The sequence below is a fragment of the Zea mays genome, chromosome 2, assembly GCF_902167145.1.
Source record: "Zea mays cultivar B73 chromosome 2, Zm-B73-REFERENCE-NAM-5.0, whole genome shotgun sequence".
In the NCBI taxonomy this organism is placed as follows: Eukaryota; Viridiplantae; Streptophyta; class Magnoliopsida; order Poales; family Poaceae; genus Zea; species Zea mays.
Genome location: NC_050097.1, coordinates 3658094 through 3798965, shown reverse-complemented (window position 1 = coordinate 3798965; position 140872 = coordinate 3658094). Strand labels below are relative to the sequence as shown.

Here is a 140872-nt window from a genome sequence, read left to right as displayed (position 1 = left end):
AGGCCAGGAGCTCCTACGAGAGATACACTCGGGGGCTTGCGGCCATCACGCAGCACCTCGAGCCCTTGTTGGAAACGCCTTCCGACAAGGTTTCTACTGGCCGACGGCGGTGGCCGACGCCACTAGAATTGTCCACACCTGCGAAGGGTGTCAGTTCTACGCAAGGCAGACCCACCTGCCCGCTCAGGCCCTGCAGACCATACCCATCACCTGGCTGTTTGCTGTGTGCGGTCTGGACCTAGTCGGCCCCTTGCAGAAGGCACCCGGGGGCTACACGCACCTGTTGGTCGCCATCGACAAATTCTCCAAGTGGATCGAGGTCCGACCCCTAAACAACATCAGGTCCGAAGAGGCGGTGGCGTTCTTCACCAACATCATCCATCGCTTTGGGGTCCCGAACTCCATCATCACCGATGACGGCACCCAGTTCATTGGCAGAAAGTTCCTGGACTTCTGCGAGGATCACCACATCCGGGTGGACTGGGCCGCCGTGGCTCACCCCATGTCGAATGGGCAAGTAGAGCATGCCAACGACATGATTCTGCAAGGACTCAAGCCTCGGATCTACAACGACCTCAACAAGTTCGGCAAGCGATGGATGAAGGAACTCCCCTCGGTGGTCTGGAGTCTGAGGACAACGCCGAGCCGAGCCACGGGCTTCACACCGTTCTTTCTAGTCTATGGGGCCGAGGCCATCTTGCCCACAAACTTAGAATGCGGTTCCCTGAGGACGAGGGCCTACGCCGACCAAAGCAATCAAGCTAATCGAGAAGACTCACTGGACCAGCTGGAAGAGGCTCGAGACATGGCCTTACTACACTCGGCGCGGTACCAGCAGTCCCTGCGGCGCTACCACGCCCGAGGGGTTCGGTCCCGAGACCTCCAGGTGGGCGACCTGGTGCTTCGGCTGCGACAAGACGCCCGAGGGTGGCACAAGCTCATGCCTCCCTGGGAAGGGCCGTTCGTCGTCGCCAAGGTTCTGAAGCCCGGAACGTACAAGCTGGCCAACAGTCAAGGCTAGGTCTACAGCAACGCTTGGAACATCCAACAGCTACGTCGCTTCTACCCTTAAGATGCTTTCAAGTCGTTCATACGCCTCGTTCACACACAAAGTCTAGTCATCAAGGAAGGGTCAGCCTTGCCTCGGCAAAGCCCGACCCTCCCTCGGGGGCTAAAAGGGGGGAACCCCCTCTGCGTCGAAAGATTCCTCGGAAAAAGATCTTTTCTACCAGAATGTCTTTCGTGCTTTTCGACTACTTCGAAAGTGGATCCTGAAAATGACGGAGTACACGTAAGCAGCCAAGGCTGACCGAGCCGAGGTACTCCTACGCCTCCGGGATACGGATACCTCACTCATCACCTTCTGTGATAAGTAACTCACGCTCGGATAGGTGATTCCGCGGACCGAACAAGTCTTCACGCTCGAAAGCTCCTCTGCCGAAACGATTTTTTGGGCCTTCTCGACTGCGTCGGTGACAGAACCCTATGGACGAGTAAGAGTGCGCGTAAGCGGCAAGGCCGACCGAGCCGAGGGATTCCTACGCCTCAGGGATACGGATACCTCACTCATCACCTTCCGTGAAAAGTAACTCTCGCTCGGACAAACAATTCTGTTACCGACAAATAAGTCCAGATACTCGAAACAAGGGGAAAAGAAACGTAGCTTTACAACATGACGATGGTGTGTTTGGGCCTCGGCGGCCGCAGAAAACATACACACACTACAAGATAATCTGATCCTGCAGGCTCGGATCTTGACAGTTGAAGGGAGCAGCAGCACCCTCGGCGTCAACTACACCTTCGGCGAGGCCCGACCTAGCCTCGGACGGCGACGCAGTCGGAGGATCTCCACTCCAAAGGATGACATCAACACCACGACCAGGCCATCGCCGCCAGGGTCTTCTCCAGGAATCCGGCTTGAGCAGACGGCTCGGCCGGCCACCCCGAGGCCTCAGCCAGCTGTCCTCCGAGGGCATCGGCCCAGCTTGTGGCCTCGGCAACTCAACTCCGGCGTCGGTCCCGCCAGTGGACGACCCAGCCAGGCTCTGGCCGACCAAGTCTTCTTTTCGAGCAACTCAGCCTCTGTCCGTGCTCACACCGCTACTTCCGGCTTCGGCTCATCGAAGAGCGGCCGAGGGTTTCCTTTAACTAAGCAAGAGAAGCCTCGGACAGCAAGGCCGACCGAGCCGAGGGATTCCTACGCCTCCGGGATACGGATACCTCACTCGTCACCTTTGCACGAGGCGACTCACGCTTAGTGAAGCGGTTCAGATAGCCGACAGGCGAGTCTTAGTGCTCGAAATGAGGAAAAAACACGGCTCCGCGCCAAAAATACATACATGTTCAGGCCCCGACAGCCGCAATGAACAAAACACCGTCATTCAAGATGCCATCACGAACGAAACTCCGGTTCCACCTCCGCAGGTACGAACAACCCCACACGATAGGGGGGGCCTGCGGAGCAATAGAAGGCCGACGGATGGCTCGCCGTTGCCCGCTCCAGCAGCAGTGACAACGACCCCCGCTCCGGGTGGCCGAACTGCAGCAGCGATGGCCTCAGGGCGGACGCCGCTGCAACCTTGCCCTCGCCCATGCCGACACTCGAGGGACGAGGACAAGTACAAAGAGCCGGAGGCCCGGAGCGCGGGTGGTGGCGGTGATCCCGTTGGCGACGGGGACTTCTCGAGCCGCCTCCACCTCGGCATCGACGACAGGAGCCGTTAGCCCACCGGCAGATCCCCACTCGGATCCTCCCGGATGGGCAGAGCACCGACTAAAAGGGGATGTGCCCTTGGGCCATTTCTAAGTATTTTGGTGATTTAGTGTCCAACACAAGTGCCTAAGTGTAAAATGGTGGACAAAGTACAAATCAATGATAAAAGTATGTTTTTCAGACTTAGTACATTGTTTTAAAGACTAATGTATTGTGTCTAAGTGCTGGAAACAGGAAAAATCGAATTGGAAATGAGATGACTTTGTTGAGTCAAAGTATGCTCAGTCTGGGAGCACCAGACTGTCCGGTGGTGCACCGGACAGTGTCCGGTGCGCCAGGCTGGCTCGAGCGAACTGGCCGCTCTCGGGAATTCACCGGCGACGTACGGCTATAATTCACCGGACTGTCCGGTGTGCACCGGACTGTCCGGTGAGCCAACGGTCGGCCTGGCCAATGGTCGGCCGCGCGATCTGCGCGGGACACGTGGCCGAGCCAACGGCTAGAAGGAGGCACCGGACTGTCCGGTGTGCACCGGACATGTCCGGTGCACCAACGGCTCTTTGGCTGCCAACAGTCGACTTCGCCGTAGAAGGAAAGAAATCGGGCACCGGACAGTGTCCGGTGTGCACCGGACTGTCCGGTGCGCCAGACGACAGAAGGCAAGAATTCCCTTCCCAGATTGCCACGTCAACAGGAGGCGCCATCATCACCCTACCCCGAGCTGACTCGGGTCATGGGGAACAAGACCGGCGTCCCATCTGGCTCGCTCCGCCAGATAGGCAATGATGGCGCCCCGCATACTCTGTGACGACGGTGGCTCTCAGCCCCCTTACGGAAGCAAGAGGACGTCAGCAAGGACTCAACAGCTCTGACAGCTGTCCCTCCGCCAGGCTCCAGCACTCCTTCGACGACCACGACATCATACCAGCTGGGTGCCAAAATCTCTCCGGCTGCCACGACGGCATGTACTTAGGGCGCTAGCTCTCCTCCGCTAGACACGTAGCACTCTGCTATACCCCCCATTGTACACCTGGATCCTCTCCTTACGCCTATAAAAGGAAGGACCAGGGCCCTCTTAGAGAAGGTTGGCCGCGCGGGGACGAGGACGAGACAGGCGCTCGCGTGAGGCCGCTCGCTCCCTCTCCCGCGTGGACGCTTGTAACCCCCTACTGCAAGCGCACCCGACCTGGGCGCGGGACGAACACGAAGGCCGCGGGATTTCCACCTCTCTCACGCCCATCTCCGGCCACCTCACTTCCCCCCTTCGCGCTCGGCCTCGCGTCGACCCATCTGGGCTGGGGCACGCGGCGACATTCACTCGTCGGGTTAGGGACCCCCCGGTCTCGAAACGCCGACAGTTGGCGCGCCAGGTAGGGGCCTGCTGCGTGTTGACGAACAGCTTCCCGTCAAGCTCCAGATGGGCAGTCTCCAGCAAGCTCTCCAACCCGGGACGGAGCTCCGTTTCGGGAGTCTTGAGTTCATGTCCCTCAACGGCAGCTTAGACATGATACTCATTCCACCGCCGGGCGGCAGCGGCAACGGCGGCCGACAACCCGCCCGCCGGTGGCGGAATCGACGACGTCTTCCCCGCGTGGTGGAAGAACAACCTTCGAGCTCGCCCCGCCCTCTTCCCCGCCGACGGAGGAGAAGGCGGGGCAACCCAGGCCAAGCAGGAGGCAGCGCCTCGTCGGCTATCGAGCGAGTCGATAGCGCCGGCACCCCAACGAGGGCACGCCGGGCATCGACCTCGCGTTTGAGACAAAGACGAGCACTATCTCCCCGCGACTCGCCAATCCCGAGCAAGCGGACGACGCCAGCATGCTCGAGGAAGGCTTGTTGGGTGTCACCCTCGTACTTGGGACGACAGTGCAGTCAGTCCCTGACGTGACTTTATCGCCGCTCGTCGACCAAGAGGTACCGACCGATTCCCATCCCACGTCATTCGGAGTCAGCCTTGACCCGCCTAGCGGCTTCGCTCTGGCGGGCGCTCTCGTAGAGGCGAGCCCAAACCCTCTGGGGTTTCGTATGCGGTCACCTTGGGACCGGCTGACGGACGTCTCGACCTACGGACCCTCTGGGTCCGAGGAAGACGACGAGCCCAGCTTCTGTTGGGATTTCTCTGGACTTGGCAACCCCAGTGCCATGCGGGACTTCATGACTGCATGCGACTACTGCCTTTCCGACTGTTCCGACGATAGCCGTAGCCTCGGCGACGAGGACTGCGGCCCAAGCCGCGAATGTTTCCACGTCGATCTAGGGGGTCCCTCCGAAGGCAACCATCTCGGCATGCCGGAGGACGGTGACCTCCCTAGGCCGGTGCCTCACGTTGACATCCCACGGGAGCTAGCTGTGGTCCCCGTTCAGGCGGGGGCCATGACCCACAGCTCGAGCAAATCCGCGGGGTGCAGGCCAGGCTCGACGAGGGAGCAGGAGGGCTTGAGCCGATCCGCCGGGACGTCGGGCAGGCATGGGCGGGCCAACCTCCGGCCGGAGAAATACGTCATCTACCCCAGGGCTTCCAGCACCGCATCGCCGACGACGCCAGGGTCAGGCCGCCACCCGCATCTAGTGGGGTCGGCCAGAACCTGGCTGCAGCAGCAATGCTCCTCCGCGCGATGCCGGAGCCATCAACCACCGAGGGGCGGCGAATCCAGGGAGAGCTCAAGAATCTCCTGGAAGGCGCCGCGGTCCGACGGGCCGAGAGCTCCGCCTCCCGAAGGCAGGGGTACCCCTCGGAACCTCATGCCGCGACTTCCCGATTCATGCGGGAAGCCTCGGTCTACACCGGGCGCACGCGCAACACAGCGCCTGCGGCCCCGGGTCGCCTCGGCAACGAGCACCATCACCGCGACCGTCGAGCCCACCTCGACGAGAGGGTGCGCCTACCACCCCAGGCGTGGGGGACGCTACGACAGCGGGGAGGATCGGAGTCCCTCGCCCGAGCCACCCGGTCCGCGGACCTTCAGCCGGGCTATACGACGGGCGCCGTTCCTGACCCGGTTCCGGCCCCCGACTACTATCACAAAGTACTCGGGGGAGACGAGACCGGAACTGTGGCTCGCGGACTACCGTCTGGCCTGCCAGCTGGATGGAACGGACGATGACAACCTCATCATCCGCAACCTCCCCCTGTTTCTCTCCGACACCGCTCGCGCCTGGTTGGAGCACCTGCCTCCGGGGCAGATCTCCAACTGGGACGACCTAGTCCAAGCTTTCACCGGTATATTCCAGGGCACGTACGTGCGCCCCGGGAATTCCTGGGACCTCCGAAGCTGCCGACAGCAGCCGGGAGAGTCTCTCCGGGACTACATCCGGCGATTCTCGAAGCAGCGCACCGAGCTGCCCAACATCACCGACTCGGATGTCATCGGCGCGTTCCTCGCTGGCACCACCTGCCGCGACCTGGTGAGCAAGCTGGGTCGCAAGACCCCCACTAGGGCGAGCGAGCTGATGGACATCGCCACCAAGTTCGCCTCCGGCCAGGAAGCGGTCGAGGCTATCTTCCGAAAGGATAAGCAGCCCCAGGGCCGCCCATCGAAAGATGCCCCCGAGGCGTCAACTCCGCGCGGCGCCAAGAAGGGCAAGAAGAAGTCGCAAGCGAAACGCGACGCCGCCGACGCGGACCTTGTCGCCGCCGCCGAGTACAAAAACCCTCGGAAACCCCCCGGAGGTGCCAACCTCTTCGACAAGATGCTCAAGGAGCCGTGCCCCTATCACCAGGGGCCCGTCAAGCACACCCTTGAGGAGTGCGTCATGCTTCGGCGCCACTTCCACAGGGTCGGGCCACCCACGGAGGGTGGCAGGGCCCGCGACGATGACAAGAAGGAAGATCACCAGGCAGGAGAGTTCCCCGAGGTCTGCGACTGCTTCATGATCTACGATGGGCAAGCGGCGAATGCCACGGCTCGGCACCACAAGCCCATCACGTTCGACCGAGCCGACCACCCCGACCATGTGCCGAGCCCGGGGAAATACCCGCTCGTCGTCGACCCCATCATCGGCGACGTCAGGCTCACCAAGGTCCTCATGGACGGAGGCAGCAGCCTCAACATCATCTACGCCGAGACCCTTGGGCTCCTGCGTGTCGATCTGTCCTCCGTCCGGGCAGGCGCTGTGCCTTTCCATGGGATCATTCCCGGGAAGCGCGTCCAGCCCCTCGGACAACTTGACCTTCCCGTCTGCTTCGGAACACCCTCCAACTTCCGAAGGGAGACCCTGACGTTCGAGGTGGTCGGGTTCCGAGGAACCTACCACGCGGTGCTGGGAAGACCATGCTACGCGAAGTTCATGGCCATCCCCAACTACACCTACCTGAAGCTCAAGATGCCGGGCCCCGACGGGGTCATCACCGTCGGCCCCACGTACAAACACGCGTTCGAATGCGACGTGGAGTGCGTGGAGTACGCCGAGGCCCTCGCCGAGTCCGAGGCCCTCATCGCCGACCGGGAGAGCCTCTCTAAGGAGGTGCCAGACGTGAAGCGTCATGCCGGCAACTTTGAGCCAGCGGAGACGGTTAAGTCCGTCCCCCTCGACCTCAGCGGCGACGCCTCCAAACAGATCCGGATCGGCTCCGGGCTCGATCCCAAATAGGAAGCAGTGCTCGTCGACTTTCTCCGCGCGAACGCCGACGTCTTCGCGTGGAGTCCCTCGAACATTCCCGGCATACCGAGGGATGCCGCCGGGCACTCGCTGGACATCCGAGCCGGAGCCCGACCCGTCAGGCAGCCCCTGCGCCGATTCGACGAGGAGAAGCGCAGAGCCATAGGCGAGGAGATCCGCAAGCTAATGGCGGCAGGGTTCACCAAAGAGGCGAAAGGCGTCAAGCTCAATCCCGAAAGGTGTGTCTTCGGGGTGCCCCGAGGCATGCTCTTGGGGTTCATCGTCTCCAAGCGAGGCATCGAAGCCAACCCGGAGAAGATCGCGGCCATCGCGCAGCACCCCGAGCCCTTGTTGGAGACACCCGGGGGCTACACGCACCCCTGGGAAGGGCCGTTCGTCATCGCCAAAGTTCTGAAGCCCGGAACATACAAGCTGGCCAACAGTCAAGGTGAGGTCTACAGCAACGCTTGGAACATCCAACAGCTACGTCGTTTCTACCCTTAAGATGTTTTCAAGTTGTTCATATACCTTGCTCCCACGCAAAGTTTAGTCATCAAGGAAGGGTCGGCCTCGCCTCGGCAAAGCCCGACCCTCCCTCGGGGGCTAAAAGGGGGAACCCCCTCCGCGTCGAAATTTTCCTCGAAAAAAGATCTTTTCTGCCAGAATGTCTTTCGTGCTTTTTGACTGCTCCGAAAGTGGATCCTGAAAACGACGGAGTACACGTAAGCAGCCAAGGCTGACCGAGCCGAGGGACTCCTACGCCTCCGGGATACGGATACCTCACTCATCACCTTCTGCGATAAGTAACTCACGTTCGGATAAGTGATTCCGCGGACCGAACAAGTCTTCACGTTCGGAAGCTCTTCTGCCGAAGCGATTCTTCGAGCCTTCTCGACTGCGTCAGTGACAGAGCCCCATGGACGGGTAAGAGTGCGCGTAAGCGGCAAGGCCGACCGAGCCGAGGGACTCCTACGCCTCCAGGATACGGATACCTCACTCATCACCTTCCGCGAGAAGCAACTCTCGCTCGCACAAACATTTCTGTTACCGACAAAAAAGTCCAGATACTCGAAACAAGAGGAAAAGAGACGCAGCTTTACAACACGGCGAGGGTGTGTTTTGGCCTCGGCGGCCGCAGGAAACACACGCTACAAGACAATCCGATCCTGCAGGCTCGGATCCTGACGCTTGAAGGGAGCAGCAGCACCCTCGGCGTCGACAACACCTTCGGCGAGGTCCGACCTAGCCTCGGACGATGACGCGGTCCGAAGATCTCCACTCTGAAGGACGGCGTCATCACCAAGCCCGGGTCGTCGCCATCAGGGTCTTCTCCGAGAGTCCGGCTCGGACAGGCGGCTCGGCTGGCCACCCCCAAGGCCTCGGCCAGCTGTCCCCCAAGGACATCAGCCCGACCCGAGGCCTCGGCAGGTCAATTCCGGCGTCGGTCCCGCTAACGGACGACCCGGCCAGGCTCCGGCCGACCAGGTCTTCTTTTCAAGCCAACTCTGCCTCTGTTCACGCTGACACCGCTACCCCTGGCCTCGGCTCATCGAAGAGCGGTCGAGGGGTTCCTTTAACTGAGCAAGAGAAGCCTCGGGCAACAAGGCTGACCGAGCCGAGGGACTCCTACGCCTCCGGGATACGGATACCTCACTCGTCACCTTTGCACGGGGCGACTCACGCTTGGTGAAGCGGTTCAGACAACCAACAGGCGAGTCTTAGTGCTCGAAAATGAGGAAAAAACACGGCTCCGTGCCAAAATTACATACATGTTCAGGCCTCGACAGCCACAATGAACAAAAACACTGGCATTCGAAGTGCCATTACAGACGGAACTCTGGTTCCGTCCCCGCGGGTATGTACAACCTCCACATCGGGGAGCCTGCAAGGCGACGAGCACCGGGGGACCCACCAGCGACCTCTGCAGCAGCAACCATGGTCCCAGGACGGACGCGGCCGCCGGAGGGCTCTCGTTCGCGTTCCCGCTCAAGGGACGCGAACCAGCTATTAAAGCCAAAGAGCGGGCCGCTCCAAAGCGCACCGGCAGGTCCTCGCTCCCGTCCTCGCCATGAAAGCGAGGAAGAGGGCGGAATGTTGCATCCTAGCTGGGCAGCAACAGTTCGCCTTCCCCGGCATGGCTGGAGGACGTCTCCTCCGCAGAGCTGGAGGATGGTTGCCACCACCAGAAGCTGGAAGAAGAGGTGGCCCGCCGGCCCGCGCGGGAGGTAGAGCCCCGGCTCGCCTCGCTCCCCACCCCAGCGAGGATGACGAACACCCTCGAGGCTGAGGGCAGGACCAAGATCACAGCCCGGCTTGCCTCTCCCCATCCAGGGGTTGGAGGTCACCGTTTTGGGTGACCACCAGCGGAGGGGTGCAACCGGGCTGTGTGATGAAAATCCTTGAAGCCGAACGATGGCCGAAAGGTACCAACTCCCACGGAGTTGCGTTCCTCCAACGACGAGGCGGAAAGACGGCGGGTATCCCCCATCCGGGGGCTTGGAAGGTGGAAAGACACGATGCATAAGGGAGCGCGAAGACATGGTCGCCTTCCAAGGGGGTCACCCTCCTTTTAAAGGCGGCTCTCCCTACTTGCGTCCCCAGCCGTCTCGGGCTGAGTCTTCTCCAACACGCTCCAAGGTCTTCCCCTACGGCGCGGGGGCTGGGTCCCACACGTCATGCAAGACGGCTCAAAGCAGAAGAAGCCAAATCGCCGTGCGCGGTGCGTACAACCGCCCAGCGGTTACAAGCGACTCTCCACTTTTGCCCAGACCAGCGGGCGAAAGGGCGGACAGCCATGCAGGCGGCATGCAACCACGCCAAGTGGGCGCACTTCTCCGACTCCCAACACGCCCGGCATGGAGGCCCAGGCCCACGTGTCATGCAACCGGCGCGCCGAATGCTTCGTGCATGCAACTGCATCACCACTTGCGCCACCACCGCGCCTCCTCGACTGCGGAACCAATACCGCGACTCGAGGCGACCCAGCGCAAGACCCAGCAGCGCCAGCCTGGCGCGACGGTCAATGCGGCCAAAAAGGGGCCGGCAGTAATGGCGGTGGCAGGCGGGCAGGAGCAGCGGGCACGTCGTCAGCCAAGCTCACGTCCCATCCGGGGGCAGCGAGAGAACCCTCTCTCACGGCGTGAAGACAACGCGCCCGTGTTCCGTTCCTCGAACGGCTCGCGCACGCGCAACGGCCGCCCCGCCAACCACTTGCCCCGTCGCATTAACTCCGCGACGGGACAGGCGGCGCCTCTGGCAGGAGAAGCGGGCGATGCTTCGCCTTCGCCACAATGACCGCGTCAAAAAAGGTACGCCGCGTCGTTCAATTTCGTATCCTTTTCCTTTTTTCCTCTTTCTCTCTCTTGCAACAGGGACCGGGAAAGGGGGATACCCCGAAAAGGATCCTTCCCCGTGAAGGAACCAGGCTCCGAGCCTCCCTACTTATCAGAGGTTCGAAGGCTGGCCCCTCGGAAGGGTTCGACAGCCGCCTCAGATCGCGTGGGCTCTACACCCACTACTGGTCAAAGGTTCAAAGGCCGGCCCCTCGGAAGGGTTCCACGGCCGCCTCAGGCTACTCGGGCTCCACGCCCACTACTGATCAGGGGTTCGAAGGCTGGCCCCCGAAGGGTTCACAGCCGCCTCAGACACAGAGCGAGGGATGACCATGGGTACGTTCGATACATAACCAAGGCTCGGGCTGCGCTCCCTAGGTACCCTAGGACATTTCCGAGACCAGCGGGAATGATCTTGTAACGAAATCCCATCAGAGGGAGGCATCGAGCCCTCGGACCCCGTCGCCAGGGGACCGGGTCCGGCAGATCACCCGCAGGTACTTTTGGGCGTGCCTCTGGGCCCCTAGCCGACCCCTAACGAACGGGGCACGGACGTCCACTCTAATTACCCGCCTGCAGCTCACCGGAGACACCATGTTCGGCGCCAATCGAGGGCAACATGGCGCTTTTCCCCCCTCCTCCTTGCGGAAAGGCGACGCAGGGGCGTATATAAAAAAGTCGAATCTGTCCCTGATCGCCCTCTCGCCCTGTGCAGAGGCTCGGGGGCTGCTCTCGCAAACCCGGCTCCGGCCGAACCGTTGACAGCGTCAACATACCAGCCCGAGAACTTGGGACCCGACCGTACACCCGGGCTACGGCCAGCTCGCATGAGGGAACGACCAGACCAGTCGAAGCATTACGCGAGGCATTAAGACCTGGGAGGAGTGAAACCACTCCCCCGAGGCCTCGGGGGCTACACCCGGCGGGTGCGCTCGCGCGCACCCACCGGAACAAAACGCAACCGAGAAAGGCTGGCCCCCTTGCAAAAAAGTGCGATGAAAGCCTCCAAGCGAGTGCTAACACCACCGCTGCGTTTCTCATTTTGCTTCTGTCGGTGTTTTGGGTCCGACCGCACACCCGGGGTTGCCCCTCAAGGTGTTTTTAGGAGTAGGACGGTGTCAACGACTGCAGCAAAATGGTTCGTGCTGGTCGCACGAGGGACAATGGACAAGATTTGCAGGTTCGGGCCGCTTAGAAGTGCGTAACACCCTACGTCCTGGTGAGTATATGAGCGTAGTTACAAGAGAGTTCTCTGGATAGAGGGCGCAGAGAGTTTATGTGGGTGGCTAAGTAGAATAGGGTCGATCGATCTGAAGGGGTGCCCCCTAGGCCTTATATACTCGACCGTGGGGCAGTACACGTGAATATGATAACAACAAGTAGCTAAAAGATAGTGAACCTCCTGAGTTTATCCCTACGTAATCCTCGCCGACTTATCCTCGCATGGCTCTGTTGCATGGGGGCTTCAGCGCGGGAAAGTCGGGTCTCTGTTGCGGTTCATTCGTTCGACGTTGTGGGCCGTCTGGGTTTGCACTAATCAGTCTCACGTCTTCTTTTCTTTGTTGGTTGTCTTTCCCTAGGCCCACGAAAGAATGACCTTACGAATTATTGGGCCCTTGGGCCTTTCGTGAGGCCTTTTACTTCTTTAGTGGACCCAGGGGATATCCATCCCCCACAAGCCCCCGATCTTTGGGTTGATTTAGAGGTAATCAACTCAAAGATCCAAGGTCCAAAAAATGACTTCCTGCTGTCTTCTCTGGCTCTGATCACTCGTTCGACCAAAGTTTGGTTTTGTGCTTGTGCCTTAGAGGTCGGCATTTTGGATTGTAAGACTCTGGACTTCATTGGGTGCACCGGAGGTGCACCCAATGGGTGTAGCCCCCGACCTTTGAGTAGATTTTAGAAGATAATCTACTCGAAGGTCTTCTTCCAAAGATTATCTCCATTCGCGCTCCTACATCTCGGTTGAGGATTGGTCTTTTCAATCTTGCTCTACGCCTTAGAAGTCGGCGCTATATCGATTTAGAATAATACTCCATGGGGTGCACCGGAGGTGCACCCAATGGGTGTAGCCCCCGACCTTCAAATGGATTTTTTAAAGATAATCCATTCGAAGGTCTTCCTTTCGCTTGTGTAAACTGGCATGAAGCTATTTTACATTATGCTTTGGAGGTCAGCATTATGTCATCAATATTTTGCTGCAAAGGTCAGCGTATATTTTGTCTTTAGCAGCCGAGTTTGCAATCCATCCATATCTTGCTAGGTAATGCAATTTATTTGCTTCTGCGATTGATTGGACGTTTGACGGACGTTCTCTGTCTAGTCTTCGCGTCGCTTCTGTCGGCCATATCTTGTACTTTGCTGGCTATATTTGGCTTTCCTCTGATCCTTACTGATATCTCATTTTTGTCTTGAGGTATTTACTGCATGCCCTGCACGGATGTGACCGTTTGAAAAATATACTGATAATTCCTGGGCGTCCCCCCCCAATGGGTGTGGGCAAGGGACGGCTTGGTACGCTGAGTGTTTTAGCTGGTTGCCTCTGAGTAATAATGCGATGGGACGGCTAGTGTAATCATATCCTTTGCGCTGTTGACTGGAGTCCCAATGGGTGTAGTGTTGCATGAAACGGCGTCCGCCGTCTGACGTGTCTTCAGATGGGTGGAAGTGCTTATTGAATGCCTTGCGACTGTTCAGTGACCGCGGTTAGAAATGAGCGGTTGCCTTTCCCTTCTATAAATAACCCCTTTGCTTCTCTGGTTTCTTCACATCTCTTCGCTGCTCCTTACTGCCTTCTTTTCCTTCCCTCTGTCTGCTTCCGCCATGGGCAAGAACAACAAGCGCAAGCGCGAGCCGACTCCTCCATCGGAGGATTTCGGTGACTCGGAATACTCGGAGGAGGAGTTCTCCTCCGAGTCCGAGGGGTCTCCAGCTCCCGTCTCTCCCCCGGCGTCGTCCGATGACTCGGACGACTCCCAGGGGATAGCCGCGGAGGTCTGGACGTACATCTGGGCCGTCGAGCGCTCCGGGCTCGAAGGCTCGGATGAGTTGGAGTACTCCTCGGATGAGGAGGACTCGGACGGCGGCGACGAGGATGAAGACGACGACGACGACGATGACGACGACGGCGACGATGACGGCAGCGGCAGTGGCAGGGGCGGCGGTGACGGCAGCAGGGGCAGCACCAAGGGCGACAGCAGCAAGGGCAGCACCAAGGGCGGCGGCGGCGGCAGGGGCAGGGCCAGTGGCTAGACGCCACTGGTCTTCTTAGATGTTAGTATAGTTTAGTATAGTTAGAATAATGTAGTAGTAATTAGTGTAGTTTAGTAGTAGTAGTAATGTAGAGTAGAAGTAGGGAAGTACCAACTCGTGAAGAGTTGGTTTGTAAACTCGTTAACTTCCCTTTAATGAAGAACTGTCGTTGATCCCCCCTTTTCGATGACTTGTCGTTGTTTTTCCTGAATGTTGAACTGATTCTTTTGATATAGTAGAAACAACGCCGAACGATGTGGGGGTTGACATCAGCGTTTTAGGAGTAACACCAAGCAATCGAACGCAAGACCCGCGTTTTAGAGGCAATGCCGAATGATAGAAGGTCGGCATCGGCATTTTAGAAGTAATGCCGAGCGACAGAATACGGGGTCGGCGTTTTAGAAACAACGCCGAGTGATTGAAGGTCGGCCTCGGCATTTTAGAGGCAACGCCGAGCGGTTGAACACGTGGTCGGCGTTTTAGAGGCAACGCCGAGTGATTGAAGGTCGGCGTCGGCATTTTAGAGGCAACGCCGAGCGGTTGAGCACGTGGTCGGCGTGTTAGAGGACACGCCGAGTGATTGAAGGTCAGCTTCGGCATTTTAGAGGCAACGCCGAGCGGTTGAACACGTGGTCGGTGTTTTAGAGGCAACGCCGAGTAATTGAAGGTCGGCGTCGGCATTTTAGAAGTAATGCCGAGCGATTGAACACGTGGTCGGCATTTTAGAGGCAACGCCGAGTGATAGCCAGCTTCATGAGTTACTTTGAGGAAAATAACCGAGTGATGAGGTGGCACGTCGGCTTTCTTGGAAATAACTGTCGGATATCCACGTGGCATGCTGGGATTTCGGGAATGACCGCCGGGTGATGACTGGGCACTTTTTGAAAGGGTATCTGGCTCAAGAATATCCTTTAAGAGTCGCGCTTTTAGCCGCCTTTGCTTTCCGTGCCCTAGTTCTTGCATTTCCGCATCTGAATCTTCTCTGCCACTCGCCTCCTACTCTGTTTCGCCAGCGAGAAGCAAGATGGCGCCCAAGAGGAAGACTGCGAACTCGTCTGCCGCAGTGATCCCCGCCATCGACCCCAACAGTCAGTTACCCTTCGCAGGTAACCATATGTCTGTAATTTCTGAAGCTGAGCTTCTCCGCCTTGTCTCCATCGGGGTTCTTCCTCCGCGGGAACTCTGTTCTTGGCGGGCTTGCCACGGGACTACTGTCCCAACCGAAGATACCCACGAATCAGTAGTTTACACTCCTTTCCTTCTTCGCGGCCTCGGCCTTCCCATATCTCCCTTTTTCCGTGGCCTCCTTGATTTTTACCACATCAACCTGACTCATTTGAACCCTAATTCCATTCTCCAAATCTCTATTTTCGTTCGCCTTTGCGAAGCTTTTCTCGGCGTGCTGCCGCATTTTGGTTTATGGAAGTATCTGTATCACTGCCGTCCTGGGATGGCCGGGGGGCAACATCAGTTGGTCGGAGGTGCCAGTTTGGAGATGCGCCGTGGGCGGAAGACCGAGTATCTCGAGATACCCCTCAAAGACAGCATTAAAGGTTGGCGTCTGGAGTGGTTTATAATTGATAATTATGGAAATTCTCTCCCTTCCCGTTCAGGAAGACAGCCAGATGTTCGTACTCCGAGTTGGACTGAATCTCCCACGGATCAAGAAGTGGCCGAGGCAGGCGTGTTGCTTACTGAAGTCGGATTACTGAAAGAGAGAGGTCTGACTGCCGAAGCTGTGGTCACGGATTTTGTTTTCAAAAACATTCAGCCGCTGAAAGACAGGGCCTATCCGGCATATCTTTATCGAGGGCTGGCCGACTCAACCCGAGTTACCAATAGGAGAATTCCTTCTGTTGATTTGGTAAGCCGACTCGAGATGATCCTCAGGGGTAAAGTTTCAAACGTTGGTGCTCCAGTGGCATACTCGGCTTGGAACCTACCTTCTCCCAAAGCTTTTACTCTTTTTGTGTCCAACCCGCCCGTGACTGATAGCAATTTGGGTCCTAGAGTGCGACCCTCTGCTGAAGAGGTCCGTTCTTTAGTTGCTTCGCTCGGGGAGCTACCTGATGATGAACGGCAGATTTATTTTGAAGTGCCCCTGAACCCTAGTGATGCAGACATAAATGACATGCTCGATCTGCTAGCTGAGGATTCATCTGATGCTGCTCCTGATGGTACATTGGCAGTGGTGCCCCTTCCAGAGGTTGATGCAATCTTGGATGTCCCGAAACCTGTCAGTACTCGCCCGAGGCGCCCTAGCCGAACCAGTCAGCCCGAGCCTTCTGCTGATGAGCAGAAGAAGAAGAGAAGACGCCTCCGGCGAGTATCCAGCTTTGACGAGGATGCCAGCACCTTAGCTCCTACTGCCGAAGAAATGACTGCAACTGGCCTTGCTGATATTGATCCCAATGGGTGTGCTCCGCCTGCCTCTGACCCCAATGAGGATGCTGTTTGTGCTGTTACTGTGGAAGATGAGGAGGAAGAAAATGAAACTCCATTAACTCGGAAAAACAGTCGGCAGTTCGTCGCTAGTGGTGGAAGTAGTGGAGTTCCTTCTCCTGCCTTGTCTGCCCTTATTGGTCTGCAAGAACTGTCCATGGCCAATTTTGATCGAGCTCTAGAGGATATGGTCCCTGAGAACTTGTTGTTGGAACCTGCAGATGTTGATGCAACAGAAACTTGTGCAGCCGTGCCAGATGCTGGGTTGAGGTCATCCCGTGCCTCGTCGACCTTAGAGCATGATCTCGAGGGTCGGGATGCTGACCTGGATCGTCCTGATCCCATGGAAGTAGCTGAGGGCCCGTCAACCTTAGAGGTGGTCACGACAGAGAGCTTGCATCCCTTGAATAGTGCTGACACGCGCCCAGCCCCCGAGGATGTCGCTGGGGAGGACTCAACTCGGGTGAGGAGTGTAGGCCACTACCCAGCCCCCGAGGGTGTTGCCGGGGATGACCCGGCTCGAGTGGGCAGTGCCAACCTTGACCCAGCCCCCGAGGGTGTCCGAGCGAGGTCTCCTTCCTGCACTTCCATGGATGTTCATGTGGGTTCACCTCCACACTCCGGCGGCATGGTGGTGGCTCAAACTCCGGATCAGGGGGTCGCTTTAGAGGGCAGCATCCCCACTGGTCTGGCGTTAGGCTCTGCTGAATGTACTGAGCTCGTTCCTGCTGGTCTGCTGCAAGCTGCTTCGGGTGGTGGTCTGGCACCTGGTCATCAGCTGATTTCTCCTGACTTGGGGATCCCTTCGCTTTTTTCCAACCTCCAGGTGCTGTGCTGTGCTTTAATTTGATCTTTATGTTGCATGACTTGTTGCCATTATGTTCATCCGCTCTTCTTATCAGGCTTTGGTGGATGGAATGGTCGGCCAGCTGAAGTCGCAGGGTGCTTCCATCCCGGAGGTGGCTTCATCTCTTGAGCGTTGGAATCCAGTGTTGCTTCGGGGTCGTGTATCTGAGTTGGAGGCAACTAGTGCTGGTTAGTGTCCTTTCTTCTTCTTCTTTGTTCTTGTCCGTGGATTGTTTTACCTTCTGACCTCATTTTGTTTGAATACCTCTTGGTAGGGATGACTCGGCAGATCACAGTTCTTGAAGAAAAACATTCCCAAGATCAAGCTGAAATGGCTCGACGATGCGCTGACTTCGAGGAGAAGTATTCTCAGAGTCAGATCGAGTTGAGTCAGGTCTCCGCGGCTTTGGATGATGCCAACGCCCTGAGTTCTTCTCTTCATGCTCAGCTTGACTCTGAGAAGGTAGCTTACGGACCCGTGCTTCGCCTTATCATGCTCTTGGATTCTGAATGAGTTGATTTTTGCTTGTAGGAAGAAAAACGCATCCTTGCTGCTTCTCGCGACAACCTGGACAGATTGTACCGAGATTCCAGCAACTCGCTGACCATCTTGGAGAGGAGCCACCGTTTTACGATGGAGGAGCTGGACAATCAGCGCCGTCAGCTGCAAGAATCCTCGGACGAGGTGACCCGCCTTACACAGTTGCTATCAGCAAAGGATGCCACCATCAAGGGACTCCGAGCTTCTAAGAAATCCATCGCTCAGGAGTTAGAAACTGCTCAGCAGGCTGTTAAAGTTGCCGAAGAAGCTGCTGTCACTTTCAAAGCTCAGCGTGATAAGGCCCTGGACAAAGCCATTCGGGCGGGACGAATCTTGATGAGAAGACCCGGCGTGGTTGTCCCTGAAGATATAAGAGCCGATGTGAATGCTGCCCCTGATTCCTCGAATCGCCCTTCTTCGTCAGTCGTTCCTGAGAAAAACATTGGAAAATAAAGAAACAGTTCGCGTGCCCTGAGCGCGCAGTTAGCATGATCAAGTATTCGTTAGAGGTTATCGGCTTATCATTCGAATGACATCATCACTTTCTTATTGTATCCAAATTTCGAATTTGTGGTAACGCTACGTGATGATTATGAAGTGTGTTTGTGGGATATGGAAATCATCCCCTGAACTGCCTGAGCGCGAGTATGCTATACCGGTTTAAGCCGTAAATGACTTTTAGCTGATAACTCCGTTAGTAGGGTATAGTGGTCACCCTCGGTAAAGTAAGCGTGAGCATGTTGCACCGCCTTAAGTCGTTGCCGACTTAAGTCGATTGCTCCGTTTGTAGGGCATAGTGGTCACCCCGAGTTAAGTAAGCGTGAGCATGTTGCACCGCCTTAAGTCGTTGCCGACTTAAGTCGATTGCTCCGTTTGTAGGGCATAGTGGTCACCCCGAGTTAAGTAAGCGTGAGCATGTTGCACCGCCTTAAGTCGTTGCCGACTTAAGTCGATTGCTCCGTTTGTAGGGTATAGTGGTCACCCTGAGTTAAGTAAGCGTGAGCATGTTGCACCGCCTTAAGTCGTTGCCGACTTAAGTCGATTGCTCCGTTTGTAGGGCATAGTGGTCACCCCGAGTTAAGTAAGCGTGAGCATGTTGCACCGCCTTAAGTCGTTGCCGACTTAAGTCGATTGCTCCGTTTGTAGGGCATAGTGGTCACCCCGAGTTAAGTAAGCGTGAGCATGTTGCACCGCCTTAAGTCGTTGCCGACTTAAGTCGATTGCTCCGTTTGTAGGGCATAGTGGTCACCCTGAGTTAAGTAAGAATGCAAGTCAATCATAAATGAACCAAGTATCTTTGAAATCTCTCTTTATTGATGACGTATTTCCATTATACAGAATACATGGTCGCCCCGGCTGTTTTGAAATACAGCTAGGGGTAAAACTTTCGTAGGTGCTCTATGTTCCAGGAGTTCCCAACTTCTGTGCCATCCATCTGGGTGAGGCGATATGATCCGGGACGAGTGACCTCTGCTACTATGAAAGGTCCTTCCCATAAGGGTGATAACTTGTGCCGTCCCTCCCCCGTTAGAATTCGGCGGAGGACGAGGTCTCCTATCGAAAAGAAACGTTGCCGCACAGCTTTGTCGTGGTAGCGCCTTAGAGTCTGCTGGTATCGTGCTGATTGAATCACTGCATTCAGTCGTTCTTCCTCAAGTACGTCAATATCCTCCAGCCTAGTGGCTTCGACTTCTGCTATGCTTTCGAAGATCAATCTTGGCGCCCCAAACTTGAGATCAGCAGGTAGCACTGCCTCCGACCCATAGACCATGAAGAAAGGAGTGTTTCCATGCAGGGCCCGGCTGGGTTGGGTTCTCAAGCTCCAGACAACATAAGGCAATTCTCTTATCCATTTTCCTGCGAATTTTTCATTTTTATCAAAGACCCTTTTTCTAAGTGCCTCCAATATCATTCCATTGGCTCGCTCAACCTGCCCGTTGGCTCTCGGATGGGCTACGGATGCATACTTGATCTGAATGCTTTTTTGCTCGCAGAAGTCAAAGAATTCTGAACTGGTGAAGTTGGATCCCAAGTCAGTGATGATACTGTTTGGTATCCCAAATCTTAATATTATGTCTCGTATGAATTCCACGGCTTTAGCAGAGGTTAAAGAAGCAATGGGCTTGAACTCTATCCATTTAGTGAATTTATCAATCGCCACCAATACATGAGTATATCCTCCTTGAGCTTGCTTGAAAGGTCCAATCATATCCAATCCCCAGCATGCGAAAGGCCAAGTTACTGGTATGGTCTGTAGCTGCTGTGCCGGCATGTGCTGTTGCTTTGACAGGTATTGGCAAGCTTCGCATCTCTGAACTAGCTCGGCTGCATCGTTCTTCGCCGTCGGCCAATAGAATCCTGACCTGAAAACCTTCCCGACTAGTGTTCTGGATGCTGCATGTACTCCACACTGCCCTGCATGGACTTCCTCCAGAAGTTGCTTCCCGGTGGACGGGAGAACACACTTCATGAGGACGCCTGACGCGCCCCTCCTGTATAATACCTCCCCAATGAGTGCATAGTGAGCTGATTGTCTGGCAATACGCTCTGCCGAGTTCTTGTCATCTGGTTCTTCTTCATTCTTTATATACTTAATAATCGGTTGCCTCCAGTCATCAGAGTCTGACTCGGGTTGATCTATGATGTTGCATTCTTCTATTTGATCCGTCGAGACGCTCGGCTGGAGAATTTCTTGCACGAAGACCCCGGGCGGGACCTGAGTCCGACCGGATCCGAGTTTGGACAGTACATCGGCCGCCGTGTTCCGATCTCTTTCTATATGATGAAACTCTAGACCTTCGAATTTATCTTCTAGCTTTCGGACGGCGGCGCAGTACCTTCCCATTGAATCACTTGAACAATCCCATTCCTTGTTTATCTGGCTGATGACTACCAGAGAATCTCCATACACCATCAGTCTCCTGACGCCCAGTGATATGGCGATGTTTAATCCGTGTATCAAAGCTTCATACTCGGCTGCGTTGTTAGAGGCCGGGAATAGCAACTGGAGAGCATACTTGAGGTGATCACCTCCAGGTGCAGTGAAGAGAATCCCTGCTCCTGCTCCCTGCAGCTTCAGCGAGCCATCAAAATACATTCGCCATACTTCTGCCGTTTCTGGATTGTCTGGAACTTGCTGTTCTGTCCATTCTGATACGAAATCGACCAGCGCTTGAGTTTTGATGGCAGTGCGAGGTCGAAACTCGATATCATGGGATCCTAACTCGCAGGCCCACTTGGCTATTCGTCCAATGGCTTCCTTGTTGTGAAGAATGTCCCCTATTGGAAAACCAGTAACTACTATGACTTTGTGATCGTCAAAGTAGTGGCGCAACTTGCGGGCAGTTAGAAGTACTGCATATAATAGCTTCTGAACTTGAGGATACTTTTTCTTCGATGGGCCTAGAACCTCACTGATGAAGTAGACAGGATGTTGTACCGGATAGGCATGCCCTTCTTCCACTCGCTCGACTACCAACGCAGTGCTTACCACGTGAGTCGTGCAAGAGATATATAGCAGCAGATCTTCAGCCGGTTGAGTCGGTGTAGCTCGCCGGGGCGGCTTTAGTACTGGTGGTGTTGTCAGGAATTTCTTCAGTGCATCTAGAGCTTCTTGTGCTTCTGACGTCCATTGAAACTTATCCACCTTCTTGAGCAGTTTGTAAAATGGCAGACCTTTTTCTCCCAGCCTGGATATGAATCTGCTCAGGGCTGCCATACATCCAGTGAGTCGCTGAACCTTCTTTTGCGACCGAGGAGCTTCCATCTTCATGATAGCTTCAATCTTATCTGGATTAGCTTCAATTCCTCGGTGGCTGACAATAAATCCGAGTAACTTTCCTGCTGGTACCCCCGAAGACACATTTCTCAGGATTGAGCTTCCATCTATATCTTCTTAGGCTGTTGAAAACCAGCTGTAAGTCTTCGATGAAGTTTTCCGGATTCTCCGTTTTAATCACCACGTCGTCTACGTAATCCTCCACACGCTTGCCCCAGTGATCGGCTAAGCATGTTTGAATGGCTCTCTGATAAGTCGCTCCAGCGTTTTTGAGGCCGAACGACATGGAGGTATAACAGAAAGCACCAAACGGGGTGATGAACGCCGTTTTTTCCTCGTCTTCTTTTGCCAGACTAATCTGATGATACCCGGAATAGCAATCTAAGAAAGACAGTACAAAACATCCAGCGGTGGAATCCACCACCTGATCTATCCTTGGGAGCCCGAAGGGATCCTTCGGACAGTGCTTGTTGAGATCAGTATAGTCGACGCACATGCGCCAATCCACTTTATTCTTTTTGAGTACAAGAACAGGGTTGGCTAACCACTCGGGGTGTAATACTTCTCTAATAAATCCGGCCGCGACCAAGCGAGCTAACTCGGCACGAATGGCCTCTCTCTTGTCGGGCGTGAAACGACGCAACTTTTGCCGGATCGGCCTCGCCTGAGGATAGACTTTCAATTTGTGCTCGGCCAACTCCCTCGGGACTCCCGGCATATCCGCAGGTTGCCATGCGAATACGTCTCGGTTATCTTGCAGGAACTGGACGAGCGCGCTTTCCTATTTGTTATTCAAACTGGAGCTGATGATGGCCACCTTGCGTTCATCGGCAAACCCCAGGTTGATCCGCTTGGTTTCTTCAGTCGGCCGCATAGAGGTCGCGGCCTGAGCTTCATTCGCCGGTACGGCGAGGTCTTCCTCAGGCTTAGAGTTCGCCGGTGTAGAAGGAACCGTTGATGGCTTGGTGGTGAGGGCGGCTTGGATGGCCACTCGGAAACATTCTGCGGCGCCTTGGAAGTCGGCGCGCACAGTTATGATTCCTTGCGGTCCTGGCATCTTCAGTATCATGTAGGTATAGTGCGGGATTGCCATGAATTTGGCTAACCCCGGCCTTCCGATGATGGCGTTGTAACCGCAGTCGAAGTTCGCCACCTCGAACCTCAGGAACTTGGTTCTGTAGTTATCCGGAGTCCCAAAGGTGACCGACATGTAGATGTGGCCCAGCGGGTATTCCCCTTCCGTCGGCACGATGCCGAAGAAAGGAGTGTCTGACTCGTGGAGCTCTTTGAGGTGAACTCCCAAGCCTTGGAGCGTACGGGGGAAGGTGACGTTGATGCTGCTCCCCCCGTCCACTAGCACCTTCTTTACCCGGCTCTCTCGGATCACCGGATCGACGAGGAGCGGGTATTTGCCTGGATGGTCAAAGTTGAGCCATTGATCCTCCCGAGTGAAAGTGATTGGGTGCTCCGACCACCGGTACGGGGCGGGAGGGCCGGTGGTCGCCACCAGTATCTGGCGGTCGTTGAGCTTTTGTTGTCTTTTGTTCTCCTGCGACCCATGTCCGCCGAAGATGACGTTGACCTCCCTGTCAACGCGCGGGAAAGCTCCTCCTCCCCCCTCCTCCGGCTGATGGGGCTGTCGTGGTTCACCGGGTCCTCCCCTCGGCGGAGGAGGCGGTAGGGGTTGGAAGGGTCGACCATGTCCGACGGAATGCTTGAAGTCCCGGCAGTTACGTAGAGTATGGCGCATGTCCTTGTGGTACGGGCACTGGGCGTCGAGGATGTCGTCCAGTGTGCGCTCGCCTCCACGAGGTCCTCCTCGGGCGCGAGAGGCGGGTGGTCCGGCGGCGTGTACCTCTTCACGAGGCCTCTTCTCCCAGCGTTTGTCGGGTGGCTGGTTCGCGTCGCGTCGTGGTGCTGTTGGTGCGGGTTTTGCTCCTCCGATGAGGTCCTGGGCCCGCTCGTCGGCGGTGATGTAGAGGTCGGCTTCCCGGAACAGCTCCTCGGAGGTAGTCGGCGCCTTTTGTAGTATGGCTCGGACGAAAGCCGAGTCGTTAGATCCTCTGTAGAAGTCCTCGATCACGGCCGCCTCCGTGACCTCGGGGATGCGGTTTCTCATGGTCTGGAACCTTTTAAGGTATGACCGGAGAGTCTCGTCTCCCCGGCGCTTGATGGATTTGAGGTCCCATGGCTGCGCTGGCTTGTCGGAGAGAGACTGGAAGTTGGCGGTGAAGCGTCGACTGAAGTCTCCCCAGTCGTCGATGCAGTGTTGGGGTAGATGTCGCAGCCACTGCAGCGCATCTTGCCCAAGGACGATGGGCAGATACGCGGTCATAACGTCTTCGGATGCTCCGGCAGCTCGAGCAGCGGTGGTGTAAACGGCTAACCAACCCCCTGGATCCTGCTTAGGTTCATATTTGTCAACATTGGATACCTTGAAGTTAGGAGGCCATTGGATGGCCCTAAGGCGCAGAGTAAGGGCGGATACTCCGCACGTGTCCTCCTGTCGTCGGGGATGACGTCTGTCCCGGGGAGGGGAGTGGTGGTGGTGGTTCCTCGACCGTCCCCGGGTGGTACCGCCAGTTGAAGCTGTTGCCGACTCAGTCCTTGTGGCCTGGCTTTGAGTCGGGAAGCCATGATCTCGGTCGTACTCCTCCCGACGGCGAATTTTGTTCTCATGCCGCCGTTCGCGCGAAGCATTGATAGAGCTTCGCGCGTCTCGGCGACTGTTGATGGCGTGTCGCAAATCGTTCGGCGGGTGAGCGAGCGGTAGAAGATGGTTGGCCGCCTGAGTGAACAGGCGTCGGTATCCCTCGGCGTCGGGAGTCCGAGGAAGTCCGTCAGCTATCCGAGCTAGAACGCCTCCGACCTCGCTCGACGTGTTCATAGCTGGGGCAAAGTCGGGGTTCAGGTTGCGCCCGAAGAGCGGATTCTCCCGGCGTTGCCTTGCATCTTGCTCGGCTTGCTCCTGAGTCCGTCGGCGATCACGTCGTCGGGAGTTCCTTCGTTCCCTGAAGACGCGCTCTTCTGGAGTCTCCCCTATCTCTGAGACCTCGTCTCGCGAGACAGGCTGCTCCGGATCCCGTTCTCCGGCCGCGTGATGTCGTCGAACGTTCCTGCGTCGGTTCCTCTGTCGGCGGGATTCTCGTTGAGGTGGTTCTTCTCCAGGCGCGGTCGGTTCGTCGTCAGAGACGGCGGGCGACTCCACTCTCCCGATGAAGAGGACGTCGGGGTAGAACGGTACTGCTGTCGTGGCGACTTTCTTTCCGTTCTCCTTTGAGGCCGGAGGAACGGGAAGAACGACTTGCCTCTCCCTGGTCTCCTTCTTTCTCACGACCTGTGTCCATTCTTTCGTCGGGGAAGTAGACAGCGGAGTCTTCCGGGTCAGCGAGCTTCTAGCTCCAACCTCCCCGGAGACGATCTTTTTCCGAAGAGCCGGCGGTAGCGTCTTTCCAGCATTTTCGGAGTTTGTTGGAGGAGACTTCTGCTCCGGCAGATCTGCGAGGCGGTGTAGAATTCCCTCTTCGTCCGCTACGGATGAGATTGTCCCGAAGCAGAATACAGATCCGGGACGCATGGCGATCTTGCCGTGGAAGGTGACGGCCATTGAGCTAGCTTGGATCGTCGACACACCCCCTACCTGGCGCGCCAGCTGTCGGTGTTTTGGGTCCGACCGCACACCCGGGGTTGCCCCTCAAGGTGTTTTTAGGAGTAGGACGGTGTCAACGACTGCAGCAAAATGGTTCGTGCCGGTCGCACGAGGGACAATGGACAAGATTTGCAGGTTCAGGCCGCTTAGAAGTGCGTAACACCCTACGTCCTGGTGAGTATATGAGCGTAGTTACAAGAGAGTTCTCTGGATAGAGGGCGCAGAGAGTTTATGTGGGTGGCTAAGTAGAATAGGGTCGATCGATTTGAAGGGGTGCCCCCTAGGCCTTATATACTCGACCGTGGGGCAGTACACGTGAATATGATAACAACAAGTAGCTAAAAGATAGTGAACCTCCTGAGTTTATCCCTACGTAATCCTCGCCGACTTATCCTCGCATGGCTCTGTTGCATGGGGGCTTCAGCGCGGGAAAGTCGGGTCTCTGTTGCGATTCATTCGTTCGACGTTGTGGGCCGTCTGGGTTTGCACTAATCAGTCTCACGTCTTCTTTTCTTTGTTGGTTGTCTTTCCCTAGGCCCACAAAAGAATGACCTTACGAATTATTGGGCCCTTGGGCCTTTCGTGAGGCCTTTTACTTCTTTAGTGGACCCAGGGGATATCCATCCCCCACACCCTTCGAGGCTCGGGGGCTACTGTCGGGGACCATAATTAGGGGTACCCTCAAGGCTCCTAATTCTCAGCTGGTAACCCCCATCAGCATAAAGCTGCAAAGGCCTGATGGGTGCGATTAAGTCAGGGATCAGTCCATTCGAGGGACTCGATCACGCCTCGCCCGAGCCTAGCCTCGGGCAAGGGCAGCCGACCCCGGAGGATCTCCGTCTCGCCCGAGGCCCCCCTCCAGCGGCGAACATATTTCCGAATCGCCCGAGGCCCTGTCTTCGCCAAGAAGCAACCCTGACCAAATCGCCGCACCGACCGACCAAATCGCAGGAGCATTTAATGCAAAGGTGGCCTGACACCTTTATCCTGACGCGCGCCCCCCAGCCGACAAAGCCGAAGTGACCGCCGTCACTTCGCCGCTCCACTGACCAGCCTGACAGAAAGACAGCGCCGCCTGCGCCGCTCCGACTGCGGCGCCACTTGACAGAGTGAGGCTGACAGGCAGTCAGGCCCGGCCGCAGGCACCATAGGAAGCTCCGCTTCGCCCGACCCAGGGCTCGGACTCGGGCTAAGCCCCGGAAGACGGCGAACTCCGCTCTGCCCGACCCAGGGCTCGGACTTGGGCTAAGCCCCGGAAGACGGCGAACTCCGCTCCGCCCGACCCAGGGCTCGGACTCGGGCTAAGCCCCGAAAGATGGCGAACTCCGCTCCGCCCGACCCAGGGCTCGGACTCGGGCTAAGCCCCAGAAGACGGCGAACTCCGCTCCGCCCGGCCCAGGGCTCGGACTTGGGCTCAGCCCCAGAAGACGACGAACTCCGCTTCGCCCGACCCCAGGGCTCGGACTCCGCCCTTGCCTCAGCTGACGGCCTCCGCCTCGCCCGACCCAGAGGCTCGGACTCGACCTCGGCCACGGAAGACAGACTCGACCTCGGCTTCGGAGGAGCTTCCACATCGCCCAACCTAGGGCGTAGACCGGCCACGTCAACAGGAGGCGCCATCATCACCCTACCCCGAGCTGACTCGAGCCACGAGGAACAAGACCGGCGTCCCATCTGGCTCGCTCCGCCAGATAGGCAATGATGGCGCCCCGCATACACTGTGACGACAGCGGCTCTCAGCCCCCTTACGGAAGCAAGAGGACGTCAGCAAGGACTCAACAGCTCTGACAGCTGTCCCTCCGCCAGGCTCCAGCACTCCTTCGACGGCCACGACATCATACCAGCTGGGTGCCAAAATCTCACCGGCTGCCACGACGGCATGTACTTAGGGCGCTAGCTCTCCTCCGCTAGACACGTAGCACTCTGCTATACCCCCCATTGTACACCTGGATCCTCTCCTTACGCCTATAAAAGGAAGGACCAGGGCCCTCTTAGAGAAGGTTGGTCGCGCGGGGACGAGGACGAGACAGGCGCTCGCGTGAGGCCGCTCGCTCCCTCTCCCGCGTGGACGCTTGTAACCCCCTACTGCAAGCGCACCCGACCTGGGCGCGGGACGAACACGAAGGCCGCAGGATTTCCACCTCTCTCACGCCCATCTCCGGCCACCTCACTTCCCCCCTTCGCGCTCGGACTCGCGTCGACCCATCTGGGCTGGGGCACGCGACGACATTCACTCGTCGGCTTAGGGACCCCCCGGTCTCGAAACGCCGACAGAGCTCAAGTCTGGGTCTTGTGTGGGCGTATTTGCTGTGATCTTTGTGTCTTGTGTGAGTTGCTAATCCCTCCCTTGCTCCGTTCTTCTTTGTGAACTTCAAGTGTAAGGGCAAGAGACTCCAAGTTGTGGAGATTCCTTGCAAACGGGATTAAGAAAAGCAAAGCAAAACACTGTGGTATTCAAGTGGGTCTTTGGACCGCTTGAGAGGGGTTGATTGCAACCCTCGTCCGTTGGGACGCCACAACGTGGAGTAGGCAAGCGTTGGTCTTGGCCGAACCACGGGATAAACCACTGTGTCATCTCTGTGATTGATATCTTTGTGGTTACTGTGTTTCGTTGAGACTCCTCTCTAGCCACTTGGTGATTATTGTGCTAACACTTAACCAAGTTTTGTGGCTTAAGTTTTAAGTTTTACAGGATCACCTATTCACCCCCCCTCTAGGTGCTCTCAATTGGTATCAGAGCCGTTCTCTTCAAGAAGGGACTAATCGCCCGAAGAAATGGATCCTAAGGGAAAGGGGATGGTGGTCAACAACAACGAGAAGGAGTCTATCTTCAACGAGCCGAAGGATGACAAGCCTACCGACTCGGGCTCGGGCCACAAGCGCAAAGACGGGAAGAAGAAGAAGACAAGGCGCATCAAGGAGATCGTCTACTACGACAGCGACGAATCTTCCTCTTCTCAAAAAGACGACGACGACTACGAGAAAAAGAAAACGGTCAATTCGAACTTTTCTTTTGATTACTCTCGTATTCCTCAAAGTACAAATGCTCATTTATTATCTATTCCACTTGGTAAACCTCCTCATTTTGATGGAGAGGACTACGGATTTTGGAGTCACAAAATGCGTAGTCACTTGTTCTCTCTCCATCCTAGTATATGGGAGATTGTAGAGAGTGGAATGCACTTTGATAGTACAGATAGTCCCATGTTCATTAATGAGCAAATTCATAAAAATGCACAAGCTACTACTGTTCTTCTAGCTTCATTGTGCAGGGATGAATACCACAAAGTGAGCGGCTTGGATAACGCCAAGCAAATTTGGGACACCCTCAAGATCTCTCATGAGGGGAATGACGTCACAATGCTCACCAAGATGGAGTTGGTGGAGGGCAAACTCGGGAGATTCGCTATGATAAGGGGAGAAGAGCCAACCCAAACGTACAACCGGCTCAAGACCCTTGTCAACAAGATAAGAAGCTATGGAAGCACGTGATGGACGGACCACGATGTCATCCGCCTAATGCTAAGGTCTTTTACTGTCCTTGATCCTCATCTTGTAAACAATATTCGTGAGAATCCTAGGTACACCAAGATGACGCCCGAGGAGATACTTGGAAAGTTCGTGAGCGGGAGAATGATGATCAAGGAAGCAAGATATGTGGACGATGCATTGAATGGTCCAATCAATGAGCCTCAACCTCTTGCTCTCAAGGCAACAAGAAGCAAGGAGACGCTACCTAGCAAGGTGGCACAAATTGAGGCGGCCGGACTTAATGATGAAGAGATGGCTCTCATCATCAAGAGATTCAAGACGACGCTAAAAGGTCGCAAGGGGCAGCCAAGCAAGACCAAGACAAAGGGGAAGCACTCATGCTTCAAATGTGGTAAGCTTGGACATTTTATTGCTAACTGTCCCGACAATGATAGTGATCAGGATCAAGTGAACAAGAGGGAGAAGAAGAAGAACTATAAGAAGGCAAAGGGTGAGGCGCATCTAGGCAAGGAGTGGGATTCGGATTGCTCCTCTTCCGACTCCGACAATGAAGGACTCGCCGCCACCGCCTTCAACAAGTCATCCCTCTTCCCCAACGAGCGTCACACATGCCTTATGGCAAGGGAGAAGAAGGTATGTACTCGAAACTCTACTTATGCTTCTCAAGTGAGGACGAATCTAGTGATGAGGATGAAATAGATTATTCATGTTTATTTAAGGGCCTAGATAGAACCAATGTAGATAAAATTAATGAATTGATTGATGTCTTGAATGATAAGAATAGGCTTTTAGAAAAACAAGAGGATTTGTTGTATGAAGAACATGACAAATTTGTAGAAGCACAAAAATCTCATGCTCTAGAAGTTAAAAGAAATGAAATGTTTTCTTGTGAATTATCTTCTTGCCATGAGACAATTTCTAACTTAAGGAGCATTAATGATGATTTGAATGCTAAGTTAGAAATAACTAGTAAATCAACATCTTGTGTAGAAATTGTTGCAACTTGTAATAGGTGTAAAGATTTTGACATTGAAGCTTGTAGTGAACACCTAGTTTCAATTTCTAAACTTAATGATGAATTGGCTAGTCTTAATGCTCAACTTAAGACTAGCAAGAGCGAATTTGATAAGCTAAAATTTGCAAGGGATGCCTACACGATTGGTAGACACCCCTCAATTAAGGATGGACTTGGCTTCAAGAGGTAAGCCAAGAACTTAACAAGCCATAAGGTTCCCATCCCCGCCAAGGAGAAAGGGAAGGCTCCTATGGCAAGTAGTACTAAAAAGAATCATGCTTTTATGTATCATAATAGGAGACATGCTAGAAATGAGTATAGAAGTTATGATTCACATGCTTATGATTCACATGCTATGGTTGCTTCTAGTTCTTCTTATATGCATGATAGAGATATGTCTAGAAGATATGTTCATCATGTGCCTAGAAAGAATATTGTTCATGTTTCTAGGAAAGTTATGGATGGTCCTTCTATAATATATCATGCTTTAAATGCTTCCTTTGCTATTTGTAGAAAGGATAGGAAGATAGTTGCTAGGAAATTAGGGGCAAAATGCAAGGGTGACAAAACTTGCATTTGGATCCCTAAGACAATTGTGAATAACCTTGTAGGACCCAACAAGAGTTGGGTACCTAAGTCCCAAGCCTAAATTTGCCTTGCAGGTTTATGCATCCGGGGGTTCAAGCTGGATTATTGACAGCGGATGCACAAACCATATGACGGGGGAGAAGAAGATGTTCACCTCCTACGTCAAGAACAAGGATTCCCAAGATTCAATAATATTCGGTGATGGGAATCAAGGCAAGGTAAAAGGGTTAGGCAAAATTGCAATATCAAATGAGCACTCTATATCTAATGTGTTTTTAGTTGAGTCTCTTGGATATAACTTGTTATCTGTTAGTCAATTATGCAATATGGGATATAATTGTCTATTCACAAATGTAGATGTGTCTGTCTTTAGAAGAAGTGATGGTTCACTAGCTTTTAAGGGTGTATTAGACGACAAACTTTACTTAGTTGATTTTGCAAAAGAAGAGGCCGGTCTAGATGCATGCTTAATTGCTAAGACTAGCATGGGCTGGCTGTGGCATCGCCGCTTAGCACATGTGGGGATGAAGAACCTTCACAAGCTTCTAAAGGGAGAACACGTGATAGGTTTAACTAACGTGCAATTCGAAAAAGATAGACCTTGTGCAGCTTGTCAAGCAGGTAAACAAGTGGGAGGAGCACATCACAGCAAGAATGTGATGACCACATCAAGACCCCTAGAGCTGCTACATATGGACCTCTTCGGACCTGTCGCCTATCTAAGCATAGGAGGAAGTAAGCATGGTTTAGTTATTATTGATGATTTTTCCCGCTTCACTTGGGTATTCTTTTTGCAGGATAAGTCTGAAACCCAAGGGACTCTCAAGCTCTTCCTAAGGAGAGCTCAAAACGAGTTTGAGCTCAAGGTGAAGAAGATAAGGAGCGACAATGGGTCCGAGTTCAAGAACCTTCAAGTGGAGGAGTACCTTGAGGAGGAAGGGATCAAGCACGAATTCTCCGCTCCCTACACACCACAGCAAAATGGTGTGGTAGAGAGGAAGAATAGGACGCTAATCGATATGGCGAGAACGATGCTTGGAGAGTTCAAGACCCCCGAGCGTTTTTGGTCGGAAGCCGTGAACACGGCTTGCCACGCCATCAACCGGGTCTACCTTCATCGCCTCCTCAAGAAGACGTCGTATGAGCTTCTAACCGGTAACAAACCCAATGTATCTTACTTTCGTGTATTTGGGAGCAAATGCTACATTCTAGTGAAGAAGGGTAGAAATTCTAAGTTTGCTCCCAAAGCTGTAGAAAGGTTTTTGTTAGGTTATGACTCAAATACAAAGGCGTATAGGGTCTTCAACAAATCATCGGGTTTGGTTGAAGTCTCTAGCGACGTTGTATTTGATGAGACTAATGGCTCTCCAAGAGAGCAAGTTGTTGATCTTGATGATGTAGATGAAGAAGATGTTCCGACGGCCGCTATACGAACCATGGCGATTGGAGAGGTGCGGCCACAAGAACAAAATGAGCAAGATCAACCTTCCTCCTCAACTATGGTGCTACCCCCAACTCAAGACGATGAACAGGTTCATCAACAGGAGGCGTGTGATCAAGGGGAGCACAAGATGATCATATGATGGAGGAAGAAGCGCAACCGGCACCTCCAACCCAAGTTCGAGCGATGATTCAAAGGGATCATCCCGTCGACCAAATTCTGGGTGATATTAGCAAGGGAGTAACTACTCGATCTCGATTAGTTAATTTTTGTGAGCATTACTCCTTTGTCTCTTCTATTGAGCCTTTCAGGGTAGAGGAGGCCTTGCTAGATCCGGACTGGGTGTTGGCCATGCAAGAGGAGCTCAACAACTTCAAGAGGAATGAGGTTTGGACGCTGGTGCCTCGTCCTAAGCAAAATGTTGTGGGAACCAAGTGGGTGTTCCTCAACAAACAAGACGAGCACGGAGTGGTGACAAGGAACAAGGCTCGACTTGTGGCAAAAGGTTATGCCCAAGTCGCAGGTTTGGACTTTGAGGAGACTTTTGCTCATGTGGCTAGGCTAGAGTCCATTCGTATTTTGCTAGCATATGCCGCTCACCATTCTTTCAGGTTGTTCCAAATGGATGTGAAGAGCGCTTTCCTCAACGGGCCAATCAAGGAGGAGGTGTACGTGGAGCAACCCCCTGGCTTCGAGGATGAACGGTACCCCGACCACGTGTGTAAGCTCTCTAAGGCCCTCTATGGACTTAAGCAAGCCCCAAGAGCATGGTATGAATGCCTTAGAGATTTCTTAATTGCTAATGCTTTCAAGGTTGGGAAAGCCGATCCAACTCTTTTCACTAAGACATGTGATGGTGATTTGTTTGTGTGCCAAATTTATGTCGATGACATAATATTTGGTTCTACTAATAAAAAGTCTTGTGAAGAGTTTAGCAGGGTGATGACGCAGAAATTCGAGATGTCGATGATGGGCGAGTTGAACTACTTCCTTGGGTTCCAAGTGAAGCAACTCAAGGATGGCACCTTCATCTCCCAAACAAAGTACACGCAAGACTTGCTAAAGCGATTTGGGATGAAGGACGCCAAGCCCGCAAAGACTCCGATGGGGACCGACGGACACACTGACCTCAACAAAGGAGGTAAGTCCGTTGATCAAAAGGCATACCGGTCAATGATAGGGTCATTACTTTACTTTTGTGCTAGTAGACCGGATATTATGCTTAGCGTATGCATGTGTGCTAGATTTCAATCCGATCCTAAGGAGTGTCACTTAGTGGCAGTGAAGCGAATACTTAGATATTTAGTCGCTACGCCTTGCTTCAGGATCTGGTATCCTAAGGGGTCTAACTTTGACTTAATTGGATACTCAGATTCCGACTATGCTGGATGTAAGGTCGATAGGAAGAGTACATCGGGGACGTGCCAATTCTTAGGAAGGTCCCTGGTGTCATGGAATTCTAAGAAACAAACCTCCGTTGCCCTATCTACCGCTGAGGCCGAGTATGTTGCCGCAGGACAGTGTTGCGCGCAACTACTTTGGATGAGGCAAACCCTCAGGGACTTTGGCTACAATCTGAGCAAAGTCCCACTCCTATGTGATAATGAGAGTGCTATCCGCATGGCGGAAAATCCTGTTGAACACAGCCGCACAAAGCACATAGACATCTGCATCACTTTTTGAGAGACCACCAGCAAAAGGGAGATATCGAAGTGTTTCATGTTAGCACCGAGAACCAGCTAGCCGATATCTTTACCAAACCTCTAGATGAGAAGACCTTTTGCAGGTTGCGTAGTGAGCTAAATGTCTTAGATTCGCGGAACTTGGATTGATTTATAGCATACATGTGTTTATGCCCTTGATCATGTTCCTTATGCATTTCGTTGCTTACTTATGGTGCTCAAGTTGTACAAACACTCCCCGGACCTCACAAGTCCTTTTTGCAAGTGATGCACATATTTAGGGGGAGCTGTGCTACAACTTGACCCTTTGAGACTAACCATGTGCGTGAGTTTGCTTGTTTTAGTCTCAAAGGAGGTTTGAAAGGGAAAAGATGGACTTGGACCATGAAAGACTTCCACTGCACTCCGATGAGAGGGTAACTTATTCCAAGTTCATCTCATGTACTCTTATTGCCTTTGTATTCTTATTGAAGATTTTGGTGAGGCAATGGGGTTCTAGGGCCAAGATTCATCCCGTTTTGGTGCTTGATGCCAAAGGGGGAGAAAATAAAGGCCAAAGTGATAAATGGATCAGCTACCACTTGAGAGAGATTTTGAAAATAGTAGAATAGAGCTTTTGGTTTGTCAAAACTCTTTTACTGTCTCTCTTGTCAAAAGTTAGCTTCTTGTGGGGGTAAATGTTGATTATGGGAAAAAGGGGAGTTTTTGAAATCTTGAATGAATTTCTCTTGGAATGACTCTCTTTATGTCTTAACATGTGTGTTTGACTTAGAGATAGAAATTTGAGTTTGATTTGCAAAAACAAACCAAGTGGTGGCAAAGAGTGATCCATATATGCCAAATATGATTCAAAACAAATTTGAGTTTTCATTTGCATTGACATTGCACTTGTTCTAGTTGTTTTATGCTGTGTTGGTGATAGTCGCCTAGAGGGGGGGTGAATAGGGCGAAACTGAAATTTACAAATATAAACACAACTATAAGCCGGGTTAGCGTTAGTAATAAGGAAACGAGTCCGCGAGAGAGGATGCAAAACAAATCGCAAGCGAATGAACACGTGAGACACGCGGATTTGTTTCACCGAGGTTCGGTTCTTGCAAACCTACTCCCCGTTGAGGAGGCCACAAAGGCCGGGTCTCTTTCAACCCTTCCCTCTCTCAAACGATCCACGGATCGAGTGAGCTTTCTTTTCTCAATCACTTGGAACACAAAGTTCCCACAAGGACCACCACAAGTTTGGTGTCTCTTGCCTCAATTACAAGTGAGTTTGATTGTAAAGAAAGGATCAAGAAAGAAGAAAGCAATCCAAGCGCAAGAGCTCGAAAGAACACAAGCAAATCACTCTCTCTAGTCACTAGGGTGTTGTGTGGAATTTGGAGAGGATTTGATCTCTTTGGTGTGTCTAGAATTGAATGCTAGAGCTCTTGCAGTAGTTGGGAAGTGGAAAACTTGGATGCAATGAATGGTGGGGTGGTTGGGGTATTTATAGCCCCAACCACCAAATGTGGCCGTTGGGAGGCTGTCTGCTCGATGGCGCACCGGACAGTCCGGTGCACACCGGACAGTCCGGTGCCCACTGCCACGTCATCACTGCCGTTGGATTCTGACCGTTGGAGCTTCTGACTTGTGGGCCCGCCTGGGTGTCCGGTGCACACCGGACATGCACTGTTCCTTGTCCGGTGTGCCAGTATGGGCGCGCCTGCCTTCTGCGCGCACTGCGTGCGCATTTAATGCGCCGCAGGTAGCCGTTGGCGCGGAGATAGCCGTTGCTCCGGAGTTGCACCGGATAGTCCGGTGCACACCGGACAGTCCAGTGAATTATAGCGCGAGTGCCTCTGGAAATTCCCGAAGGTGGCGAGTTCAGGTTGGAGTCCTCTGGTGCACCGGACACTGTCCGGTGGTGCACCGGACACTGTCCGGTGTACACCGGACAGTCCGGTGCTCCCAGACCAGAGGGCCTTCGGCTCCCACTTTGCTCCTTTGTTGAATCCAAAACTTGGTCTTTTTATTGGCTGAGTGTGAACCTTTTACACCTGTATGATCTATACACTTGGGCAAACTAGTTAGTCCATTTGTTTGTGTTGGACAATTCAACCACCAAAATTAATTAGGGGCTAGGTGTAAGCCTAATTCCCTTTCAATCTCCCCCTTTTTGGTGATTGATGCCAACACAAACCAAAGCAAATATAGAAGTGCATAATTGAACTAGTTTGCATAATGTAAGTGTAAAGGTTGCTTGGAATTGAGCCAATATAAATACTTACAAGATATGCATGGATTGATTCATTCTTATATAACATTTTGGACCACGCTTGCACCACATGTTTTGTTTTTGCAAATTCTTTTGTAAATCCTTTTCAAAGTTCTTTTGCAAATAGTCAAAGGTGAATGAGTAAGATTTGCAAAGCATTTTCAAGATTTGAAATTTTCTCCTCCGGTTTCAAATGCTTTTCCTTTGACTTAAACAAAACTTCCCCTAAAAGAGATTCTCCTCTTAGTGTTCAAGAGGGTTTTGATATATCATTTTGAAATACTACTTTCTCCCCCTTTTGAACACAATAGGATACCAATTGAAAATATTCAACACTTAAGTTTTTTGAAATTGGTGGTGGTGCGGTCCTTTTGCTTTGGGCTCTTACTTTCTCCCCCTTTGGCATGAATCGCCAAAAACGGAATCATTAGAGCCCTCGAAGTAAATTCTTCCTCTTTGGTCATAAATAAATGAGTTAAGATTATACCAAAGACGAAGTCCTTTTGCTATGGGCTTACTCTCTCCCCCAAAGACGAAATCCTTTTGCTTTGAATTCTCCCCCTAAAGATGGAGAGAAGCGCGGAGTGGCGGTGAAGGATGAGTTATGGAGTGGAAGCCTTTGTCTTCGCCGAAGACTCCAATTCCCTTTCAATATACCTATGACTTGGTTTGAGATAGACTTGAAAACACATTAGTCATAGTATATAAAAGAGACATGATCAAAGGTATATAGATGAGCTATGTGTGCAATCTAGCAAAAGAAATTGCGTGAATCAAGAATATTGAGCTCATGCCTAAGTTTGGTAAAAGTTTGTTCATCAAGTGGCTTAGTAAAGATATCGGCTAATTGATCTTTAGTGTTAATGTAAGAAATCTCGATATCTCCCTTTTGTTGGTGATCCCTAAGAAAGTGATACCGGATGGCTATGTGCTTAGTGCGGCTATGCTCGACGGGATTGTCGGCCATTTTGATTGCACTCTCATTATCACATAGCAAAGGGACTTTGGTCAATTTGTAACCGTAGTCCCGCAGGGTTTGCCTCATCCAAAGCAATTGCGCACAACAATGGCCTGCAACAATATACTCGGCTTCGGCGGTGGAAAGAGCGACCGAATTTTGCTTCTTTGAAGCCCAAGACACCAAAGATCTTCCCAAGAACTGGCAAGTCCCCGATGTGCTCTTTCTATTGATTTTACACCTCGCCCAATCGGCATCTGAATAACCAATCAAATCAAATGTGGATCCCCGAGGGTACCAAAGCCCAAACTTAGGAGTATAAGCTAAATATCTCAAGATTCGTTTTACGGCCGTAAGGTGGGATTCCTTAGGGTCGGATTGGAATCTTGCACACATGCAAACGGAAAGCATAATATCCGGTCGAGATGCACATAAATAGAGTAAAGAACCTATCATCGACCGGTATACCTTTTGATCCACGGACTTACCTCCCGTGTCGAGGTCGAGATGCCCATTAGTTCCCATGGGTGTCTTGATGGGTTTGGCATCCTTCATCCCAAACTTAGCAAGAATGTCTTGAGTGTACTTTGTTTGGCTAATGAAGGTGCCCTCTTGGAGTTGCTTGACTTGAAATCCTAGAAAATACTTCAACTCCCCCATCATAGACATCTCGAACTTTTGTGTCATGATCCTACTAAACTCTTCACATGTAGATTCGTTAGTAGACCCAAATATAATATCATCAACATAAATTTGGCATACAAACAAATCATTTTCAAGTGTTTTGGTAAAGAGTGTAGGATCGGCCTTTCCGACTTTGAATCCATTAGCAATAAGGAAATCCCTAAGGCATTCATACCATGCTCTTGGGGCTTGCTTGAGCCCATAAAGCGCCTTAGAGAGCTTATAGACATGGTCAGGATACTTACTGTCTTCAAAGCCGGGAGGTTGCTCAACATAGACCTCTTCCTTGATTGGTCCATTGAGGAAGGCACTTTTCACGTCCATTTGATAAAGCTTAAAGCCATGGTAAGTAGCATAGGCTAATAATATGCGAATTGACTCAAGCCTAGCTACGGGTGCATAGGTTTCACCGAAATCCAAACCTTCGACTTGGGAGTATCCTTTGGCCACAAGTCGAGCTTTGTTCCTTGTCACTACACCATGCTCATCTTGCTTGTTGCGGAAGACCCATTTGGTTCCTACAACATTTTGATTAGGACGTGGAACTAAATGCCATACCTCATTTCTAGTGAAGTTGTTGAGCTCCTCTTGCATCGCCACCACCCAATCCAAATCTTGTAGTGCTTCCTCTACCCTGTGTGGCTCAATAGAGGAAACAAACGAGTAATGTTCACAAAAATGTGCAACACGAGATCGAGTAGTTACCCCCTTATGGATGTCGCCGAGGATGGTGTCGACGGGGTGATCTCGTTGAATTGCTTGGTGGACTCTTGGGTGTGGCGGCCTTTGCTCTTCATCCTCCTTATCTTCCTCATTTGCATCTCCCCCTTGATCATTGCCATCATCTTGAGGTGGCTCGTTTGCTTGATCTTCTACTTCATCAACTTGAGCCTCATCCTCATTTTGAGTTGGTGGAGATGCTTGCGTGGAGGAGGATGGTTGATCTTGTGCATTTGGAGGCTCTTCGGATTCCTTAGGACACACATCCCCAATGGACATGTTCCTTAGCGCAATGCATGGAGCCTCTTCTTCACCTATTTCATCAAGATCAACTTGCTCTACTTGAGAGCTGTTAGTCTCATCAAACACAACGTCACAAGAAACTTCAACTAGTCCCGAGGACTTGTTAAAGACTCTATATGCCCTTGTGTTTGAATCATACCCTAGTAAAAAGCCTTCTACAGTCTTAGGAGCAAATTTAGATTTTCTACCTCTTTTAACAAGGATAAAGCATTTGCTACCAAAGACTCTAAAATATGAAATATTGGGCTTTTTACTGGTTAGGAGTTCGTACGATGTCTTCTTGAGGATTCGGTGTAGATATAACCGGTTGATGGCGTAGCAGGCGGTGTTGACCGCCTCGGCCCAAAACCGATCCGAAGTCTTGTACTCATCAAGCATGGTCCTTGCCATGTCCAATAGAGTTCTATTCTTCCTCTCCACTACACCATTTTGTTGTGGCGTGTAGGGAGAAGAGAACTCATGCTTGATGCCCTCCTCCTCAAGAAAGCCTTCAATTTGAGAGTTCTTGAACTCCGTCCCGTTGTCGCTTCTAATTTTCTTGATCCTTAAGCCGAACTCGTTTTGAGCCCATCTCAAGAATCCTTTTAAGGTCTCTTGGGTTTGGGATTTTTCTTGCAAAAAGAATACCCAAGTGAAGCGAGAATAATCATCCACAATAACTAGACAGTACTTACTCCCGCCGATGCTTATGTAAGCGATCGGGCCGAATAGGTCCATGTGTAGGAGCTCCAGTGGCCTGTCGGTTGTCATTATGTTCTTATGCGGATGATGAGTGCCAACTTGCTTTCCTGCCTGGCATGCGCTACAAATCCTGTCTTTCTCAAAATGAACATTTGTTAGTCCTAAAATGTGTTCTCCCTTTAGAAGCTTATGAAGATTCTTCATCCCAACATGAGCTAGTCGGCGGTGCCAGAGCCAACCCATGTTAGTCTTAGCAATTAAGCAAGTGTCGAGTTCAGCTCTATCAAAATCTACCAAGTATAGCTGACCCTCTAACACTCCCTTAAATGCTATTGAATCATCACTTCTTCTAAAGACAGTGACACCTATATCAGTGAATAGACAGTTGTAGCCCATTTGACATAATTGAGATACGGAAAGCAAATTGTAATCTAAAGAATCTACAAGAAAAACATTGGAAATGGAGTGGTCAGGAGATATAGCTATTTTACCCAAACCTTTGACCAAACCTTGATTTCCATCCCCGAATGTGATCGCTCTTTGGGGATCTTGGTTTTTCTCATATGAGGAGAACATCCTTTTCTCCCCTGTCATGTGGTTTGTGCACCCGCTGTCGAGTATCCAACTTGAGCCCCCGGATGCATAAACCTACAAAACAAGTTTAGTTCTTGACTTTAGGTACCCAAATGGTTTTGGGTCCTTTGGCATTAGACACAAGAACTTTGGGTACCCAAACACAAGTCTTGGAGCCCTTGTGCTTGCCCCCAACATATTTGGCAACTACCTTGCCGGATTTGTTAGTCAAAACATACGATGCATCAAAAGCTTTAAATGAAATATTATGATCATTTGATGCACTAGGAGTTTTCTTTCTAGGCAACTTAGCATGAGTTGGTTGCCTAGAGCTAGATGTCTCACCCTTATACATGAAAGCATGATTAGGGCCAGAGTGAGACTTCCTAGAATGAATTTCCTAATTTTGCTCTCGGGATAACCGGCAGGGTATAAAATGTAACCCTCGTTATCATGAGGCATGGGAGCCTTGCCCTTAACAAAGTTAGACAATCTTTTAGGAGGGGCACTAAGTTTGACATTGTCTCCCCTTTGGAAGCCAATGCCATCCTTGATGCCCGGGCGTCTCCCATTGTAAAGCATGCTACGAGCAAATTTAAATTTCTCATTTTCTAAGTTGTGCTCGGCAATTTTAGCATCTAGTTTTGCTATATGATCATTTTGTTGTTTAATTAAAGCCATATGATCATGAATAGCATTAACATCAATATCTCTACATCTAGTACAAATAGACACATGCTCAACAATAGATGTAGAGGGTTTGCAAGAATTAAGTTCAACAATCTTAGCATGAAGAATATCATTTTTATCTCTAAGATTGGAAATGGTAGTATTGCAAACATCTAGTTCTTTAGCCTTAGCAATTAAATTTTCATTTTCTACTCTAAGGCTAGCAAGAGAAATGTTCAATTCTTCAATCCTAGCAAGCAAATCATCATTATTATCTCTAGGATTGGAAATTGAAACATTACAAACATGTGAATCAACCTTAGCATTTAAACTAGCATTTTCATGTCTAAGGTTGTCAATCATCTCACGGCAAGTGCTTAGCTCACTAGATAATTTTTCACATTTTTCTACTTCTAGAGCATAAGCCTTTTTAACCTTAACATGTTTCTTGTTTTCTTTAATTAGACAATCCTCTTGGGAATCCAAAAGGTCATCCTTTTCATGAATAGCACTAATTAGTTCATTTAATTTTCCTTTTGTTCCATGTTAAGATTGGCAAAAAGGGTACGTAAATTATTCTCCTCGTCACTAGCATTATCATCACTAGAGGACTCATATTTAGTGGAGGAGTTAGATTTAACCTTCTTCCGTTTGCCGTCCTTTGCCATGAGGCACTTGTGGCCGACGTTGGGGAAGAGAAGTCCCTTGGTGACGGCGATGTTGGCGGCGTCCTCGTCGTCGGAGGAGTCGCTTGAGCTTTCGTCGGAGTCCCACTCCCGACAAACATGGGCATCGCCGCCCTTCTTCTTGTAGTACCTCTTCTTCTCTTTTCTTCTCCCCTTCTTGTCATCGCCTCGGTCACTGTCACTTGATATAGGACATTTAGCAATAAAATGACCGGGCTTACCACACTTGTAGCAAACTTTCTTGGAGCGGGACTTGTAGTCTTTCCCTCTCCTTTGCTTGAGGATTTGGCGGAAGCTCTTGATGACGAGCGCCATTTCCTCATTGTCAAGCTTGGAGGCGTCTATTGGTTGTCGACTTGGCGTAGACTCCTCCTTCTTTTCCTCCGTCGCCTTGAATGCGACGGGTTGAGCTTCGGATGTGGAGGGATCATCAAGCTCGTTGATCTTCCTCGAGCCTTCGATCATGCATTCAAAACTTACAAAATTCCCGATAACTTTCTCGGGGGTCATTTTAGTATATCTAGGATTACCACGAATTAATTGAACTTGAGTAGGGTTAAGGAAAATAAGAGATCTTAGAATAACCTTAACCATCTCGTGGTCGTCCCACTTTACGCTCCCGAGGTTGCGCACTTGGTTCACCAAGGTCTTGAGCCGGTTGTACATGTGTTGTGGCTCCTCCCCTTTGCGAAGTCGGAACCGACCGAGCTCCCCCTCGATCGTTTCCCGCTTGGTGATCTTGGTGAGCTCGTCTCCCTCGTGCGCGGTTTTGAGCACATCCCAAACCTCCTTGGCGCTCTTCAACCCTTGAACTTTGTTATACTCCTCTTTACTCAAGGAGGCGAGGAGTATTGTTGTTGCTTGAGAGTCGAAGTGCTCGATTTGGGCCACCTCATCCTCGTCATAATCTTTATCCCGTACCGCCGGTACCTGTGCACCAAACTCAACAACATCCCATATACTTTTGTGGAGTGAGGTTAGATGAAAACGCATTAAATCACTCCACCTAGCATAATCTTCACCATCAAAAGTTGGTGGTTTGCCTAATGGGACGGAAAGTAAAGGTGTATGTTTAGAAATGCGAGGGTAGTGTAGGGGGATCTTACTAAACTTCTTACGCTCTTGGCGTTTAGAAGTTACGGAGGGCGCATCGGAGTCGGAGGTCGATGTTGATGAAGTGTCGGTCTCGTAGTAGACCACCTTCCTCATCCTCTTGTGCTTGTCACCTTTCCGATGCGACTTGTGGGAAGAAGATTTTTCCTTCTTCTCTTTGTGGTGAGAAGAAGATTTCTTCTCCTTCCCTTTGTTGGAGGAGCTCTTCTTCTTCTCCCTCCTTTTGGTGCGGGACTCTTCCGATGAAGTGCTCCCGTGGCTTGTAGTGGGCTTTTCGCCGGTCTCCATCTCCTTCTTGGCGTGATCTCCCGACATTACTTCGAGCGGTTAGGCTCTAATGAAGCACCAGGCTCCGATACCAATTGATAGTCGCCTAGAGGGGGGGTGAATAGGGCGAAACTGAAATTTACAAATATAAACACAACTATAAGTCGGGTTAGCGTTAGTAATAAGGAAACGAGTCCACGAGAGAGGATGCAAAACAAATCGCAAGCGAATGAACACGTGAGACACGCGGATTTGTTTCACCGAGGTTCGGTTCTTGCAAACCTACTCCCCGTTGAGGAGGCCACAAAGGCCGGGTCTCTTTCAACCCTTCCCTCTCTCAAACGATCCACGGATCGAGTGAGCTTTCTTTTCTCAATCACTTGGAACACAAAGTTCCCACAAGGACCACCACAAGTTTGGTGTCTCTTGCCTCAATTACAAGTGAGTTTGATTGTAAAGAAAGGATCAAGAAAGAAGAAAGCAATCCAAGCGCAAGAGCTCGAAAGAACACAAGCAAATCACTCTCTCTAGTCACTAGGGTGTTGTGTGGAATTTGGAGAGGATTTGATCTCTTTGGTGTGTCTAGAATTGAATGCTAGAGCTCTTGTAGTAGTTGGGAAGTGGAAAACTTGGATGCAATGAATGGTGGGGTGGTTGGGGTATTTATAGCCCCAACCACCAAATGTGGCCGTTGGGAGGCTGTCTGCTCGATGGCGCACCGGACAGTCCGGTGCACACCGGACAGTCCGGTGCCCCCTGCCACGTCATCACTGCCGTTGGATTCTGACCGTTGGAGCTTCTGACTTGTGGGCCCGCCTGGGTGTCCGGTGCACACCGGACATGCACTGTTCCTTGTCCGGTGTGCCAGTATGGGCGCGCCTGCCTTCTGCGCGCACTGCGCGCGCATTTAATGCGCCGCAGGTAGCCGTTGGCGCGGAGATAGCCGTTGCTCCGGAGTTGCACCGGACAGTCCGGTGCACACCGGACAGTCCGGTGAATTATAGCGCGAGTGCCTCTAGAAATTCCCGAAGGTGGCGAGTTCAGGTTGGAGTCCTCTGGTGCACCGGACACTGTCCGGTGTACACCGGACAGTCCGGTGCTCCCAGACCAGAGGGCCTTCGGCTCCCACTTTGCTCCTTTGTTGAATCCAAAACTTGGTCTTTTTATTGGCTGAGTGTGAACCTTTTACACCTGTATGATCTATACACTTGGGCAAACTAGTTAGTCCATTTGTTTGTGTTGGACAATTCAACCACCAAAATTAATTAGGGACTAGGTGTAAGCCTAATTCCCTTTCAGTTGGCATAAATCACCAAAAAGGGGGAGATTGAAAGGGAATGTGCCCTTGGGCCATTTCTAAGTATTTTGGTGATTTAGTGTCCAACACAAGTGCCTAAGTGTAAAATGGTGGACAAAGTACAAATCAATGATAAAGGTATGTTTCTCAGACTTAGTACATTGTTTTAAAGACTAATGTATTGTGTCTAAGTGCTGGAAACAGGAAAAATCGAATTGGAAATGAGATGGCTTTGTTGAGTCAAAGTCTGCTCAGTCTGGGAGCACCGGACTGTCCGGTGCGCTAGGCTGGCTCGAGCGAACTGGCCGCTCTCGGGAATTCACCGGCGACGTACGGCTATAATTCACCGGACTGTCCGGTGAGCCAACGGTCGGCCTGGCCAACGGTCGGCCGCGTGATCTGCGCGGGACACGTGGCCGAGCCAACGACTAGAAGGAGGCACCAGACTGTCCGGTGTGCACCGGACATGTCCGGTGTGCACCGGACATGTCCGGTGCGCCAACGGCTCTTTGGCTGCCAACGGTCGACTTCGCCGTAGAAGGAAAGAAATCGGGCACCGGACAGTGTCCGGTGTGCACCGGACTGTCCGGTGTGCCAGACGACAGAAGGCAAGAATTGCCTTCCTAGATTGCTCTCAACGGCTCCTAGCTGCCTTGGGGCTATAAAAAGGACCCCTAGGCGCATGGAGGAGGACACCAAGCATTCCTAGAGCACTCTTGATCACTCACACTCCATTCCTGTGCACTTGTTCGACATTCTAGTGATTTGAGCTCCGTTCTAGTGTGCTAGTCTTTTGAGCTCAAGTCTGGGTCTTGTGTGTGCGTATTTGCTGTGATCTTTGTGTCTTGTGTGAGTTGCTAATCCCTCCCTTGCTCCGTGCTTCTTTGTGAACTTCAAATGTAAGGGCAAGAGACTCCAAGTTGTGGAGATTCCTTGCAAACGCGATTAAGAAAAGCAAAGCAAAACACTGTGGTATTCAAGTGGGTCTTTGGACCGCTTGAGAGGGGTTGATTGCAACCCTCGTCCGTTAGGACGCCACAACGTGGAGTAGACAAGGGTTGGTCTTGGCCGAACCACGGGATAAACCACTGTGTCATCTCTGTGATTGATATCTTTGTGGTTACCGTGTTTCGTTGAGACTCCTCTCTAGCCACTTGGTGATTATTGTGCTAACACTTAACCAAGTATTGTGGCTTAAGTTTTAAGTTTTACAGGATCACCTATTCACCCCCCCTCTAGGTGCTCTCACCGACCTCCACGCGGAGGCGCCGAACCGGAGCAAAGGCAGGACAGCCCCAGAACACGAACGCCGCCCTAGCAGCGCGCGACGTCTTGGGCGGTCCTCCCGTGCGCATGGCGCGACAACCGCCCTTGCGGCGGGAGGGGGCACCGGGAGGCAAGCCGGCGAGCCCGACGCGCTGAAGCTGACGACGCCCGCCGTCGACCAGCCCCGCGTTGTCAAAGTCCGCCCCTCTCGCAGGGCCAGTGAGCGCCCTCTCCCTTGAATGCTGAAGGAGAGGCTGACCCACGAACCCGCGCAGGAGGTAGAGCTCTGGCTCAGCACGGCCCCCGCCCCAGCCAAGATGATGAACATCCTTGAAGCTGAGGGCGGGACCAAGATCGCAGCCCGGCTTGCTTCTCCCCACCCAGGGGCTGGTGGTAACCGTCTTGGGTGACCGCCGGCGAGGGGATGCGGCCGGGCTGCATGATGAAAATCCTTGAAGCCGAACGATGGCTGAAAGGTACCAACTTCCGCGAAGTTGCGTTCCTCCAATGACAAGGCGGCAGGATTGCGGGTGTTCCCCATCCGGGGGCTCGGAAGGTGGAAAGACACGATGCATAAGGAAGCGCGAGGACATGGTCGCCTTTCAAGGGGATCACCCTCCTTTTAAAGGCGACTCTTCCCACCTGCGTCCCCAGCCATCGCGGGCTGAGTCTTCTCCAACACGCTCCAAGGTCCTCCCCCTACGGCGCGGGGGCTGGGTCCCACGCGTAATGCAAGCTGGCCCAGGGCAGAAGAAGCCAAACCGCCACGCGCGGTGCATGCAACTGCCCAGCGGTTACAAGCATTCCTCCACTTTCGCCCAGACCAGCGGGTGAAAGGGCGGACAGCCATGCAGTCGGCATGCAACCGCGCCAAGTGGGCGCACCCCTCCGACTTCCAACGCACCCAGCATGGAGGCCCAGGCCCACACGTCATACAACCGGCGCGCCGGTTGCTACGTGCGAGCAACTGCACCGCCACTCGCGCCACTACCGCGCCTCCTCGACTACGGAACCAGTACCGCGACTCGAGGCAACCCTGCGTATGACCCAACAGTGCCAGCCAGGCGCATCGGTCATGGGCCAGTCAGCCGTGGGAGAAGGCGCGACGATCGATGCAGCCAAAAATGGGCCGATAGTAATGGCGGTGGCAGGCGGACAGAAGCAGCGGTCACGTCGTCACCCAAGCTCACGTCACCTCGTGGGACAGCGAGAGAACCCTCTCTCACGACGTGAAGATGACGCGCCCGTGTTCCGTTCCTCGAACGGCCCGCGCACGCGCAACGGCTGCCCCGCGAACTAGGGCTGGGCATTCGGGTAATATGGGTAATTCGGTTCAGTCTATTAGGGTTCTACAAAAATCGGGTTCTGTAAAATAGGAACCGAACCCGAACCCAAAATTACAGGAACCGAACCCAAATAGACCGAAAAATTCGGTTCGGTCTATTCGGTTCCTACAGAACCCGAATAATACAATCAGGTACAAATACTCAGCAAGTTCACACAAATTAATACCATACAATAATGCACATAGATCCATACAAAGTTCATAACAAATTAACTTAGAAACAAATTCACACAATACAATACCACTACCATTGTACCACAACATATGGACAAGAGAATAGGAGTAATTTAACAAGTTCATACAATATAATTCAATTGACAAAAGCCAACTTGGCAACTTGATTCTTGGAGGCTGGAGCAAACAACAAACTGGACTGGGCGCCTGGACACTGGACAACACAACAACTCAGCATGGCGTCAACTCCACTCACGCCATGACTGGGCTGAGCGCCACCTGCCAGTGAGGCAGTGACCACGCACGCCATGCCTTGCCTGGGCACTGCGCACTGGGCACTTGGGCAGCAACTCCACTCCACACACGCTGCCACCTGCCAGTGACCAGTCCACCACCTGGCCAGCAAGACAGCACAAGCACAATTACAATTTACATTGTGTAACTTACACAGTATGACAATAATAGTGACAAAATTAACTTACACAGCACAAGCACAATTACCTTATTTGATTATTTCTATATCACTCAATCACAATTTCCTTGTCCTTAGAAGCTGTATCAGTATTGTTGGCAATATTCGAACTATCCATTTCTGCAAAAAGTGCTGAAATAAAAACTCAATTAAAGCAATAAGAACAAGAAGTTAATGAGTTAATGTGCACAACAACAATCAACAAATAACAAACTGCAAGGTACCTTCTTCCAGATTGGCCAACTCCTCAGTATCCTCTTCATTGGTGATATGACATGCACGCCTCATCCAATCTTGAGTGCAAACAAGAGCTTCAACCATGAATGGAGTGAGAGAGCTTCTAAAATCATCTAAAATGCGTCCACTAGTACTAAAGGCACTCTCAGATGCGACTGTGGAGATGGGAATGGCTAGAACATCACGAGCCAAGCACCCTAAAATTGGAAACCTTGTAGAATTCACCTTACACCAGTCCATGATATTAAATTTGCTAGTATGTTCTTCATTCTCTTCAGCAAGGTACTTCTCCAACTCTGATTTGGAAGCACTGACACCACAATTGTTTGACTTCATCCTTTTAGCAACCAATGTTCTCATCAAGCTACTACCTTCATCTTCTTCTTCTTGTGGGTTTTTTGCTTTAGTGGTCTGGCCATCCTTTTCACTTGGAGCATATATTCTCCCATACTCTTCAAACAACTTTGTGAGTGTTTCATTCATTTTAATCCAAACCACTTCTCCATGGACCTCACCAAACATCTCTAAGGTAGCAATCTTGGTGTAGTTTGAAAGTTTGTACCTCGGATCAAGAGCAACAGCCACAAAGATGAGAATGTTGAAGCTAGTATGATCACCCCAATACTTGTTGTACTTTGCCAACATTTTTTTTGCCATTTCCTTGCGCAAAGGATCGTTGCTTTCACACCAAGACCGCAGCAATATGTTTAGTTCAGCAACCTCATGAAAGAATATGTGAGCTGTAGGGCGAAGAGTGGCAGAAACACGAAGGGTCAACCAGCTGGCAATAGCATTCATATTTGCATGCAAATGAGAAGTCAGCTTACATTGCAGGATTCCTCGCTGGTTGCCGTCGTGCCTTCGATGGGCGTACCTTGTGTTGTGGCCGGAGCTTGCAGCGAGGGAGTGGCACGCCGGAGCTGCAGCGGACTGGGAGCCTGGACGGTGAGCACTGAGCAGTGGAGAACCGGACGGAGAGCCTGGACGGGGAGCAGTGGACGCCGGAGCTGCAGGCTGCAGCGGACGCAGGAGCAGAACGCCGGCCGGACTAGGAGCAGTAGAGAACCGAAGCTGGACGCAGCCACGCAGGAGCAGATCTCCGGAGTCCGGACGGGGAGCAGTGGAACACCGGACGCGGACGGGGAGCAGAGCACTAGAGCAGTGGCCAGTAGGCGGCGACCGGACGGGGAGCAGAGCAGTGGATCCAGGAGCGACGAGCCGGACGCAGGACTCAGGAGCGATGACGAGCGAGTAGCTCTAGCCTCTAGGCGGCGGCCGGACGGGGAGCGTCGCTCTAGGGTTGCCTGGTCGCCGGTCGGGGAGCAGTGGCGGCTATGGACTCAAGTCTCAGGAAGCCTGGGCGGACTGGGCTGGGCTGACTGCTGTGTGTGCCTGTGTGGCCTACGTAGTATATTTCGGTTTATTTTAGTCTATTCGGGTTACATGCTATAGAACCCGAACCCTAACCCGATAACCTAATAGGAATGATTTTTGGACCGAACCCGAAAACCGAAACCCGAAAAACCGACCAAATCGGTCTATTCGGGTTCGGGTTCGGTTCGGGTTCGGTTCACGGGTTTAAAATGCCCAGCCCTACCGCGAACCACTCGCCCCGTCGCATTAACTCCACGGCGGGACAGGCGGCGCCTTTGGCAGGAGAAGCGAGCGACGCTTCGCCTTCACCATAATGACCGCGTCAAAAAAGGTGCGCCACGCCATCTCGATTTCATATTCTTTCCATTTCCTCTTTCTCTCTCTTACAACAGGGACCGGGAAAGGGGGATACCCCGAAAGGGATCCTTCTCCGCGAAGGAAACGGGCCCCGAGCCCCCCTACTGATCAGAGGTTCGAAGGCTGGCCCCTCGGAGGGGTTCCACAGCCGCCTCAGAGCACTCGGGCTCCGCGCCCACTACTGGTCAGAGGTTCGAGGGCCGGCCCCTCGGAAGGGTTCAGCGGCCGCCTCAGGCCACTCGGGCTCCGCGCCCACTACTGATCAGGGGTTCGTAGGCTGGCCTACGAAGGGTTCACAGCCGCCTCAGACACAGAGCGAGGGATGACCCTGGGTACGTTTGATACATAACCAAGGCTCGGGCTACGCTCCCGAGGTACCCTAGGACATTTCCGAGACCAACGGGAACGATCTTGTAACGGAATCCCATCAGAAGGAGGCATCGAGCCCTCGGACCCCGTCAAAAGGGGATCGGGTCCGGCAGATCACCCGCATGTACTTTTGGAGCGCGCCTCCGGGCCTCTAGCCGACCCCTAACAAATGGGGCACGGGCGTCAACTCGGATTACCCGTCAGCAGCTCACTAGAGACACCATGTTCGGCGCCCTCCGAGGGCAACATGGCGCTTTCCCCCTCCTTGCGGAAAGGCGACGCAGGGGCGTATGTAAAAAAGTCGAGTCTGTCCTTGACCGTCCTCTCGCCCTGTGTAGAGGCTCGGGGGCTGCTCTCGCAAACCCGACTCCGGCAAAACCGTTGACAGCGTCAACATACCAGCCCGAGAACTTGGAACCCGACCGTGCACCCGGGCTACGGCCAGCTCGCATGAGGGAACAACCAGACCGGCCAAAACATTGTGAAATGCATTAAGACCTCGAAGGAGTCAAACCACTCCTCCGAGGCCTCGGGGGCTACACTCGGCGGGTGCGTGTGGGGGATGGATATCCCCTGGGTCCACTAAAGAAGTAAAAGGCCTCACGAAAGGCCCAAGGGCCCAATAATTCGTAAGGTCATTCTTTCGTGGGCCTAGGGAAAGACAACCAACAAAGAAAAGAAGACGTGAGACTGATTAGTGCAAACCCAGACGGCCCACAACGTCGAACGAATGAATCGCAACAGAGACCCGACTTTCCCGCGCTGAAGCCCCCATGCAACAGAGCCATGCGAGGATAAGTCGGCGAGGATTACGTAGGGATAAACTCAGGAGGTTCACTATCTTTTAGCTACTTGTTGTTATCATATTCACGTGTACTGCCCCACGGTCGAGTATATAAGGCCTAGGGGGCACCCCTTCAGATCGATCGACCCTATTCTACTTAGCCACCCACATAAACTCTCTGCGCCCTCTATCCAAAGAACTCTCTTGTAACTACGCTCATATACTCACCAGGACGTAGGGTGTTACGCACTTCTAAGCGGCCCGAACCTGCAAATCTTGTCCATTGTCCCTCGTGCGACCGGCACGAACCATTTTGCTGCAGTCGTTGACACCGTCCTACTCCTAAAAACACCTTGAGGGGCAACCCCGGGTGTGCGGTCGGACCCAAAACACCGACAGCTGGCGCGCCAGGTAGGGGGTGTGTCGACGATCCAAGCTAGCTCAATGGCCGTCACCTTCCACGGCAAGATCGCCATGCGTCCCGGATCTGTATTCTGCTTCGAGACAATCTCATCCGTAGCGGACGAAGAGGGAATTCTACACCGCCTCGCAGATCTGCCGGAGCAGAAGTCTCCTCCAACAAACTCCGAAAATGCTGGAAAGACGCTACCACCGGCTCTTCGGAAAAAGATCGTCTCCGGGGAGGTTGGAGCTAGAAGCTCGCTGACCCGGAAGACTCCGTTGTCTACTTCCCCGACGAAAGAATGGACATAGGTCGTGAGAAAGAAGGAGACCAGGGAGAGGCAAGTCGTTCTTCCCGTTCCTCCGGCCTCAAAGGAGAACGGAAAGAAAGTCGCCACGACAGCAGTACCGTTCTACCCCGACGTCCTCTTCATCGGGAGAGTGGAGTCGCCCGTCGTCTCTGACGACGAACCGACCGCGCCTGGAGAAGAACCACCTCAACGAGAATCCCGCCGACGGAGGAACCGACGCAGGAACGTTCGACGACATCACGCGGCCGGAGAACGGGATCCGGAGCAGCCTGTCTCGCGAGATGAGGTCTCGGAGATAGGGGAGACTCCAGAAGAGCGCGTCTTCAGGGAACGAAGGAACTCCCGACGACGTGATCGCCGACGGACTCAGGAGCAAGCCGAGCAAGATGCAAGGCAACGCCGGGAGAATCCGCTCTTCGGGCGCAACCTGAACCCCGACTTTGCCCGAGCTATGAACACGCCGAGCGAGGTCGGAGGCGTTCTAGCTCGGATAGCTGACGGACTTCCTCGGACTCCCGACGCCGAGGGATACCGACGCCTGTTCACTCAGGCGGCCAACCATCTTCTACCGCTCGCTCACCCGCCGAACGATTTGCGACACGCCATCAACAGTCGCCGAGACGCGCGAAGCTCTATCAATGCTTCGCGCGAACGGCGGCATGAGAACGAAATTCGCCGTCGGGAGGAGTACGACCGAGATCATGGCTTCCCGACTCAAAGCCAGGCCACCAGGACTGAGTCGGCAACAGCTTCAACTGGCGGTACCACCCGGGGACGGTCGAGGAACCACCACCACCACTCCCCTCCCCGGGACAGACGTCATCCCCGACGACAGGAGGACACGTGCGGAGTAACCGCCCTTACTTCGCGCCTTAGGGCCATCCAATGGCCTCCTAACTTCAAGGTATCCAATGTTGACAAATATGAACCTAAGCAGGATCCAGGGGGTTGGTTAGCCGTTTACACCACCGCTGCTCGAGCTGCCGGAGCATCCGAAGACGTTATGACCGCGTATCTGCCCATCGTCCTTGGGCAAGATGCGCTGCAGTGGCTGCGACATCTACCCCGACACTGCATCGACGACTGGGGAGACTTCAGTCGACGCTTCACCGCCAACTTCCAGTCTCTCTCCGACAAGCCAGCGCAGCCATGGGACCTCAAATCCATCAAGCGCCGGGGAGACGAGACTCTCCGGTCATACCTTAAAAGGTTCCAGACCATGAGAAACCGCATCCCCGAGGTCACGGAGGCGGCCGTGATCGAGGACTTCTACAGAGGATCTAACGACTCGGCTTTCGTCCGAGCCATACTACAAAAGGCGCCGACTACCTCCGAGGAGCTGTTCCGGGAAGCCGACCTCTACATCACCGCCGACGAGCGGGCCCAGGACCTCATCGGAGGAGCAAAACCCGCACCAACAGCACCACGACGCGACGCGAACCAGCCACCCGACAAACGCTGGGAGAAGAGGCCCCGTGAAGAGGTACACGCCGCCGGACCACCCGCCTCTCGCGCCCGAGGAGGACCTCGTGGAGGCGAGCGCACACTGGACGACATCCTCGACGCCCAGTGCCCGTACCACAAGGACATGCGCCATACTCTACGTAACTGCCGGGACTTCAAGCATTCCGTCGGACATGGTCGACCCTTCCAACCCCTACCGCCTCCTCCGCCGAGGGGAGGACCCGGTGAACCACGACAGCCCCATCAGCCGGAGGAGGGGGGAGGAGGAGCTTTCCCGCGCGTTGACAGGGAGGTCAACGTCATCTTCGGCGGACATGGGTCGCAGGAGAACAAAAGACAACAAAAGCTCAACGACCGCCAGATACTGGTGGCGACCACCGGCCCTCCCGCCCCGTACCGGTGGTCGGAGCACCCAATCACTTTCACTCGGGAGGATCAATGGCTCAACTTTGACCATCCAGGCAAATACCCGCTCCTCGTCGATCCGGTGATCCGAGAGAGCCTGGTAAAGAAGGTGCTAGTGGACGGGGGGAGCAGCATCAACGTCACCTTCCCCCGTACGCTCCAAGGCTTGGGAGTTCACCTCAAAGAGCTCCACGAGTCAGACACTCCTTTCTTCGGCATCGTGCCGACGGAAGGGGAATACCCGCTGGGCCACATCTACATGCCGGTCACCTTTGGGACTCCGGATAACTACAAAACCGAGTTCCTGAGGTTCGAGGTGGCGAACTTCGACTGCGGTTACAACGCCATCATCGGAAGGCCGGGGTTAGCCAAATTCATGGCAATCCCGCACTATACCTACATGATACTGAAGATGCCAGGACCGCAAGGAATCATAACTGTGCGCGCCGACTTCCAAGGCGCCGCAGAATGTTTCCGAGTGGCCATCCAAGCCGCCCTCACCACCAAGCCATCAACGGTTCCTTCTACACCGGCGAACTCTAAGCCTGAGGAAGACCTCGCCGTACCGGCGAATGAAGCTCAGGCCGCGACCTCTATGCGGCCGACTGAAGAAACCAAGCGGATCAACCTGGGGTTTGCCGATGAACGCAAGGTGGCCATCATCAGCTCCAGTTTGAATAACAAATAGGAAAGCGCGCTCGTCCAGTTCCTGCAAGATAACCGAGACGTATTCGCATGGCAACCTGCGGATATACCGGGAGTCCCGAGGGAGTTGGCCGAGCACAAATTGAAAGTCTATCCTCAGGCGAGGCCGATCCGGCAAAAGCTGCGTCGTTTCATGCCCGACAAGAGAGAGGCCATTCGTGCCGAGTTAGCTCGCTTGGTCGCGGCCGGATTTATTAGAGAAGTATTACACCCCGAGTGGTTAGCCAACCCTGTTCTTGTACTCAAAAAGAATAAAGTGGATTGGCGCATGTGCGTCGACTATACTGATCTCAACAAGCACTGTCCGAAGGATCCCTTCGGGCTCCCAAGGATAGATCAGGTGGTGGATTCCACCGCTGGATGTTCTGTACTGTCTTTCTTAGATTGCTATTCCGGGTATCATCAGATTAGTCTGGCAAAAGAAGACGAGGAAAAAACGGCGTTCATCACCCCGTTTGGTGCTTTCTGTTATACCTCCATGCCGTTCGGCCTCAAAAACGCTGGAGCGACTTATCAGAGAGCCATTCAAACATGCTTAGCCGATCACTGGGGCAAGCGTGTGGAGGCTTACGTAGACGACGTGGTGATTAAAACGGAGAATCCGGAAAACTTCATCGAAGACTTACAGCTGGTTTTCAACAGCCTAAGAAGATATAGATGGAAGCTCAATCCTGAGAAATGTGTCTTCGGGGTACCAGCAGGAAAGTTACTCGGATTTATTGTCAGCCACCGAGGAATTGAAGCTAATCCAGATAAGATTGAAGCTATCATGAAGATGGAAGCTCCTCGGTCGCAAAAGAAGGTTCAGCGACTCACTGGATGTATGGCAGCCCTGAGCAGATTCATATCCAGGCTGGGAGAAAAAGGTCTGCCATTTTACAAACTGCTCAAGAAGGTGGATAAGTTTCAATGGACGTCAGAAGCACAAGAAGCTCTAGATGCACTGAAGAAATTCCTGACAACACCACCAGTACTAAAGCCGCCCCGGCGAGCTACACCGACTCAACCGGCTGAAGATCTGCTGCTATATATATCTCTTGCACGACTCACGTGGTAAGCACTGCGTTGGTAGTCGAGCGAGTGGAAGAAGGGCATGCCTATCCGGTACAACATCCTGTCTACTTCATCAGTGAGGTTCTAGGCCCATCGAAGAAAAAGTATCCTCAAGTTCAGAAGCTATTATATGCAGTACTTCTAACTGCCCGCAAGCTGCGCCACTACTTTGACGATCACAAAGTCATAGTAGTTACTGGTTTTCCAATAGGGGACATTCTTCACAACAAGGAAGCCATTGGACGAATAGCCAAGTGGGCCTGCGAGTTAGGATCCCATGATATCGAGTTTCGACCTCGCACTGCCATCAAAACTCAAGCGCTGGTCGATTTCGTATCAGAATGGACAGAACAACAAGTTCCAGACAATCCAGAAACGGCAGAAGTATGGCGAATGTATTTTGATGGCTCGCTGAAGCTGCAGGGAGCAGGAGCAGGGATTCTCTTCACTGCACCTGGAGGTGATCACCTCAAGTATGCTCTCCAGTTGCTATTCCCGGCCTCTAACAACGCAGCCGAGTATGAAGCTTTGATACACGGATTAAACATCGCCATATCACTGGGCGTCAGGAGACTGATGGTGTATGGAGATTCTCTGGTAGTCATCAGCCAGATAAACAAGGAATGGGATTGTTCAAGTGATTCAATGGGAAGGTACTGCGCCGCCGTCCGAAAGCTAGAAGATAAATTCGAAGGTCTGGAGTTTCATCATATAGAAAGAGATCGGAACACGGCGGCCGATGTACTGTCCAAACTCGGATCCGGTCGGACTCAGGTCCCGCCCGGGGTCTTCGTGCAAGAAATTCTCCAGCCGAGCGTCTCGACGGATCAAATAGAAGAATGCAACATCATAGATCAACCCGAGTCAGACTCTGATGACTGGAGGCAACCGATTATTAAGTATATAAAGAATGAAGAAGAACCAGATGACAAGAACTCGGCAGAGCGCATTGCCAGACAATCAGCTCACTATGCACTCATTGGGGAGGTATTATACAGGAGGGGCGCGTCAGGCGTCCTCATGAAGTGCGTTCTCCCGTCCACCGGGAAGCAACTTCTGGAGGAAGTCCATGCAGGGCAGTGTGGAGTACATGCAGCATCCAGAACACTAGTCGGGAAGGTTTTCAGGTCAGGATTCTATTGGCCGACGGCGAAGAACGATGCAGCCGAGCTAGTTCAGAGATGCGAAGCTTGCCAATACCTGTCAAAGCAACAGCACATGCCGGCACAGCAGCTACAGACCATACCAGTAACTTGGCCTTTCGCATGCTGGGGATTGGATATGATTGGACCTTTCAAGAAAGCTCAAGGAGGATATACTCATGTATTGGTGGCGATTGATAAATTCACTAAATGGATAGAGTTCAAGCCCATTGCTTCTTTAACCTCTGCTAAAGCCGTGGAATTCATACAAGACATAATATTCAGATTTGGGATACCAAACAGTATCATCACTGACTTGGGATCCAACTTCACCAGTTCAGAATTCTTTGACTTCTGCGAGCAAAAAAGCATTCAGATCAAGTATGCATCCGTAGCCCATCCGAGAGCCAACGGGCAGGTTGAGCGAGCCAATGGAATGATATTGGAGGCACTTAGAAAAAGGGTCTTTGATAAAAACGAAAAATTCGCAGGAAAATGGATAAGAGAATTGCCTTATGTTGTCTGGAGCTTGAGAACCCAACCCAGCCGGGCCCTGCATGGAAACACTCCTTTCTTCATGGTCTATGGGTCGGAGGCAGTGCTACCTGCTGATCTCAAGTTTGGGGCGCCAAGATTGATCTTCGAAAGCATAGCAGAAGCCGAAGCCACTAGGCTGGAGGATATTGACGTACTTGAGGAAGAACGACTGAATGCAGTGATTCAATCAGCACGATACCAGCAGACTCTAAGGCGCTACCACGACAAAGCTGTGCGGCAACGTTTCTTTTCGATAGGAGACCTCGTCCTCCGCCGAATTCTAACGGGGGAGGGACGGCACAAGTTATCACCCTTATGGGAAGGACCTTTCATAGTAGCAGAGGTCACTCGTCCCGGATCATATCGCCTCACCCAGATGGATGGCACAGAAGTTGGGAACTCCTGGAACATAGAGCACCTACGAAAGTTTTACCCCTAGCTGTATTTCAAAACAGCCGGGGTGACCATGTATTCTGTATAATGGAAATACGTCATCAATAAAGAGAGATTTCAAAGATACTTGGTTCATTTATGATTGACTTGCATTCTTACTTAACTCAGGGTGACCACTATGCCCTACAAACGGAGCAATCGACTTAAGTCGGCAACGACTTAAGGCGGTGCAACATGCTCACGCTTACTTAACTCGGGGTGACCACTATACCCTACAAACGGAGCAATCGACTTAAGTCGGCAACGACTTAAGGCGGTGCAACATGCTCACGCTTACTTAACTCGGGGTGACCACTATGCCCTACAAACGGAGCAATCGACTTAAGTCGGCAACGACTTAAGGCGGTGCAACATGCTCACGCTTACTTAACTCGGGGTGACCACTATGCCCTACAAACGGAGCAATCGACTTAAGTCGGCAACGACTTAAGGCGGTGCAACATGCTCACGCTTACTTTACCGAGGGTGACCACTATACCCTACTAACGGAGTTATCAGCTAAAAGTCATTTACGGCTTAAACCGGTATAGCATACTCGCGCTCAGGCAGTTCAGGGGATGATTTCCATATCCCACAAACACACTTCATAATCATCACGTAGCGTTACCACAAATTCGAAATTTGGATACAATAAGAAAGTGATGATGTCATTCGAATGATAAGCCGATAACCTCTAACGAATACTTGATCATGCTAACTGCGCGCTCAGGGCACGCGAACTGTTTCTTTATTTTCCAATGTTTTTCTCAGGAACGACTGACGAAGAAGGGCGATTCGAGGAATCAGGGGCAGCATTCACATCGGCTCTTATATCTTCAGGGACAACCACGCCGGGTCTTCTCATCAAGATTCGTCCCGCCCGAATGGCTTTGTCCAGGGCCTTATCACGCTGAGCTTTGAAAGTGACAGCGGCTTCTTCGGCAACTTTAACAGCCTGCTGAGCAGTTTCTAACTCCTGAGCGATGGATTTCTTAGAAGCTCGGAGTCCCTTGATGGTGGCATCCTTTGCTGATAGCAACTGTGTAAGGCGGGTCACCTCGTCCGAGGATTCTTGCAGCTGACGGCGCTGATTGTCCAGCTCCTCCATCGTAAAACGGTGGCTCCTCTCCAAGATGGTCAGCGAGTTGCTGGAATCTCGGTACAATCTGTCCAGGTTGTCGCGAGAAGCAGCAAGGATGCATTTTTCTTCCTACAAGCAAAAATCAACTCATTCAGAATCCAAGAGCATGATAAGGCGAAGCACGGGTCCGTAAGCTACCTTCTCAGAGTCAAGCTGAGCATGAAGAGAAGAACTCAGGGCGTTGGCATCATCCAAAGCCGCGGAGACCTGACTCAACTCGATCTGACTCTGAGAATACTTCTCCTCGAAGTCAGCGCATCGTCGAGCCATTTCAGCTTGATCTTGGGAATGTTTTTCTTCAAGAACTGTGATCTGCCGAGTCATCCCTACCAAGAGGTATTCAAACAAAATGAGGTCAGAAGGTAAAACAATCCACGGACAAGAACAAAGAAGAAGAAGAAAGGACACTAACCAGCACTAGTTGCCTCCAACTCAGATACACGACCCCGAAGCAACACTGGATTCCAACGCTCAAGAGATGAAGCCACCTCCGGGATGGAAGCACCCTGCGACTTCAGCTGGCCGACCATTCCATCCACCAAAGCCTGATAAGAAGAGCGGATGAACATAATGGCAACAAGTCATGCAACATAAAGATCAAATTAAAGCACAGCACAGCACCTGGAGGTTGGAAAAAAGCGAAGGGATCCCCAAGTCAGGAGAAATCAGCTGATGACCAGGTGCCAGACCACCACCCGAAGCAGCTTGCAGCAGACCAGCAGGAACGAGCTCAGTACATTCAGCAGAGCCTAACGCCAGACCAGTGGGGATGCTGCCCTCTAAAGCGACCCCCTGATCCGGAGTTTGAGCCACCACCATGCCGCTGGAGTGTGGAGGTGAACCCACATGAACATCCATGGAAGTGCAGGAAGGAGACCTCGCTCGGACACCCTCGGGGGCTGGGTCAAGGTTGGCACTGCCCACTCGAGCCGGGTCATCCCCGGCAACACCCTCGGGGGCTGGGTAGTGGCCTACACTCCTCACCCGAGTTGAGTCCTCCCCAGCGACATCCTCGGGGGCTGGGCGCGTGTCAGCACTATTCAAGGGATGCAAGCTCTCTGTCGTGACCACCTCTAAGGTTGACGGGCCCTCAGCTACTTCCATGGGATCAGGACGATCCAGGTCAGCATCCCGACCCTCGAGATCATGCTCTAAGGTCGACGAGGCACGGGATGACCTCAACCCAGCATCTGGCACGGCTGCACAAGTTTCTGTTGCATCAACATCTGCAGGTTCCAACAACAAGTTCTCAGGGACCATATCCTCTAGAGCTCGATCAAAATTGGCCATGGACAGTTCTTGCAGACCAATAAGGGCAGACAAGGCAGGAGAAGGAACTCCACTACTTCCACCACTAGCGACGAACTGCCGACTGTTTTTCCGAGTTAATGGAGTTTCATTTTCTTCCTCCTCATCTTCCACAGTAACAGCACAAACAGCATCCTCATTGGGGTCAGAGGCAGGCGGAGCACACCCATTGGGATCAATATCAGCAAGGCCAGTTGCAGTCATTTCTTCGGCAGTAGGAGCTAAGGTGCTGGCATCCTCGTCAAAGCTGGATACTCGCCGGAGGCGTCTTCTCTTCTTCTTCTGCTCATCAGCAGAAGGCTCGGGCTGACTGGTTCGGCTAGGGCGCCTCGGGCGAGTACTGACAGGTTTCGGGACATCCAAGATTGCATCAACCTCTGGAAGGGGCACCACTGCCAATGTACCATCAGGAGCAGCATCAGATGAATCCTCAGCTAGCAGATCGAGCATGTCATTTATGTCTGCATCACTAGGGTTCAGGGGCACTTCAAAATAAATCTGCCGTTCATCATCAGGTATCTCCCCGAGCGAAGCAACTAAAGAACGGACCTCTTCAGCAGAGGGTCGCACTCTAGGACCCAAATTGCTATCAGTCACGGGCGGGTTGGACACAAAAAGAGTAAAAGCTTTGGGAGAAGGTAGGTTCCAAGCCGAGTATGCCACTGGAGCACCAACGTTTGAAACTTTACCCCTGAGGATCATCTCGAGTCGGCTTACCAAATCAACAGAAGGAATTCTCCTATTGGTAACTCGGGTTGAGTCGGCCAGCCCTCGATAAAGATATGCCGGATAGGCCCTGTCTTTCAGCGGCTGAATGTTTTTGAAAACAAAATCCGTGACCACAGCTTCGGCAGTCAGACCTCTCTCTTTCAGTAATCCGACTTCAGTAAGCAACACGCCTGCCTCGGCCACTTCTTGATCCGTGGGAGATTCAGTCCAACTCGGAGTACGAACATCTGGCTGTCTTCCTGAACGGGAAGGGAGAGAATTTCCATAATTATCAATTATAAACCACTCCAGACGCCAACCTTTAATGCTGTCTTTGAGGGGTATCTCGAGATACTCGGTCTTCCGCCCACGGCGCATCTCCAAACTGGCACCTCCGACCAACTGATGTTGCCCCCCGGCCATCCCAGGACGGCAGTGATACAGATACTTCCATAAACCAAAATGCGGCAGCACGCCGAGAAAAGCTTCGCAAAGGTGAACGAAAATAGAGATTTGGAGAATGCAATTAGGGTTCAAATGAGTCAGGTTGATGTGGTAAAAATCAAGGAGGCCACGGAAAAAGGGAGATATGGGAAGGCCGAGGCCGCGAAGAAGGAAAGGAGTGTAAACTACTGATTCGTGGGTATCTTCGGTTGGGACAGTAGTCCCGTGGCAAGCCCGCCAAGAACAGAGTTCCCGCGGAGGAAGAACCCCGATGGAGACAAGGCGGAGAAGCTCAGCTTCAGAAATTACAGACATATGGTTACCTGCGAAGGGTAACTGATTGTTGGGGTCGATGGCGGGGATCACTGCGGCAGACGAGTTCGCAGTCTTCCTCTTGGGCGCCATCTTGCTTCTCGCTGGCGAAACAGAGTAGGAGGCGAGTGGCAGAGAAGATTCAGATGCGGAAATGCAAGAACTAGGGCACGGAAAGCAAAGGCGGCTAAAAGCGCGACTCTTAAAGGATATTCTTGAGCCAGATACCCTTTCAAAAAGTGCCCAGTCATCACCCGGCGGTCATTCCCGAAATCCCAGCATGCCACGTGGATATCCGACAGTTATTTCCAAGAAAGCCGACGTGCCACCTCATCACTCGGTTATTTTCCTCAAAGTAACTCATGAAGCTGGCTATCACTCGGCGTTGCCTCTAAAATGCCGACCACGTGTTCAATCGCTCGGCATTACTTCTAAAATGCCGACGCCGACCTTCAATTACTCGGCGTTGCCTCTAAAACGCCGACCACGTGTTCAACCGCTCGGCGTTGCCTCTAAAATGCCGAAGCCGACCTTCAATCACTCGGCGTGTCCTCTAACACGCCGACCACGTGCTCAACCGCTCGGCGTTGCCTCTAAAATGCCGACGCCGACCTTCAATCACTCGGCGTTGCCTCTAAAACACCGACCACGTGTTCAACCGCTCGGCGTTGCCTCTAAAATGCCGAGGCCGACCTTCAATCACTCGGCGTTGTTTCTAAAACGCCGACCCCGTATTCTGTCGCTCGGCATTACTTCTAAAATGCCGATGCCGACCTTCTATCATTCGGCATTGCCTCTAAAACGTGGGTCTTGCGTTCGATTGCTTGGTGTTACTCCTAAAACGCTGATGTCAACCCCCACATCGTTCGGCGTTGTTTCTACTATATCAAAAGAATCAGTTCAACATTCAGGAAAAACAACGACAAGTCATCGAAAAGGGGGGATCAACGACAGTTCTTCATTAAAGGGAAGTTAACAAGTTTACAAACCAACTCTTCACGAGTTGGTACTTCCCTACTTCTACTCTACATTACTACTACTACTAAACTACACTAATTACTACTACATTATTCTAACTATACTAAACTATACTAACATCTAAGAAGACCAGTGGCGTCTAGCCACTGGCCCTGCCCCTGCCGCCGCCGCCGCCCTTGGTGCTGCCCTTGCTGCTGTCGCCCTTGGTGCTGCCCCTGCTGCCGTCGCCGCCGCCCCTGCCACTGCCGCTGCCGTCATCGTCGCCGTCGTCGTCATCGTCGTCGTCGTCGTCGTCGTCTTCATCCTCGTCGCCGCCGTCCGAGTCCTCCTCATCCGAGGAGTACTCCGACTCATCCGAGCCTTCGAGCCCGGAGCGCTCGACGGTCCGGATGTACGTCCAGACCTCCGCGGCTATCCCCTGGGAGTCGTCCGAGTCATCGGACGACGCCGGGGGAGAGACGGGAGCTGGAGACCCCTCGGACTCGGAGGAGAACTCCTCCTCCGAGTATTCCGAGTCACCGAAATCCTTCGATGGAGGAGTCGGCTCGCGCTTGCGCTTGTTGTTCTTGCCCATGGCGGAAGCAGACAGAGGGAAGGAAAAGAAGGCAGTAAGGAGCAGCGAAGAGATGTGAAGAAACCAGAGAAGCAAAGGGGTTATTTATAGAAGGGAAAGGCAACCGCTCATTTCTAACCGCGGTCACTGAACAGTCGCAAGGCATTCAATAAGCACTTCCACCCATCTGAAGACACGTCAGACGGCGGACGCCGTTTCATGCAACACTACACCCATTGGGACTCCAGTCAACAGCGCAAAGGATATGATTACACTAGCCGTCCCATCGCATTATTACTCAGAGGCAACCAGCTAAAACAGTCAGCGTACCAAGCCGTCCCTTGCCCACACCCATTGGGGGGGGACGCCCAGGAATTATCAGTATATTTTTCAAACGGTCACATCCGTGCAGGGCATGCAGTAAATACCTCAAGACAAAAATGAGATATCAGTAAGGATCAGAGGAAAGCCAAATATAGCCAGCAAAGTACAAGATATGGCCGACAGAAGCGACGCGAAGACTAGACAGAGAACGTCCGTCAAACGTCCAATCAATCGCAGAAGCAAATAAATTGCATTACCTAGCAAGATATGGATGGATTGCAAACTCGGCTGCTAAAGACAAAGTATACGCTGACCTTTGCAGCAAAATATTGATGACATAATGCTGACCTCCAAAGCATAATGTAAAATAGCTTCATGCCAGTTTACACAAGCGAAAGGAAGACCTTCGAATGGATTATCTTTAAAAAATCCATTTGAAGGTCGGGGGCTACACCCATTGGGTGCACCTCCGGTGCACCCCATGGAGTATTATTCTAAACCGATATAGCGCCGACTTCTAAGGCGTAGAGCAAGATTGAAAAGACCAATCCTCAACCGAGATGTAGGAGCGCGAATGGAGATAATCTTTGGAAGAAGACCTTCAAGTAGATTATCTTCTAAAATCTACTCAAAGGTCGGGGGCTACACCCATTGGGTGCACCTCCGGTGCACCCAATGAAGTCCAGAGTCTTACAATCCAAAATGCCGACCTCTAAGGCACAAGCACAAAACCAAACTTTGGTCGAACGAGTGATCAGAGCCAGAGAAGACAGCAGGAAGTCATTTTTTGGACCTTGGATCTTTGAGTTGATTACCTCTAAATCAACCCAAAGATCGGGGGCTTGTGGGGGATGGATATCCCCTGGGTCCACTAAAGAAGTAAAAGGCCTCACGAAAGGCCCAAGGGCCCAATAATTCGTAAGGTCATTCTTTCGTGGGCCTAGGGAAAGACAACCAACAAAGAAAAGAAGACGTGAGACTGATTAGTGCAAACCCAGACGGCCCACAACGTCGAACGAATGAATCGCAACAGAGACCCGACTTTCCCGCGCTGAAGCCCCCATGCAACAGAGCCATGCGAGGATAAGTCGGCGAGGATTACGTAGGGATAAACTCAGGAGGTTCACTATCTTTTAGCTACTTGTTGTTATCATATTCACGTGTACTGCCCCACGGTCGAGTATATAAGGCCTAGGGGCACCCCTTCAGATCGATCGACCCTATTCTACTTAGCCACCCACATAAACTCTCTGCGCCCTCTATCTAGAGAACTCTCTTGTAACTACGCTCATATACTCACCAGGACGTAGGGTGTTACGCACTTCTAAGCGGCCCGAACCTGCAAATCTTGTCCATTGTCCCTCGTGCGACCGGCACGAACCATTTTGCTGCAGTCATTGACACCGTCCTACTCCTAAAAACACCTTGAGGGGCAACCCCGGGTGTGCGGTCGGACCCAAAACACCGACAGTGCGCTCGCGCGCACCCACCGGAATAGGACGCAACCGAGAAAGGCTGGTCCCCTTGCAAAAAAGTGCGACAAAAGCCTCCAAGCGAGTATTAACACTCCCTTCGAGGCTCGGGGGCTACTGTCGAGGACCATAATTAGGGGTACCCTCAAGACTCCTAAATCTCAGCTGGTAACCCCCATCAGCACAAAGCTGCAAAGGCCTGATGGGTGCGATTAAGTCAAGGATCGGTCCATTCGAGGGACGCGATCGCGCCTCGCCCGAGCCCAGCCTCGGGCAAGGGCAGCCGACCCCGGAGGATTTACGTCTCGCCCGAGGACCCCCTCCAGCAACGGACACACCTTCGGCTCGCCCGAGGCCCAGCCTTCACCAAGAAGCAACCTTGACCAAATCCCACGCCAACCGACTAAATCGCAGGGGCATTTAATGCAAAGGTGGCCTGACACCTTTATTCTTACGCGCGCCCTCCAGTTGACAGAGCCGAAGTGGCCGTAGTCACTTCGCCGCTCCACTGACAGGCCTGACAAGAGGACAGCGCCGCCTGCGCCGCTCCGACTGTCGTGCCACTCGACAGAGTGAGGCTGACAGCAGCCAAGACCGGCCCCAGGCGCCATAGGAAACTCCGCTTCGCCCGACCCCAGGGCTCGGACTCGGGCTCAGCCCCGGAAGACGACGAACTCCGCTTCGCCCGACCCCAGGGCTCGGACTCGGGCTCAGCCCCGAAGGACGACGAACTCCGCTTCGCCCGACCCCAGGGCTCGGACTCAGCCCTGGCCTCAGCCGACGGTCTCCGCCTCGCCCGACCCAGGGGCTCGGACTCGACCTCGGCCTTGGAAGACAGACTCGACCTCGACCTCGGAGGAACCTCCACCTCGCCCAACCCAGGGCTCATACCGACCATGTCAACAGGAGGCGCCATCATTACCCTACCCCAAGCTGGCTCAGGCTACGGGGAACAAGACCGGCGTCCCATCTGGCCCGCTCCGCTAAACAAGTAATGATGGCGCCCCGCACGCTCTATGACGACGGCGGCTCTCAGCCCCCTTACGGAAGCAAGAAGACGTCAGCAAGGACTCGACAGCCCCGACAGCTGTCCTTCCGCTAGGCTCCAGCGCTCCTCCGACGGCCACGACACCACACGAACCGGGTGCCAAAACCTCTCCGGCGGCCACGATGGCATGTACTTAGGGCAATAGCTCTCCTCCGCTAGACACGTTAGCACACTGCTACACCCCCCATTGTACACCTGGATCCTTTCCTTACGCCTATAAAAGGAAGATACAGGGCCCTCTTAGAGAGGGTTGGCCGCGCGGGGAAGGACGGGACGACGCTCGCGCAGGGCCGCTCGCTCCCTCCCGCGTGGACGCTTGTAACCCCCTACTGCAAGCGCACCCGACCTGGGCGCGGGAAGAACACGAAGGCCGCGGGATTTCACCTCTCACGCCTGTCTCCCTCCGGCTTCTTCCCCCCTTCGCGCTTCGTCTCGCGCCGACCCATCTGGGCTGGGGCACGAGGCGACAATTTACTTGTCGGTCCAGGGACCCCCGGGGTTCGAAACGCCGACAAGTCTAGTGCGCCACCAAACTTTCTAGACCGAGCATAGAAAGGGGTCTCTAGAAACACAGTCCGATGTCCTGATGCACCAAAGACCCAACATTTTCTTCTAGTTGAGTTTTTCAATTTTGTTTTTAATCGAATATTTTTCTGGACCTATGTGAAATACATGGCACTAGTTTTTATGTAAGTGTGCACTGCACGAGACAAATCTAGGTTAAATCACTCATCCAAAACCCTCCTTTAAAGTATGGCTAAAAATAAATAAAAGGCCCTATTACTGAACTAAGTGACTAACAACTCATCTGATACTTAGAACTAGTATGTCATGATCCTTTTAGCGTCCTTCCTTAGCCATTTCATTAATGTTCACCGTTCGAGGTGTTTTCACTTATTGAAGCTTGATTTTCTCCATTATGACTTAACTTACAGTATAATTTGTAAAATATATGTTAGTTACAATAATCTTAAATCATTAGTGTAACGAGCCGAGCTAGCTCGATATAACAAGCTATAACGAGTTGAGCTATAAATTAATCGAGCTAGCTCGGTATCCACCCCGGCCCCTACATGTGGTATGCGGCCTTCGTTGGGCTTCTCTTTCACTTCCTTTGTATTCTTGTTACCATGTTTGGATTAGTATGACTCCATGAAAATATAACGATTGCAGTCATTAAAAAGGGAAGAACAACATGGCATATGACTAAGGTCGTGTTTTGATTTGCTAACTGTTATTTTCTCCACATATTTTTTTATAAAAGCACACACGTTTATACATCTCCTTGCGCTAAGACCTCTCCTTACGTCTAAGACCTCCTTTGGCTGGGCTTCTCTAAGGCAGCTTTTTAGGGCTCGACTATAGTTTCATTATTTTTTCTGAAGTTGTACCAAACGATGTTATTAAAAATAGTTGTCTCAAAAATTGTCGATGTTTCGATCCTCGCTCCAACATGTAAGTTTCTGTGTGTGTGTTTCGGGTTCCAGGTGGTGTGTGGTGGGTGTAATATTTATACTGGTTCGGACAGAACATCCCTACATTCAGTCATCGACGGTTTGAGTTATCAGCACCATTGCAGATCAATGCTCGTAGTATGGGTTACAAACGGACGAGAGGGATGAGAGGTCCCCAAGTCTCTTTGTGGTGGAGGAAGTGGAGCTAAGGCTACAAAGTGGGGTCCTAACTAAGTCTTGGCTCGGCGGTGGGGCTCCAGCCTCTGGGTCCTCGTCGGTGCGTCCTCCTTCCTGTCATCAATTCGTCGTTTTTGCATCTGGGTGTTGTCTGGGCGTCTTCTCGTTTGTCTGTCCTTCGGGCAGTCCCTCATATGGGGACCCACCTCCTCCTTTTATAGACCAAGGAGGGTTCGGCCAACGGTATCTTCCTAAAGAAGGAGACACTGAGCAATGGTAAAACCAAACGTTCTACCATAGGGTGAAGCCACGCGCACTGGTGGGCACCGGGGTTGTCCGGTTGTCTCGTATTCTTTATAGCGGACGACGTGGGCAGCGTGGGGCCCGAACACCATCATTCGAGCTACGTTAACCCCTGACCTCTGTAGCATGGGGCTCGGCGCGACTTGTCCTGTTGTGCCTTGCAGGCGATCGGCACACTCAGGCCTAGTCCCGATAGGTCATGAGTGCGCTACAGGCTAGGGGTGTGCGGGTCATAAATGTGCCACAATCCAAGGGCTTCATAGGTCAAGAGTGCGCATGCAACCCGAGGGGCATGTAGGCTATGAGTGGAAGGCGTACCGGCGCCTCTGCCGTGGCTCAGTGTGAGGCATAGTTAATGTGGCCGGTCACTTATAGTGGATCGGTCTCGGGCCGGGCGAGAGATCCATTTGAGTGATTTCCCTTTGGTTCGCTCGACCCTTCTGTCTGTTTCCACCACGGTCGACCCCGGACTCGGTGTTGTAGGGTTCGTCAGGGTAGACGTTTCCTTTCCCCTCCAGCTGATCGGCGGGCCCCAGTTACCAGAAGTTTTTCCTCTTATCCACGACAAAAGCACTTTTCTCGTTTCTCTTAGAACGATGAAGCCAAAAATATTGGCTCAACCAGCTTTGACTTGCGTACATTTTGCAAAGAGCCATTCTAATCAAATGCACATATCTCTACTACTCTTAAGACGCTACTGTAGGCGTCCACATTTTGGTTCTGCCGATCTCTCTGCCCACCCACCGCTCGTCTGCTCCCCGCCATCACCGCGACGCCAGCCGCCATCAACGCCGATCCTGCGATCCGGGGCCCTGCAGCGCGGCCGCCATCAACGCACCATCGATCCGCCATCCTCGATCCGCCATCTACGAGCCCCGCCATCAACGTGGCCCGCCATCAACGCTCCTCGATCTCTGCTTCGGGCAGACACATCCTCCATGGTCCTCCCCTTCGCGTCCGCAGCCTCCGCCATCGTTTGCCCGCCCGCGTCGCGCTGCGCTCCAACCAATCTCTGTGGTCCTCTCCCCTCTCCATCCTCTCTCGCCTATCCCTTCGTCGTCTCTGTTGCGATAGGTTGAGCGCCTCACACGACCCCGAAGAAGACATCGACGCCACCGCGCCATGCCTCGATCTCTGCTCCGGGCAGGGCCCTCACCATGTCCTGCACGACCCCGAAGACGACACTGACGCGCATCTCTTCTCCAGCCGCCGCCACTGTGCCACGCCCCAATCTCTGTTCGTGCCACCACGAGTATGGCTCCTTCCTCCCCACGGAGTTCCCCGTGAGGACGGTAGCATGGGCAACAGTGCTCGGCCAAATCGTCTTCGGCATCGTGGGCTTCCCATCACTTGGCGCTGTCGGATGCGGGAGATGCAGTCGCAGGCTGCGCTCCTGCACGCCCCCTCCTCGTCCGCAAGGCACGACGGCGACGAGCATGCGACACCTCCGACTGCTCCACAGATCCAGCACCATGCTTAGCCAAACATGGCGAGGCCGGCTAGGAGGAGAAGGAGCGCGCACTCATGCTACAGAGGGGGTAAGATGAGTGGTGGGTTGAAGCGTCTTGTTGCTTCCATTCTTTTTGGCTGATACGGAACCTTGCCCAGCTCGATTTCAAGAATATGCTCACGTCTCATGATTGTGTATTTTTCAGAATCTCAGTTGTTCCTCATGTGGAGAGCCTCCAGAGGCTCACATGTATTCCTACACTCACTGCAACGGGAATCTGACTGTTCTTATGAGGCACTTGCTGCCTAAATATCGTTTATCTGGTGAATCAGAAGGAAAGATTTGGATGTGGACTAGATGATTAAGGTGTGAACATGAAAGTGGGGTCTCCAGATCATCACGAAGGGTGATAATGTCAGCTGAAGCACACTACCTTTCATTTGGGAAGTTCCTTGAACTCAGTTTTTCAAGCCACTCAACCACTAGAAGGTTGTCAATATGCGGGCATTCACTCAATACGGATTGTCTGCGCTCTTTTGGGTAAACTCAAAACATCGACTGCATTTCATAAATTGTTTCGCTTCCATTGTATTGTACTACGTTTTATGTTCATTTATTTGGGATGTGTCAACTTCAGTTGGGCTCCAAAGTTGCAATGTTCCAGTATTCCTCAGTCGAAATTTACAATGCCTGCAAACCACAACCTACTCTTGAGTTTCACAATACCGATATGCACGAGTGGTACGGGCAAGATATACGAAATGTATGTATCGTTCATTCTCAATTGTTGGTCCCATCTCATGCTTCTTTTGTGAACATCCATAGTGCTGGAGCCTAATGCCTCTGCTGCACCTGTTTAAGGTTCTTGCTACAGGAGTTACACTTTTCTCGGAAGTCACAAGCGCACTACAGAAGCTCAAGGATCAGTTTCCTGTTAAAGACCTTTCCCAACTTGAAGAGATGTTGATTATAGAGAAGGCTGAGTTCATGGTAAACTCTTTCAGAGATGAACCTTCCATCAGTCGCACTGATTTGATTTACTCTGCATTTCTGGCAATCATTATTTCATGGCTTGCCTTTATCATCATTCCAGGATTCTCTAGCAAAGGCTGTTGATTGAAATAGGGAATCAAGCTTTGTGGATGATATCCTTAATGTAAATTGGCTCTATCAGGATCTTCTGCTAGAACTTTATGTGTGGGACCGCCGGCTGCACCAACTTGTAGATTGTACACCTGCTGAAAACGCAATAGTGGCAAATGGCCAAACTGCAGCAGTCGCTGAAGCCGGTGAGCGCATGAGCAGCATAGCATCTCTTGAGAATAGATGTATCAAGGAACTAGAGAAGTTCAGTGAAGCAGGGACTGCATCAGCCTTGCTTGATGATGCATGGAAAGATAAGCATTACAATGATCAGCACAACACAAACTGTGAGTGTGACGGGGGGAAGAAAAATGGATTTGGAACCCAGTGAATGAGTCCGGATTGGCTTTCAGGCAAGAAGTGGAAGTTGGATGTTTGGAAAGGTTTGAGGTCGTTAACCACTACTGTCCAAGCCATTTATCCCCCTTGCACAAACACAGAGAATCTAGAGGAGATGGGGGGATCTCCACAGTTCACAGTAGTTCCAGGTGGTAGTATCTTGTGTGTATCAGAGGATGAGATATCCAGTATAATATCACGAGCTCTTGCTGTATCTGAGGAACGTCGGCACTTACTGATGGATGCTATCGCTGAGACTGAACCAGCAGATACCACCAGGAGTAAAACAATGGACAATTCTTACAACTCTTTATCTAAAAGTTCATCTGCTTCTCTGTGGTCTTTAGATTCTGAGGCAAGCATTTCATCTGACGACCTCTCCAGCTATGATACCTCGCTTCTTCTATCGTCCTCTCTCCATCCAGAAATAGATGTCAACGGGACAACAACTCTCAAAGGGAGGTACTCAGTCATCTGTGTACACTCTAACCAGTTCTACAACCTCCGAAGGAAATGCTGCCCATCGGAGCTTGCATACGTTGCCTCATTGAGCCGTTGCAAGAGGTGAGATGCTCAGGGCGGGAAGAGCAAGGCATTCTTTGCAAGAACAATGGATGGCAGGCTCATCATAAAGCAAATAAAGAAGACCGAGTTTGAGTCCTTCATAAAATTTGCGCCTGATTACTTCAGGCATGTCAACCATTCTCTGGACACGGGGAGCCAGACTTGCCTTGCCAAAATCTTAGGGATCTATCAGCATTATGATGAGCTTGATGGTTCAGTCATGGTGTGGAGACCTGCCTTCTATTACTAACATAATGATCCCGGACTTGCCTTGCCAAAATCTTAGGGACGGACCGGGAGCTGCTGGAGCACTTGGAGGGGGAGGCGAGGCCGGACACGCGGAAGCTCCACCCCCTCGTCGACGAGTTCATCCCCACCATCGACGACGAGAACGACATCTGCTACACGCACCCGGAGAGGCTCCCCGGTACGTACGCACCCGTAGCTTAATTTTCGCTGGTTTTAGATCTGCGTGTGTGCATCCATATATATGCATGATTATCTACCGACGCTGTGCTGGTTTCATGTGTGAGCAAGGACGGGCTTGTCCGACACTTCTTCCACCGTCCATCCAGGGCGTACACGATGGGGACGAGGAAACGGCGGAAGGTGCACAACGTTGACGACGGCGGCGAGACGCGGTGGCACAAGACGGGCAAGACCAGGCCGGTGCTGTCCAACGGCAGGCCCCATGGGTACAAGAAGTTCCTGGTGCTCTACACAAACTACGGTAAGCAGCGCAAGCCCAAGAAGACCAACTGGGTGATGCACCAGTACCACCTCGGCTCCGACGAGGAGGAGCGCGACGGCGAGCTCGTCGTCTCCAAGGTCTTCTTCCAGACGCATCCTAGGCAGTGCGGTTACACCATGGCCAGGGAGTCCGCCGTTGTTGTCCCTGCCGCCGCCGCAGTCACCGGCAGCAGCAACGCGTTTATTGCCGGCCATCACCAGAGTGGCGGTGGTGGTAGTAGCGTCCTCAGAGAAGCAAACGGCGGAGCTGATCAGCTCTACAGCCCAGGAGCAATGATGGGGTATGACCAGGGGGCCTGGTAACAGGGCACCTCCTGCCCCTGCTGTGCCTCCCCACTTCATGCCTAACTTTGCTGTCCATGCAGCAAGGGCTAGCTTTGCCCCTTGAACCGAGAATTCAGGACAAGATACAAACCTATCAAATTTGCCACATATAAATAGGCATTTAGGAGCATGTGCAAACTCCCAGGACCTGAACACAATTCACTACTTGTGCTGGGATTGTATAAAAAATGTCATGTTCTTGCCCTCTAACTTCACGTTCATTTACAAGCTCCTCCCTTTTTTCCATGCAACAATGCGATAAGACCGAATTTTTTGTATTTTAGCCATTTTTCGGAAAAAAATTCACGTTTAGATCTTAAAAAATTTTAATGTCATTTTTGGACCCTTTGCTCGGCGCCATAGCCTATGGCACAACCCAGACGCGTGGCGTCGACGTGGCACCGAGCTCGGCGCCACAGATCTTGGCGCCGAGCTCGGTTGTGTTATTCACATATTTGTTGCAGACATGAGCACAAAGCCCATCTAGCTCACTTGGTGGAGCATAAGGCTTCTAACCTTGTGATCGTGAGTTCAAGCCTCATAGTTTGCATTTTTATTTGTTCTTTTTTTTTTGTTTATGTCGCTGGTGTGTCCATTCAAATTTATTTCTCACCTATATTTTTTTATCTAGCCACTACCGTGTCTGCTCCAATCAATGCCCAGCGCCGGGACAATAAAACCCAGCCATCGCTGTAAGCGTCAGCGTCTCCTCTGTCGCGGCTCTCCGACCCACGTCTCGGCGCGACGGCAACCATGCGCATGTTCATCTGATCATCTCTGTCCGGCACTATCTGAAATCAGATAGCCTTGTTACGTGATGTGTTGGAGCAGAAGTGTAACGAGCTTTCCAAACAAAAAAAAGCATGATGTGGTGAGCAATGATCCAAAGAGCCGTATCGATTGCGTCGTCTCTCCTTGATCGCAAGCGCCTTGGCTTCGTAAGATGTCATTTGGATTTTATCTAGCCACTACTCATTTTTTGTATTTTAGCACAAAAGCGGACACAAGAAAATGAGTTCTGGCAGCAAAAACCCAAGAAAAAAAATATACCTAATGAGTTATTTAAAAAAATGAGTAGTGACAAACAGGGGCGGACGCAGAGGGGGGGCAAAGTGGGCCATGGCCCCCCCTCAATTTTTATGATCTTTTATATATCATGTTTTTTACTGTTTAGTATATTTAAAAATGAAGATTTAGATATGCTAAACTAGTTCTGTTACGGGTCTCCTCGTTGAATTAGTCTAGTTCTATCGACTCTCGTCCTTTTACTTGGTCCAATCCTCACATCTATTCATCCAGTCTCATTCTTTCCGATGCTGTCGGAGCCATAGAATGACCCCATCAATTTTTTATAACCTCTTATACCTAATATTAACCTACTGTAAAGTATATAAAAATAAGGTTTGGATAGGCTAAAATTGCCCTGAGCAGTTCTCTCAACTTCCATCATCTTTGGTCTAGTCCTCGCATCTATCCATCGGATCCCATTTCTTCTTACATCCCGGCCTGCCGGGGCCAATCCCCCCAGGTGCTGCATTCTTAACACCGTCGCCTCCTTCCTGACGCCTGAAGTTGCCTGACCCTGACACCACAACTGGCGAGCTTGACGAACCAGCGAGCCCTGGCTCTCAGCTGGAGACATCATCTGACCCGCCTCTTCTCGGTGTCCCACCCTTCGAGGAGATCGATATTTGACAACGTACGCACGTCTTGATTCGGTCAGGACGAACTTAGTTGTATGTTTGCTTCGCTTCTTTGAACTTGTATGTTATATTGATAGATATGGAACTTGAATTTTATGTAACTATAGTTTTTACCGTCTTGCTTGATTTTGTAACGTGGTTTTTTGGCCCCCCATGAATTTTGGTCCTGCGTCCGCCACTGGTGACAAAGATAAAAAAAATCTAGTCGAGAAATAAATTTGAGCGGACACACCAGCGACATAAACAAAAGAAAAACAAATAAAAATGCAAACTATGGGGCTTGAACCCACGACCACAAGATTAGAAGCGTTGTGCTCTACCAAGTGGGCTAGCTGGGCTTTGTGCTCATGTTTGCAACAAATATATTAATAACACAACTGAGCTCGGCGCCAAGATCTGTGGCGCCGAGCTCGGTTCCACGTCGACGCCACGCGTCCGTGTTGTGCCAACGCAACACGACCTCGGCGCCATAGCCTATGGCGCCGAGCTGTGTTACTTCGGCGCCATAGGCTATGGCGCCGAGCAAAGGGTCCAAAAATGACATTAAAATTTTTTAAGATCTAAACGTGAATTTTTTCCCGAAAAATGGCTAAAATACAAAAAATTCGGTGTGATAAGATTAAAAAATGCATCATAGTTAAAGCTGTCAAATTTACTGACAGAACATAAAGCACTTAATTTGTCCGCTCTTAAAAGACATTTAAACAACATTGCAGTGGACTGTGTTCACCTCGCGAGGCTGTACTATACTGAGTTATTAACAAATTGGATAGGGACTGCCAGCCACAACAGTACAACACTGCCTAGAATCTGAAAAGATCGATGGCATAAAATTACAGCACAAAACCGTGGAATCCGAATAGATTGTCGTCATAGCATTACAAGAAAACCTGTGCCGGGGTTGGAAAGACAAGCATTTCAATCACGACTCCTAACTACAAACTTGCCGACGATGCATGCTAAAATGAACTGCACCATTGTTGCAATACACAGACCAGAGATTTAAACTAAGTTACATGCATTGTTTCGCTTCAATCCGATTGTGTCAATTAAAGTTTCAACGCTATAGAGGGAAGTCTATAAAGCATAAATACAAGTATTGTCGAGGAACTACTTGCCGACGACATGCTTTTCATATAAGGCAACGATATCCTTCTTGTTGGGATTTTTCAACTGGAGTAGTTGAGCACCAAACCCGTGCTTGGTGAGCTCCTGCTTCAGCTTCAGCACAGTGAATTTAGTATAGTCTTCGCTTTCTGTCCCTTGCTGACTCCCGTTGTAAGTATTTTCGCCAATAAATACGGAACTGCCATCCTCTGTGGAGAGTGGAGACCTGTCTTCTATTACTAACATAATAATTCATAAATTGTCACGCAGATTTTATATATTATAGTAATGTTTCTCGTTTCGTATATATGTTTTATACCAATTTTTAACTTCCGTAACAACGTACGGGCATATAACTAGTATTCTCTATATGAATCTTGTTTCGAGTTCCACACCGTATACGACCACACAGTCGACCTCCTCGGGGGCCCCTCGCCCTCGCCTTTAGGGTGTGTTTGGTTTGACTTTTGGCTTTGGCTTTTGCTCCTCTAAAAGCCAAAAGCCAACCAAAGGGCTGGATCTAGGAAGCAGCTTTTTCTAAAAGCCGACTTTCTTATAGTGCAAATCTGAAAGCACCACTGAACCTGCTTTTAGTGGCTTTTTGGATGGAACTGTGAAAACATATATCAAAAAAAAATTAACGACTTTTAATGGTTTCCACTAAACGATTTTTAGGTTTTTATCAGTTTACAACCTACAGCAGCTTTTTCCACAGCTCACAGCCCACAGCAACTTTTTTCACAGCCACAGCCCAACCAAACAGACCCTTAGTCTGCTTGGCTCCGGCGACCGCAAATGCTGTGTCCCTGCTGGCTAACCGTAGATGTCGCCTCCCTCCTCCACTTCACGCTTGAAGCCAGGGCCACCTCACATTTGACGCCAATGCTGTCTACGGGCTTGCTGCTGACGACATAGAGCAGGTCGCGGCCGGGCATGAGGACATAGCGACCCACGAAGATTTAGGGGTGGCGATGGCGACATAGAGCAGGTTTTGGCCGGGCATGGCATGATGTCTAGAAGCTATTTTCCCAAATGATGTTTAAATAGCTTTGGCTCCTTCAAAAAGTTGCCTTGACGAAGAAGCCTTATCCAAAGACATTTAAAAAAAAGTAAAAGCCCTGCCAAAACGCGGGCCTAAAAACCTTTCTAAAATGATTGTTATATCATCATCTATGCATTGATATCAAATCTCAATCTGGCCAAGATTTAGGGGTCGGTTTAAAATAATTATTATAGCCTCAATGCAACTGCGGGCAACGGGCATATGCATCTATCTAGCCAAGATTAAGTTTTAGAATGTTTAACCAATAATTTAACTAACTGTTGGACACCAAAATGAGCGGACGGTCCGACCCATGGGTCCGGACGGTCCGCGTGTTCCGAGATTAGATTAACTCGGATGTTTATCCTTATCTCGTGCGTGGTTATCCATCTAATCACGTGAGAGTTTGTTGGCTATCTCTTAGGAAAAGGTCCAGACCTCCTCCCCTATAAATATAAAGGGGTACGGCCGATTGAGAACCTCCGAACACATTCCAATCGAACCAATTACCTTACTTACTTTTCCTGCCCTAGGAGTAGATGTAGCATAGTTCTAGTTGTAGCCTTCCACATATCCACCTCCACCCCTAGTCGACTCTACGTCGTCTAGATCCGTCTTGGCTGGCCTGCCGATCCCAAGACGACCCTAGGATCTCACCCCTCCCGGGGGGCAAGATCTAGTTGTCCATCTAAGACCTCTTCCTCGATTTGATCTCTTAATTCTTAGGCGACTCCACGTTGTCTGGGGACGCCCCGGGTGACCTGTCGACCCGGAGCACCTTAAGATCTTTTCCCCCCAGGGGACGAGATCTAGATTCCAGCAAGGAAGAGGAAGACGACCCTGTCGCCAGGTCGCGGATCGTCCGGCCCAGAGCTGCGGACCGTCCGGTGTGACGCAGGGAAGACACCGCTCCTGCGCCCAGGTCGCGGACCGTCCGCGCCGTCGCAGAGGGCACTACCAGGCGATCCGGCGACCTGTCGCAGGCCGCCACTACTGTTCACATTGCGGAGCCGAACCCAAGGTGCCAAGTACCACCAAGCGGTTCATTATAGTGTTTGGTGACCAAAAAGGTACCAACATACTTTTGGCGACTCCGCTGGGGACGAGGTTGAAGATCTACAAAATCAGGCTTATATGGCCGATTCTAAAGATCTCAACAGGGCTTCTCCAAACAGCAGCACAAGGCTGACTAATTTATCGGCCGATGAGCATAAAAGATTAAAAGATGACATGAAGAAAATAGACGAAGAGGTCCAACGACAAAAAGATCAGGTACTCAAGGTGGCAGATAAATGGTTCCTCTCGCACTTCAGGGTGGATTGCCACCAGAAGACCGTCCAAGAAAGGGAAATAGACGCCAATTACATGTCATCCGTGCTGCAACAGCTCCCCACAATAGGTGATGCCAGGTCAGTCGATGATATTCCATATATTAAAATTTCTTTTGATAATCGGATTAAAAGTATCACAGAGGATATAGAAAGGATGGCGCATGCATTAGGAAAAACTCACATGCCTAGTTTTTTATCACATAAATTAGGCGCCAAAATAATTGCGCCAAACACATCGGCAACAAATGGGTTTCCCCAGCCATACTCTGGTATGCCGATGGACTCATATCCAGGACGACCGTCACCACCATCTTCGCTAAATGGTGAGTCAACTCTGAGCGTGGCCGGACCGTCCGCACACAATAGCGGACCGTCCGACCCTCCGTCAGACCGTCCGACACCCTACGCCGGACAGTCCGGAGTTACACAGAGCCCACCACAAGGGTCACAGGTGTTGCCTGACGTGACCGGACAGTCCGAGGATAATACCGGACCGTCCGATCCACCCGCAGACCGTCCGACTGTGCAGGTCGGACCGTCCGGAGCACCAGAAGTCACCTGCGATCCGCCTAGTGCGGAAGGCCGACATAAATATAATCGGCCACCCAAGCCCCAAGAACTAAAAAAGTCACAGGTCCCTGAGCTTGTTTGGCCCACTAATGCCAAACCTTCTGTTCGCTCTTACCCGCACTCGACAAAAAAGGAAAAGGTTAAGTTCACATTTAATATTACTAAATGTGATAAAATATTTGATGAGTTTCTTAAACATGGTAATATTAAATTGTCACATGTAATTCCTCCAGTTGAACAATTAAAAGGGCGTGTTTATTGCAAATGGCATGGCTCCTTTCTCCATAACACCAATGATTGTGCCGTCTTCCGTCGGCAAATACAATCGGCTATAAACGAAGGCCGGTTGAGGTTTCAAAAAGAGGTGAAAATTGACAGGCCACCTGTTCTTGTCACCACATTAGAGCCAACGAGCAAAAAGGCCATAATTCGGCCTTGTGCGGCCGATAAAAGTAAAAATAAAAATATCGCCATTGGTGATCCTTGCACACCAAATATGTCACGCAGAATGGTTACTATGAAGGCTCCGGACAAAAGAAAGACCGGAGGCACCGGGGGGCAAGCACGATCGGACACCCGATCACGGTCACCTGTCCTGCGTACGCCAGACGATCCGGGTACTAAGGTCGAACAGTCCGAGACAGGCGCGGACAGTCCGGCTATGATGGCCAGACGGTCCGCAGATGGTCAGAAGCAGCAACCTCAGACCATCGGACCACAACGTTCCAACACAAGTGTTAGGAAACAAAACACTACTAAGACGTCTGGACGACTCAGTAGAGTCGGCCCTACTTTTGGTCAGTTGCTTGCCAAATATATGAAGAAGGCCGTTCCACACAACCGGCCAATAAAACAAACGAAGTCAAAAGGGCGACCTGTGCGAAAGCAAAAGCCGACTAAACGAACCCAAAGGGTAGCACAACCAAGATCGCCTTGTCATCCTCCTCCAGGGATAGCATGGTGCGTCCCGTTCTATCCATCGCCGATGTGTTGTCCTGCTCATGTGTGGGGTGGTACGACGATGAATTCGTATTACTGGCCCAATCCGTTTGCTTATTTGGGCTGGGGGCACCACAAGTTTTTGCCTATTGACAGGTTGATCAGGTAGACATGGCCGAAGAGGATGCGATCCGAAACGGCCTCTGTGCATTAAAGTCCCATCAAGTATTTATATTATCTGATCGCAAGAGCCGATGACTTGCATCGAGCTGAGTCCTTACTTCGGGAACAAAACCTCATGAGGTCAATTGTTTCCGAAGTTTTCGCTGATGCTTTTGGTTCGCCAAGCTCCACCAAAAGGCAGGGGGGCATATGTTGGACACCAAAATGAGCGGACGGTCTGGCCCATGGGCCCGGACGGTCCGCGTGTCCCGAGATTAGATTAACTCGGATGTTTATCCTTATCTCGTGCGTGGTTATCCATCTAATCACGTGAGAGTTTGTTGGCTATCTCTTAGGAAAAGGTCCAGACCTCCTCGCCTATAAATATAAAGGGGTACGGCCGATTGAGAACCCCCGAACACATTCCAATCGAACCAATTACCTTACTTACTTTTCCTGCCCTAGGAGTAGATGTACCATAGTTCTAGTTGTAGCCTTCCACATATCCACCTCCACCCCTAGTCGACTCTACGTCGTCTAGATCCGTCTTGGCTGGCCTGCCGATCCCAAGACGACCCTAGGATCTCACCCCTCCCGTGGGGCAAGATCTAGTTGTCCATCTAAGACCTCTTCCTCGATTTTATCTCTTAATTCTTAGGCGACTCCACGTCGTCTGGGGACGCCCCGGGTGATCTGTCGACCCGGAGCACCTTAAGATCTTTTCCCCCCAGGGTCGAGATCTAGATTCCAGCAAGGAGGAGGAAGACGACCCTGTCGCCAGGTCGCGGACCGTCCGGTGTGACGCAGGGAAGACACCGCTCCTGCGCCCAGGTCGCGGACCGTCCGCGTCGTCGCAGAGGGCACTACCAGGCGATCCGGCGACCTGTCGCAGGCCGCCACTACTGTTCACCTTGCGGAGCCGAACCCAAGGTGCCAAGTACCGCCAAGCGGTTCATTATAGTGTTTGGTGACCAAAAAGGTACCAACACTAACGTTTCTTAACATGATAGTACACACTTCGTCTACCGTTCTAATTTTACTAGATATATGATAAAAGTCATGCATCTAGACATAAATGTATATTTGGATGCATGGTAAAATCTACGTAAACAACAAGAACGGTTTATAATTTAGAATGCAGGGCTTACTTGATATGTCATTCACGAATTTAAGAGCAAAATCGGGTGTGTCTCATATATGTCCGTCAAACAAGATCAATACATACAATAACTCAGTGTATATAGACGAATATCATAATCTTTATTATATAACGAAAAAGTCTTACAAAATAATTAATAATAAACAAATCGAGCTAAGATAATTATTCCTTGGCGTCAACAGCTGACTGAGAGACAACACCTAGATCTCGTCGAACTCGTCGTCGTAGTGCTCCTCCGGCGGTACCTGCTCTTCACCTGTGGGGGGTTTATTGCAATTTGCAAGGGTAAGCTCACAAATGTTCATCGCTCAAAAAGTATGGGGAATAATATGTATGAACTCACTTACGGTGGCGCTCATGTGTAGTGTAATGTTGATCATCAAATAATGGTTAATGTTGAACATTGATTTTAATAAGTTGGTCAAAATTTATAAGCGGTTACTAAATATAAGTGTATACCATCCCAATAAAATAAGTGATTACAATTGATAAATAATTTCACAATGCAATGCATATGATAGATTAAGTTTAATTTCATAAGTTAATCATGCGAGAGTCTTGAGTCGCTCTTGACCGTGAGCATAACTGATATACCAGTTTTACACTCTATATAGGTTGCATATCTTTATCCACAAGTCGCGTTATCCATTTGCCAAGGGTCCTAGAAATCTCATTCATCTGTACCGAGGAGACGAGACAGGGTAGCTGAAAGGGAAATAGGGTTAACCTTTTCCCGGTATTAATTTTGGTGGTTGAATTCCCAACTCAAATATTGGACTAACTAGTTTTCTCTAGAATATATATTCTACAGGTGCATAAAGGTTCAACACAAACCAATAAATGTTCAAGAGAAGGTTCAAAAACAAAGGAGCAAAGAAACCGAGTGTGCTCTGGTCTGGCGCACCGGACTGTCCGGTGTGCCACCGGACAGTGTCCGGCGCACCAGGTCCGTATAAGGATGAACTAGCCACTCTAGTGTTTCTCCAGGCGCGCTTCACTATAATTCACCGGACTATCTGGTGTGCCACCGGACTGTCCAGTGTGACAGCGGAGCAACGACTACTTCGTGCAACGGTCGACTGCAAAAGTGCGGTGATCAGATGAACAGTGAGGAACAGTGCGCTCAGAGTCAGAGCCGCAGGTCAGAGGCGCACCGGACACTGAACAGTGCATGTTCGGTGTGACACCGGACAGTCCGGTGTCACTAGAGGACAAAGCCTCCAACGGTCAAAAGCTCCAGAACCCTAACAGTTGGGTGACGTGGCTGGCGCACCGCACAATGTCCGGTGGTGCACTAGACTGTCCGGTGCGCCCATCGACAGCAGCCTACCCCAACGGTTGTTTGGTGGTTGAGGGCTATAAATATTGAGAGCACCTAGAGGGGGGGTGAATAGGTGATCCTGTAAAATTCAACACTAATAGCCACAATGCTTAATTATGAAAGTTAGAATGGCTAAGTAGCTTGAAGCGAGTCCTTGTGAACACAGACAATCAAAGAGAAAGCACACAAGAGACACACGATTTTTATCCCATGGTTCGACCAAGTAATACTTGCCTACTTCCACGTTGTGACGTTCCAATGGACGAGGGTTGCACTCAACCCCTTTCAAGTGATCCGATGATCAACTTGAATAGCACGGTTTTTTCCTTTCTTAGTCTTTCTCCCGTTTGCGAGGAATCTCCACAACTTGGAGTCTCTCGCCCTTACAATGATGATCACGAAAGAAGTACAGAAGTAAGAGAGGGGAGAGCAACACACACAAGACTCAAATCTACAGCACACTCACGCACACAAGTCACAACTCGAGCTTAAAACACAACACACGGAGTTCACAACTCAAATATAGCTCCAAGGCGGCTAGGAGCCGTTGGAGGCCAACAAGGAAGGCCATCCTTGCCTTCTGTCGAGTGGCGCACCGGACAGTCCGGTGCGCCACCGGACAGTCCGGTGCGCCACCGGACAGTCAATGTAGACGGTCCGGTGCCGATCTCCTTTCTTTTCTGGCACAGGCGACCGTTGCAGCACCGGGCCAGTTGGCGCACCGGACAGTCCGGTGCCCCCTGCCGACCGTTGGCGCGGGCCACGCGTCGCCCGCGGATTACGCGGCCGACCGTTGTGCCGGCGACCGTTGGCTCACCGGACAGTCCGATGCACCACCAGACAGTCCGGTGAATTATAGCCGTACGCCGCCGATTTTTCCCGAGAGTGGCCTGTTCACCGGAGGCTGGCCTAGCGCACCGGACATTGTCTGGTGCACCACCGGACAGTCCGGTGTGCCAAGCCGAGCTGGACTTTGGCTATACCAAGCCAAGTCTTTTGTATTTCTTTTCTTCTCTTCTTTTCTCTGTTTCTAACACTTAGACAATATATGTTAGTACTCAAAACAATGCACTAAGTCTAGAAACGTACCTTGTTACATGATTTGCACTTCTTGCTTGTTTGGCACATAATCAACTCACTTAATATGTGTTGGACACTTAATCACAAAAACATTATAGAAATGACCCAAAGGCACATTTTCCTTTCAATCTCCCCATTTTTGGTGATTTATGCCAACACATCAAAAAGCAACAAAAATAAGTGCTTGAGATGTCAATTTTTTGGTCTTCTTTCTTCGACCTCGACTAGGGATGGATCCGGATATTTATTCGAATGTCAATTTTTTGGTCTTCTTTCTTCGACCGTGAACAAATAACATATAGAATTTCTATGTAAATTTATATTCTTGTTTTTAGCATTGAGGCTATTAATCTTCACATAAAAATAAATATTAAATTCGTTCTATATCTTTTTAAATAATTGATATAAAATTCGGATGTCTATCCGAATACAGATTCAGATGTTTTCACCTTTTTTGTTGTAGGGAGTAAATAATGTACATAAATTTACTTAAATAATTCATAATATTCTTAATAACATTATAAAAAATTAGCTTTAAATTTGATGTATATTTATGTTAAATATTAGATTTGTCATATAAGTCGGATGTTTTAGAAACATCCCTAGCCTCGGCTCTCATTGGGAACCAAGCAGGCGCAAGTCAACAACAAGTACAAGGCCATACCACAGAGGCACAGACCATACCGTCTAGGGGGCACGACGACATCTCTTCATAGTACGCTGACGACTCCAAGTCCTCCAAGTACTCCGGGCAGCCCCTCCTGAAGTTATAAATAGAAAAGCCAACAGCTTAAGGAATGGGGAACACTTCACAAGTTTTCACCTCCACTTGGTATTGGCACTTGCCTCAATCAACTCCCAGGACTTGGGATCCTTCTATCTCCTGTTCTGCTTGTAAACCCTACTGCAATCACTTAGGTGTGAGTCATATAAGTTTCATCTCCCCTCTGCTGGAAGTAGGGCCTCTCTAGGCCCGAACCAGGATAAAAGACTTGTGTCAACTTGCATCACCATCTAGGTCTAAGGCATGCAACGTTATTTCGCTAGTTGGTTAGGTCCTCGGATCCAAACACCGACAAGGAGAATACACATAATTAACAACATCTCTTTCCTTTTTACTAATCTAGAAATTAGGTCTTACATGATATGATTAGGTCTGTAATCAAATCTCCAATCTAAATGAGTTATTTTTTCTATGTACATTTTTTTGCATGAAAAGAGTTTATATATGCAAGATCATTTGTTGAGGTGGCTCTATATTAATTTCTGCTAGCGCTTTATTTAAGTGTTAAAAATATCTTACTTCCTACCCTCATCCCATAAAATAAGGTGTGCATGATTTTAGAAAAGTCAACATTTTAAAACTTTGACCAACAATTCAGTAAAAATCATATACTTTTAGTGTATGCATGTTATATACTTGATTTTTTTTCAAAAATACTTTAATAAGATGCACAATTTGTATTTGTTGATGTCATAATTTAAAAAGATTTAATGATCAAAGTTTCACTCTAAAGTCTTTTTAAAAGATGCATGCCTTATTTTATGGGATAGAGAGAGTATTATACAATTTTTTTTAGAATTATTCAACAAAGTAAAATGGATTTGAGCGAGCCTCAGGCAACCAAACGCCCTCCTCGCCAAAAGAGGCAGGCCAGGGCCAAATTCAACCCACCAATGAGGCAATGACGAAGTTAGAGCTAGTTTGTGAACTCTATTTTTCTAAAAAAAAATCATGTTTTCTCAAGAGAAAATGAACTAATTTTTCTTTAAGAAAATAAAAATCTCTCGAAAAATAGGGTTTCCAAACCAGTAGCACTTAAGGTTTGGGCTGACTACAACGTCTATTCCTGTCCCTAATAACATGGGCGCCGTGAGATCGATGGCGTCCTCAAAACCCAATTTCCCTCGCTGATGAACACGAGGAGACGTGCCGAGGGGTCTCTTCGCTTGTGGCGGTGGAGACGATGAAGGGCGGCAAGCCATCATCATGGTTTTGGGAGGCGGGCGGGAGACTAGTGGAGACCGGCCGGCGGCCCGTGACCGTGGCCACTGAGCCGGAGGAACGCAGAAGAGGCGGAGGACGAGCAGGCAGTGGATCATCTAAGCAGATGATGGTCCCACACTTCTGTACATCCGGATGCAAATGACGTCTTTTGCACCCACATCCACCATTTGAAGTCCAAAAAACAAATCAAAATTTACAACTTAACATTTTAGTAATTTATTTTTCTTATATTTATACACGTAGCATTTTAGTAATTTATTATCCTTCTATTTATATAGACACTAGGTGGTAGATGTGAGGGGCCTCCCCAGTCCCCCCTCATTGCGTGTTAGATGCCCGGATGCCACAGATCCCCCGAGGGTGGAAGCCGGGAAGATATCTCAAAGTGGAACAAGGTGTGCGATAGGATGTACAAGTTGGCTGCTGATGGTTGTTCTCTTCATTCTTACATCAAACTTCATTGACGAAATCTCTCTGTGCTAACTTATTCATCCTTAAATCTTCAATGGAGGAATCTCTTTCTACTAACTCTTGTATTTTCGTTGCTCTTTGTTTACATCCTTTAACCCATCCTCCTCTCCTGAGGGAGACAAAGGGCGGCTTTGACACTTCTAGTTCTACCAGTGAACTTGTACTCCTCACACTCAAGACACATGGAGGTAATTGTTGGGTTAGCAAGGACGTTTGTCAGCATTTTCTCCACAGGGGATGGTGAAATTGCCCTGAACTTGTAGTTAAATTAACCCAATCTTCTCCCCATATAGCGAATCGTCCTGACATCGTTGCTTGTGTATCCTGATGGGTTGCCAGAATGGAATTTTAATGGGATCGTCATTGGTCCATCTGAGCCGGATGAGCCGTGAGCGTGGTAGGATACCGATCAGTTCTGAAACTGTCTGTGATTATAAAGGAAAACTCGATCACAAGGCGCACAAAAAACTTGCTGATACACGCTTTTAGCTATTCTAGAAATCACGCCTGCATACAGTTTTGAACCTTATATATAATTTGCACATGATACTAAAAGTTTGTTTGGATCTGCTCCTCTAAACTTTAGAGCTCTAAAAGTTTTAGAGCACTTTAACTCAGTTTTAAGCTTTAAAGCTATAATGTGAGGTGGGCTAAAGTTTAGATCTAACTTTAGAGAGTTAGAGCTCTATAAGTTTAGAGGGGGAGGGGATTCGAACAAGCCGTTGGTAACTTTCTACAGTTTTTTTTTTGTTTTTGTTTTTTTTTTGCACTGCCTTCTTAATACAATCAGTTTTGCCGCCCATCAAGTCGCTTCCTGTGTGGCACATTTGCAACATTAATTAGGACATCACTTTGGCCATAGTTATATCTTCCACTTGGATCTCTTTTTAGAGGCATTTCCTTTTAGGAGAAAATTTCAAATTACTCCCTCTAACCTTTGCCCTATGCCTAGTTAACCCCATACACTAACATTTGGTTTGATTTACTCCCTCCAAACTGAGATATTCCAGTTGGTCCAATTTTACCCCTAACAAGATTTTCTTTTTGCTCTTCCATGAATTAGTTGAGTTACAATTTTAAAATTTATGAGGTGATAGTTGCCATCATAATTTATGTTAAAAAATACATCATAAACTAATAAGGCTAAACTAAACTTGTTTAAGGTTACTGTCTTACATTTAATCTCGATCTATTGATACAATTCGTCTATCTAATAATGTAACTTGTTTTTTTTCAGCTACTCGTTCGTTTGCCAAATAAGGTGACAGAGAGTTTTTGTTCGATCCATACCATGGCCTTGCAATAATATCCTAGAGATGTAAGTTGACATGCCATTGTGGTGCCCTTCCTTTGTCAAGTCCAGATTATGGAGATGAGGCCATTGTATTGAAAAGAAATGAAGATTCTTCATTGATGACTATGACAGGGGAAGGAAGGTCTCTTATGGCGGCGCAATGAACCTGGCCTATTTCGGGCGCAAACATTTTGTGTATCTCTTATCTGTGAGCTTTCTTTCGTATAGGTATTAATCAAATTACTTGTGTTCAAATATTGCATATTGACTTGATTGCTCTGTTAAACGAACCATTATGTACATATTGGATGCAGCATATCTCAGGTGGATTGGTAATGGATTGAGATGGAGATGTTGCTGGAATGACTTTTGATTGTGCCAGTCCAAAAACCTGCCGTGCTTCCGAGCTTCATTATATATTATCAAGAAATTGCTTAATCAACTTGAGGTATAAAACAACAAGAAACTTGATGCTTCTGTCACTTTGAAAAAGCATGCGCAGTTTTAGATATGATGAAATTAGCTGTTTTCCTGTGCAATCTATTTGGTAAATAAAATATAATTGTAATAATAAGTAAATGAACTAATTTTTTTTTGTTTTGTTTTTAATCCAATAGTTGCTTTTTGCTGAAAATGGTACAGAGAATTGTAGTCTTGTAGACAAGTAAGGCTAGTTTTAATTCTATATTTCACTGGTTAAATGCAAATTGTTTTAGGTGTATTGCTCCGTCCTGTACATGGTTTGTTTTTAAGAGCAGTGCAGTTTTTGGATATATGTCAAAGAGGGGAAGAAATCTTGTATAAACACAATCTTGATAGTGGTTACCTCGTCGTCGATGAGGTAATGGATCTCTTCATCCTGTGATTGTTAGATTACCTCTTCAACAGGTAGAAATAATCTCCAGTGCAGAAATCATTGGGATTATGCGTGGGGATGTGATCGTTTCAGTTAACAGGATGTGCTCTCAGAATATGCTAAAGGTCTCCCTCTCTCTATTCACCTCCCGGCAGTCCGGCACACGGGTCACATGCATGGCGTCCTTGGCACCCACGATATTGTTCTCCTACTCCAACATGACCATGTGAGGACGGCGACCGAGCGGCATGAACAAGCGCAGGCAGGACACCTCAGCCGCCGCTAGCAGCGACGCCGCCGCATGCATGTGCTGCCTTCCCACCATCCGTTAGGTTCCACGACGCATCTAGACGTTGTCCGGCCGGGGGGTTGGTCATCTGAACAGTTCCGATCATAGTTCATGGACATAGCAATACAGTATGCGTTTTTTGTTTATTTATTTCTTTCTTTCTTTCTTTCTTGCTTGCTTGCTTGTGTACGTGCAGCTTCTGTCACGCACGCCGCCGGCCGGCCGGGGGGGTAGTTAGCCTGACGGGATTGTGCGCTTGTCAAGGAAATTAGGTGGCGCACCGCAGATGGGAAAGATGGCGCTCTGTTAGCTAACACACACACACTGGCATGTCATCTAGCTAAAAAGCTGGGATTAGATCCACTCAGCTAACGCCCCGATCGCTGTCGTCGGTTTTCCCCCTCTCTCTAAGGCTTGGAGTCGAGCTGCTAATGTGGTGCCCTGTCCTTTCTATCTTCCCCTCAAGTCCATGACCACGATTCCCCCTGACATATGATTATGATGGAGGGGCAAGAACGATCGGCGTTGATGGTGCAGTACATGCACCATCACCTTCATTGAATGAAACCTAAATATAGTTACCACCTTGCTGGTTTTAATTTTTTTTTTTTGATAAGACAGGAGGGGCGAGCCCCTACTGAAAATTTTATTAAAACTTTAAAATAACAGAGTTAGAAGCAGACAGAAAGCAGATTACAAAGGGTAAAACAGCCTAACTACAACGGGAAAAGGAAAAGAGACGAGGTCTACTGCCAGAGCTGAAGCCATGCAGGAATTGTCGAATCAAAACGGCCTTTAGCCCTCAGCATGACAAGATGAAGTTCCCTTGCAAACTCATTTTTGCAGTGTTGCACAGTCGGGGCTTTATTCTGAAAAAACCATGCATTGCGGGTTTTCCAAATGCTCCAGTTCATGAGAATGACAATTTCCATAGAGAATGGAACATTGAGTTGTTGCATTAGGTTTACTGCCGCGGCCTCAGGATTAGCAATTCTGGGAGACGTCAAACCAATAGAAGTCCAGCAAGCCTTTGCAAAGTTACACTTGAGGAAAAGATGGTAAAGAGTTTCTTCCTTTTGCCAGATGCAGTTCTCACAAGTGTAGGACTCGAGGTTCATATTCTTCCTTTCAGCAGATCTCTTGTATTGAGTCTGTTTTTTAGCCAAAGCCAAAAAAAGACCTTGTGCTTTGGTTGACACTTGTTTTTCCAAAGCAATCTGAAGATCTGGTGAACCTGGGCCTGACCCATCAAATGCTTATATGTTTTTTTTTGTAGAGAAAATGTCTGCTCCCCAAATGAGTTTCCAAGTATCATTTGTGCTGTTTACCAAAATGAGTTTCCAAGTATCATTTGTGCTGTTTACCATGATTTGCCTTGCTTGTTTTAATTTGCCGTGCCGTATGATCTCGACCTTTCAGGTCACTCAAATATGTACTGCTTGGCTTGCTGGTTCATTGCCACGCCTTGCTTTTATTATGTCAATGGCTTGTTCAGGGGAATGGATGGCTAAAATAGAGGATTTTAGCCCTTCCTCCTCCATTCTCCTTGCTCACAAACATGCCCCCAAGAGAAGTTTTTATCCTTGAAAAGCTTTTCAAGGAAAAAATCAAGGGGGCCGGGACCTTTGTTTGAAAATAAAGAAACAGAGAATATGGCCAGCTAAGCCATGTCTTTAGTAAACTGTGCAGGTGTTTGACGACGAATGTATGATTCTGTGGTAGGCAGCATAGAGACGAAGAGAACCCCACCCCGGCCACTTCTCTCAACTAATAGCAGTAGTAGCGGATACAACATCCCACCTAAAGTTAGGCTGGAATTGGATCTGCTGTCAAACACGCGATTGTGGTTTGGAATTGAAGTCCTACCTCCAGTGATTCTTGCTGATTTGAAAAAGTGGAAGCCCTCCCAGCCTCCCTCCCTCACTCTACTAACTAACTAACTACAAGCCCCGGTTTCTGTTAGCGTTTCATTTCACTGCGAAGCACAAGGTTCTAGCTCTACTTCACCTTTGTTTCTCTGTATATAAAAACCTGCCATGACCTGTGGCCATGATACAATACAGCAAGTTGACATGCTGCCCCAACTGCAGGAGAGGCTTGGTAGGTAGGCAGACAGGCAGTATGGCTGTCTAATTAACAAGGCATCGGGCGGCCCTCGTCTGTCATTGCAGCCGTTGCTATCCCATCACTGCATACCAACAAGGATATCCAGGTTAGGTTAGTGCGTGGTACGACGTACAGGTGGGCAGATTAGGACGCGGATTAGAGCTCCCTCCCAATAACGAATCAGAAGACCTTTCCTTCGTGCATGATGATCGATGGGTGTTCTGAGCACAAGAACTGTTCTGATGGCCGCCCAGACGGCCCGCCAGACCAGACCTGCTCTGCTCTGCTCTTTTTCCTCCACAAGCAACATGGTGAAGTGGCCTGTCACTGCCTCCCAACTCTCTAACAGCGACCTCTCGCCTGGGCATTTATTAGTGCTTAGGCTAATGTATGATCGATCGGAGGATCCCCAACAAACACGCTGCCCTAATGCTCTCCCATGCCATCCCAAGCGATCCTCCGAGAACTAGCTGGTGCGCAGGCAGGATGTGCTGTCTGCCTATGTGACCCCAGTTGCTGTTGTTTTCGTTTTTGTTTTGTGGGTGGTTACTGTTACCTGCTTCTGAAACAAGCAACCCACTGCAGTGAGCAAAGAAAGAAAGAAAGAACAGGTCGGTCGTGACTTTGGTTATCCACTGAAAAGATATGCTTGGTGGGTGCTTCCTTGTGCTGAAGAAGAACAAGTATCCCACACGGAACCACAGCCGTTTGTATTATCTGGTGATTTTCTGCATTATTAGCTTAATTAAACCATGCGCTCAGACCCTAAACCAGCTGTAAATCTGTAACTCTAAACCAGCTGTAAATCTGTAACTGAAAAGCACATTAGTAGCGGAATGGGAATGGTCAAGACGAGCCAGATGTTAACCATCCTAGCTACGTATCCAGTCAAGGACAACCGAAACAACCATGGCTCCTCTTGGTGGCTCCTCTTGGCGTCTGCAGCCTGCAGTACGTGCAGGGCTCCATTATCCTGGCCCTTCTTTTCCTCCAGCCCTCTTTAGGCTGAGCATCGTTGCTGCATCGCAGGCAGCTCCAAGAAAGCAGCTTCGTGCTTGAACGCATGCTCTCTGGGATTCCAAGCATCACATCTGCTTTCTGCTAGCCGGCGCGCTCTCTCTCTCTCTCCCGAGAGAACGGCCGGCGGTGCTGCGGGGTTCCTCGCTTTTCGGAGCGTTTCCCCGGTCGGATCGGCGGCAGGGCAGGGCAGGTCACGTGGACGGGACCGACCAACCAACCCACTAGTCCACTACCCCCGCCGGTCGCCCATGCATGCGCTCCGCGGGGGCACCAGCACCAGCACAAACCCGGGCGGACGGACGGCGTTATCCTCCTCCCGACTCCCGAGGCCCGCCGCAGCCCCAAAGCGCAAAGGCATGTTCCCCACCCAGCGCTTTCTCGTGTTCGCCCCACGCGTCGCCTCGTCCCCGTGCCGTGCAGCTGTACTGTACTGTCCTGCCGGTACCATGCGTTTTGCTCGTGACAAAGTACTCCGTACAGCCACCATTTAACAGCAGCATGGACTGACTCCAACTCAAAGCAGCAGCAAACAGTGTGCGCCACGTACTACTACTTGCTACGGGTACGTGCATGTCGCTATGCTACGTACGCTTGCTGCATAGACGTGGCGTTAATGCCTTGTCTTGGACATCTCAACGCATATACTACAACCCAATGTAATATGGGATATATTGAGTGATCTTTCAGAAATTAACTGAAATATATAAGAGACCAGTTCTTGGTGAAGAGCTTGACTCTGCATAACGTACTCTATATACATATTGTCGTATCTTAAATACATTTATGATATAGTGACTCATGTTTATGTTATGTCGTCTCTTATTTATATATCTCTTGTATTTGAAAAAAAAAACGATCCAAAGGCTAAAGGTTGTGCATGCCTTTAAAACCATTCTTAGTGGGCATTTCATGAATGTTTCATTTTTATTAAACGATATATCGTATAAGTAAGCAAGATGACATGATATACAGTTCAATGTAAAGAGATGTGAGAGTTCTATAATAAAAAAAAATTAGATACACTGTTTTCTAGATAAATATTAATATATGACAGCTTTGAAAATAATATTGATGAAACTATACATTAAGAATAGTCTATATACCTATGCCTTGTCGTGTGCCGCGATGAACACACAGAGGCTTTACGTGTTGCTTTCTGCCGTCTTTTCACAAGGACCGTGGCACTTGAAGCACCTCCTCTTCCTCTGCAGCTGGATCACTAACGTAGGGTTATTCTAAGTCAGCCTTACACGTCAGAGGATCCATAGGGTTAACACCTGAGAGTATCTAACACGCTACCTTGTACACGACTTTATCTGTTGCATAATATGTGGAAACTATCTTAAAACGTACTTTCGAGGTCTGTTTGGTTCAGCTGTAGATTTCTGAAAATCTGATTTTAGTTGTGAGCTACGAAAAAGTTGCTGTGAGCTACCAATTATGAAAAAAAAGGTTTTGTTTGGTTGAAATAACTATAAACTATAGATTCTACAGTACTATGAAGCTTGTAACATGGATGATAAAAATATGAAGCTTGTAACATGGATGATAATAGTGTATTTTTAGTCATACTAAGGTATTCAAAACGTTGTTTTACAAATTTCAATCGAATACTTTTCGGTCTAGAATACTACAATATTCTAATATATCATAGTATTGTATGAAATTCTAAATAAACATCATTACCAAACATGTCCTTATTACTAATAAAACTATTAAACTGATTTAATTTGTGTGAACAAAGAATTATTAAATAAACCATAGTAAGAAAAAGGAAGGCACATTGATCCCCTAGCCGAACCAAGAGATGGTAATGGACTCGATTCTTCACGAGAAATTCCTCCATTAGGGGATAGAAATAAAAAAGGTTCTTCCCTGATGGGAATGTAAACGGGAAAATCTCCCACTTCGACGGGTAAACAGTGACGGGATGGGGAAGTATTCCCCATCTCCGTTTCACGTGGGGACCATTAAAATTACATGTGACGATGCTTTTATATAATAGTTAATGATATAAATAAATAATTATCTTGTCAAAGATCACTCGTTGTATAAATATATTTATTTTGATTTATACATAATGATTTTTACACCTGATAATATGTATAAACGACAAAGTTTTACAATAATAATAAAGAAAGTGTGTTTTATTCTCTACTACAAGAGGAGATGGTGATCCCGATGAGAATTTATTACCACGAGAAATATGGATGAGGAAGAAATGCACTATGCAAGTATTCGTGTGGATCTCCACAGAAAATTTTAAATTTTTAGTCGCGAAGAACGGGTAAAGAGGCCATCTCTAGTCCAACCTAGTGTAGCCAAAGTTAAAATATAAAAACGTACAGGAAAGGAGCGGAAAGAGAAGCGGAGTACGGCCCGAGGAGGAGGGGAGGCCTCCAACCAAAAATATAAAAACGCCGTGCAGAGCTGCACAGGCACTGGCCGCAAGCGAACAAGCCAAGCCGCCGCAGCCGCAGGCAGACGCGCAGCAGAGCGGCCATCCACTGCCGTCCTGTTCCGCACCCAGGCTCCAGAAACGCACGCGCGCTCGCTCCGCGGAGCAGAGCACTTGGCCACTTGACTCTGACTGACTGAAGCGGCGGCGGTCGCGATCAGCCCGCTCCATGGCGCGGTCCAAGAACGGCTGCCTCAAGATCCTTGTCTGCGCCGGCTCCGGATCCGATCCCTCCGCCGGCTCAGACGCCGACGACCACCCGGACGAGGAGGTAAGGCATGCTGCGTGCCCGCCCCACTTGCGCCGCGGAATGTGGCGTCTCCCGCTCTCCCACCCTCTCTCTCTCTCTCTGTTCTTTCCGCGCGGCGTCTTGTACGACACCGAAAGTTGCTTAATACTTTCTTTTTTCGGGATGCCGTGCTTGTCTCGTTAGATCCTTGCCGAATGCGTGGGGCTCAGGGGCAGGGTGTGTTTGATCCTTGATAGATCTGGGTTTAATTCGAAGCGGGGAGCTGGAATCAACCGGCGAATCGAGAGATTCTCTCACTGGTTCAGCTCGCTCACCTCGTCGGCTTTGAATTTTACCTTTGGATTTGTTTGCGGCGTTGACAGGTGGGCAAGGGCAATTGTTCATCATTTCGTGACCATGATGTTGCTTGAGTCTGCATGGACATGGCTTTTCACCTGAAAATTTTGAAATAAAAAAAATCTTCCTTTTATCCTTTTGCTGCATGGCTCTATCTGTACTCTGTAGGCAGTGCCATATCTTGTATGGCTTAGGGTGCTGTTTTCTGTCGTCTTGATCCCATGTAGCAGCATCACAGAAAGGAAGGATCTGATGCTGCTATCTTTGTTTGCTCCGCGTAGTGCTCTCACTGCTATGCAAGTGCTTTCACTGTGTCCCCTTCGGCCTGTTGCGTCTGTCTTTCTCCTCTTCACTTCAAGCCTCGTCCCTTCCTGATTTGACATTTTTGTTTTAAAGATGGACTACTGCCTACTGGTGTGGTGACTACATCCGCTACGAAGGCTAGACCGCTAGAAGATAGGGAGGTGTTACCTGACTCTGGAGCAAGTCTTCTTGCAAATAAAACAAAAGTATTGAGTAAATTAACATTTAGGTTGGTGGGTTATTGTATGCGTAACATGAAATTCAACATGTGGTAGAACGGGTTGTTGGTTTTTGACAGCTCAGCTTGCATTAGCTGTACCCATTGAATTAGGGGAGTTAAGCTCATTCAAATTGACAAAAGTACGCAAAGTTTATTACACTTTAATGGAACATCAGTATTAATAATAAATAAGAGATATTTTGCTTGCGGTTTATAGTCTTCCCTGACTATCTACATGCATAAGCGGTGCACTTTGTCACCAAGTATTTTTTTTTGCCTAAATTAGCTCAATTTAGTTTCCTCACAAAGTAATGCACCGTTTTCTATGAAATGGATTAGTTTATAGGCCTCCACGCCTAAATTTGGATATGGAATGGATTAGTGCATAGACCTTACAATGTAGTTTCCTCACAAAGTATTGCCTAAATAATAATACCTTCCACTTTTGCAATCAGTTCTCTTGTTTTCTTTTTATATGTGTGGAAAGTAACAGAAGATTTTTCAATCTCTGTTCCTCGTGTCAATTACTGAACTTCACGCTAATGTGCATGTTCGCTGTTTTCAGAACAACGCCATATCAGATAAAAGCAGATGGAGCTTCCGTAGGAGGTCTACAAGGCACCGAGTTTTGAAGAACTCTGATATCTCAGAACCTGAGACTCTTAGTTCCAGCAAAGCAAAGGCTGACATTACACCGAGCAACAATGTTTATACTTCAACATATTCTTATGCCTCGGAGAAGCCTCTGCAACAAGACAAGCCAGATGAGAAGACTCTGCATCAAGAGAAGCCAGAGGAGAAACCTCTGTATCAAGGAAACTCTGATGAAAAGCTGATGGAGAAGCCAAGTGAAAAGCCTACTGACAAACTTATGGAAGAACCAGCTGACCAGATAATTGAAAAATCAATTGAACTACCCACTCAAAGGATAACCGAAACACCAACTGATGAGCCAGCTGAAAAAATAAATGTTGCACCAACTGAAGAACCAGCTGGAAAAATAACAGAGACGGCATCTGAAAATACAGCCGAAGGGTCAATAAAAAATGCAACAGAAGAGACACCCGAAAGGGCAGTTGAGGAACTAATTGAAGAGGCAGATGAAAGTATTTCCGTCTCATCAACTGTGCTGAAGGAGGAGGAAAACACCTCACTTGTTGAAGGAAGCAGTGGAGACCCGGAGGAAGATCATCTGGAGTCTGCAGCTACTAATCTTCAGCCTAGGAGTGACACTTGCATTGTAAGTTACAATTATTGCTCTTTTAGCATTATGCTTAGCTGTTCCTCATCCAATATTATTTATTATTTATACGTTATCAACGTAAAATTATTAAGAAATTATCCGCATGACTACAGGCAAGGGAAGAGCTGCTGAATCAGAAGGATCTGGTGAAACTGCAAGCTGTTATCCGTGGACATCTAGTTAGAAAGCAGGCTTCAGAATCTTTACAATGCTTGCTTGCGATTATTAAAATTCAAGGGTTGATCAGGGCTCATCAAGCACAACATTCACCAGGAAAGATTCAGGTGAATGATGGCTTTCTGTTTAAGGCATTATTATCATTTATGAAACATTTAGCATTGGCTACATTAGAATTGGATTATGAATGTACATTATGCGGCCAGTGTTTGTGAACAGAATGGCATTTTACCTGGCCCCACCATATCACGTGCGATTTATTGATATGGATTATATATTTATTGATATGAGTTATATCGTTGTGATGAGGTTGTTTTGCTGAGTCAGCTGAGTAGGGCTTAGCAACATTAGTAAGATCTGAGTTGTTATGTGCAGTTTTTCCTAGCTCTGTTAGCTAGCATCCTGGAAGCTGTTAATCTATGATGAGTCTCTGGAGTTTTTGTTTCCATTGAACTTGCTACATCTGTTGCTTATCTGCTATCTTTTTGGCTGTTGACCTGTTGTGAAATTCAATCCCTTGCATAAGCAATCATCTTCTGCATCAAACATGTAAGGCCTTCTTCGGTTATTCCCATCCTATGTGGATTGGATGAGATTGAACAGAATTAGGAAGGATTTTAACTTGTTTGAGATTTAATCTCACCCAATCCACTCCAATCCACATGGATTGGGTATAAAACGAACAGGCCCTAAAAGGGTTGACATGGTTCCCTAAACATTCTTGAGAGTTGCAACCAAGTTCTGCTACTTAGTTCTGAGTGTTCACTTGTTGTTTTCCCCAATGCAGGAGACTATTGTTCATTCTTCAGGTGAGAAATTGCTTCGCAATGGATTTGCTCTCAAGGTAAGACTGAGACATGAGAATCCCACACTCTAAAAGTCCAAAAATATCCATATTTCTCTCTGTAGTTTGGATTTCCTCATATTCACATTGCATATCTTCTGTCAGCTCATGGACAACACACCAACTTCAAAATCCATTCGCATAAAATGTGATCCTTCAGAATCTGATGTTACATGGGGATGGATGGAGAGGTGGACAGCCTTAATTCCACCGATCACTGTGGTGCACCTGCCAGAGCATAAAGAAAATAGTGAGTTGATGGGTGAAACTGTGACCGAACAAGTGACTGAACATGCTCAGTGTGATGAAGACATTGTTCCTTTGGATTCAGACCTATCTTTCCCAAAGTTGGTGGCTGATGATGTGAAAGAAACAGTAGAGACATCTGATTTTAGTGCCTTGGAGGCTCCTGCAAGTGTCCCAGATGAAAGCCCTAAGATGGAAATGAAACATGATCCTGAATCGGAGTTGATCGAAACTACTAATGCAGATGCTGATCATGTAACTGACCAAAAGGCTGAAAATGATGTGGACGAGCCTTTTATGTCCTTGGATCAACAATATGCCCAAGCTGATGATGCATCAAGGAATCCCTGTCCACTCCCTGGAAAATTTGAACCGTCCAATGAGGACAGTGGTGACGCATACAATTCTGAGCAGACACTGGAGATGGAAGGTAAAAGGTTTGTGGCAAGAAAGCCATGCAATCCAGCCTTTGCTGCTGCCCAATTGAAATTTGAAGAGCTGAGTACAAATTCGACAGTCAGCAGGTCCAGCAGCCCACCGCATCTGGATGGGGTGAGCAAGCCAAGGATGCACACTCCTAGTTCGCAAGAAGATTACACGCCAAAGCAAGATGGCACAGGCATACAAGAAAGCTCAGCTGGTCATGATACTAAAATGAGAATTGCTGCATCAGAATGTGGGACTGAAATATCAATTTCATCCACACTGGACTCACCAGACAGATCAGAAGGTGATGGTGGGGAGATAGTGTTGGAGATTGGAGCTCTGGAAAACAGAAACTATGTCACTGGCAAAGCTGATAAAGACTCCAGTATTGTCCATCCCGGGGTAAAAGATGCTCCTGAAGCAGAAGCCCAGCCGCAGAAGGAAGTAGAAGAGAATGGGCATGTTCCTGCCCTTGAAACGGAAGCCCAGCCACAAAAGGAGCCACATACTGAACCGGAAGTGGCAGATTTGCATGGACAATTGGAAAAATCGGTCACATCTTATGCCACACCTGAAGGGACTCCAATGAGCCGAACGACCACCATTCCGGAGTCTCATGGGACACCGTCAAGTGAGGTCTCTGTTAACACCAAAAGGAGCAGGAGCAACAAGCCCAAGTCCCACGCGAGCAAGAGGTCGCTGGCTAGTCCAGGCAGCGACTCAGTTGGACGGAGCAGCACCGACAAGTTTTCGAAGGAATCAAGGCATGCCAAGAGAGAGAGCTCCTCAAGCAAAGCTGCTAAATCCGACCAGGGCGATCAAGAACCTCGTGTAAGCAACAGCAACAGCAACCCGTTGCCTAGCTACATGCAGTTCACAGAGTCCGCAAGAGCCAAGGCGTCGTCCCCGAAGATGAGCCCAGACGTGCAGGACAGCAACGCCGCGAGGAAGAGGCACTCGTTGCCCATGACCAACGGCAAGCACGACTCGTCGCCTCGCATGCAGCGGTCGTCGTCATCGCAAGCTCCGCAAGGCGTGAAAAGCAGTGGCCCTTCTCCTCACAGCGCGTCTGGTGGTAAGTGCCTCATTTCTCTTGTTACTCCATTGTTATGCGTTCATCTTGTCAAAGACATTGAACCTTCTTACGCGCAGGCGCAGACAAGAGGTGGCATATCTGACTGATGATGAGTAGGCCGAGCACAGCAGCATATTTCGCCGTCTAATCCGTTGATTCGTCGTTGGGAAACTGAGTATGGTTTGGAAGACGGGCAGCTTTTGCCGCTTGATACGTGTACATTTGTCGCTTCTCATTGGTTGTGTTATGTGACTGATAGTGGTTTGTGTGTGCCCCCTTTGACTTGTAATGCAACAGTGGCATCAGGAGTGTGTGGATTGGTCTGTTGTATTTGGCGACATTGAAGTTTCTGTTGGTGTGGATGCTACTACGCCTCTCATTTCTTTTTGAAAGGGGTTTGCTTCGTATCGGCCGGTGTTCTCTGGACGATGGTGAGGCCTGGCCCAAAAAAACACAAACGGAACGGCTTTAGTTCACGAATGGGCCTGGCCCAATTGAGGCTGTTCGGGGCATTTTTCATTTTGTATTTAATAATATTCGAAACTATATCCTCAAACTGCAAAATTGTAGAAATGGATATCTGCCGCCCCCACCAATAGATGGTAGAGACTTTATCATAAATATCTTCAAACTTTTCTCGCACCGGAGTTCGTAGAGGGCCTGTCATGTCACCCTATATAAGCCATTTTTTCTGGTCCCTACCATCAAGTTATGTATTATGTATTGCTCCCTCTATTTATGGTTTGTCTTTATTTGATACATAATTTTTATTGTTCACTTATATATACACTATGTCTGCATACATAAAAATAATATATCTAGAAAAAAAATAAAACGTTTTATAATTTAGAACAGAGAGAGAGAGAGAGAGAGAGAGAGTAGAAAATAGTGCAACATTCCCCCCACAACGTTGAGCCCAAACCTTTGCCTAAATTTATTGTATACGTATATTAGTCCAGAGTGCAGTGGCCGATAATCACATGCGACGAAGCAAACAACGCGAAGCGGTGACCCGAACACGAAACGGTTGATTCAGAAAGAAATGGACGATTAAAAAAAAAGGCAAAACACATCCTACTCCTTCGTCATAAAATAAAATTTGTTTTTACCTTTTTAGTTGATTCATACAAAAATTAATACATTTGTTTTATATATGTGTCTAGATTAATTATTATTCATTTGAATTTAGACATAAAAATTAAGAGTTAAAATGACTAGTAATATCGGGATGGAAAGAATATAATTTAGAATGGAGTGAGTAATGCATAACTTGTATGGTGGGATTCTACCTTAGATAAAGCCAAGGTAGGTTATCGGTTCTCGAGACCACAAGTTCGACAATAGCCATGACTCCACTATTTTTTCTATTGAGATTTTTGAAGACATCTTAGCAGCATCGAGAGGTACATCCTTCATCACACACGGACATCACATGTTTTTACTTGGTTACAAAAGCAAATTAAACACAACTAAGCTTATCATTTAATGTGACTTTGAATCTCGAACTTCTTCAAACATCTCCAAAGACCAAGATAGATGCATGTTGCCATGTTAGTGTAATGCACATGAAAGAGACATGATTAATATTCTACATATTTTTTACAAGGTCAACATTAATCACAATAGTTTTGCTTGTGATCTAAAAAATTAAGCTAGGGGTTTATTTTCAAAGAACTAAGCTCTACACCTTTGTCATCACTTTTGAAAGATTTTGAACTAAAGCTCTTGATCATCACTTGGCACCTTGTGTTTAAGTTCAAACCCACTAATTAACATGTAACTAACCCTAGATGTTACATATGTGTTGTCCCATTCGCAGATGTAGCCAATTAGGTTTTAAGATGGAGGATACCTTTCTTCGTGCCTTTTCTTCTATTCCTCTAGTTGTTTTAGGTTACTAACCATTTTATCTGTGAATTTGTAATCTACGGTACAAGATTTCTCGTAGATATATCATGTTATATCTGCAATTTTTTTTCTTTTCATAAAACACGTGTCAAGGGATGTGTTCTAAAAAAGGCTAAAATTTAAATCTCGAGTACCTTACAAACAAAATGGTTTAGAGTAACTCCATTAGTTCAAAAAAAAACTTTCTAAAATTAATTTAAGGTGTTGTTAACTATAAATTATGCTTCATTCCTTAAATGAGGTCTTTAAATATATCAACTTACTAGCTAGTCCACATACTTGACATGTTTCACACTTACAACAACCTATTTCACGCGTCAATTACACTATGAAATCATTTGCATGTCATCAAGTTCATGGCAGCGTACAACGGTACAAACGATGCACTTTGAATGATTTGAGGTACGTAAAGGTTGAACCCTCATTGACAAGTCTAATGACGACCCGTCTAAAAATTTAGAGAAAAACCGAACAACTGTGACTCGCAATGAATAAAAATAGTAACCAAGAGAAAAATGATAGCCAATAAACTTTATCGTACAAATAAATCAAATTTGAAACTGTAAATAATAACTAGAAAAGCTGAATTGGTATAACTTTTAAATGTCTAACAACTAAGAATTAGAACCTTGTTTTGTTTCCAATATATATTTAACAACTAAGTTTGAGTTTAGCAAAACGCTCTTACAAACTGGAGTACCTTAGAGCGACTCCAATAATTCCTTAAACTATTGTCCCAATTAGTTTTTTGGGAAAAAAAAGAAAAACCATGTGTCCAACAGACTCTCAACTGTTACCCCTAAAGCCTCGCACGCGAATACAACCTCATCCTGTGCGCAAATCTCCGCCGACCAGCAGGCTCCCAATCTAGCTGGCGGTTTCCGTTCCCGCGCCCTTTTGCCGCCTACGCACTTCATCCAATCTCCCTCGGTCTGCAGTTCGCGCGCACTGGACAAGCAGGTGGCGGCGGTCTTCAACCAAGTGGAGGTCGATGCAAACTGCTCTTCCGATGGATCCTGTTGGTGGGGAATCCATGACGCAAGATGATTCTGCGATGGCTACTCAAAATCCATCTGCAACCGGTCTTGAATTTGAGGTAAGACATTTAATTCGTGAGCTTTTTTATTTCAATTCACAAATGGTTGCACATCGTGTTCTTGCGCCGCCGCCTGCTGAGAAAGGGTAGTCCACGATGATTTACATTTTGGGATGTATTAATTTCATAGATCGTACTGATTTTGCTAGTTTGTGCCGCCACTTTGGTGTATGTGCTGCTGAGAAAGGAAGTATAGACCAAGTTTTCAATTAATCTGAATTTCTATGAAACAATTTCTGTAGCCATTGGCTGGTGACACATCCTTTCCATATCAAAATGTCCTGTATGTTGGAAATACCTCTGATTTATAGTTTTTTTTATATAGGAGGTACTTACAATGCAAGGAGGATATTTTAGTAACCTGATGAGCGAGGGTAACAATAACATGTCTTTGGATGACTACGATATTGTTTCTGAGCAGCATCCATCTGTAGTTGTGACTTCGTCTAGACCAAATCAGAAAAGGTCTGCTAATTTCAGCCAGCAGGAGGATGCTTTGGTTGTCTCAGCGTGGCTGAACATTAGTTTGGATCCTGTGAATGGCACAAACCAGACTCGTGGTACATTTTGGAAGAGAGTTTATAATTACTATCACAACCATAAAACTTTTCCATCATATCGTTCTCAAAGTTCCATATCTCATCGATGGGGATTTATTTTGGAGAGCGTTAACAAGTTTTGTGCCTGCATATCTGATATTGAAGGGAGAAGGCAAAGTGGTGTCACGTTGCAAGACAAGGTAGTTTTTAATATTTTGTTTTGCAACCTATAATGTATATTTCAAAGTTGTAGTAACTAAGTTGTGTTTGTATCACACGTGCAGATTGTTCAAGCAATGGCTCTCTACAAGTCTAGAGACAAGGACAATAAATCTTTCCAATGCATGCATTGCTGGAACATACTGCGTAACCAACCAAAGTGGCATGAGAAGCGCAAGCTGATGGATGATCTGAAAAAAGTTGCTAATAAAAAGCATAAGACAAATATAGTTTCTAGTCCTGGAACTATCACTCCCATCATCAATGAGTCAAGCAACAGCAATCCTATCAATGATAATAGCAGGCCCGAAGAGGAAACTCCTAAAAGACCAATAGGTATCAAAAAATCTAAAGAAGTAATGCGGCGAGGTGGTGCTGAGTCTTACATGGAGGCTTCTAAGCATTTCTGGGATAAAAAGAAAGAGTGTGATGCAGAGAAAGAGAAGAAAAAAGAGGAGAGATTCAATATGGCATATGAAATAGAGAAAGAGAGGCTTCAACTTGATCAAGTAAGAGCTAGCACTGAACAAATGAGGGCTGCTACAGAACAGGTCAGGGCTGCAAATGAGGCCAAAAATCTTGAAGTAAAGAATAGTGAGCTACAAATGAAAAAAATGTTAGAGGAAGAGAGGATTATGACTATGGAATTAGACACAATGCCTGAGCACCTACAACAGTTCTATAGAAATTTGCAAAATGAAATTATTGCTCGTCGTGTTTATAAATGAGGTGATTTTTTTGTTATTTATGAATCCTTGTTCACTTCTGGTTGTTGGATTTCCTACGGTTCATGTGCTACAACTATACTTAACCATTCTAATTTCTTTGCAGTTTGGAGTTCACAAGACTAGTAGATAAATTCAGAATCAGGGCTGCAAGTCTGTGCAGTTGTTTCTTGGCATGGCATGCAAGTCACTTATTTTAGATAACCATTAGTTAGTTTCAGAGAACCATTATTTGTTTCTTTCATGCAAATTGTTTACTATTTCGTTCAGACAAATAATGTGATTAGTTTTGTTGATAGAACTAGTGTGTTTAGTTTCATCAGAATTGCCTTTGATTTTATTTGTTTCTTTCATGCTGTCACAATACAGTCCGAATATGATGCCTGTCATATTGTCGAGCACTGCCCACAATCACGAGTGGTCTTCTATAATAAAAATGTATAGACTTATGAGGAGCCGAGAATATGTTAATTTCATAAAAAAATTGCAGAAAAAATTGAATAGTTTATACTGGTTGGTTGTAAATACTTATTTGAACGCAACTAGACCAATGTCGAGTACACCCTAGTTCTAGTGGAAAAAATTAATATTCATCAGCATGATGCCGCCATATATGCTCCACCAGATCTTCTTGCAGCTGATGGTGAGTTTCTTTGTCCCTAATTTTTCTATGGACCTCAATGAATTCATCCAAATCTTGATGATGATCATGTGAAGGTTGCACATTTTGTCCACCATCCTGAAAACGTTCATCAGGGTCGATTTCTTCCTCGTCTTCAACAATCATGTTGTGCATAATAACACATGCTTTCATGATGTCACCTAACGTCTCTTCATCCCAAAAACGTGCTGGACCACGAACAATAGCAAAACGAGATTGTAGAACTCCAAATGCACGCTCAACATCCTTTCTTAGAGCTTCTTGTGCTTTGGCAAAATATCTTCGCTTGTTCCCTTGTGGCTCTGGTATAGTCTTCACAAGTGTTGCCCATGATGGATATATGCCATCAGCAAGATAGTACCCCATCGTGTAATTATGACCATTTATGGAGTAATGCACTTGTGGAGCTTGGCCTTCAGCTAGCATTGAAAATAGTGGCGATCGATGGAGAACATTGATATCATTGTGTGACCCAAGCAAACCAAAAAATGCATGCTAAATCCATAAGTTTTTTAAAGCAACCGCCTCTAGTATAATTGTAGGCTCATGGAAATGACCGGAATACATACCATGCCATGCAGAAGGACAGTTCTTCCACCTCCAATGCATGCAATCTATTGAACCTAACATTCCAGGAAATCCTCTTTGTTTTCCTAATTCAAGTAACCGAGCTGTATCATTTTCATTGGGAGATCTCAAATATTCATCACCAAACACTTGAATTACTGCCTTCACAAACCTTCTCAGACTCTCTATAACAGTACTTTCTCCAATACGTACATACTCATCTGTGGCATCTGCTGCTACTCCATAAGTTAGCATACGGAATACTGCGGTCACCTTTTGGAAGCAACTTAATCCAGCTATATTTGCTGCATTGAACTTTAATTGGAAGTAATCATCATGATCTTGTACTGCAGCCATTATGCGTTTAAATAAATCACGACTCATTCTATACCTGTGGAACCAAGAATAATAAAATATCAATATGGCATCTGTGATTGAAAGAAAGGTACCAAATGGAATTAAACAAACCTTCGCCTAAAATCAGATAAGCTGAATGTAGAATTATCTGCTAAGTAATCTTGAAACATTCTTGCGTGACCTCCTTGTCTGTCTCGATATTTAACTATATGTCCAGGCATAGAACCAACCCGTTTTCGATGAATATGCGATGGATGATGGAAAATATTGTACTCGCCAAAACTAATATCATCATCATCATCGGATGAAGACTCATCCAAAATTCTTTGCAATAGCGATGGTCGATGACTCATGATGGAAGGTACTGTGTAAAGGCTGCAAATAAATACAATACAACGACCATATTTTCTCATTAGCATCATGGCACACCATTTTGTCTAATGGTCAGATGGTAAAAAAAGATAATTTGCTAATACATACAAGCAAGGGAGCAACTCCGACACCTGCTTTCAGGTACCTGTGCAGGAACTCAAATTTCGTGTGCAGCTTCTGCCTTCTGTGCGATGGTGAAGGTCCAGGGATGGCAGCACCTGCCTGGTCAGCTCCAACGATGGTGGCACCTGCCTCGTCAGCTCCACCAATCAGTCGACGACGAATCAAACGGAAAAGAGTGTGTACGGTAAGCATTGATTTGATCAACATCGGCCGACTGCTGGCCTGGTGCGTACCTGCTACTCCTTTGGAAGATTGATGGCAGAAGAAAGTTTCTGCACGGTGACTTTGAATGGCGGCGCAGAAGCCTCAACAGATTTTTGCGAGAGGTCCGGCTAAAGAGATGTTGTGGGTCCACCATAACTAACTTATATTTTTGGGATTTGTTGGAGTTGAACATTTTTTTTTGGAATTACATGATTTAGGGAGATCCCAAATTCCTTGTATAGGAGTAATTTTCTTAGGAGTTGTTGGAGTTGCTCTTACAAGCACCAAGTCGGGCAAAATAGAGATGCACCAAGCAAAACGATATTCCAAGTTTCCAACAGCTTATCGGCTCCCATGGACCAAGACACAAGACAAACGACTCTGTTTTCGCGTTTTATGTTCTTTTTATTTAAGGTCTATATGTTAAAGTATGCAACTATGCATTTCTCGGTCTTGACAAAAAAAAAAAGCAGAACCAACACAAATGACCACGGCGTAGCTACCACGACATAGCTCCAATAAATCGTGGGATATTTTTCTTTCTTCTAAAACACCTCATTTAGTCAACAAAGAGAAATTGGCTAAGTGAAAGAAACAAGGAGCTGGGGCGCAATATTTACTGAAACGTTTTTGAAGGGGAAAAAAGGCGAAATGAACAGTCAAAAATCAACCGGCGGCAGCAGCCCCTCAATACCGCCCGGCTATTCTGCTGTCAAGCTTAATCCTTTTGGAACCCTTTGACTGTTCTTTCCTCGCGGCAGACACATCGTGCAGAAACGTGCAGTTCGCACCGTTCCGGCATCCTCTCGCGCTGTTGAAGTAAGCACAAGGCTTCGTAGGCCTTTGCTTGGTATCCCTAGCTGGCATAGCACCACTGCTGACAACATCAGCGGCACTGGCCTGCGAGGCAAGAGGCTGGTGATGCATTGCAAACTGCATTCCATGCTGCTGAAGTGGCTCCTGCCTCTCCCCTCCATGCTGATGGATCAGGTTCTGGTAATAGTTCAAACCCCTGGTTGGGCCACTTGGAAAGCTAATTGCTTGACTTGAACTCGCTGGTGCATTCATGGTAACTGAAGCTGGAGGTAGACGATTCGGAACAGGTGGAGGCGGCAGCTTAGGGTTTATGTTGTGAAATGCATTGGAACGGTCTGGGATAGAGACGGGGACACTAGCTGTCATCTGGGGTGGTGGACCTTGCACCATTGACGCCACAGAACTGTTGGTTGACTGTTCATGTTTAAGCGCACCATATTCTTTCATTAGCCTCTGAATTTGGGCAGGATCACTTAGTATTTTGATGAGCAGATCTTGGTCAATCATGTTTCCCATTTGGTTGCTTTGCATTATTGCAGTGTAAGCAGCAGATGCAGCAGCCACTACGTCTGCTTCGGCGGGGACACCAGACCTTGTTGTGTTGATGGAACCATTCGGCTGCTGTTGTGCAGTGGTAAAGAGAGCATCTGAGGCTTGTGGGACCCTGGATATTGCATCATCATACTTATCTGACTGGTGGTAACTACTTGGTAGACCAACAGGTGGTTCTTCGAACTGGTCAGAGGCATCATCCTCTTCAACTGGGAGCAAAGGAACCAATTGGGTTCGGGAATCATCATACTGGGAGTCTTTCACATCAGGAGTAACCAATGGGCTGGATTGGCACAGAAAAAAGTGTACAAGAAATGAGAAGAGAGAGAGAGATTAGAAGAGTGACAAACTAAAATGCAGCTCGCTTACTTTGGAGGAATGTTCGATGGTCGTGGATATATAGCCTCCAGTGCTCCAAACATCCTCTCATTCTGCAAGGCAACCTCCTCACTTTCTTCTCCAGCAGCGACACACCAATCAGGATTATACAATATCTGCAACCAAAGAATGCAACAATTGTAAAAAAAAAAACTTGACTTGGGGGGTTGCGCGAATGATCTGATGTCACCTTGGCAACTTGCCAGTAGTAGAATGCAATGTTCAAGATTACAGGCCCTAATTACCTGTGGTGGGCATCTCCACCTAATAAGAGCGATTTGGGACATGTCAATTTTGAGATCGCTGGTTGGCTGCAATGATTCGAAGCCAGGTGGCAGAGAATCATCTGAGCTTGGGCCAGCTGCATGCATTAACCATGAGCCTTTTGCTTGGAGATTGTCCTGTGGTCTTAATCCAGCTTGAGAAGGGGAATCCTCTGAAAGAAAGAGCCTTACCTGACAGATTCACGAAATACCAAAAAAATTCAGGAAAACTGCCAGTGCATGCATACTAACCACACGTCTATTCAGTAGATGGCTGCCACAATATATGACAAAATCAGGTGTTGACTCAAGTAAAAATAAAATTGAAATGATGACACAAACAGTGGCCGTTTTTATCTTTAAGAAAAACTATATCCAGAATCATAACAGATAGTTAATTGGATTAGCAGTCAAAATATTTCATCTACGAGTTTGATCAATTTAAACAATCAAATCACGTTAAGTACATTGAGAATCATCCATGATGCATAAATAAAGCGGTAGTAATTAAACACAAAAGCATGGATAAACCAATTTTCCTTATTCCTGAAAAAGGCATTTTAATCCATGGGTGAACGTACAAACAACAAGCAGCATGCATAATGGCAGTGCATAGAGACATAAAACCAATAGAATCCATAAGAGAACCTATTAACAACCAATACTATCATAAATGTTGTAGTGCTTCAAATCAAAATATAAAAACAAATGATCCAAGCACAAGATTCTAGGCACGCTAAACATAAAGTCCATACATTCAGCTGTAGTGTGAAGATAATTTCTGACAAGAAGACACATATGTACTGCTTGCTTTGTTCCACACAATGAAGGATTTGGCATTCAATCACGATGTTTTAACATCTCATTCTGAATTGATGTCATGAATGTAACTGTTTGTAGTACCTTATGTCAGTAAAAGGTGTTGTTGAACCATATATCATACAAAAATGAACATTAAATGTATGAACAACTAAAATATACTCCCTCAGACCCAAATGTAAGGTGTTTTAGTTCTGTCCTAAGTTAATTTTTTCTATGTTTGACCACGTTCAAAAGAAATTCACAGACATGTACCACATCAATAACTTTCATCAAATCCACAATTTGGTATTGTATAATGTATATGCTAATTATGTTTCTCGAAACTTGGTCAAAGTTAGAGATATTTGACTTTGGACAAAACTAAAACAATCTGCAATTTGCAACAGAGTAGGGGTTTAGGCTTTTATCAACACAAGGTATATAAATTCTTATCCAAGAGGACACTAGTGCCAGTGATTCACTAAGCCATGCAAATTTCATTGCACTCATTAGTGGCATAAACTAATTTAATAAAATAGGGAGAATAATTAACTTGTTTGCACTAAGTGTTGGGTACCCCCCCCCCCCTAAATACCACACATTGCATGCTTTCCAAATGAGTTCTGCTGATCCTTTTATGTTCTAGGACCATTTCAAAAAGAAAATGGAGTTGAAGGTTTATTGTACTGAGGTTAGCTTTCCGAAAATCATATTAGTATTACTCCCTTGGTTGAAGAGTACTAGGCTTGTTTTTATTGACCTTTCAAGGTTCAAGTGTAGACCCTGGCTGTTATTTTCACATAAAATAATCTCTTAGAGAAACAAAACTAATATATAGTGACAGCATTCTGGAACATGAATCTAATAGTATATGGATTTTACACACTAAATGACTAATGCACATATACCTATAACGTGGCCAATTTTTTAACAGAGAATGGAATATTTCCACACAGCATGGTCATTTTTGACAAATACAAACAATTATGCACAATAGACTACAAGAGTTACAAGCACACAGCCCCAAAAGGGAAGGGGATAATGTGACCAATTGTTGGTCAGCGTTTACAGAGTTGTTTTTCCAAAACAAATACACCATGGATTTTTTTAACAAAGATATATTACTCAATACAATCCAACTGGCTAGAATTAAACAGACCAGTATGAGTAGCCACATATTAATCTATGATATTTTGTCCATATCAGACATGCAGATAGAATGGCAGTTACTCAGTTACAAGATATAAGATAGCTAGCATGCATGAGATATAGTATGTAACAAAGTTGTTGCAGTGGACCACTGGAGGTTACTAAACTCCATTTCATGCTAAATTTTGTTAAGGGTTTGAATTTTACATTTTTCAAACTTCAAAGTAGTGCCCTGCATGATTCATAACTATATCTCACAGATTCATGCTCCAGGAACCAACCAATTTTATTATACTGTAGTTATCAATCTATGCAGTTATGTCCCTGATGCAAACTAATTATCTGCTAACTTACAAATAAGATTAGACATTTATGTGTATATAGTGTTATATCTCCAAGCATGCCATAAATATGCCTTCCCCAAACTTAGTGTTCCTTCTATAATGATCCTTCGTGCAGAGAGCAACATGAGAAATCTCATGATCTTCTGAAAGTAATTTAGCTCACTGCGAGAGTTCCTGTAGTCCTATGAAAAAATCACCAATGCAAGATGTAGATTTGCATGTCTACCTGTGTTAAGCATAAAACAGAGAGCTTCTTCCATACATGAATGCACCAAAACTTTATAAGGAAGACTTTGTTTTTTTTAAAAGCATAAGAGGAAACTCCTATGCTGCATTAGTCCATTCACTTAGTGTGGTGAATTAGTTAGGTATAGAATAGCAAATGATGAGGTTACCAGTGATGTCCAATGTAACTATGTAAGCAAAACCATTGAGTTCTGAGAGGACTTTGTAACTATGTAAGCAACTCAATTGCACACATCAAGTAAAATGTTCATCTGTGCACTAAAAATGAGTACAGTAGGATGCTTGCAGAATATATAGTGCACTAGTGCTCACTAGTGATATGGAAGATATACTACTCCAATGAAATTTTCTCAAAATATTTCCAGGTAATGCAAATTTTCATCCCCTGCTCTTGTGCATAAACCGGACGGTAACTTGTGAAATTTTGATACTTCGAGAAATGTTAAAAATATATTGTTAAGGAGTAACAACACTGGGAAATAAAGCATTCATGTACATGGAAACAACAAATGATTTTTTTCCAGCATCTTCACTGTGAAAAAGAACAAAAGATAACATGTTTTTCTCCAAAACTGTATTTAAAACTTTATAGCCTTCTGCCTTGATTACACAAAGATGACTTTAGCCAAGCTTATGGGAAATAATGAGATGTTTTTCATTTTTTTTAAAGGACTAATGATGATCTGTTTTTTTTTCCCAAAATCATGTCTTATCACACATGTTAACGCTAGGCTGTGAAAAGAAATCATTTCGCCAATATGACTCAAGTCAATCTTATAAATCTTATCAATCCAAAATACTCATTCGTGGCTGGGATTAAAAGGACTACATGATAAATTGGAACACAAATACGGTAGAGAACAAAACTAGAGCCATACAGTTTCATTGAATGTCCACGTTTAGAAGTTACGTAAATGCATGATTATAACCAGGACTCCTTTTCCCTGGATAAGACATAAATAGAGGTACACTTTCATACAAACTTTACCTTGACATGTTGAGTTCTGCTTGATTATACATAAGCATATGTCATTCAAAATAAAGAGATGGAGGTTATATAGACTTATAGAGTAATTAAATTATCTGTACAATGGAATTCGTGAAACAGCTCATCTCTCTCTCTCTCTTTTGGTCATGTTATTTAGGGCATTATTTGCTACCTTACGTAGGCACCAAGTTCACGTTCATCTCATTTGCATATCTCTGTTGTTTATAACTGATATATGAGAATATCGTTCAGTCTCTTTGAAAATATATTTGTCAGAGCTGTTGCTGAATCGACTGAAATTCATGCAAGGAGCAACGGCAATCCTGGCTCATTTGTGGAGACCATGTGAACCATCTCAATCACAGCATTGTGTTAGGAAAGTCCGTTTAGGCAAGCGGAACAAATTGGCGCAATTAAAACATATGCTTCAGAACGTGCCTGTTCCGGAGAGACGGAGAAACCAAAGGGTATACCAACAATACGAGGAACACACACACACAAAATGGAGGATGGTGCCTACGTAAAGCCAGACATATGATGAATGAATGGAGGATGGTGCGGCGCGAATCGTTCTCCTCGCCTTTGGGCGGCGCATGAACAACTCGTTCCAGCGAGGGTGTTATCACAATACCTTGCACAGATTGGCCCCGTTGGCCCACGAAACGCGCTTGTAGCGCCTCGACCCCATCATTACTTGGCACTCCCCTTCCTCGTCCCCAAAATCGACCTACAGGCGCGGGAACCCTAGGCGGCGGAGGCGGCGCAGCGACCGAAGGCGCAATCCGGAAGGCTCTCTGGGCCCGACCCGGGATCGGTCATCTAGGGTTCGCTCCCGCCGGTCCCTATCCCTCCTCGTCGGACGGATGGTGACCGGTGACGATAGCAGCGGCGGCGGAAGTGTGTGGATTTGGAAGGAGGCGAGGAGAAGGGATGGGAAGGTGGGGAGGAGGCGGGATGGGAGGATGTGCTGGCGTCGGCGGCTGCGGCTCTGCCTGCCCCCGCCCGCCTTTGTTTGTTTTTGTTGGGTTCTCGACTTCTCTCTCTCTCTCTCTCTTGTCGTCACGTCGATTTGTTCTGGTTTTGATTTCGCGCTCTCTCTCGCTCATTTCCCACCGTTTTCTCTTCTCTTCTCTACTAATATTAAAAACACCAGATTTTATGGTTTCACATTTTTCATTGTCTTCATGTATAAATGATTGTTGGCTCTGTATCCATATTTAACCTTTTATCTAGAACATGCATATCTTTACGTTATATACTTATATATAAATATAATATAAATAGAAATTTGTACTACATTAAAGTATCAGTTTTAACGATCGTCCCACGTTAATATTTTTTCAAAAAAAAACTCTATTTTTTATTTAGAATCAACACGCACTTCTCTAATACTATAATAGGAAAGTTTATGTAAGAATAATGTGAAATTTATGTATAAGTGAGTGTTTGAAACTTGTTTGTTAGCTCTATATTCACACCTACTTAATCAATAAAAAATATATATTTTATGTTTTATTAAAACAAAATTTACTCTATGTTATATATAAAAATTGTAACAATATATAGACATATGACTAGTTATAGATAGTTTGCATGTGGAGTGGACCGGGTTACTCCCAATTTTCAGCGGCTTCTGCGACTTTTCCTTTTTTTTTTCCTTCTATATAGGGAGAAGAGAACAGCAAGGTCAGGGCATGCGTGTTCTCCGTTCGTTTCTGATGTAGTAGGCAGGCAGGACATGTGACAGACTGATGGAGCGCTTTTTCGACCACGGTTTTGGATTAAATAAGAATACATATAATATATAATTTTTAAGCGAGGAGATTAGCGTCTGCTTCGAGGAGACGTATCAGATTCCAACTCTTGACTTTGGTAATGTTTATACCTTGGATTTTGTATTCGGCGGACTCTGTACTGATGTTTGGTTTCGATCTTTGTATGCTTTGTTTATTTCGAACTTTGGGTTCTTTACATGCTGATGGAGATTAAAAAAATGGTGTCGTTGTCGCTGCATCTGCCATGATCTATCTGTCCGGCTTGAGTCAACTAACCAACTGCATCTGATCGGCAAGCGATTACCTCGTGGCTGGTAGCGACAATGGCATCATGCACTTCTGGAAAAATTACACATATGTTCACGGCTGCGAGTAAAAAACAGATAAATATAACGAACAGTAAAAACACAGATAAATACAACGAATAGTAAAAAACGCTTCCTGTTAGACTGACATGGAAGATTATCCTGGACTAGTCTATATCCTGTATTTTAGGTTCAGGCAGGCTTCAACAAACTGATCATCCTTTTTGTTCCAGCTGATTCTCAAACCAAGTATATCATGTACTGACACCCAGATTCTTAGAGCAGTAACATATATGATGACAGCTATCGTGCCAATATTTCAAGTCCATTCATAACCATTACCATCAAGCACAGATTACATAAGCAGTCTCTTGCATCATACAGTTGGACTTAGTTATTACAACGCATATCACAGCTGTATTTCCATGCGAGTATCAATTATCAAACCATAACAGGAATACAAAGCTGCTGTCTCAGCTGCCTACTCTCAGTATTCAGTGCCATAGAACAGACCACACAGCCAAAGTGAACCACACACAGCTCCATCTTCTCGGTCATCTCTTCTTAAAACCATACTTCTTGCGCTCATAGAAGAGATCCGTCTTGGCGCTTCCGAGATTCACGATCTTGGGGCAACCGTCCCGGTCCTTCTCCTGCTGGGTGCACTCCTTGCAGTAGTAAGCGTCTGAGATGCCGACTCCTCCACAGATCACACACCTTCCCTGGAACGAACCATAATTGCACTCGTCGCAGACCCGGACAAGCGTACATGGGCGCACGTACGAGTCGCAGACAACACACTTGCCATCACATTTCTCGCAAAGGCGGCCAATCGCGATGCCAGGCTGCTTCCGGCACATGATGAGATCAGGATGATGCTTCGCCATTGATGTCGGACTTTAACCTGCGAGACCAAAGTAAAATGGAATATAGATAACAATCACAGACTGCCGGACTTTTCTTCGCAGAAGGTGGAATATGTACAAGAACTAAATCACAGCGAAACATCCCCATGATAAGCAAAATGTTGATTCAATTGTCAACACATGCAGCAAGTCTTCATAGACAAGTTTTTTTTTGCAAACATTACTTACTCAAGTGTAGCAATCCCAAAAGAAGAAAATAACATTTCAATAATTCATCACTAACAGTAAGGTTTTTTTGGAACTATGTCAGGTTTGCCAATTGAAATAAGACTAACACACTCACAAAAGATGAGAACTACTGAATACATGTTACCTATAAAGAAAATTAGACTGTCTGAGTCCAAATCCCACTGAAACTATATGCAATCTCACCATATCAATTTTTTCATGATATCATAAAAACACATTTGACAAAGCATGAGCTGTATATGTTCCTACTCAATACATGACATTGGCAATCTCACTGTGCAGTAATCAAACTACAAATTAAACTTACTACTACCTCCGTTCTCGAATATTTGTCACTAGCTAGTTCATTTTTGAACTAAAACACGACAAATAAAAAAGAACGGAGGGAGTACAGTTTAAATGAACAGAAACCCTGAGCGCCGCTGCAAGATACACCATATGTGATATGTCTGCTACACTAACCAGCAAAAATACACAAAGTTGCAGTCTGCCTGCGGGCTGTAGCATTTACAACTGGCCTGATAACCTAGGTACTCAAACAGTTATTGCTGAAGCCGCATGTAAACACCCAAACGGCACCCAATGAATTTATCCACTACTGCTTATTGTTTCCCACCATTGTCATGCCGCACAGCAGCGCCCCTGAGGGCGGCGGCTCCAGGCCCCCAAATATATAGGGCCCTGATCTTATGTATAAATTCAATAGCTAGACTATTAACATATGACGCAATAGTTTAGCAGCGAAGTACCACAGAATTTGCGGCTACGGCGTGTTTGCAAACTAATCATATCTAAACATGTTAAAAGAAACTTTTAAGATAATAATGTAATATGTATCGTTTTATTTACTTGTTGCTTGATATGAGTATTTTTAGATGTATCTTTAGTGTTTATATTGGTAAATTTATATATAAAAAATGACTAAAGGGCATATTGTCCTGGCCCCTAAAATCTTAGAACCGCCGCTGATGCCGCATCGAGACATGGATGCTAATGTTTAAAACCTCAATACCTCATTATCAAGCAATCATCCCAGCCAGCAGCTAAACGAAGGCCACTCTCACCCCTTTCCCCCTTCCCTCTCGTCCCCACCCGCCATGGCTCACGAGACGGAACTCGCCGAGCAGAATATTCGAGAGAAACCACTTCAACTACGGCGTGTGGAAACCCAAATTCTTCGCGCCGTAGTATGCAAGATCAGGTGGCCGCGTTCCCCTCAGCTACTAACTGAGACATCCACACAAACAGCTTCAATGGCTCACGTACCTTTCCAGTGCGTGAAGAGGTCTAGACGACGGCGACGATGAAGTCGGCGGACGGCGGCTAGGGCTAGCGGACGCGGGGAGATATATTTGGGCCTCCGCGGCGGTGGCGGATGCTGCTAGAAGCTTATAGAAGAAAGATGCCACTCGCCCACTCCGTCCAAAACCGGGACTCATTCCAATCGGACGGCTGTCAACTACGCGAGCGGTTGGGACACTGAAACTAGGGCCCACATGTCGGTCTCTTAAATCTCTGCGTCCCTGCCGAGCTCACCGTCGCCGCCGTTGTGGTTGTGGACTCGTGGGGGTCGACTTCCGCCGCCGAACTCCGCTGTGTGACCTAAAGGGAATCGTTCTCAACGGCGGTGGGAGCGATGGATCCGAGTTCCGGGAAGCCTGAGGAGGTGGCGGCTTACCAGAGCAAAGAGGCCAAGCAGGCGAGGCTTCAGTCCATGCTCGCCGCGCTCCTCGACGACCCCATACTTGCCGACGTCACCAGGAAGCCCTCCCTCGCCGACGTCGACACTCTGATAAACCTAGAGCTCGGCAGCGCCATGAGGCTGACCGTTGTCAAGTTGGATAACACTTCCTTCGGTACGCATCGATCCCCTTCAGACCTCACATTTTTGTTCCCCTTTTCATCAAATTACCATCAGTATTCAGTAGATGCTGTAGTCGTTGTATCCTGCTGTATATTTTAATCAACTTGATTGCTTATATGCTTCTTTTATTCCTGTGAAAGATGTGGCGGTGTTGAATTCCGCCACTGTCAAGGATCTGAAGCTGGCTATCAGGAAGAAGATAAATGAGATAGAACAAGAGAAGATGGGGCATCGTCATATCTCATGGTAAGGAAACAACCGTTCCTGTTTCCTCTTGAAAAAGTTCAGCATTTCCTGTGGACAATTGCATACTTCTAGGGCTAGTTTGGAAGCAGGCAAACCTAAGGAGAAAAAACCTCTCATAAATAATTAAATATCTTATTCAAATAACACCCTTTGGGATTGCTACCCTGAGAAATGACAGGGATCCCAAAGAAATTTGAGTTTCCAAACTAGCTCCAAAATGGTTATTTATGCTGTGCATTCGCCTTTGTTATGCTTGTTACCTTGGCATCTAAACTGGCTTGTCCTAATTTAATTTATGGTGAATGTTCTTAACATGCTACCAGTGGACCTTTATTATTCCATATCATACACTGAACTCTTTGAGCAATCTGAGACTACTGCACATGTATGTCCTGTAAGGTATGTACTGACGGTTGAACAGAGACACAAAAGCTAAAGTTTATTTTTATTTTCAGTTTGATTTTGCACGAAGTGCGGGCCTGGTGCAGCGGTAGAGCCTACCGTCTGTAACCGGAAGGTCCCGGGTTCGAGCCACAGCCTCTGCATATTATGCGGGTAAGGCTTGGCGCTTAAAGATACCCTTCCCCAGACCCCGCACAGTGCGGGAAGCCTACGGCACTGGGTACGCCCTTTAGTTTGATTTTGCACCTGAGGTTGACCTGCTTTGGCTTCAAAGTTTAATGTGTATATGTATGGGTAGGCAAACCTTTTGTCGTTCGTCCCATGTTTTTTCCAAGAATACAGCATTATTTTTTCTGTTTGAACTTAAGTAAATATATTTTTTCCAAGATTGAGATCAGTCTGCTGTGTACATAAAGAAGTTGCTGGCCTAATTTTGGCTTCTCAGTTATCCATAACCACATGACCCGGTGTTTTCTACACTTTCTACTACCCAAATACATGATATTCTTAATCCTTGGCTCCTACTGTGGCTTTGCTTCAATCATTTACTCCGAAGTGACAAAGTGTGATCCCATTTCCATGGTTTCAACTTTCCATAGCACTCTTACTGTCTTACCTAACAATATGGGTGGTACTCGTCAGTTCGAAGGGTTTCTGAAAACTGAATTTAGTATTTAGTGCTGCTAGTTCAGCATAAACTGTGGTGCTTATTTGTTGGAGTAAGCCTATCCGGATTGCATTGCATTTTTGGCGAACTATAAGTTCTGAATGGGGCAACTATTTTATTTATGTACAAATGCTGCTAAAAGATGGGTATCCCATAGTTTGTTTGCGCTTTCACAAGTATGTTTAAGCTCATATGGCCATATATATGATTTACTAACAGGACTAAGCACAAAACTGATTGTGCTTCTACCTTTATGATGTTGAGTAGGCTAAGGAATGATTATGTCATCCATGTAAAAGCTAGAGCAGGATCACCACTGGAGGTGTAATTACCAACCCATTGTGTCCTTACTCCTTAGTACAATGTAATATTGCATTATTGCGGGGTTGGCAGTTCTGATTTCTGAAGTTCAGTTATGCTTTGTGAACTACATTATTCATCATTTTTTTTTCTAATCAGGATAGCTACTATACTGTGGAATCTTGTGAGTGTGTTGGTGTGCACTGAATAATAATGATAATTTTGAGTTGTGTGCTGTGTGTCCTATTAATTCTTGGGTCTTCATTTATATATGCTTGATCCAGGAAGCATGTCTGGGATAACTACTGCTTGACACATCACAATGAGAAGTTGATAGAGGACAATTCAACGCTTTCTTCTTATGGCGTTCGGAATAACTCTAAGGTAGGTCTTCCTTTTAATGAATACATATAGTTTATTATTTTTATTTTTACACAAAATATGCATGTTCATTTCTGGAAGACCAAATAAGGTGGCTCCTGAAAACAAGAGCAGCCGCTTAGAAGCATCAACCAGTGTTGTTCGCCCTTTAATAGTTGGATCTGTTTCTGTAATGTTTTATCCTTTGTTCTATGTGTTTTTGGCTGGGTGGCCTTGTGGACATTTTAGTCCCCCGCTTCCAATAGTTTGCTTTGAACTTATAACAAGGCTCCTCCCAATCTTTCTAAAGAAAGTTTTACATCTCTGTCTCTGTTCTGTTTATCTAGGTCTGTTTCTCGCCGCACGTCATGTCCAGAGTACATCGGAAACACTCGAGAAGAAGAAAACACCGCTTCTTCCATGGTCTTAGCAGGAAAGCTAACCCCGCCCTGTGATTTGTTAGCTATATAGGAGCAAAGCTGGTGCCAAGCCGCAACAAATGCATCGTGACTATCATCCTTGTCAGTAGTATGGTCATTTCAGAAACGTGATCGAGCCTTGGACTGTGTGAGTTTAACTGGAAGTATGCATGGATTATTCATTATTCATGGAAGCTATGTCAGGGTCTCACATTAGCTAGTACTCTTTTTATGTTGCATTTATATGGATGAAACTATGGCTGTTTTTTTTTTACAATTGAACTGTAGTTAGTGGCTAGGTTATGAGAACTCTTGCTCTATACTTATTCAGTGGCTAGGTAATGACAATTCTTGTTCTATATAATGGTTGTTCGAGTGTGAGAAATTCACAATCTCATAATTTGTTTTCCATGTAGAAAATGGCTTGCTTGCTTGCTTTGGTTCATACATCATCAAATACTTGATATGACATTGTCCAGTCCAATATAATGGCATGACAACGGATGCATCATGCACATGTTTTGCATGGTCAAAGGCAGAAAAGAAACCAGAGCCAGGCATGTGAGATAGTGTATGTACGTACATACCCTTATATATAACCAAACATGATCATTTCAAAGATACGAGGGGAGGAAAAGCAAATGTGATCGCTGGATCCCTGAAAGTATCATGGAACACTAGCCAGCAAGTCCAACTAGAAGTGGTCCCGGCCCTGGAGCCCTGAAAGGCTGGAACTACAAGACACCAGCAGCTGCTAGTCTGCTACTGCTAGCGCTGAGAGAGGTCTCTCAAGTCTCAACAGACAACAGGCGAGGTGAGCTTGGAACAGCAGACATGCAGTGCAGGGCGGCCTCATTCCTTTTTCTTTCTGGAAGTCACAAAAGAGAGGGAGACAAGTTTGACACGACTGTGACCCTGCCCAAACTAGCCCCCAATGAAAACGCACTAGAGTTCGCTGCACCACACTGTTGTACTGGACAGCCGGTGCTGCTACTACCATACACAGCGCACACACACACACACAGACACACACATACATGAGGACCACCGCATGCAAATGCAATGCAAGTAGCTAGAGTCTAAAAGCCCAGCCGGCAACATGCATGCATGTTAATGCCTGTGCAGCTGCCTGCAAATTCGCTATCTAATAGTACTAGAGATCTCCAAACACTATTGCCTTCACTCACACATGCTTCTAGAGTACGTAGTAGTAACTGGTAGCTATTGAACCTAGCTAGGACAATGACAGCAACACTATGGTCAGTTGGTCACTAGCCACTACTCCTTCCATAGTTCCATGACGAGAATTCAGAGCAGTGGCAGCTTGCGTCGCGCTGCTCTCACATGGTCCCTGCAGGGTAAGGGGAGCACCAGGAGCTGAGGCTCAGCTCCAGGGATGTTGCTGCTGCATCCTGGCTGCCGGTGCCGGGCAGCAGCTGGGCGTTGCTGTAAAAGCTGTACTGCTCTTGCATCTGCATCAGCTGGTGTTGCTGCTGGATCGCAACGGAAGTGGCACTGCCAGTTGGGGTGGGCGCGGCACCCCAGAACGGAAGGTAGCTGCTGCTGCTGCTGCCGCCGCGGATGGCCTCGCCTGCTGGGACAGACTGCCGCGGCCGCGGGGGCTGCCTATCGTCTCCGCCGCCGCCGGTCGGGAAGAGAGGGAGCGTCTCGGGCGCCCGGGTCACCTTCGGCGCCAGCGCCAGCGCCGCCATCGGGTCCTCCGACGACGAGGAGGAGCATGCCCACGGTGACGCGCCGCCCATCACGCCCATGTAGTCCTGCGCGCGCCCACGCACCGCAGTTAACGATGCACACATATGGAACGTACGTGTCGACTTGTGTTGTACGTGAAACTGTTGTGCGTGCAGTCCAAGGACGAACCTGCATGAAGCATGCCTCAGTGGCCATGGCAGCAGCGCTGCCCCAATCGGAACTCGTGTCCAGCATCACAGCGGAGCCATTGCCGCCGGCGTAGAAGCCGAGGGTGGGCGACGGAGGCGCCGCGCCTGATGATGACGACGCATGCACACGTACGTACGTACGTCAGTTTGCAATCACAAATTATGATTCACATATATATGTATAACACGGGCGATCGAATGAACGGAAATAATTAACGCGTGCCCGCGTAGTACTTACTGGTACATACCTGAACAACCTGAAGAAGGCGACAACGAGAGGACGCCAAGGCGGTGGGCGCTGTCGTCGGCGGCGACGGGCACGTTGACGTCGAGGTTGGTGAGGCGGCGCTTCTGGCGCTCGCGGGCCTTGTGGTTCTGGAACCAGTAGAAGACGTTCTTGCCCTCGATCTTGCCGTGCTGCCGCAGCATGGCGGTGATGCGCTGGATCTGCTCCGAGTTGGGCGACCGGATGCCGCAGCCGTAGTAGAGCTCCTTGAGGATCCTGATCTGCTCCGGCGTCGGCGTCCACCGCGAGCCGCTAGGGCGGCACACGGCCGTCGACACGCCGCCGCTGCCAGCAGCAGTGCCAGTGCCAGTGCCGGCTCCGCCGCCGCCAGCACTCCTGCCCGCGCCCACGTTGGCCGCCATGCCTCAGCAGCTGGTCACACCGGCCTTCCTGAGCTCCTGTGATCTCTCCGGTCTGCGCCAAGGAGGAGGAGGGAAGGGTTTGCCGCCTTGGCCTTGCCTTGGAAAAGGGAGAGGCATTGAGGAGGGTTTATAAGGAGGCCGGGGTGCATATCATAGGAGCTATAGAGGCTAGAGGAAAGCTAGCTAGCATGCAGAGAGAGAGAGAGAGAGAGAGAGAGAGAGCGCGTAGCTGCGTGCTAGGTGCATGGTGAGATATAGGTTGGCGCCGGGAGGAAGGATCATGGGATACGACGATATCTTTTGGAGAGAGACAAGTGAAGTTGACACACGAATAAGCTGTTTGGTTTGAGGAATGATCTAATCCATCGTCTTCTCACTCATCACTTTTTTATTTGGTTTGTGGAATGGATTGAGTTGATCCATCATCACCTCGTTCCTTATAGTTATTTAGTTAGTACTAATATGAGGAATGAGGTCATCCCACCAAATTTGAGGAATGGACCCATGATGCATCACTACATTTTGGATTAAATGATTCCTCAAACCAAACACCCCCGAAGGCTCTAGCTTCGGCCGCTTCAACACTTGTTGAGAATTTGAGAGAGAGAGAGAGAGAGAGAGAGCGCATGCAGAGTAGGAGGTGTGTGGAATGGCAGGCTCCCCTTGTGGCAACTGCACCCGCAACGTCTAGCATGGCCAAGCCAAGCCCCTGTCTGTCTCCCTGCTTGATGCAAACTGCAAAAGGCTACCCATGCAACCATGCCATATAGCACCGGTCCATAGTATCACTAGGTAGTGCATCATTGCTCGCTCTAGTATTTTTTTTCGAGAATTCCTCTAACCGAGATGGTTAGTTGATCTATGTATCATTTCTTAGGTCCTAAGTCCTCCGTAGGAGCGAATTTTAGGACGTGGTTAAAAAATCTCCTCGTTTGTCCCACGTCAAAGCGTAGATCTATGGTCCGGTCTGTCTCGGTCGTTTCTCATATGAGCTACGGTACCGCTATGTATGTGTGAGGAAGGGATTCAAGAGTTTTCTCGACTTATGTGAGAAGCTATTCTTAATATAATGTCAGGAGATGTCTTACCCCATATGTCAGTTTTTTTTTTGCTTTAGTACTCCCTTTGTTTTGTTTTAGTTGTCGCTGGATAGTGTAAAATTGAACTATCCAGCGACAACTAAAAAGAAACGGAGGGAATATTTTTTAAATCGAGCAACTCCCTGTTTCCATTAACTTGCATCTAAAATACACTAGTTCAGACAGAAAGAAGAAACACCCAAATTCTTTTTTATTTCCTGTTGATTCATTTTATTTAAGAAATTGAACATGTGTTACGAATTCAGGATGCGAAATGTACGCCATGTTTTTCACACAGGCGGAGTACTAGTAGTAGCCTTTGTACGGTTTCTTCGGGACGCCATGATCGTTTCATGGACAGGGTGAAAGTCGTAGCTAGCTAGGTACGCGCGGCAGGCAGCCTGCATAATATTCGCGGCCGCGCGCGCACCTTTTGTTTTTCAGTACCACCAGTGCGTGCGTACGTACACACGGTGGCTCACTGCCTCGGCCTCACTCTACGAGCTAGCACTTCTACTCCGGCCGTATGTGTGGTGTGGAAATACATGCAGTATGTACTAGCACTGCTGTCCCCCGCTACCGAAAACTAAGAGAGTACCATTACAAATTTGAACCCAAACTTAATTAGATTTCCGCAGGTTCTCGTCTGAAGAATTTACAGGGAAACAGTATTAAACATTATTATGCTGCTAAATACATTTTATTTACGAAAAAAATGTTTACTATGATTAATTTAGTAATGCTTCATAAACGTTAGTATTCTTTAGATATAAATCTGGTAAACCTCCTTAAACTAGTTTAACTAACTATTAGCATCGTCTCCTAGCCCTATAGCAGCCTGATCTAACTTTGCTGACACATATTGCTGATAATTAGCGTATATATCTATCAGTACCTGGCTTGTGTTCGCATTCACTTTACTAATTTTTAGCTGCTAACCATTAGCGATATAGATCTAATTAAACGTAGTCTAAGGGATTGTATGGCACGACAGTACCTGTACGTAGAGTGCTCCAGCTTCTTCTCTAAGCTTTTTTTTTCCTGAGATCGACGTAAAGCCAGAAAAAAAGACTCTGATTATTAGATTAATTGTGTACTTAGAGGTACGGTGCATGGTAATGGACTCTAATTTTTTTTATTATAAGATTTAAGAATCGAATGACCGAGCTATATTTTATTTATTTTTAACTAAAATTTATTAAAAATCTTAATATATTATTATAAAGAAATATTTAGATCGTTATTATTATAAAAAATATTTAGACCGTGATCCATCACCACCATTATGGGGGTATTTTTTAGAGGCAAGCAAAACGACATTCTAGAGGCGATGCTGCGCGCAGATAATAATAATAATAATATACCTTTCTCTGCCTATAGTGAAGTTAGGGATGGATATCGAGCCAGCTCGGCTCGGCTTGACCGAGCTCGAGCTGGCTCGTTAAGGAAACGAGCTGGCTCGGCTCGACTCGTTAAGCAACCGAGCCAGAGAACCAGCTCGGCTCGGCTCGTTTGCGAGCTCGAGCTGGCTCGTTTAGCTCGCGAGCCACAACAAAAAATAGTATACATGTGTATATACAACAATATAATCAATTGCTAGTTAATTTCATACTAATTTAACACTAGAAAAGACTAACAATACTCATAATTTTATACATCACATTATTTAAACCCTAAATTAGCATTGTTCATCACTTATTAATTCATCCAATACATATATAGGCTTCGTTTTGCAGATAAATGCTAGCTCATTCGAGCTAACGAGCTGGCTCGAGCTCGTGTCGAGCTGGCTCGTTAACGAACCGAGCTGAGATGTTAGCTCAGCTCGTGACAAAATTGAAACGAGCCGAGTCGAGCCGAACCGAACTGAGCACGAGTCGAGCGAGCTCACGAGCCACGAGTATTTTGTCCAGCCCTAAGTGAAGTAGCCAGCATATGAGCCGCCCTTGCACAGCGATATCATTCATTTTCACACAGTGCTCGATCCTACCACACGCAGTAACAGACCTGATCCAGCTTGTGCTCATCGCCGCTGGTCAGTAAGAATGGAAAACGTCTCGTCAAAGAGAGATGGAGCATGCCGGATAGACGCAGTACATCAGTACTGCATCAGTACGTGTTTGGGGCCATATATAAATGCCAATATTGTTTTCTATAAATGTTTTAGTCAATTTTAATAGTCGAAATATTGAGTTGTCTTCCTTTATTTTTGACGGAGTTTAGTTTATTACTATATATTCCCGTCAGAATACATAGAGCGCATGGAATGTTGTTATGTGCATACTTTTTAATTATACACAAGAACTTATAGGTATACATTCGGGTCGCTCGGCCCGGCCCAGCCTAAGCCTGAAAAGGCCCGTATTGTTTGAATTTCGGCCCGTGCCGGGCCGGCCCACGACCTGACACGTAATTGCTTAAACGTGCCGGGCTCATTTCGGGCAGCCCGAAATTATAAAAGCCCAAAATTCACATTAGGACCCGAAATTCACATCAGAGCCCAAAATTCAAAACAAATTTAATAAAACAAATAAAAGGTAAGACAAATAAATTTGGCTAAAAGCAAACTTAATATTTGTATTAAGTTACCAGAGCTATGCAATGACTACCTCGTTTACAAATTATTTTGTTAGAAAGAAAAAGAGTATAATCAGTTCTATATAAAGTTTGTAAGTTCAGTTCATTATCTAATGTTCATAACAAAAATAAAATTACATCACATACTCTAATTCAAAGCTACAAAAAACATCTAACTAACATTATCTCTAGCTTTGTGTTCTTTATCAAGTACATGAAAGTGTCGAATGAAGTGTGATTTTAATAAATATATGGGTCTTTTCGTGCCTCTATATGGGCCATTTCGTGCCTGCCTTAAACGGGCCGTGTTCGTGCCCGCCCATGGGCCGCGACCTCGGCCAAAACCCGGACCGGCACTAAAATATTTCATGCCGTGTCGTGGCTGGACCATGCTTTTTTTTTTGCGTGCTTCGGGCCGGCCGATCAGGCCCGGCCCAAATGTACACCTATACAACATACAAGAACTGTTTTGAAAGTAACGTGCAGAAGGTACTTTTCTGTGTGTTTGTAATAGCAAATCATATAAATTTGCTAAGTAGGAGTGTATGCATGCATAATAATGGTGGGTGTGGCAGATTACTTTCCTCCTCTTCTTTTTTTTTCAGTGGCAGTGAGGAACTTGTTTGCGTGAGAGACACAGATGCATTTGCATGTCACTGGTGTGGGGTTGCCAGTTCCCACAGGAGGAGACAGAACACAACACATGCTGTGCAGGCGGGCTCCGGCCCTCGTGATATCTTCCCACAGTGATGCAACTTTTTGATCTCCTGACTTCGGGAAAAGAAAAAAAAAAGCCTTTTGATCTCCCCTAGCTCCCGAGCTCCTGCCCCTCTCTAGTATCCTTCTCCAGCGAGGGACTGAAAGGAGGATCATGATTGCTCTGTAGAAACTTGTCTCTCTCACTCTCTCTCTCTCCAGAGTCCAGACTCCAGACTCCAGTTGCCCTTTCTTCCCGGACCCTATCTGCACGTACAGAACCTAAGGTCCTTCCTATTACGGGCCTGTTCCATAGGTCTGCCCAGCAGCCGCACAGCTAGCTATGAGAGAGAATGAATTGTCCTGCCATGCCATGCAGCATGTCTGATGTCTAACTTAAGTTAGGCCATCAAGTGCTTCTTGTTATGTACACTACAGTAATGGTGATAGGGAGAGGAGACCATGAGAGACTGGAGACTACAGAGAATGTGCTGGACTGCTAGTTGCAAGTTTGCAACACACAGGGAGAGAGGGATGAGGAACTGGAGTGGGAGAGCCGAGATGCCACATAAGTCTAGCTGCATGCAGTGCAGGCCAGGCAGCAGTTAACTGAAGCTGAAGGGTGCCACTACGTACCACCACTTGTACAGCTAGTCATCTAGCCCCACGCCCCCACCCGCCACCCTAAACTCCAGACCAGACCATGAGTGAAAGAGAGCAGGAGAGGCATGGTTATATTAAGAGAAGTTTCCTATTATGTGTTGCTGGGGTGTTTAGGGCTGCAGGTGTCTGCCAGGGAAAACAATGATGCCTTGAGCATGCAACCCCAGGCCCCCACCTTGAGAGAAAGAACAACTCTTGCTATAGTAGCTCTGGTAGCAGCTCCAAATTGAATGGACCAATTTATGGCTAACCACCTTATTAGCAGCATATATACTTTTATGTCCTCGAAAAATAAATCATCTTTCAATGTTGTTCAAGTTAGACTGTTTGAACCACTGCACGGTTAGCTTCACAGAAAAGAATTAATGCTCTCTCTGTCTTAAATTACTAGTCGTTCTAGTCATTTATTTTTATATCTATATTTAAATGAATGCTAATGAATTTATATGTATACATTAAATATTATATGAATCTATTAAAATGCTAAAATGATTTTTTTTTAATTTGGGATAGATGAAATAGAAAATAAGTATATATGAGTAATATCGTTTCCTTGTATGAGTATGTTCGTTTTTGAAGGAAGTTTATTAGCTTGTCAGACAACCTGAAAAGCAAGTTTATTTTTGAGATAGAGGATTAGTATCACTCATGGGCCCGGGAAATTACTGGATACAGTATATATATGCGGTTAGGGTCTGTTAAGCAAGGAACAAGTACGCTTGTGAAAGAATTAAAGAAAACTATTGGATTGCTGCAGGACACGAATTAATAAACACATCAAGATTAAAGTCAGATGTTTATACTGTTACAATATATAGAGTTAAAACACTGTAAAAATAGTAGAAGCAAATATAGATTAAATCCAACCGAAGTCAGTGGAACTGCAACAGACAAAACTGAGACTACAAAGGGACACAGCAGTGCAACTGCAACAAGACAGAGCATTTTTGTTTGTTTGTTTGTTTGTTTGTTTGTTCTGGATTCCATCCTCCACACGTTACACGTACTTCCCAGTATCACAAAAGGTCTTGTCTAGGTGTCTTTCACACAAGCTAAAGAAGGGCCGCGAAAAAGATCCCCATCAACGATCCTTCTCTTTCCGGCCGGACGGGGCACTGCTGTGCACGGAGAATCGCGGCTTGTGGCGATGTCCATGATTTGCATGCTAAAGACTACCTTCAGTCGGTTATCTATCTCTGTTCTCTGTTTTTATATTCAAACTCTATTCACGGTAAAATGTAAAATTGTGTTTTAGATAACTATATATATATAGGTGAACCTGTAAACACGTCATAGAAGCTGCTAGAGACAAGCAAGAACTAATAGATATTGATTGGTGAATAGAATTTAATTAAAAAAACAAGAAGATTTTAATTAGTCATACGCGCCCGATCGAATGGATCGACGAGCAGCTAGCTAGCGCTGGCCGATCGGCGGACAGGCGGCACTAGAGCAGCTAGTCCTACAACGACCGTACTAGGTAGTAGGGGTACAGGATTTCCGCGGTTGGTTCAGAGCGCCAATCATGTCGACGATCCAACGGAAGAAGACGACGAGACGGGGCCGGGCTGCAGTGCACTGCAACTGCAAGCCCGCGTGCCTTCCCGAGGCGCTGCACTGAAGAACTGTAATGTAATGTAACCAATCCCTGTTCAGCGAGCTCATCGGTGTCCGTTTTACACCACCATCGATCGTCTCCACGTCGTATCATTTCTTGTCTTGCCGGCCGTCTGCTGCTGGTAGCCGGGTACTGGTAGCTGTATCTACTGGTACTGCAGCTCTCTCTCTCACACACTCACACACACTCTGTTTCTCGTTATCAGCGTGCAGCGTAATCTGAAAAAGAAAAGATTCAGCAGAAGCCGCACGCATCATCTTCGTGATCATCAGCTAGTAGTAGACCAAATCAAGAGCGACAGGTTGGTTCAGACCGATGGGCCGCTTGCTTATTCAGGCTAGTCGATAGTAGCATGGATAGCATCGGGAGTACGAAGCCAACAGTTTTTTTTTTTTTTGGCTATGTGATTTTAATCTGGCTGTGACTATAATTTCTACAGTATTTTATTTCTATAAATTTCAATTGTATTAGTCTGAACAGCTGTAACAACTGTGACCGCAGGTCAGTCGAACTGATATTTAAATCGTAATGACATGGGTTGCCTATGAACACCTCTTTGATCCATCGACGTCTCTATCCGTTCGTATATTCTAAGACCGACTGTACCCATGCGGCCATGCGAATGCGAAAATTGTTTGGTCCGACATGCGCACGCGAGAGCAGGATCTGCTGGAGACGTGGATAAGTGCATCGTGGTCACGTGAAATGCATATGCAAGAGCATATTCACATACCACGTAAAATGCGCATAATTCGTATGCCGATGGAGTCGCATACGTACGTGGAGTGCTGAGTGCAGCATCCTAAAAACAAAGTACTACCTCCGTTCATTTCACAAATATATGATAATGATAAAAAAAATTTCAAAACTTTGACTATTCCTTATTCAAAATATTTATTTAAAATATAAATTTTTATTTTAAGTTACATTCAAACAACCTTAAGTGATAAAATAAATTAAAACAAAATAAACGATAACTCAAGATTATTTTTAATAAAATATGTGGTTAAAGTTTCGAAAAAAATCAAAGGCGATAAATATCTGTGAACCGAGGGAGTAATTGGTTTGGGAGAACCGGACAAGTATGAAGTATTCTAACAACACTGGCCGCACCACGTGGTCTTCGAGGAGGTTCTCGGCGGGCATCTTTGCGAGAAAAGAAAGGAAAGAACAGGCTCGTCGGCGAGCATCTCCGGTGGTCAAAGCATAGGCTGTCCGACAGAACGAGTTGTTGTTAAGTTTTCCAAAACTAAATTCAGAAAACAGTGATGATGACCTTAACCTGAACCCTTCATTTTCTCTGCGTCATTCTGTGTGGGACCCTTATCTGGGTACATATATTCATGTACACTGAACGCGATATAATTAAGCTCCGCTCATGAAAAATCCAGCATTGTTTCATCAGTTCGTTCAGCCATAACAATTACAGTATCTGGCAGCCATTGTGCCACACAACACCAACATCAACATGAACCTCCCCAGCAAAAGGGGTACCGTAAGACATGTCAGCAAGCTTGGACACCATAGACCTGTCCAGAATCTCCATTTCATTTATTGGGAATTACGTTCTGTACAAATCTTCTTTTAGTACTTCAACCTAAATAAAGCGTGTGACCCAGCCAAATGCGCAAGCAAAATACTCCTATGTGCAACAAACGCTGTCGTCTGTACATCCCCGGAGGCTGCAAACCAAAATCACCGGTCTTCCCGTCGAACCGTGTTTGGGTCCGACATCATGTCCATCATCATCTTCTCTGGAGAGTCTTCCCAGCTAGCAAAAGTTTTGAGATCAACCTGAAAGAGTAAACGGGAATATTGTGGGCATGCATGCACGTTTCAATAACGATGAACATGGCAACAAATGGTTCAAGTTTGCTCTTAGTCTTGGTAGTACCTTTCTTCGCTGCTCTGAGAAGATGTCCTCCCTCTTCTTGTACATATTCTGCTGTCGTTTCGTTGCTTCTCCACCCAGCCCCCATACCTCAACATCAAGCACTGAAGCCTCAACAGGCAAATAACCCTGCATTACCCCAAAACCATAATCTAAATTTGTTAGCATACATAGTTAAGCGTACAAAAATAAAAACATTCACAACCTATGCCAGCACATGAACATGGTAACTGAGTGGGCTTATTTGTGCTCATCACTAATAGGGCGTGAGTTATGATTTGTGGAATGTTCTTTAGGAGAAGGTGGGAGCAATTCTTAAATGGGAGTGGTCAATCACCCTATTCTATGCCCTGAAAACGCAGTGTCATTTCAAAAGCGCATCGGTAGATCAACTTTTGGGATAGATAATAACATATTTGAATCCAAACAGAAAGGAAGATTGCTAACTAAATATCTTCAGCAGAAAAACAGCAAAGCCTAAATCCAAGATTGCAAATAAGGTGAAATAGTGCACAAAGGCAATCAGGTTACTATATTCCTTGGACACCAGTAAATCTGAATTTAACCTGATTGGGGATGAGAGAGCCATGTTGATAAGTTTTATCAACAGCATGGTGTCGTACTAAAACTCCCGAGAAGTCTTCATCAAGAAAGATCCTCTCATTTCCAATTGTTCCACCAAATGCTAAGCCAACGGGCTTTGGATTCGCTTCATAAGCTCTTATCTGAGGATGTAGGTGGCAGTACATGAAGTTCTTTTCCTTGCCTGCTAGGTTAGGGGGTATAGTAAGATACTATTAGCGCAGACAAAGTTATGGTCAATAAAAGTCATACCAGATGGTGGTAGCATGCGGAATATTGGATGTGCGGCACAAAGGAACCCAGAGCTACCATAAAAGGTATCTTTGTTCTCAAATCCCTCCTCGGTCAATACACCAATCACCCATCTTCGATCAGAATCAACATTCTCACCACCACCTTTTGAGAATGCTGAAAGTAGAATCAGCATTGGCCCTTTGTACCCCTCAACACAAGACCAGAACCGGCTCAGTCCTTTTCCATGAACAGATGACCTACAGACAAACATTTTTATCGATGTTAGTCTTACTACATCCTTAGGAGAACCGACAATGAGATAATATATATTTAAGTTCTTAACCAGATTTGGAAAAAAAATCGCACTCATAGTCAACTAAAAAATGCAATGTTGTACGAAAACTAACATACAGATATAATCACAAGAATAGATATCATCAGCGCACCAAGTTACCTATAAAGGAGGTCTTCTGTGTCCATTCCAATAACAGAAGCTGACAGCAGCTTTTCACTCAACTTGTTTCTTAGGCTGAGGGCAATTGCCCATGCTCTCCCCCGTGTTAGCAGATAAACATCAGAAGTGTCAAAGGTTGTGCTAACAGTTGAAACAGAGCTCTCCTGCTTGTGACGAGTAAGAACTCCAGTCAATTCATGAGATAACAAAAAAAAGGTTCAGTTGAAGAAAAAAATATAGGCATGGTTCCTTAAAAAAGGCAAAATAAATAAGGATCTATTTATCTAGAAGAGAATATCATCAACACAATTTCACATTGTTCAAACCTAGCGCAGGAACTGTTTCCAGAGCACATTTTTTTGTATGTAAACCCCAACTCCCACAGTAGTGGACTTAGTCGATCATCATTATATTGTAGAATCTGTGGCTGGACAACTTCTACCAGAATTCTTTAGAGGTAATTCTGAACTGTCATTCCATCAAGTACCAAAGAAAAGGTCCAAGATATAACATTACATAATTTGCTGATACTTTGCAGAAACAGGACAATCTGGAGACAAATTTCAAACTATATTTATGTATGTAATATATTTGTATATTATCCTAAATCATATGAGAGAGATAGTTATATACTACATTTATGTTATAGCGAAGCAAGTAGAAGAGTGTGCTATAAGTTGTGTATCGGAAAAATAGCATTTAAATTTATAGAATCAATTTCCATCTATCAACCCATGAATTTGAGATATGCTTATATGATAATTCTGGAAAGTGCTGGAATGTCACATTCTAAAAAAATAGCCTATTCCATCAGTAAGATTCCAATTCCTCTAAATCAAAGGAAACAAACGAGACTTAACAGATAATGAATAACTGTAGAATATATTAGGCTACAAGTCATGATCAGTAAAAAAACAAGTATAAACAGAACAATAGAAACTTTTTTCTACACTTATGTATGATCTATGAACTAACAAGGTAACAACAATGTCGCACATATTCTACTGATGACACTAGATACAGAACAAACGCATCCAACGTTTGACGGACGCTACAAATTCTGCAATATAATTTGATTACCTCCACAGAGTCAGCAGCCAGGGACCGGAATTTGTCCCGCACATACCGCGAGAGGCAGTTCCCAAGGCCGAAAGGCGTGGACAGCACCCACGACATGAACTCCTGGACCTTCACCCCCTTCCCACCGCTGGAGACGTCCCAGCCCCAAACGCCTGCATCATCCGTGACGACGCCCGCCGAGACGAGCGCCGACAGCACCAGGTGCGTCACGTCCGGGAGGAGCACCGTGACGGGCTCCGATTTATCTCCTCCGTCACTGACCACCCTCGAGGCCGAAGCGCTCCACGCCATGACCCAGCACACCCAGAGGAACACTGCGATCTCCTCCGGCGCGAGCTCCCCCACGACCTTCCCATCCTCGTCACCACCGCCCTCGTCCGGCTGGAGCTGGACGCCGCAGGGTGCCCCCGCGCCGGCGCAGGCGGCAGCGTACACGCGGAGGAGCAGTGCGAGCGAGCGGGAGGCCGTCACGCGCGCGCAGCAGCGGTTGAACCCCCTGAGGAACTGGACCCACCCGGCGCCCCCGTCCGTCACCGCGGCAGCTCCGTGGCCGAAGAATTGGGAGGCGATGGCGGGGCCGAGCCCCCCGAGGATGCCGTGGAAGTGCGGCGGCGGCGGCGCCGGGGATCCGGGCAGACGAAAGGAGGCGGGCGGCGGCGCGAGGGCATCCGGCAGCGCGTTGGCGGCGGAGCGGGAGAAGGCGGCGCGGAGGAGCGGGAGGGAGAGGGCGGCGGAGGCGAGAGTCTCCTGCTCCCGCTGCTCGTGCGCCTCTGGGGACGGGTTGCCAGTCGAGGAGGACGCGCCCATGGCCGGCGAGGTGTCGGTGCCGCGGCGAAACGGCGATGCTGGATGGGGATTGCTGAGGCGCGCGGGTGGGGAGAATGGTGGCGTGGAAAGGCGGAAAGCTTGGAGACCACCTAGACCTAGCCGACCCTTGGGAAGTCCGATGGGGCGGAGATCGGAGAAGTGGGGGGCAGGCAAGTGAAGGAAGGGAGGTGCGTGGCGGCAACGCGCGTCCCTAGTTGATTCGCCACTCGTCTTGGATAGATAATGATCTTGTTTCTTGGCAATAATTAATTCACGACCGTTTAACTTTTCATCTACCTTAAGCTGAACTATATATTCTCGTTGTTTAGCCTCGTGGGACTTTGCAAAATGCTGTTAGTCAAAAACAAAAGAAAAGAAAATGCATGTTTACGCATCTTAAATCGTCGTGCCCGAGCTTTCTTGAGCTTTTCGAGCGCACGGATTTGAGGCCACCACCTCCTCCTCCCAAACAACATAATCTAACCTAACCACTAGAGCACATGACGTTTGAAATATATAAATGGTATTCCCTTCGTTTCATTTTAGTTGTCGCGGTACAGTACAAAATTAAACTATCCAACGACAAATAAAAAAACGGAGGGAGTAGATATTATACATATTATGTTATATAAAGGATCGATATATATACTTTTTTCGTTCCAAAATATAATTTGTTTTAAATTAAACATGTATTCATTAATCAATCTATGAATGTACTACCTCCGTTTTTGAACGTGTAGTTCATTTTTGAACTAAAACGTGACAAATAAAAAAAAATGGAGGGGTAGTTTGTATATATGTTTACAACGTGGACAAAAAAAGGGCTAAAAAACTATATTTTAGGACATAGAGAGTATATACTAATAATTTGAAAATCTCTATTATATTTAAGTGGGATTTTCTTCATGTGTCTTCCTCCAACATCCCTCCCATATTGAACCACAACCCTCCCCCTCCCACACTCAACTTCTAACCACTAGAACACATATTTATTTGTGTTCTACAAAGAATAGATATTGTAATATTATGAATATAGAAACTATAGTGACACTCGGGCAACTGACTACTCAAGTCTAAGGGTGTGTACGACGTCATTAAAAACATTGTGTCTTCAGTGGGTAATGAATTGGAGAACCGCCTCTTCGCTAAGCAATGTTTCTAGCGCTTGGCTCGACGATGAAGATATGAAATTGTGCTTGTGTTGTACGATGAATGTTGTTTCTTCCCGGTCTAGTGTGGTATGGAATCGTGCCTAAGTTGTATTTATTAAAACATTTAATCTAAGACACAACATTGAAATTGTCTTCTGTATGTCTTGTGCTTGAGAACTACAAAGAGGGTTCTAGATTGTATATGACCTAAGACGAGCCGAACATGAGTAACTCACGAGCACTCGAAATAGATGTGATGCTATGTTTTATATTAATTCTTAAAAATATTATGTTTAATATTTCAGCCCCTGTTTGAATGAGACAAGCTTCAGTTATAAAGTCCTAGATCTTAGTGCACACTATAAGATCGTTTCAAAATTTAAATATTCAAACTCGTTTTTAACACATAAATGTATCAACAAGTTGCAATCGCTCCATTTTAGATTTATCTAAACATAGCCTAAGGCTGGCCAGGGAAAATGAGCACTCATTGTTGGCTTAAAAAAGAGTTGTCTCAATCTTAAACCCTTTTTAGAGCTTTATTTAGCTTCAACTTCACCGTTATTCATGCAATGTAGACTGTTCTTGATTTTAAATAGCAAGCTATAGTGATTCTATAGTGTCATTGTAGCTGCTAAGAAAAGCTAGGCTAAGACTATGTCCGGCAGATCGCGTATATGGTCGTACAAAATATTATTTTGTAATATAGATGGCACTGTTCAGAGTGGAGTTTGAAACAGAAAATGAATAGAGAATTAAACATAATACTGTTTTTAGTATGATTTTAGCTTCTTACCCTGGTTATTTTCTCCTAAGCGAACTCAACAAGTTTAGATGTCGATATTGGAGGGCATGAAATTGAATTGGGTTCAATTACAAATCAGGCATGATTTTGAAATGAGATGTAATTCTAATACTGTTGTTTGGATGTCAAGGAATTGGAGTTTGGAATTGGATGGTCCAATTCCACTCAATATAAAGGAGTGATGCTCTGTATTGGGAGAGGGAGTTTCTAGCTAGTCCAATTCCAGGAAATTGGGTCTTTGATTCCAAATCCAAATTTCATGTGCAATCAAACCATAAAAATCTGGAAAGCTGATTCTAATTACTAATTCCATGCTTCAATATCTACATCCAAACGAGGTACTATGTTAATTGTCTCGGCGTTTTGGCTAAACAACGTTTCAGAACACCAGAATAATCAAAATAAGAAAACAAACAAAAAACACTGAGTATAAAAAGAAAGATATATTGTAGAAGCCAGATGATGAAAAATTTAAACCTAAACACAAAATATCATTACAAGATCCAAATAAACACACCCACCCACTAATAAAAAAACATAAAAAGAAGAAAAAGGAAGCCGGCGACCTGGAGGAGCCACTCGTCAAATGAGGCGTGACCTATTGACATTGACATGATTTTTTTGGCTAATTCGTGTCTTATGCTCGATCTGAACTTAAAATATTAATATTTACTACACAGGATATCCAATTTCAATTTGTTTTCACCGTTATGTTCTTTACCATTCTATCTTCAAAACAAGATCCTACGAGAGTATGTTTCAACAAAGAAAAAAAATGGTGAAATACGGATCAAATGGCCATATACCCTGATTTGGCTATAGCCAGGTAAACCATGCATCCAAACACTTGCCCAAAGTTTCACAGCTGCGGCCTTTCGAAAGAATCTGCAGCCTGCAGCGAGCGCACAGCGCAGCATCATACCCACCTCTAAACTGTTGTCTGCACTCAACACTCGCAACAGCAAATTCAGGATTAGTTGGCCACAGAATTCAGGGGCATTCTGGAGAGAGTATGCAAAATTCACGGAGGCAAAGATGACATAAAAACAATCGACATATACTCGTGTCATAAATACCCAAAATAATCTGATCCCATCGTAGCCGTGAGCATAGTTCCAAACCACAGGTCTCCAGCGAAGTTTACAAAAGGAAGTCAAACATCCCATTTCCTAAGGGCATAGGGATTGTTTGGATGCGCGTGTATATATTTCAATTCAATCCATATAGGTTGGAGTAGTTTGGTTTGGATTCAAACCACTCAACCATGTGCGTTGAGGTGAAGAGATGAGCATCCAAACAACCGTCTAAGAGAAGAAGAAAAAACACGCACAAATTCACCAATGAAGCAAGAAACCATACAGCCTCTCCAAGGCATCCACCGTGTATGGATACTGCAGCAGGTGCAGTCAGCCAGTCCTCTTGATGATGTGCACCCCGCTCTCTGTATCAACCACGTCGCTGATCTCCCCGACCTTCAGAGCAAACGCGGCCTTCTCAAAAGGCTTCTGCATCTTACCCCTCCCAAATGAACCTGCAACAAATAACCATAAACTTAATCGTCATCGGCCGTGGATTTTAAATGTTTAGAAAATGATATATGAATCTGAACAGGGTTGGATGAGAGTGATTTTCACATTACATCCATAATGAGGCTATATTCCATGCCTTCTAAATCCAATTCAAAAAATTTCTTGCATGCCAAATTCCCAACAAATCTCTTGCACTAGAATTATTTAGCAAATAATAAAATGGAATTGTGCTGGCTACTTAGTCGAATAATAGCACTGCTCTAACACATAGACATAGTTGATAGGCTTGTATCCACTATTGGACGAATCATGCCTAATAATGCTGCATTAACATTGGTGGAAGCATTGCATTAACATTGGTGGAAGCATACATAACAATTGATTGCATATTTACCGAAGTTACCATGCATTACATCCGATTGCTATAGCCTAATCTCTCAACAAAGACTCCTATAACACCAGACCACTAGCTTACACACTGTCAATCAGGAAATTTAACAATGGCAAAAAATGCTAGTAAACTAAATCGTGTTTTCATCTCCTTCCTTTTACTCCTCTGCATGCTGCAGCATTCAGAACCCTATCCAGCCAGCCTTCTCCGGGCTATCCTTTTTTTTCCTCCAAGGACGCAAGAGAACTGTGTCATTTCATTAAAAAGAAAAAAGGGGCTACAAAGGATAGGTCAAAAGACCAATCCTGACCCCCACCCCCACCACCACCAGAATGTTACAAAGGGAGAGCCGAGGGACCAATCCAAAAACCCGACACAGCACCAAAACTAAAAAACTGTAAAACCAGCAAACACACACAATGACACAACCCAGCTCAGCTCCACACAAGAGAAATAGAGAATTGCAATCTGCTGAGGCCTCCGGCTCCAGCAGAACACCAGAGGCCACATTCCACTCTCACAAACACCATTCACTAAGCACCTGCAGTTATCCAGACCAACATATCCATGTCAAATCCCATGTCCAATGACAAGGCATATACAACACATGATATTTTTTATGTCCAAAAAAGATGTTCCAATTTTCCAGCACAGCAGCGACACACCTGAGTGATTCTTTTGTTCTCTTAGACAACAGCTATCTGCAGTACACCTATTGCGGAGCCGCATACAGGCACATTGCAGCATACCAAGAACAGAGCCTAAAGGTGATGGACATCTAGTTCATTCAGACATCAAATCTCTGTGGCTTAGGCCCTGTTTGCATGCACTAGAGATAATAGTTATCTTCTAAAATTAGTTGAAAACAACCAATCAGTCTAGCTAATAGTTCAGCTATTATCTACTTTTAGCAAATTAGCTAATAGTTAGCTAGCTATTTGTTAGAGCATCTCCAACAATGAGCTCTAAAATAGAGCCCAAAAATTGAAATAGAACCATATTTAAAGTGTTTAGGGCCTCAAAAAATTACTCCAACAATTAGGCCTCAAATAATATTATTTAGGAAATAAATAGTTGTAGATTAAGAGGAAACGAGGATAGGACTCGAATATACGGGGCACTATATTTAGGACCCGAGAGACCAGGCCCTATAATCGTTTGATGAATTTTAATGAAATAGGGACACTGTTGGAGGGCGTTCTATGGTCCCAAATAGAGATGGCCAAACGGGCCGCCCGCCCGGCCCGGCCCGGCCCGGGCCCGGTGAAGCCCGGCCAAAAACCGGGCCGGGCCTGCTGTGACACCGGGCTTAATCTTCTGTCCAAGCCCGGCCCGCAGCGGGCCTAAACGGGCCGGGCCGGCCCGTTTAGCACGAAAAAACGGGCCAAAAAACGGGCTAAACGGGCCGGTAAGCACGTTTTAGTGTAAAAAAACCGGGCTTAACGGGCTTAGAGGTAAACGGGCCGTGCCGGGCTAGCCCGCCGTGCCTAGTTTCCTGTCCAAGCCCGCCCGCTTATTCTACCGTGTCGGGTTCGGACCGGGCCAAAAAAGCGGGCTTCATGCCGGGCTCACGGGCCTCGTGCTTTTTGGCCATCTATAGTCCCAAACCATATATCTCCAACAATAAGTCCTATATTTGAGTTCTCAAAATTAAAATAGGACCTGATTTAAAGTGTTTAAGGTCACAAAAATGTTAGTGACTCCAACAATTGAGCCCTATAACATATTATTAGCAAATAAATCATGTTATTAGGAAATAAAAAGGTTACAAATAGTATACAAAATGAGAACAGAGCTCCGGTATATGGGGTACTATATTTAGGACCCGAAAAACCAAGCTATATAATCGTTTGATGAATTTTTGTAAAATAGGACCCCTGTTGGAGCATGTTTCTAGTGTTAGGGCCCTATATTTCGAAATAAGAACCTCTTTAGGGCTCTCATTGGAGATGTTCTTAGCCAGCTAATTCTACTAGCAACTTTAGCTAACTAACTATTAGCTCTAGTGCATTCAAACGAGCCATTATTCTTTGCTCCTACAATGGAGCAAAGATGAGGCAACTAATGCTGTAACGGGGTTCCAAATTGGCAAGCATGCTTCATCACCATGGCTCCTAGCAAATAGTACAATAGTACTTGTCAAAAAAGAAGTTCTCTCCAAACATAAAAAATACAGAAAGTTTTAGTTTTTAGACAAGCTTTTCAGTATTCCCCGTGATAAAGCAGGACAGGAACCACAGGACTTCCAAAAATAAAATCCATGCACGGTACAGCAATTTTGTCTTACTTGGCACAAATGATGGCACTACATCAACTGCGACTGTTTGAATAAGAAGTAGGATGTTTCTCGTCCGAAATTCTGGATTACAGTGTAACTACAACACTAACTTGCCATTACTGTGCACAATTAGATACCGAACTCCGTTCTTTTTATTTGTCGCGGTTTACTTCAAAAAAGAACCGGTGGGCGACAAATATTCGAGAACGGATGTATTATATATCAAAATAGCAATCCTAACATACAAGGCAGCCACACCTACTGCATCTAGAATTCTAGATCAGACTGGAAGATAATCCACCAGAGACAGATATTTCCTTGTCCTGCATGTACTATAGAAGTTAGTATTTGTAAGTCTAAGCAGGATCCAAAACAAGAGCTCCTATCCCATCCACGCAACCATTCAACCGCTCACCAAAAAGCAAACCCTACAGAGAGGGTATATAGTTGGCCAGCAGGATTTGAACAGTAGGATTTAGCACGGAGCACTGACCGAGGTCACCGCCGCGCTTGGCCGAGCTGCAGTCGGAGTTCTCGGCAGCGACGTCCTCGAACTCGCGGTCACCGGAGACGATCTGGTCGCGGAGCGCGCGCGCGAGGTCGGCCGCGTCGTCGCGTGTCGTGGCGGAGATGGCGACGCCTTCGGGATCCCGCCACGAGGCCTTGCGGCGGGAGCCCTCGTGCTTGATCAGGATGTGAGAGGCGCGCACCTTCTCGTCGGCCGAGGACGGCGGGCGGCGGCCGTGGTGGTGGTGGTGGCGGTCGCGGGAGCCCGCGGAGGAGGAAGAAGGGTGCTCCGGGCGGCGGCGCTTGTCGGCTGGCCCCGGGGTGGGGCCAACATCGCCGCTGGGCCGCTTGCGCGCGGCGTCGCCGACGCCGTCGGCGGCGGGGCTTTCCGACCCTATCTTGTCGGCCCGGGTCGCGACGCGCCGCGGCAGGCAGCAAAGAAAAGCTCGGGCTGGTTGGTGGTTTTGGGCTGACACACCTAGCTTGTGAAGCTGGGCCTGGCAGCATGTGCAGTGGTAGGTATATATGCAGGAGCGGTGGCGGTTGCCATGGCGATCGGCCCGGACTGGATTGGATTCAGACTGCGCCTGATGAGTGGGATAAAAGGAAGACAAGTGGAGTGACTACACAGAGCGACAGAAATCCAAGAGACACATGGGTGCTTAATTAATTTCGAAAAAAGTCCCTTCCTTATATATGACTAACATCTAGACTCTAGGAACGCTATGACCCCAGAAGAGATGAGAAGGTCGACGGCACATTTTTCTTTGATTACGAATAAATAGGACATAGAATCTACTATACAAATTTATATTCTTATTTTTAACATTGAGCTTGTAAAGATTCATAAAAAGCAAACCTCAAATTCATTCTATATTTTCTCAAATGGTAGATATAAAATTTGGTATGAATTTGAAAATGAATTCGGTAAATTTTTCAACTTTTTTTTTGTAGAGGGAAAATAATACATAAAACAATTTATGTTATATTTTATTCTTATTTTTAATAATGTGCTTGAAAACATAAAAATATCAACATCAAATTTTATACATATCTATTTTAAAATATTAAATTTGTCATAACAGTTCGGATTACCACTTTCATCCCTCAGCACGAGTGAGGGGAGGGGTCGAAAACTCATGGGAGTGAGAGGAAACAGACGAGAAATGGTATAAATAATTTATTCATTGGATTTGAGTGCGTAAAGAAGAGAGGATTATCTAGTGATATAAACTGTTGGTTTTGATAGTGTTAAATCTGGGTGCAATTTTTTGGTGAGTTTAGTGGAGTTTAGGTGTGTGGAGGTGATTTGATTGGGCGAGTTTTGCAAAGTTTAAACTAATAGGTTATATAGTGGTATATATAATTCAGTTCTACCCTTTTCTTAATACATAATTTTAAATTTTCTCACTATACATTTAGAAAGAGAGGCATATATATAAAGCTAAAAGGACTTCTAATATAAAATGGAGAGGTTAAACAATAGGTTATGAGGGAATGATATGATTGTCGGAGGGTAAACTCCAGCCGGGTGGCAGAATGCACCCGTCTAATCCTAGAAATAGGGGACTGCCTAAGGTTATCCTTATGAGATGGATGAACACAAAAACACATAAGGATTTGGAGTGGTTCAGGCCGCCGAAGCGTAATACCCTACTCCATTGTGGGTTGTATTGTCGAGAGCTCGAGAAAGCCCAGGTCTAGATGTAGATGTCTCCGAGGGAGCTGGAGTGTGAATGTCCACTTGTATCGTATGTGTCATCCCTTTTACAGTCCAAGGATGGCACATTATAGGGGATGGATCTGGACTCCGACAGGTGGGCCCAATGTTTCAGTATTTATTATGTACAACATGGAGCTATAAGTGCAATAACGGGCTAAGATCTCCTTCTCCTCAACCATCGTGCGTATCTTCCGACCAGATCTGTTGTTTATCCCGTTTGCCGACCTGGGCCATAGCGGGATGTTCCTAGTATGTTGATGTCGTTGGGCTAAGCAGGCTGACATGCGCGGGAATTAATGTGATATCTCTGTGTTGTCAACTCTAGCCCATACTATAGCGGGTGTATCGTCGTATGAGTGACGCTTCATGATGCAGTTGCCTACTTGTATGAGATGACCGCCTTGGGAGCTCGCGTTTATCATGAGTGTGCATTAAATGCACCTAGTGTGGTTGTGACGTTGTGTGCCTCGGTAGCGCGTGGAGCGGTCTTGTCAACCTGTTAGACATCTACTCTACATGTGGCATAGTGTGCCATGGCCTATCCTTATTAAATATAGGCAGCGGGCCTGCAGATGGGAGGCTTGCTTCTTCCCTAAGGCTTGAGTCGGATGCCTTAAAGCCACATGGCAGCACCGTACCCCTATCTATGAGGAGGGCTTGTGCCAAGGATATGCGAACCAACTGAAGCCCTTGGCTCGCACCGACCGGGGTCCAGAGGCAGGCAAGGAGGCCCGACCATTACATGTGTCCATCAAGGACTAATCCTGGGTGGGCCAGGTGGCGTTTGCGTGGGTCCAGGTCTTACTGGTGGGGGTCCAGACCCATGGGTGTTCTTCCTGAGCATACCCTTACATGGGGCATGTAGCTTCTCCATGGACCTAAAAAGACACCGAACTAAGATAGAAGACTACCAACTTAGACAGATTAAAGGAAAATATTTTATCTTTCATAGAATATAAACTATTATGTTTTAGCCGACTATTACTCGACTTGTACATATGTTCTCTAGCTAGACTATATAACGAGAAGTGTGTTACTCTCTTTGTAACAACGAAAACAAAACATAACCAACAATCAAACACAAGTCAACATGTCTAACTTGATATAGGCTATTACACTATTCAACAGTCTGAACCAGTATAAAATCATTTCCATAATGTTCATCATCAAGTTTGGTATACGTTGAATCACATCAATTCAAATTCTAGGTAAATCCCATAGCAGGATTATTGATCATCAAACATGGACATCTAGCATGTCAGGCATGG

The 140872-nt window shown here is 47.9% G+C and overlaps 10 protein-coding genes and 1 pseudogene across 14 annotated transcripts; 5 read left to right on the top strand and 6 right to left on the bottom strand.

Annotated features, from left to right (window-relative positions):
* Positions 1-68109: 68109 nt before the first annotated feature.
* On the top strand, positions 68110-70385 carry LOC109939373 (1-phosphatidylinositol-3-phosphate 5-kinase FAB1B-like; annotated as a pseudogene).
* A 76-nt stretch (positions 70386-70461) lies between these two features.
* LOC103648342 (NAC domain-containing protein 73) lies at positions 70462-71439 on the top strand. The gene is made up of 2 exons (XM_035965144.1): positions 70462-70546; positions 70657-71439. Exon 2 carries the CDS (start codon positions 70705-70707, stop codon positions 71170-71172), a length of 468 nt encoding a protein of 155 aa, XP_035821037.1. The 5' UTR covers positions 70462-70546; positions 70657-70704; the 3' UTR covers positions 71173-71439.
* Positions 71440-92020: 20581 nt separating this feature from the next.
* LOC100272323 (uncharacterized) lies at positions 92021-97636 on the top strand. Of its 2 annotated transcripts, none has more exons than NM_001359597.1 (6): positions 92021-92380; positions 93784-94458; positions 94575-94745; positions 95426-95482; positions 95588-97229; positions 97307-97595. In NM_001359597.1, exons 1-6 carry the CDS (start codon positions 92279-92281, stop codon positions 97330-97332), a joined length of 2673 nt encoding a protein of 890 aa, NP_001346526.1. In that variant the 5' UTR covers positions 92021-92278; the 3' UTR covers positions 97333-97595. The 2 variants fall into 2 exon arrangements, with proteins under 2 accessions (NP_001346526.1, XP_035820501.1); XM_035964608.1 differs by lacking the exon at positions 92021-92380 and adding an exon at positions 92494-92721 and having other exon boundaries at positions 97307-97636.
* Positions 97637-99987: 2351 nt separating this feature from the next.
* LOC103645803 (glutathione S-transferase T3-like) lies at positions 99988-102041 on the top strand. Its single transcript, XM_020549418.2, has 4 exons — positions 99988-100233; positions 100559-100972; positions 101057-101720; positions 101823-102041. Exons 1-3 carry the CDS (start codon positions 100129-100131, stop codon positions 101717-101719), a joined length of 1182 nt encoding a protein of 393 aa, XP_020405007.2. The 5' UTR covers positions 99988-100128; the 3' UTR covers position 101720; positions 101823-102041.
* Positions 102042-102169: 128 nt separating this feature from the next.
* Positions 102170-104276, bottom strand: LOC103645802 (uncharacterized). Of its 2 annotated transcripts, none has more exons than XM_008670521.3 (5): positions 104030-104276; positions 103782-103921; positions 103413-103676; positions 102947-103335; positions 102170-102796 (listed from the first exon to the last, which is right to left on the bottom strand). In XM_008670521.3, the coding sequence occupies exons 3-5, from the start codon at positions 103652-103654 to the stop codon at positions 102300-102302; spliced, it is 1128 nt and encodes a 375-aa protein (XP_008668743.1). In that variant the 5' UTR covers positions 103655-103676; positions 103782-103921; positions 104030-104276; the 3' UTR covers positions 102170-102299. The 2 variants fall into 2 exon arrangements, with proteins under 2 accessions (XP_008668743.1, XP_008668744.1); XM_008670522.3 differs by having other exon boundaries at positions 103819-103921.
* On the bottom strand, positions 103419-110571 carry LOC100281765 (zinc finger C-x8-C-x5-C-x3-H type family protein). 2 transcript variants are annotated; one of them, NM_001154685.2, is made up of 5 exons: positions 110169-110571; positions 106765-106899; positions 105992-106201; positions 105738-105862; positions 103419-105651 (listed from the first exon to the last, which is right to left on the bottom strand). In NM_001154685.2, exons 3-5 carry the CDS (start codon positions 106115-106117, stop codon positions 104688-104690), a joined length of 1215 nt encoding a protein of 404 aa, NP_001148157.1. In that variant the 5' UTR covers positions 106118-106201; positions 106765-106899; positions 110169-110571; the 3' UTR covers positions 103419-104687. The 2 variants fall into 2 exon arrangements, with proteins under 2 accessions (NP_001148157.1, NP_001398815.1); NM_001411886.1 differs by lacking the exon at positions 106765-106899.
* Positions 110572-111908: 1337 nt separating this feature from the next.
* LOC100286340 (uncharacterized) lies at positions 111909-114192 on the bottom strand. Its single transcript, NM_001159227.2, has 2 exons — positions 113999-114192; positions 111909-112521 (listed from the first exon to the last, which is right to left on the bottom strand). The coding sequence occupies exon 2, from the start codon at positions 112502-112504 to the stop codon at positions 112172-112174; it is 333 nt and encodes a 110-aa protein (NP_001152699.1). The 5' UTR covers positions 112505-112521; positions 113999-114192; the 3' UTR covers positions 111909-112171.
* Positions 114193-114251: 59 nt separating this feature from the next.
* On the top strand, positions 114252-117354 carry LOC100381558 (uncharacterized). Its single transcript, NM_001366752.1, has 4 exons — positions 114252-114588; positions 114737-114842; positions 116496-116595; positions 116919-117354. Exons 1-4 carry the CDS (start codon positions 114369-114371, stop codon positions 117024-117026), a joined length of 534 nt encoding a protein of 177 aa, NP_001353681.1. The 5' UTR covers positions 114252-114368; the 3' UTR covers positions 117027-117354.
* A 709-nt stretch (positions 117355-118063) lies between these two features.
* Positions 118064-119539, bottom strand: LOC100037786 (WUS1 protein). Its single transcript, NM_001112490.2, has 3 exons — positions 119140-119539; positions 118872-118996; positions 118064-118768 (listed from the first exon to the last, which is right to left on the bottom strand). The coding sequence occupies exons 1-3, from the start codon at positions 119537-119539 to the stop codon at positions 118331-118333; spliced, it is 963 nt and encodes a 320-aa protein (NP_001105960.2). The 3' UTR covers positions 118064-118330.
* Positions 119540-127534: 7995 nt separating this feature from the next.
* Positions 127535-131428, bottom strand: LOC100217038 (putative TLD family protein). 2 transcript variants are annotated; one of them, XM_008669146.4, is made up of 6 exons: positions 130414-131428; positions 129334-129500; positions 128898-129136; positions 128630-128829; positions 128067-128192; positions 127535-127966 (listed from the first exon to the last, which is right to left on the bottom strand). In XM_008669146.4, the coding sequence occupies exons 1-6, from the start codon at positions 131218-131220 to the stop codon at positions 127868-127870; spliced, it is 1638 nt and encodes a 545-aa protein (XP_008667368.1). In that variant the 5' UTR covers positions 131221-131428; the 3' UTR covers positions 127535-127867. The 2 variants fall into 2 exon arrangements, with proteins under 2 accessions (XP_008667368.1, NP_001136882.1); NM_001143410.1 differs by having other exon boundaries at positions 127553-127966; positions 129334-129497; positions 130414-131352.
* A 2784-nt stretch (positions 131429-134212) lies between these two features.
* On the bottom strand, positions 134213-139838 carry LOC103648341 (peptidyl-prolyl cis-trans isomerase NIMA-interacting 1). Its single transcript, XM_008672828.1, has 3 exons — positions 139830-139838; positions 137868-138504; positions 134213-134707 (listed from the first exon to the last, which is right to left on the bottom strand). The coding sequence occupies exons 1-3, from the start codon at positions 139836-139838 to the stop codon at positions 134583-134585; spliced, it is 771 nt and encodes a 256-aa protein (XP_008671050.1). The 3' UTR covers positions 134213-134582.
* Positions 139839-140872: the final 1034 nt, after the last annotated feature.

Excerpts from the sequence above, each read along its gene's own strand:
- LOC103648342 (XM_035965144.1), top strand. The coding sequence starts at position 70,705 with ATGGGGACGAGGAAACGGCGGAAGGTGCACAACGTTGACGACGGCGGC.
- LOC100272323 (NM_001359597.1), top strand. The coding sequence starts at position 92,279 with ATGGCGCGGTCCAAGAACGGCTGCCTCAAGATCCTTGTCTGCGCCGGC. Across the intron at positions 92,381-93,783 it reads ACGACCACCCGGACGAGGAG|AACAACGCCATATCAGATAA; the intron begins GTAAGGCATGCT and ends CGCTGTTTTCAG. Across the intron at positions 97,230-97,306 it reads TCCTCACAGCGCGTCTGGTG|GCGCAGACAAGAGGTGGCAT; the intron begins GTAAGTGCCTCA and ends TCTTACGCGCAG.
- LOC103645803 (XM_020549418.2), top strand. The coding sequence starts at position 100,129 with ATGCAAACTGCTCTTCCGATGGATCCTGTTGGTGGGGAATCCATGACG. Across the intron at positions 100,234-100,558 it reads CAACCGGTCTTGAATTTGAG|GAGGTACTTACAATGCAAGG; the intron begins GTAAGACATTTA and ends TTTTTTATATAG. Across the intron at positions 100,973-101,056 it reads GTGTCACGTTGCAAGACAAG|ATTGTTCAAGCAATGGCTCT; the intron begins GTAGTTTTTAAT and ends TCACACGTGCAG.
- LOC103645802 (XM_008670521.3), bottom strand. The coding sequence starts at position 103,654 with ATGAGTCATCGACCATCGCTATTGCAAAGAATTTTGGATGAGTCTTCA. Across the intron at positions 103,336-103,412 it reads TTATCTGATTTTAGGCGAAG|GTATAGAATGAGTCGTGATT; the intron begins GTTTGTTTAATT and ends TTGGTTCCACAG. Across the intron at positions 102,797-102,946 it reads CTGTCCTTCTGCATGGCATG|CTGAAGGCCAAGCTCCACAA; the intron begins GTATGTATTCCG and ends TTTCAATGCTAG.
- LOC100281765 (NM_001411886.1), bottom strand. The coding sequence starts at position 110,228 with ATGATGGGGTCGAGGCGCTACAAGCGCGTTTCGTGGGCCAACGGGGCC. Across the intron at positions 106,202-110,168 it reads ACGGGGCCAATCTGTGCAAG|GTAAGGCTCTTTCTTTCAGA; the intron begins GTATTGTGATAA and ends TGAATCTGTCAG. Across the intron at positions 105,863-105,991 it reads GGTGGAGATGCCCACCACAG|ATATTGTATAATCCTGATTG; the intron begins GTAATTAGGGCC and ends CTTTGGTTGCAG.
- LOC100286340 (NM_001159227.2), bottom strand. The coding sequence starts at position 112,504 with ATGGCGAAGCATCATCCTGATCTCATCATGTGCCGGAAGCAGCCTGGC.
- LOC100381558 (NM_001366752.1), top strand. The coding sequence starts at position 114,369 with ATGGATCCGAGTTCCGGGAAGCCTGAGGAGGTGGCGGCTTACCAGAGC. Across the intron at positions 114,843-116,495 it reads GGGCATCGTCATATCTCATG|GAAGCATGTCTGGGATAACT; the intron begins GTAAGGAAACAA and ends TGCTTGATCCAG. Across the intron at positions 116,596-116,918 it reads GCGTTCGGAATAACTCTAAG|GTCTGTTTCTCGCCGCACGT; the intron begins GTAGGTCTTCCT and ends CTGTTTATCTAG.
- LOC100037786 (NM_001112490.2), bottom strand. The coding sequence starts at position 119,539 with ATGGCGGCCAACGTGGGCGCGGGCAGGAGTGCTGGCGGCGGCGGAGCC. Across the intron at positions 118,997-119,139 it reads GCCTTCTTCAGGTTGTTCAG|GCGCGGCGCCTCCGTCGCCC; the intron begins GTATGTACCAGT and ends CGTCATCATCAG. Across the intron at positions 118,769-118,871 it reads CTGAGGCATGCTTCATGCAG|GACTACATGGGCGTGATGGG; the intron begins GTTCGTCCTTGG and ends GGGCGCGCGCAG.
- LOC100217038 (XM_008669146.4), bottom strand. The coding sequence starts at position 131,220 with ATGGGCGCGTCCTCCTCGACTGGCAACCCGTCCCCAGAGGCGCACGAG. Across the intron at positions 129,501-130,413 it reads TGGCTGCTGACTCTGTGGAG|CAGGAGAGCTCTGTTTCAAC; the intron begins GTAATCAAATTA and ends ACTCGTCACAAG. Across the intron at positions 129,137-129,333 it reads ACAGAAGACCTCCTTTATAG|GTCATCTGTTCATGGAAAAG; the intron begins GTAACTTGGTGC and ends GTTTGTCTGTAG.
- LOC103648341 (XM_008672828.1), bottom strand. Across the intron at positions 134,708-137,867 it reads CAAGCGCGGCGGTGACCTCG|GTTCATTTGGGAGGGGTAAG; the intron begins GTCAGTGCTCCG and ends TATTTGTTGCAG.